Raw genomic sequence first — 142,335 nt, 5'->3', positions numbered from 1 at the left:
AGAAACAAAACATGCTAACAAATGGTAGTTATGACATACATGTTCTTAGCATGCTCTTGTCTTATGTATCTGATGTCATTTATTAAATCATCTTATCACTAATATGGCAATTTTCAGTGTTATTCCTTTAAAGCAGAATTCTACTCTTCTATTTTTTCCTTTTTTTTCAAGGTACATCCTAGCTCATATTTTCTTCTTAGTAGCCCAGACAAGTTTAAAATGTTTCTGAGCAGAAACAAATGTGAAACAAATATAGTTTCAAGTAGGTTATATATAATGTTTATGTCCCCATCGGTGCTGAGATGCTCTTTCAGTTCAACAACTGCATTTTATGGCTCTTATGATGTAATATATTTTATTTGTGACCCATTAAAATGGATTGAAATGCAAGCAGAAGAAATAGGATTCATTCAAAATGAAGGGCAGAATTGGCAAAGTGTTTATCTGGACTAATTCTTTAGATACTTATCAGTCTAAAAGTGAGTAATATAATCTCTGAAAGTCAAATACACAGAAAATTGTACATTTCCTTCATTTCTGCTTATGTTTTTATTATATCTTTTCAATAGTGGGCATTCATAGAACCATCAAATCTGGCAACAATCTGCTAAAGAGTAATGCAATAAAAATATAGCAACCTCTGTTTCCATGACTTAGGTTTGCTGTAATTAATTACTTCATTGAGGTAATATAAAGAAAATACATGATAGGAGGTGGTTGTTAGCCTCTGATTATGATTTTGACATAATGACAGAACCACAGATGAAGCTATGTAATGAGTTTTCTTTTATTTTGTTTTCCACTTGAAAATTTAGCAAGGAATCAGAATGGGTAATGAGTTTATACTCTAACTTCAGTGCATGAAAACTCTTAAGAGGGAGAAAAACAAAAGAGGGGTGTTTTCTGTTCTAGCAGTGTGCTGAAAATCATCCTCCTGAATAAACTGCAAGTGTCTGGAGAAAGCATACATTTGACCCACTCTGCCTTTAGCATGATCCACAACTAAATGTAGGCATAAGAATGATGACAGTACAAATGGAGAGACCCATGGCTCCAGTTGTATAAGTAGCATAGTATTGGCTTATCTGGCATCTGTGTGGGGGGGAAGTAGTGGGGGTCCTTGGTTCTGTGGAAGCTTGATGTCTTAGCATAGGAGTATGCTAGGGTGGTGAGGTGGGTATGGATGATAGATAGGCAACACCCTCATAGAGAAAAGGGAGAGGCTTATGGGATGGTGAATTTGGGGAGGGGAGACTCTGAAGAACGACAACATTTGAAATATAAATAAATAAAATAACCAACAAAAAGTAGAATGAAATTAGGCTGAGAAAGCCATTTGAAACAAACAAGTAAACAGCATCTCATCCATGGCCTCCACATCAGTTCCTGCCTTGATTTCCCAGTCCTGCTTATATTCCTGCTCTGACTTCCCCTAGTGATGGACTAGGATCAAAAAAAAATAAAATATAATCCTAATATATATATATTTGTGTGTGTGTGTGTATGTATGTATATGCAATGTAATTTTGGTTAGCTATATAATAATATGAAGACACTGTCAGACATTCTTTTTGTTACTTTGCCTTCCTCTAGCCTTCCTTCCCTCTTCTTTCTACTTATCCCTCAATTTTCTCACTAAACTTGCCTTGCCATTTACCTCTTAAAATCACTTGTACCTTACTATGCCTCTCTAATCTCCGGTATTTTTACCTTTTTACTTTTCTAGTTTCTGAAGTTATTTCAGGTTTAAAAAATTATGTCATGATTGGTTACCATATTTAATATCTTTTTTTTCTGATTTTTTTACATGAAAATTTAATGATTTAATTTTTTCTTTGCAGGTGAAGAGTATTTCATAATATATGTACCATATTTTCATAATCCATTCCTCAGTCAAAGGATATTTTGTTTGCTTCCACTTCAGAGCTATTATGAGTAAGGTGTTAATGAACATGGCTTATCGTACATCTATAAAATAGAGTGTTGAATCTTTGATTATGTACCAATGAGTGATATAACTGGGCTACATGTTAGATTTATTTTTAGCATGATTAAGGTTCTCTAAACTAACTTTCAGAACAGCTGTATGTACAGCTTTAGGAGATCTGATATTTTTTGGCCTTTGTGGCCATACACACACACATGCGCACACACACACACACACACACACAGACATATATATATATACTCAACCCAAACATATATTCATACACATAATTAAAACAATAATAGATATTAAATATAAAGAAAGGAAAATTAGGAAAAGAATTAAGAGGTTCTGCAATTGAGATGAGGAAAGCAGATCTATTGGTCCAGATGATTATAGTTAAAATGGACAACCTGAGTTTGGTCCCTAAACCCTTCTAGTAGAAGTGGAGAACTGACTACCATAAATTGATCTAGATATCTGTAAAACTGTAAGGTGGCTTAAGTGTTTCCCAATGGACAAACAAACAATCAAATAAATAAATAAAATTAATCCTGAAAACTTTATACTAAATGAAAATTTTAAAAAATAGAGGATTGGTGTCAGCAGATCTGGGACTAGCAAGATGGCTTAACACTAATGTTTGCCTTCAAACACTAGTGAGCTATGTTCTATACCTGAGATTCACCTGATGGGGAGACACAACACCTGCAAGTCAACACCTGAAAGTCATCTCCTGACATCCACATGCATCTGTCCAGAAACACACACACACACACACACACACACACACACATATTGAAAAAATAAGCAAATAATGTAAAAGCCATTACATGGCATATTTGAAGATGTCTTCAAGAGACATGGTAAATAAAAGTAGGCAGAAGAGTAAATGGTAGAAGGTACTCAAAAACAACCAAAACTGGAAAAGCATCAGACATCCGGGATGGCCTGACAAAACAGTTGGAAAGAACTGAAGAGGGGGAGGCTGATAGAGTAAAGAGGACCATCTGGAGCACAACACCAGCCTGGGATAACAAGAAAATAGGAAGCAGAAGTCTCATTGGAACTGTAAGTATGAGGGCCAAGTGTAAGGAGGGACATTGTACCGTAAGCCTTTAATGTAGGTTCACGGTATGATATGTTCTAATTTCCTGGGCCAGCCACAGAAATGAGATCTAGTTGGCTACATTCCATTTTGTACAGGCCGTGCCTGGCTGGCATGTTGATAGAAACTTGTCTGAGTACTGTTTAAATGACATTATCAGTTGAAGGATAACAACAAAACAGTCTCCAGTTAACACTGAGAAGAGCAAGCAATTACCCAGGGGATGAAACATATGTTCCAATAAGCAACCTACATGTAAGGCTGGAAGGTAGGCCAAAAATGGTAGTACTGCTGACAGTGTATTAAATAACAGCTTTGGGTAAGCTTAGGCTGGACTCAGATTGAGTAAACAAAACGACTGTTCGCTAAACTCAGCACAACACAGTATTGTAAAGCAGGTTTCTGTTTGTTAAGAAAAGGCATTATCGTCCTTATCTGTACCTAACTACCTATCACCTAGTTAGTTTCCTAGTTAGTTAACCTAGTTAGTTTCCAATTAACTCAAGATTCTAACACATCAAAGTCTTCATGCTGATTCCTAAACTCTTCTGACCCACATTCCATTGCCTGATGCTCTTATTCCCACACATTCTGGGTCATTCATTCTTCCCAACATCTTTTTGTCCACTGAAACTGGCAAAGCTATTTCTACACCCCACACCCCATGCCAAGAGACAGCTCCCACAAGGGAGCTATTTTAGTGTTATGATTACTCCTTCACATACACTGTGTAAGTGTCTATGTGGTTTGGAGAGCTTAGTCCTCTATCAGAGACTGGAGCTCAGATTCCATCACCCAGATTATGTCTTACAAATGACTATAACTGCTCCTCCAAGGACACACACTTCTAGTCTACACGTACAACCATTAAGGCCACCCATTGCCCCACACACTGCATGTAAATGAAGTTTAAAAATGACATGAAAATATTAAAATACTGTATGCATTTTCACAAAAGCAGTCTTTTAATTTCCTGAAACAAATGGAAGACAATTTGACACACACTTACTGTCATGGTTAGTTACTAACTTGATAAAACTTAGAATCATCTGAGAAAAGAATCTTAGTGAAGGATTATGTAGGACAGGTCCACCTCTAGACATATATGTGGGAGATCATATTGATTGCTTTATTAAAATGGAAGATTACAAAGCCTAAAAATAGGTGGCATAATTTTTTGGTTTGGGGCTTTGCACTATGAAAGAGTATAAAAAGCTAACTGAGTCCAAAGCATATGTACATTTGTTGATTTATGCCATTGTCAGTGGATGTGATGTTTCTAATATGTTCAAGTACTTGTCTTGCCCTTTTCCAATGATGGACTTTAAAGATGGACAATAAGTCAAATAAACTTTCTCCCCAAAGTTACATTGTGTCAGAGTATTACAGCAATAGGAATGAAACAAGGACACATATGTTAGTATATGTATTGGTGTTGTGCTTGGTCACCTTGTGTTTAACCAAGCATGTAACAACATTATACAGACTAATCAGGTTTTCTTTAGGTACTTTAAAATATGTTTGTATGCACATATACATATATATGTATAACTACAATCAGTGAAGAAAAAGGCCGTACATTTAAAAGGAAGAACTAGTGTTATATGGGAGAGTTTGGAGACCAAAAGTGGAAGGAAGAAATTATATAATTATAATATACTATAAAATGAAATGAATGAGTATTATAAATTATCCAAGTTTGATTAGCCTGTGGTCATTTCTGTTGGGGGCATTTTCTTTATTGGTAATTGTTACAGAAGAGATCAGTCTTCAGGTAGATGGATTAGGTGGTATAAGAAATGTAGCTGAATAAGCAAAGAGCCAAATTCCTCTATGGTTTCTTTTTCAGTTATTGCCCTCAGTTTCTGCCTGGATTTTTGCCTTGGTTTCCTTTCAAGGTAGCCTGTTATGTAGACATCAAATAAAGATGAAGCATTCCAGTTTATACCATTTAATCCTCCATGCAAATGAAATATGGTGAGAAAACAGAGGAACATGAGGGGAACCTGAGTGAGAAGTACTGACGTCAGTCACACCAAGAGTGGGGCTTGGAGAGCAGAGTTGGAAGCAGGAATGAGCAGAGTTTTGTGAAAGACAATAATAAACTGTCTTCAACAGCAAGGTTAGAATGTTGTTTTGTCTCTCCATCCCAAACTCTGGATGCTAAGAGGAAGCCAGAGGTTAGGGTATGCTAGCTAATCACTCTGTTACAGAGCTATATCCAAAGAATATTATGTGATTTCTTTTAGAATGATATTAAAATAGTAATTAGAATAAGGTGTGTGTGTGTGTGTGTGTGTGTGTGAATGTGTGTATAGGTGTATGGGAAAGTGTGTCCAGTAAACACACATGTGGAGGTCAAAGGACAGTCTCTGTTGTGAGTCCCCACACCCCCATGTTATATAAGCTCTCTATATTGTTTGTTAGACCTAATGACACATGAGCCTCTTGGGATTCTCTCATTGTCCAACGAGAATTACAAGTAGAATAATCAATCACATCCATGATTATGTAGACTCTAGAAGTTTGAGCTCAGGTCCTCAAGCTTGCACAGGTAATGTTTTCTTCACTTAATCACCCTCCCATCCCAAAAGTTAAGTCTAGAGCTAAGGCAATTATTTTAAAAAATGCATTTTTTCTCTTATTATTTTCTTCATTTAACATCTGTTACTACTTCAAGAGCATCAAAATGATATCTTTATATTAGGAGAAAAGGGTTTCTGTTGTAGAGCTGTAGTACTGTTATTTTGACTCAAACATCAGATGTGAGACTCTCAAATTTAAATTGAAATATCTTCCTATGCTGGACACTCATAATCTTTTATCCCAGCACTTAAAAGGCAGGAGGAAGGAAGATACTACTACTACTTACTACTATGAGTGATGATGATGAATGACTGTGATACTGATTATAATAAAAATGACAATAATTATGACAATGATCATAATAACAATAATAATGATAATGATGTTAATTAAAAGGATGCATTTCTGTCTACTATATCAAAAAGTAAATTAAATATATTAAATTGTTTGCCAGATTTTAAGATGGAATGAAAAATAATTATGTGAAATCAGCTTACAATCTTCAAAATAGAAAATGATATATTGTTCTGGTGTGTAGTCATTGTTACTTACATAGTTCAATATATTTATTTATTTTGTTTAGGACAGAGTACATGTGCATAATATTGTACATAATATTGTATGTATGGAACTCAGAGGACAACTTGTGAGAGATGATGATACTCAGAGGTTGAAATAAGTCTTAAGACTTGGAAACAAAGATCTTTACCCACTAAAGGATCTGGGTGTCCCAGAATTGTACACTTCAAATGCCAAGATGGTCATTATATTCTGGAGCTGTTTATATCCCAAAGCCTCATGAGGGACTCAATCATCATAATGCTAATATTTTATATTTATTGTTTTATGTTAAAGAAAAATTTACTTGCATATGTCATTCCACCATTCAGTATGCATTATAAACTCAGTCTGCACATGGTCACATTAAAGCCTTTATTTTTATAGTAAAAAATATATTTAAAGCCATGAAAGTAAGAGAAAATTATTTAAAATAAAAACCAAACAACACAGTTTTAACAGGCCAGGAAAATATTTCTATCATTAAAGTCCTGCCATGCAAACATCGGACTTGAGTTTATGTCCCAAGTACTCTAATAGTAAGTTGGGTATGGCAACACATGTTTTTTTAAATGACTAGGGAATTAGAGACAGGAAGATCCCTGAGGACCTCTTTCCAGCATTACTAAATTGGTGAGGTCCATGTTCAGTGAGAGATCTTGTCTCAAAACAAAGCAAACTAAATCAAATCAAAGCAAAACAAAACAAAAAAAGATGAGGAAAATATCTGTTGTCCACTTCTGGCTTCCCCATACATACACAGGCATACGTATTCAGCTATACACACATGCACATCACACAAACACACCATAGTTACACCTTAGGCTAAACAAAGTGTTTCTTTATTCATATGTAAGGTCTATTTTACACTACCTCATACCCATGATGGAAGTGTCAACAATTCCTTTGCAATGAGTAAGTACTGTACATGGCTCAATGGCTAAGAACCCTTGCTGGACAAATATGTAAACCACAGTTCAAAATTTCACCACCCACAAATTAAGTCAGGAGTGGATTTATGAGCTTGTAAACACAAATCTGTGAGTGCAGACACAAGAGTTTTTCTGACCACCAGCATAGCTCCAGGTCCAGTAGAAGACTCCCTGAAGTGAATGAGGAGGAGGGAAATAGAGAAGAATATACACAGATCACTTCTGGCCTCTGAACACAAGTACATGTTGTACATACATATTCACACATATATGTATATGACATAATCACAAATAAAAATAAATAAATAAATAAACAAGTTAATTAAAAACTTTAATGTATTCAGAGATGGATGCTCACAGGTAACCATTGATCTGATCATGGGGTTCTCAATGGAGGATTTAGAGTAAAGACTGAAGGAGCTGAAAGGGTTTGTGGCCCCATGAGGAGAGAAACAATACCAACCAACCAGAGCTCCCAGGGTCTAAACCACCAGCCTGGGAGCACTTATGGAGGGATCCATGGATACAGCTGTTTATTTAAGGGAGGATGGCCCTGTCAGGCATAGGTGGGAGAGGAGATCCTTGGTCCCATTAAGGCTGGATGCTGTGTGTGTGGGAATTTGTGGATGGGGATGTGGGAGTGAGGGGGGTAGGTAGGGGCACATCCTCAGAGAAGCAGGAGGAAGGGCGATGGGATATGGGGTTCTTGAGTAGGGCAGAAATGAGGTAAGGGGATAACATCTAAAATGTAAATAAAATATCCAATAAAAAATTATACACAAAAAATAAAAAGTGCCAATATGCTGCTTACAGAAATCTTACAAGGAAATAAAAAAATTATTTCAAGCAATGAACTCAGTGACTTTTCATTACTATGGAGTACCCAAACAGTTAAAACATTAGTGATATCATACCTGCTTTCCAAATACATACTATCAAATGGGAAATAAGCTTAATAAGTAGGTTTGTGTATTTGGTCACACTGAGGACTTACATCATTTTCATTATGTTGCAGAATTTATTTTTCATTTATTAACCTTCAGTTGCAAGGGATGGTCCAGTGGATTTAATTGTTTGCCATCAATCTACGGTTACCAAATAGCAGAGGTGAAATTCAGTTCCACCTGTTTATATTATCTCTTTTCCAGAGAACATGTGCTGGATCCCGACTTCTCACCGCTACTTCTGCATTTTGAATGATAAGCCTTAAAATTTGGAGCATTCCTTCTCTGCTGAATTACATGTTGCTAAATATATACTCAAAGACTTTAAGATATAAAAAGTCATGATTTTTTTCAGATATACATTTAAGACACGTATCCTGCTTATCAATAGTCTAGTGAGATGAAAAACAGTAGAGGAGAAAGGCAGGAGAGATGCAACTGAAATAATATTATACAAAAGAAGCTCAGAAGGAACTGATGGACTCCATGAGATTTAAGAGTAGAGGAATAGGATTGGTCTAATTTTGTTTGGGATTAAACTTTTTATATATTCTCACTTGAAAAGGGAATGGAATATTCCAAAAAATGAGTATTTCTTCAGATTCTAATATCACCACCATGGAATGTAACAGAAGGCATTATGGTCCTTACTCACACTGGATGTTTTCATGATATATGCTCTGTCAAAGGAAATTCAGGAGATCCAGGGAGCTGATAAATTACAGCTAAGTGATTCTGAGAATAAATACTAGGTTCACTGGCTGATTGCCTCATATTTCAAATATTTTAATGCCTTGAGCATAACTGGACCAGTATAGAACACTCACTATTTGCTAACTTCAGACACAAACATATACATTAGCAGCATCATTCAAAATATTTATAGTCTCCTTTAAAATAATGGGGTTTTGATGATAGAATAGAAGAATAGATAGAATAGAGGAATTTTGCTGAGGCTAGAGCCTCTGACCATATTCAGAAACACAAACTACTAAGTGCCCTTCTTCCCAGTAATTTCGTGATTTTCTTCAGTATGATTTTTCTCTGGATTAACTTACGTGAACCTAGGCACAGAGGAGACATGGGTTTGTTCCTTAGAAAGATTAGAAATAGCTTTAAGGAGGTAGATGTAGGGGAAATGAATATACAGGGAATGTGATTTGAAGAAAAATTGGTGAAACCAGAGAAAGTATAGGGGTTGGTTCTAGTGCTAAGTTCCCGTTACTCAATTGGTTCTTGATCAATTAATAAAGGTGCCAGGTGCTAATTGCTGGGGTGGCAAGACTTTCCAATTCCCACAGACATGCTAAGAAATGCATGAAGAAATTGTATCTAGCAAACAAAGAGAGTACTTTGTAACTTAAACACAGTAGCAAAAACAAGGCTAAACATATCTTAAAGGCAGTGATCTTTAAACTTTTTAATGTGGTAAATCTTTAAAGTAATATTAAATTAAATTACTATTTACTGAGGCAGTATATAAGTCATATGAAAACGTCATCTGTCCATAACAAAGATGACAGTCATGTGACTGCTTTCATTCAAGATGGAACTGAAGATACAGCCAGACTTATGACTGCCTTTAGCTAAGATGGTGCTGAAGCTATAACTTTCCCTGTGGTGGAATGTCACACATTTGTTATGCCTTAGAATGGAATGCCAGTATTGAGGCTATGTACCTGCAGTAGGACAAATAAACACACTAAGACAAATAGACATGTTTTGACTGGCAGGGAGTACATTTTCATGTATGGAGATCTCTCCCTATCACCATGGATAGCTTCTGCTGCCCTGGGTGTCCTATCGGTGTAGTCTGAGTCTGAGGCCAGCACACAGCCAGTCTTGGTTGCTTGTGCCCACAGGGATCCATTCTCCCACCTCAGCTGCTTTAGACCTGGTGAGGACAAGATAAAAATTTCTGAGGAAGTAGAAGTTTAAGACTGCCTACTGAAGCAAATGGCTGCCAGCAGCAAGTTAAGTCAGAAATAAAATCCGGAGAGTGTTTTTAGAGTTGAAGGACTGGGAAAAGGGGAGAGAACTACCTGTATCAAGGAATGAAGTGGTTTACAGTGCAAGTAGAGAAAGGACTGAGCATTCCAAACCTTTCATTTTCCAGATAGCTGGAGAGTTGTAAAAGTTTCTTCAGAAGTGCCATTAAGTGGCACTTAAGTGCCATTAAATGGCCATTAAGTGGCCATTTAATGTGATTATCTACTGGGCATTAAGGCCAAATTTAGTGTGTGAATTTGGAAGCTTTTATAACTAGGAGACATCCCAGTAGGGAGTCTGGAAGTAGTGGTAAATACACACCTACCCACTGAGTGAGGATATGAGTTATTATTCTATCACTAGCAGTGTCCTAAAGATACATTTAGTAACAGAGTGAGTGAGCAGTACAGACTATATGGCCAGGTCATCACTAGGTCGGTTAGGGGCTGAGAGTCAGTGCCCAAGTTGTGGACTAGTGGTCAAGAGAGAATGGTTTACCCATGCCCGGGATTTTGAGCCACTAGAGTGGAACCATCTTGAGGAGCCGAGAGTGATCTCACCAATGAAAGCAGTCCTAAGACGAGGAAGATGGTGAATACCTTCAACTCCAAGGATACCAGAGGAACTAAGGGCTGTTTACACTGACTAGTAGGGTAGCTTACCAGTTCGCCAGTTTTTGGATGGAGAGGTCTAGATATTCTAAGGTTCTTAAGTCTGCATGGCTCAGGAAATGTGAACCTACAAGTTTACCTATCTAAGTCTTGGTATCAATGGTATGTATTGTAAAGCATGGTATGATGTTATGGCATGGTGGGAACCATTGAAACCTTCTGTGAACACCTCTTACCCTGCCACACCAAAAAAAAAAAAAAAAAAAAAAGAAGAAAGAAGGAAAGAAAGAAAGAAAGAAAGAAAGAAAGAACGAAAGAAAGAAAGAAAGTCCAAAAATTTAATAAAGCGAACAATCTATACAGGAAGCAATTTAAAAGAGTTCTTTAAAATTGTGATAAAGATGCTGAAGGATAGCTTCTCAGACTTGATAACTTCTGGCAGGAGGTGAGAAAGGACTTAATTATTTTTAAGGGGCTAGCCATAGAGAATATGACCACATTCAAAGGATCGTACAGAAAACAGATATTAGATGTAATGTATCTTTTCTCTCTGTCTCTCTCTTTTTTCATTTTTATTTTTTTTCTTTTTATTTGGGCAAACACAAGAGTAAAGTAGACTTGAGAGAAATGGAAAGGGAGTATGATCAGGGTGTACTGTATACAATTCCTAAATAATTCATAAAAATATTGTTAATAAAAAGAAAGAAATTTGAGCAAGCCATAAGAATCAAGCCAGTATGCAGCTATCCTACAATGATTCTGCATCAGTTACGGTTTCCATATTTTAGCACAGTTTGAATTTCCACATTGGTTTCTCTTAATATATTCAAGATAGGCAAGCCAAACATAATATATTTTCTTCACGATATTTTTGGTAATTGTGTTTCATCTGAGCAATAGACACCTTATCTAAGACAACTCATAAGATACTTAGAGACAAGATTCTCATAAACTTCATTTGCTTGTATACTAGACTCTTTGTCCCCACAAACTGGCTTGTTATTTTATATAAAGTCCTAAGTAATACTATACAATAAAATGAGTTAATTTCTCATAGATGTGAAATGCTAGTATTTATGCATCAAGAACTTCAAAGCAGTAAAGAAAAGGAGTATTTTAGAAAGGTAAACTTGATAGTAATGAGTTGTTTAATAAATGTATCTAGAAAACTGATGGATACTGAATAACCAGCTCTTAGCATATTTCCATGTGTGTGTGTGTGTCTGTGTGTATGTGTGTGTGCATGGGTGTGTTCATGTGCATGTGTGTATGAGAGTATTAAATACCTAAGTAGGTTTTCCACATGAGCCTGGAAGGTGGAAAGGAAGAAACATCTCCATAAAAATTGTCCTCAGATTACCAGATGTGCAGTAAGACACGCCCCCTGATTATGCACAAATGATAATAATAAATAGATAAAAATTAAACAATTTAAGATATTTAAACATTTTTTGGATTGTATTTCAGTCTAAAAGATCAGTGCTAAGATAATAGTGATGGTGTCTAATCAAGGTTGAGTTTGGAGATGTAAAATGAAAACTATGTGTTATGTTTCAGTTTTTCATAAAAATAATGAATTTCCTTATTTACTTTGTGCTCAGTTAACCAAGTTACACAATCTGCCCATATTTTTTGTTTAACAGATGAGATTAAAGATAAAAATCTTACCTTATTTCATCAGTTAAATTCATTGATGCTTATAGCAAAAGATGCAGGCTTAATTCATAACACCCATGCAGCACTTGACAGCCATCCTTAACTTCAGTTTCAAGGGATCTGTTGTTCTCTTGTTTCCTGCATCTGTACTAGACATACACATGGTACATATACATGTATACAAACAATATACACATAAACATAAAATACATTGTAAAAGCTGACCATTTAGGAGAGTCATGCGTATTAAATAAATTAAAGTTTCATAGAAGTTTTAGTTCAAGATTAGATAAGTATGTGTGTAAGAGACCACAAGTTACTTTTTGGTTTCATAAGTAAGCAGACACAGTTACACACACACACACACACACACACACACACACACTTCTCACTACAAATGTTATTTAAATAGTCATATTTATACATTAGTACTTATTGTGAGCTGAAACTTGAAACATAGTATAATTTTTGTGATGCTTGCTTTGAAAGCACCACCCATACTCATATAACAGTAAAAGTAAAAAGACCATTGTATAAAGTTGGAGATCAAATAAGAAACTTAGATATTATTGTTTATCATTAGCTCAAAGACACAAAATACCAGAAAATTAGATTGAGGCAATTAAAAATAAACTTCCATGACTTCCAACCTCTGAACCATCAACTCTCGTCCTCCTGCTCCTCTCCCTCCACCTCTTCTTCCTGCTGTTCTCCTCTTCCTCATGATCCTTCTCCTCCTCCTCCTCCTCCTCCTCCTCCTCCTCCTCCTCCTCCTCCTTTTCCTCCTCCTCCTCCTTTGTTTAACTTTGGATTAATCACAGATTTACATTTCTGGATGATTTTTAACATCCTGACACTATACTAGGGCAAAGAAGATATTTTGCCAAATGCCTTTGAAATAGAACCAACTCCAAGTTTTTTGCTTTATTGTTTATGACGTACGAGAAGATTTTTATGGGAAGCAACAATTTCTTCTAAATTCTAGGAGAGAATGGGAAGTTTGACAAGTCAAATTCTAAAAGTGAGACTTAGACTACATCACACAGACAGAGAAATAAGACTTCATTTCTAATGTTTGAACATTAAAAATTATATTTGTGTAAATATATCCACTCATATAACATATGCCACTTTCCTATGTAGGACATGACATCTTCAACTCCCGTGTTTAGAAGTTGTCTCTTGATGTAATTAAAAACAATCACCTAGTCTTCAAAATCTTCCCTGGTGATCTTATGCCAATTTCAAATTCTTTAATGTGAAAATCAGAGGACAACTTTCATGTGTCAGTTCCCTCCTTCCATTATGTGGGTCCCAGATACTAAATACAGGATATCATGCAAGAACCTTTACTCACTTAGTCATAAACAAAGTTTACAAATAATAATGCTGCATCCCACAGGTTACATTTACCCCCTTCTTTCCCATCTAGTTTCCACATTAAATATTTCTCACATTTTTATTGCTCATTATTGATTATTTGCCTTTAAATATTCTCCCCAGAGTCACATAGTATACCATGGAGATTTTGCAATTGTCAGTCTGTCATCACAGGCTAATCAGAGCAGTACATGCAGGAGCATTTCTCTTCCTCTTCCCTTCGAGTATTCAGTCAATAAAAGGTTTCTTCGGGTGATCTGCGCACAAAGAGCCTTCTTTTCTTGCAGGAGATGCTGCATCCTGTGTAGAGAACCACTAGATGACATCTGCAGGTATCTGGAGAGCTTTGCTCTGCATGTGTACCAATACCTTTTTTTTTCTCTCTACTCTCTTATATCTGGAACAAAACTTTTGTTTCCACAGATTTTCAGCTCTGTAAAGGACCAAATTCAGGTATACAATATTATCATTGTTTAACATACACACATGCACACACACACACACACACACACTTTTTTGCGGGAAAGTAGTGCATAAAGATATCTAAAGTTTGAGATTTTTTACTTCTTGTCAAACAATTTAAAACACACAGGAGCACATCTACATGATACAACATTCAGTCATTTATTTTCTTCAATAATTGTGACTATTTTAGAAAATTCTTATAGAATGGAATTAAACAAATATGTTTTTGTGTTCTATTATAGTCAAATTGAACAAGTAGTAAGTGTAAACATGAAAGTAGGCATGCGACAGTTGACATAAGGTTATTTATAACTACATGTTTCCATATAAGAATGCATGGAATTCTATTTATCATATTACTTGTATATTTTTGAACATCATTATGTTTTAGAACTTAATGTTAAATGTTTCATTTTATTTATTATTTGGCTAGCATAAAAATAGTGAAATTCTTTGAAACATTTTGTGCATGTGCCATCGTACTTTGTTCTTACATGTTTCTTACCTTTAAAGTGCCCCTTAAGGACTGAATGCATACTCGTGATTAGAAAATAAGTGGGATGTATCTGTGCACCCAGATCTTTCATATGATACAGAGAGTAATATAATGTCTGTCCTCCCCATAAGTCTCTTTTGCTCCCTGTAGACATATTTTGCTGCACATATAACACAGCACTCATCCTTTTAAATTCAGCTTATTTTACTTAACATAATGTCCTCTATCTCTGTCAAATTTTTGCAACAATGGGAAATTCTCTCTCTCTCTCTCTCTCTCTCTCTCTCTCTCTCTCTCTCTCCCCTCCCCTCTTTGAGAGGGTGATCAAAATGCAACTTTATACATATACCAAATTATTTTATTTCTTCACTGATGACTTCCTATGCTGGTTATATATCTGGTTTATTGCGTGTAGTGTCAGTATATGGATTACACGTAGCTGCATAAATCCCTGTGGTATGTTCATTTACATTTATTTTGGTAAATATTAAGAATGGTGGAGTTGGGTTATATGGTACTTGTAGTTGGAAGTATTAGAAAGGAGTGCTTCTGGCTGGCTCCCAGCTCAGCTGCCATGTTCTCATACTAATGCCAGCTACAGGTGGGCCACCTGGTCCTAGCTGTGTGCCCTCTCTGGGCTTCTCTCTCTAGCTAGGCTCCATTGTGACCAATCTCTCTGCTTCCAGCTCCAGTTCACTTGACTCTGGAGCCTCTAGTTCCTTCACAGCCAAAACCACTCAGTTGTTGGCAGACCCAACTTCCTAGATTAGAAAGATAGATAGATAGATAGATAGATAGATAGATAGATGATAGATGATAGATAGATAGATAGATAGATAGATAGATAGATGATAGATAGATAGATAGATAGATAGATATGTAGATAATGGCACAGGTGTATTAGATGCTGACATATGCTAGTAGGTATCATCAAATCCCTATATCTTGAATATAAATAGTTGCCAGCCACCCAACATTGGCATTACAACCAAACTCTAGTCTTCCTGAAGATCAGCAAGAGCGGTTAACCACTGAGCCCCTCTAATACTTTTTGTTTATTAGTTTTCTTTTGTTTAGTGTGAAAAAAAGATTTTACTATATAGTCCTGGGTCATCTGAAACTCATTGTTTAGACTGGCTGGCCTTAGACTCAGAAAAGTTTGCTTGTCATTGTTGGGATTAAGAGTTTGTGCCAACATGCCTAGTTTACCAATCTTTAATGTAGCTGAACATTTTATTTTTCTAGTAGTTTTAATTCATCTCTCATATGAGTTCAGAAGACAGTATTATATGAACTTCTATAAAAATTGACTATTCATTTGTGAAGGTATGAATATGTTTGACTGAGGAAATGGTACTATTAGGATCCGTGGCCCTGTTGAAGTAGGTGTGTCACTGAAGGTGTGGACTTAAGACCCTCAGCCTAGCTGCCTGAAAGTCAGTCTTCCACTAGCAGCTGTCTAATGAAGATACAGAAAATCTCAGCTCTGCATACATTATGCCTGCCTAGTTGCTACCCTGCTCCCACTTTGATGATGATGGACTGAACCTCTGAACCTGTAAGCCAGCCCAATTAAATGGTGTACTTTACAAGACTTGCCTTAGTCATGGTATCTGTTCACAGCAGTAAAACCCTAACTAAGATATAACTCTTCCTTGATTTTATTTTCAGGAACAAAATCATATATAAATTCCAAAATACTACTATTTCTTTGTACAGTTTCTTCTTCCTCATTCCCTCCCTTCTTACCTCCCTCACTCCTCCTCTATGTGTGTGTAGGCCAGAGGTTAGTCTCAACAGGCACTTACTGTGATTTTTTTTGACAGTTTCACTTACTATCTTGATTCAACATAAGCAGGTCCCTCCAGTTGGGCAGAACTAAGACCACAAGGAATTACTGCTATAGAATGTTCTTATATATCCTACTTCTGGAGTTAGAATTCATATCCTCCTAATAGCATAATAAGCAGTTTGCCAATTGAGCTGACCCTTCAGCTTATGCCACATTTGTATAGTAAAAGGGCCATTCTTTTATTAAACAATACATATTTAACTGTTGAACACTTGTTTGTCTTAAGATGTCAATAAACATTTCTGTAAATTATATGATTACAGTGTTAAAATAAATGTATTGCACAACAGGAATATATTCATTAATATAGATGGTTACATTATCCTCATTGTAAAAAATGCATTGATTTTCTTAATGAGATATTTTATATGATTATATAAATGTCTTTTTTAACTTTCAATTACTTGTACAAACCAAATATTTCATTTGTTAATTTGTTTACTTGATTGTTGGTTTTATAAGCATAATCTTGATTTTTGCTACAAAAATGCAAATACAACTGGATATCTAAGGCCAGTGTATAGGAGAAATAAACCTATGACTACTATGCAATGCAAAATGCTCATAATGCTCCCTGAAGATCAAGACATGCAGCATATTAAACTTGCACTACATATTGAATTTTTCATTGAGTACTCATGGTTCGCCATATTTTAAGAACTATAAAGGTTGTTGAGTATACAGATATAATGAAAGGGTATATTACAGTAATTATGCTAGACATGAAAGGAAAAAACATTTGGCAACACGTGGACAGAGGCTGCCTGTAGGCAACAAATATCTAGAGCACTAAAAAAATATATATAAGAAAGAAAGAAAAAAGAAGCAAAGAAATGGTAGAATATATAAGAAGAACAGTGTGGCCTGGCAATCAAGTCTGCAGTTGTAATGATAAAGCCCTGGAACTAAGAGGTCCTGACAAGGGATAAATATGTGATAACCATAAGATTCACAAAGCTTTGAAATAAAAGATATATCAGGGACCAATTTTAATACTCAGTGAGAATTAAGCAGCAAAAAGACTGATCAGTAATAATTTAGATAGTCAATAGGGCATGCAGGAATATTCCACACTGTGAAAACTATTGAAATAAACCTTCTAAAGTTTTCCTATTAAAAAATTACTATGAGTGCAAAGATTTGCTAAATATTACATTAAGTTTGATTTACTTATAAGTCCTGAAGAAAACGTATAAGGATTTCATTTTTTTAAAAGAATGAATAAGTGGTAGTGGACTACTTAATAGGCCTAGCAGTAACTGGACCTGAGTTCAGAACCCCTGAGACAATTTAACACAAGTTAGGAGAACATACATTTGCAACCCCAGAAATCCTACTGTTATATGAGAGGTGGAAGCTAGATAATCCCCAAAGGTTAATGGGCTGCTTATCTGGACACACTCAGAAGTGAACAACAAGCCTTGTATCAAATAAGGAGGAAGATGAGGAGTAACACATCAAGGTATTTGCTGACCTCTACAGAAATAGAATGAGATGAACAACATGCACCACTTAGTACACACACACACACACACACACACACACACACACACACACACGTGTACACATGGTTGTTTTTTTTTTAATAAAGGAAGTCTTTTACTTTAAGGAAAAGGGTATAATGTTGTGGATTTGGTTTAATGCTTGCATTATGGGTTCCCAAATTGCATGAGAATCCTGCAGGTGAGATACTGAGTGTCCCTGCCTCTGGGTGGTAAATAAATTTGTCAGAAGCTAATGGCTGGGCAGGGAGAAAGAGATAGTTCTTTAATTTTAGCAGGCAAGGGAACCCAGGGATGAAGGAAAATTTAGTATCGCCATGCTAGGGAAGAGAAAGGAACTGACTTGAGTACTACAAAAGAGAGAGTATACAGTCATGTAAGTGCTTGAGAAGAGTGGCCCCTGCACCAAGCCCCTCAATTGATCTGGGGTAGCAAAGATGGAATATAGATTTTATTAAGTAATAATTCATAAGTATCAGAGGGGAAGCATTAGCAACATGAAAGTTTGAGAGTTGCCTAACCATTGTGCTGTTTAAGGCATATTAAAATATAGAGCTCTAAGTGAGTGAGTGAGTGTGTGTTTGTGTGTGTGTGTGTGTGTGTGTGTGTGTATGTGTGTGTTTCATTTGAGAATTCCCAGAATTGAGGTGGTAGTAAGAAATTTGCATGCTCCCACAAGAGCCATTAGAGCAAGTTAATCAACTGTAGCTATAGTATAAAATCACTTATTCTTTTTGTTATAATTCTTTTACTCTCTAGCATTTTCCTATTAAGTTTTAAATGTCATGAATAATGCCCTAACATATTAGGGAGAATAAATATATAAGATACATGAAATACTTAAAACAATACCAATGTCAAATAAAAGGAGTTGAAAACATTATTGAAAAAGAAAATCAGTCATTAATTTTATTTCAATCACAAATAATTTTAATTTAACAATTTAATACAATGACAAATTTTATGCATATATGTGATTGTATGATTATTTGTGTACCCAGTGAATGTCTAGTGCATTCAGAGGGAAGAAAAAACATTCAGAACTCCTAGAACTTGAGTTACAAATGCTTGTGAGCCACCATAAGATATCATAAATTGCAGCACTGTCCTCTGTAAAGCAGTAGGTACTCTTAAATGCTGATCTATATCTGTAGCCTTTCAAATAAACTTTTAAGTGATGACTTCAGGAAGAAGAAGGTAAGCAGATTTTGAAAAAGTCTGAAACGTTCACAAAGGTTAATAAATACCTACTGCACTTTCATTATTTTATCATCATGATTCATAATATCACATTTTGCAACTACTCTCACTAATGTAATAAATATTTGCAAAAAGGCATAATATCACTCTTCACAGAGATTTAATAATTCTTTCCTATAAAACAGGAAAATATAGATGAATGTTGTATTTATTGTCACATAATAAGCAGAAAAGATTTTTTTGAATGCATTGAAAATTGAAGTTATATTGCTACTAACTGCATCCTGATAATCAGCTTAGATATCAAGGGTAGGGAAAACACACACTCAAACTGTAAAATCAAATGTAGAAAGAAAAAAATCCCTGAACAGTACCTGGCCTAATAAAGGTCATGTTCAATGATTCATTGATATATAAAACCCCTGAACATTATAGAAAATGGGAATCTGTTTTTAAATGAATCTCACCAGCATTGGGGATACGAAGAACACAAAGTATGATCCACAGAACTTAGAACAGAGATGAAAGCTACTCCAGAATTGATGTTTGAGTTCTCTCTTCACTCATCTTCAGCTGTGAAAGAGATGTTGTTTCTAGGAAGGAGAAGGACATTCTGTGCTCATAGCCTCACAGGTATGAGAATGAAGAATAAAAGGATTTAATAAGTTATTATATTTTCCAGATGCTTGGTTGCATCCAGAGAAAAATCATGAACTAAAATAGTATCAGGACCCTAATGACAAATCAAAATAATAGACATTGTAATTATCCCCAAATTCTTACAAACTAAGTAGCTGTGAATTCTGAGAAATCACATAAAATATTGAGAATGTCTTGGCAGGTCACTTTCAGATATTACTGGAGGTCACATGGTTTAAACTTTTGTATGATTAATTATTACTTACACCTTGAAACACTTTTCAAGCTGGATAAAGGGATGATACTTCTAATTTTTTGAATACTTGTTTGGTCATATTCTGTGTTCAAAATATGTAATTTGTTTATGACATCCTTGTGATGTTCTTATCATCACTTTCTTGGGGGTAACCACAAGCAATGCCAACCAGCAGTAATGTTTTGAGTGTCTATGAGACCTCTTTGACAAACAACTCCAAAAAAGGTAGTCCTTTTTATACACACACACACACACAGAGAAAGAGACAGAGAGAGACAGAGAGACAGAGAGAGAGAGCACGAGAGAGAGAGAGAGAGACAAAGACAGAGACAGAGAAAGACAGAGTGACAGAGACAGAGAGACAGAGAGAGAGAGAGACAGAGACAGAGAAGATGGGGGTAGAAACCTCAAATACGTACACGCATATGTCCATACATACACATAAATTATAAATATCTACAACCTTAATATCACATCTGGTATAAATAGAAATGCATATGTCTCATGGCTTAAATAGATGATAATTCTTTCTAGACATAAATGAGTGATTTAGAGCAACATTCATGAAAGATATCTGTTCTGTATGAAGTTGAACATATTCTTCCAATGTAAGCTAGAAAATCTTTTCCTCCTGAAAGCAATAAAATATTGTTATCACATGAAAGTGTATGTGAGTGTTTATGGCAGTTTTAGTCACTTTGTCTGAAGTAAAACTAGACTAGAACTCTCTCTGCTTATGAAGCATAAACATCTGGGTTAAGTCCATGGTTCAAATACAAATTCTATTCAAAGGAACAAGATGTTGATTAACATAACAAGTTGCTTTTTTCCTAAAAGTCATTTTTAAAGTGAAAGAGACCTCCAAAGGCTATGTATAATAAAAATCAGTTTAAATCACTATTCTTTAAAGACAATATGCTAGGAAATGAATAGGTCTGTGCTTTCACAAGATGAAGAAGGCCGAAGTTATATACAAATACATAGTTTGGAGGAATGTTTGACTGATTCAAGTGTCGGAGGCACAGAAGCGTTTGTGAACTCAGATTAATTGTTTTTATTCTTATCTCCACAAGCTGTTCCTAAGGCTGGAAATATAAGTAGCTGTGACCACTGGCCAGAGGTCTACCCAAGACTGAGCCCATTAACCTCTTCACATGTATGGAAAGTTGGAAGAGGTTAGGAGGGCTAATGCCTTCCCAAAGATTCTACACAGTTTGGTTGCTGGAAGTATGGGGTTATCTTTCAGCCAAGCCTCTAGAAGCTGACTTAACTAAACTTGGCACTTTAATCATCTTTCTATTACCCATACACCAGTTAGTAATAACTCTCCATAATCCTGAAAGTAACACTAATGTACTCATTGATAACAAGCTAGACATGAGTGGAGTAATTTCCTTGCTTTGTCATTGTTATCAAGAAATGTTCATGCCTCTGAAGAATACAGAATTTCTACTTAATTTTGTCTATGCATGATAAAAGAAAGCTAGTGTTCAGCAAGAATTTTCTCAGGTACCCCAGTGTAGGGTAACAGAGAGGAGGAAGCTGGGAGTTGTTGAGTGACTGGGGAACACCATCATAGAAGCAGGGGGAGGGGGGATGGGATATGGGGTCTCCATGATTGTGCAAACCAGGCAAAAGGATAACATTTGAAATAGAAATAAAAAATCAACCCCCCAAAAAAGGGAAAAATAAGAAGTAATTGGCCCTTTCAAACATCAGAGCCATAAACGAAAATTATTTAGAAAGAAGAAATGCAGAATCAGTGAATTTATGAGACAAAATTATCTCAAAAATTAAAACTAATAAAATACTTATAGCTCGGCAGGCATTTTACTGATTAGGTTATTTATCTAATTAACATCCAAATTGAAGCTTTCTATCCATTCTCTTTTTCCAATCTCACCTTCTCCCCTTCCCTCTCTGCTCAATCACTCTTCCTCTCCTTGTGTATAATACAGAAGATAACTCCATTAATATCAATCAGCCTTTGTATACCAAGTTTTAGTAAGACTAAGTACATATTATTGAAGTCAGAAAAGACAGTCCAGTTAGGACTGAAAGGACAGAAAGGAATTCAGAGGAACACAAAACAGTCCAAAACAGCAAATGTCCCTTCTCTAAGAGTCCCACATGCAGAGTGAGATGCACAACTGCTGCATGAACACAGAGGGCCTAGGTTCATGCCATGCATGCTCTGTGGTTGGTATTTCAGTCTCTATGAGCACCTATGGGCCCAGGTTATATGATTCTTTGGGATTTCATGTAGTGACATTGATCACCCTGGCTCCTTCAGTCTTTCCTCCTTCTCATCCACAGTAGTTCCCAAGCTCTGCTTAATGTTTTTCTGTGGGTTTCTGCATCAGTTTCCATCAGTTGCTTGGTAAAGCCTCTCTTTTTACGGTTTTGGTGAGTTCCTGTCCTTAAGTACAGCAGAATATCATTAATTGCATCAGGTGTGGTCACTCTTTCAATGTGTGGGCATCAAGCTAGGCTAGTCATTGGTTAGCTATTCCTTCAAACTGTTCATCTTTTATGCCTGTACATTTTGTTGTGAAAGCCCAAACATACTCCATCTTTGGACCCATCTCCATTTTAAAGGAAAATGTGCCTGAGAACTTGACCTGCAGCTAAACCCAAGCTGCTTCTACATTCCAACAAAAACCAATTATTTTGAATCTGGGCTGTACCCTAGAGTTTCTCTGTAGCTACTCTCTAGGAACAACCAATCAGGATAAGTATGATACTTCCAGATACACTTTCAGACTTTTTGGACTTTAGTTTTGTGCAGTGTTATAAATGTGGATATATTTTCAGTCTTCTACATGTAGATATTCAGATAGATCAGGTCCATTTGTTGAAGGTGCTTTCTATTTTCCAATGTATGGTTTTGGCTTCCTTATCAAAAATGAAATTTCCATAGATAGATCTGTGGGATTATTTCTGGATCTTTATGTGATTCCATTAATCAACTTTTATGTTTTTGTGTGAATACCATGCAGATTTTACTTCTATTTCACTGTGGTTCAGCTTGAATTCAGAGATGGTGGTGATGCATCTCAAAGATAATTTATTGTTTGGGAATGTTATGGCTATTGTAGTATGTTTCTCTTTTTGCATATGAAGATCAGCTGAGCTATAAAAATTGTTTTTGAATTTTGATGGAGACTTCGATAAATCTGTAGATTGCATTTGGTAAGATGGTCAGTTTTGCTATGATAATCCTGCCAAGCCATCTACTGATACCCTTTTCTATTTTTTTCTTCGTGAACTAGAAGTTCCTGTAATTCAGCCTATTAATAATTTTCTTGGTCAATATATATATAGTAATATTTCCACTTCTTAATTTCAAATTTTTATCCTGTTGATCTCTTTAGTTGTTCTATTGCTCTGACTAGTACTTGAGTTACTATATTAAATAGATAGGGAAAGAGCTGCCAGCATAGTCTTGTCCCTGATTTTGGAGGGATTCCTGTAAGAGTCTCTCCATTTAGCTTGATTTTGGCTGTGTGATTGTTGTATATCACTTTGATTATGTTTAGTTACTTGTGTTGTATCTGTGACCTCTCTAATACTTTTTAACATACAGTGTTGTTGGACTGTCAAAAGATTTTTCTGTGTCTGATGAGGTGATCTTGTCATTTTTTCCCTTAAATTTATATATATGATGAGTTATGTTGATGGGTTTTCACATTTTCAACCATTCCTGCAGTGCTGTGACTTCTCAGAGATGTTCACCTTGCTTCAGAGGATTTAACAAGCAAAGAAGTTGGGTGGGGTGAATGGAAGCTTGCAAGCATGGTATGGTTCAGGCTCAGCAACTGAGATGAAAGTAAGCAGAGACGTGGCTATAGAATGGAAGTCCCTCTGGGATAGCAGGGTGCTCAGTACAGCTTTACCTGTCCAGGGGACTTAGTTAGAAACACAGATGTTATTTTGTAATGAGTATTATCCCTATAAAACTTAAATTTATTAATATTTATAAGCATTTCAATCCCTAGTATGCCTAAGCCTGAGTGGTTTTGAAGAAATTTTTACGTGTCGAGGATTGTCTAAGCCCTGATTTTCCCTTCATGTTTTACATTCTTAGTTAAAGCTCTTAACTAGGTCTGCTATAATAGCTTAGTCAGTGAAGAGCTTATCTGTCAAGGAGGACCTGAGTTTGATGATACAAAAAGCATCTTACAAAACAAAGCCTGTGGATTAAGTATGTCTCCAGAGTTTATAGTTCTTAATATCCTTCTACAAGGCCAGACTTTGATACTTAGCACACAGATCACATGGGTCAAAACTGCTTATAACTCCATTTTAAGGGGAACTGGATACCCCCTTTTAAACTTATCTATAAACAATCTACATGCATATAAATTAAAGAATATTTTAAGGTCAGGTGTAGTGGTATATCTTTGGAAACCCAGAAGTGGGGAATTTTTTTCATGCATGTCTCAGGGTTCAGCCTAGCATAATTGTTTTGCTCCGTGTGAGAATGAGACCTGGCCTCCAGGAAAAAGTAGATGCGCCTGTGAAACAGTACCTGTGGTAGTCATATACACATATGTATGTATGGCACTCACAGGCACACACACATACACACACACATACACACACACACACACACACACACACACACACACACATACACACAGATGTTTATGAACACACACTTTATGTGGGATGATTTGGCTGATATATGCAGCCTTGGTATTTATCACTATACAAATATCCATTTTAAGAGTTGTTGAAATGCTTGCCCTTCTAATTGTACACTTGATCTTTCTTTTCATAGCTATTGTACATGTGACATTTTGTTCTTCATTAAAGTGTCCATTGTTCAGTTGAACAAAATTGAAAGCCAGTGCTGAAGCTATTGCAGACTTACAAAAAAAATTTCCAAATTTATCATGAATAGAAAAATATCCAGCTTCCAGGTTATTTGTTATTACTTGAGAGAAGGCTACCAGGGCTATTTAAGCAGGAAAATATTTCCACTGCAGAACTGAAGGGTGCATGTGCGTGGCATTTTCTTTTTCATTAATTTTTGTGATGGATGTGTCATTCTGCATCACATGAAACTGAGATTTAAAAAAAAAGAAAGAAGTTATAACTTCAGCTTAATAACATTACAAACTTAAAGCCTTTGATTAACATTTAAAAAAATAATAAAAATAAAAAATGTAAACTGTACATAGAATTGTGGCTTTCACATTTCTTTTTTTTTTTTTTTTTTTTAGGTTTTTCGAGACAGGGTTTCTCTGTATAGCCCTGGCTGTCCTGGAACTCACTCTGTAGACCAGGCTGGCCTCGAACTCAGAAATCCACCTGCCTCTGCCTCCCAAGTGCTGGGATTAAAGTCTTGCGCCACCACCGCCCGGCGGCTTTCACATTTCTATCCAGAGAGTTTTTGGAACTCCAGGAGAGAACTATCTTGAAAGATGGCTGTCTGAAATCTGTCTCCAGCAGAACATAGGAAATCAGCTTGTAATTCGTGATTTGACTTCGATTTATTTATTCATTACTGTCAGACAACCCTTCCTGAGATTGCCTCTGCAAGCTGAGGCTAGTCCTTGGTACTTCACTCAATTTTGGTTTCTTGAGCTGTGTGGATGCATTTTAGTTCTATAAATTCAAATTTGTAAATTGTTGGCCTCATTCTGGAAAAAAGGGATTTCAATTCAGAAAATACTTTCAAATAGATAGATAGATAGATAGATAGATGATAAAAAATTAGAATATACATAGATTATATAGTGGATATATTATATATACATATATTCACATACCTAAATAAATATTTTCATATGTACTTTTGTAATATATGACTGTTTATTATGAATAGAATTCCATATATATCATCTAGGTTTATTTCTATGTACTTATATCTGTATTCTATAATTATATTAATATAGATAGGATATTAATGATATAAGTATATATACATATATACATATATATATATATATGTACATATATAGATAGATAGATATATAGATGAGATTGATATCGTTATAGGTATAGGTAATAATGGGTAGAATCTTTGATTGGATATAGTCTATTCCAATAGTTTCAGTATTTTGGTTTTAATGTTTATGCTTTTTAATCCCTTTTAGATAGTTTTTATAAAATGTTAAAATCACTGTTTTGAATTTATCTATCATTTCTGGAAGGTTTTAATTAGACTATTGAGGACATAGATATCTTCTGAAAAAAGAAATACCTTGACTTATTTTTCAGTATAAGTATTATTTTCATTTTCTTCTTTTGCTTCTTGCACCAGGTAAAGTGTAGAACACATATTGAATAGCTAGTGGTAAAGAAGTCATCAGTATGACATTTTTACAAAGAGTGTGATTGCTTTAAACTGCCTATATTTAGGATGATTTCAGCTGTATGATTTATATCTGTAGTTTTAAAAATTACTTCAGTAATTTCTTTCATCTCAATTTCTTTGTCCTTCATTTTCTCCCACATTGTGTCCCTCATCCCATCCCTGCTCTCCTTCATCTCTGAAAAGTTGTGTCCCCACCCCGGGTATTCTGGCATGCTCCTGAATACATCAATTCTCTTTTGGGTTAGGAACTTCCATTGCTATAGCATTCAGAAAAGGGAACCATATGTGATGGAGGCCTCATTCTAGCCCATGTTTGCTCTCTGTAGTTGCTCAGTTTCTGAGTACTGCCAATTATGAAGGTTAGGCAGCTTGTTTGTGATTGCTATGGAGTTTCTATCTCCCACATGGCCTTTAATCTTTCTCCTAACTTTTCTGTAAAACTTGCTGACCTCTATCCAATGTTTGGGTTTTGGAATCTGCATCTGTTTTAGTCAGCTGATGCAAATAGCCTCTCATGGGACACTTCTAATGTTCTGCCTGTAAGAATAAGGAAGTGTCATTGCCACTGTCAGGGATTGGTTCTTGGTCATGGGATGAGTCTTAATTTGGGCCACTGACTTGTTGGCCTTTACATCATTCTCTGCTCCATTTTTGTTTCTTCATAGATTTTAGACAGGGCAAATTTTAGTTGAAATATTTTGTGGATGGGTTGGTGACATTAACCCTGTACTAGGAGTCCTTCCTGGCTAGTGGAGGTGACCTCTTCTGGTTTCATGTCTGCATTGTTAGGCATCATGTCTATGTTCACAACCATTGTCTCAGTGAAGCATCCACAATTCCAGCAGATATCTGGTGCTTAATAGATATTACCCCCACTCCCTCCCTCAGCTGGTGCAGAATTCCTTCCATTATCATGTAATGCTAGACCTGACCAGCTGATTCTGACCCACCAATTTCTCTCCCCATGTTCTCTTTCATCAATTTTTCTCCCTCCCTCTAGCTCCTATGAGTATCTATTTCCTCCACTATGTAAGATTCAAGCATCTTTATTTGAATTTTTCTTTTTGTTTAAGTATTGTACTGTGGGGTGTATGATGTGCTTTGATACTTTATGACTAACATCCACTAATCCGTGAGTATATGTATGCAAGTATATCCATTTTTCAGCCTGGGATAGATCTTCTATAATAACATTTTTTAGTTCCATATATTTGCCTGCAAAATTTATGTTTTCTTTTTTTTAAAAAAAATAGCAAAATAGTTTTCCATTGCAGAAATTAATCACATTTTCAATAACCATTCTTTATTTAAGTGATTTCAGAGTTGTTCCAAGTTTCTGGCTATTATGAATAATACTGCTATGAACATAGTGGAGCAAGTGTCCTTGTGGTATGGTGGAGCATCATTTGGTTATATGACCTGAAGTATAACTGGGTCTTCAAGTAAAATTCTTTCTCGTTTTCTAAGAAACCACCAGATTGATTTGAAATTATTTGTAGAATTTGAAGGAGCCACTTGGTACACATCTGTGGAACATCCATTATTTTTTATAATCTTAAGTACTGTGCCAAATTGTCTATCATCATTTACAAGAGACAAAGCAAAAATCAAAATCAAATAAAATCAAATATACTCTTGGTTAAACCCTTTCTTGACAGGATCTCATAGTGTAGGGTTGTTTAACATAGAACTTGTCATATTGTCTGGAAAGAATCCAGTGTGTTGGTCTTTTCAGTATCAATCACGAAAATGTCATACAACCATACTCATGGGCCAATTAATAGAGTTAATGTCCCAATCTAAATGATTTTTCTCAGGTGTGTCAGGTTGAGAACCAAGCTTTTGTTTGCTATTGCTTTGATGGAACACCATGACCAAAAGCAACATGAGGAGAAAAGTGTTTATTTCAGTCACAGTTCCATATAACCATTCATCTTCAAAAGCTATGAGGGGCATAACTCATGCCTGCAAGTATCATAAAGATAAGAGCTAACACCTAGAATATGGAGCAAAGCTGCTTGCTGGCTTGCTCAGATTGCTTTCCTGTATAAGGCAAGACCATAAACCCAGGAATTGTGTGACCTCTAATGGACATGACTTTCAAATGTACATCAATAATTTTAAAAATAACTGACAGACTAATCTTTTGGAAATATTTTCTCAAGTGAGGTTCTTTCCTTTCAGAAAAATCTGGCTTGTATATGGTTGACAGAAGTCTAGCTAGGATAACTGACACACCTTGACACACAAAAGCATCCCTTTCTAATTAAAAATGGTGTTCCTGTTCATTTATACCTAAAATGTCATGTTAATGTTCATATTACAATATCAAAATGAAACTTTTAAAGTTCCACAAACTTTACAAATCAAAATACATTAAATTCCAGTATCTTTGCATATCCAAAGTCACTTAAATGTTTAAAGTCTCTTAATATTGGCCTCCTTTAAATAAAAGCTAAGGTATAAATTTTCTTACTGAGTGAGTCACAATATAAAAGAAGCAACACCAGCCTCCAAGATGTGTAAATAACAATATGCACAGTTATCTGGGAATCACTCAATATCTTCTGGATTCCTCTAAAATGCTTGGCTCATTTCTCTGGCTCTTCTCTCTGTAGCATACATACAACCTATATGTTCTATAGAGCAGCTATTTCCACTCCACTGATGTTGTGATTCTTGGTGTGAATTCCATGTTACTGGCATTATTCAAGTTCTGTCAAGCCTTGCTATAGCTCTTGTACCTTCACCAGCAGTCTGACCTGAGCTCCCTTCAGGGATTCCAACCCTGCCATAAATTGCCAAGCCTCAGCTGCCCTTCATGATCGCTTAATGTCTTCCAAATGAGTACTGTCCAGTTGAATCACACACTAACAAGTTCAGTGTCCAACATGAGCTATCCTGTTATCTACCTCTGGAAGACAGATTTGGTGTTTTGACTTTGAAGTAATACTTCCCAGAACATTTCCCCTCAAAGATGCTAGTTTCTTATTAGTCAGAGTTGATTCTTCAGCTGCACAAACCAACACCACCAATTTGTCACTCCAAAGGCCTGATAAACTTATTTGTCACTCCAAAGGCCTGATAAAGGTGTTTGTTTTCCTAGCTCAATGTTCCACACTAGAAGTGGATTCAACTATACACACCAAGCAAAATATCTCCCTGGTATGCCCTCAAACACTTGATTGTAGTTTTTCCTGATATTATCAAATTGACAACCAGGAACAGCCAGAAAAAGCAGACAGGCCTCTGAGAAGTTAACATGCACTATTATGCAGGTATTTCCCAATTACCTTGTTGTTGCAATGAAATTCAAGGCCATGTGAATCAAGGCAGTTTATGTTTACTAGGTCAGTCCTGGTTAATGATGGGTCAAATGGCACCTTGTCAAAGCTCTGTTACAGTTTTCAGAGTCTGGCAGATAAGATTTTCTCAAAAAGCTTGTAAAACTCACCATGAATGTTGGTTGCATATTATATGCCTTCCTTTCAAAGTGACAACCAGAAAGTCCTTGAACTGTAATGAGTTCCTTTTATTTATTTTAGTTAAGGGTCCAAAATGATTCTTTTGCTTGTGGATTCTGGACTCTACAAGAGAATCCTGTTGAAAGGTAATTCTGTGCTGTAACATGATAACTTTCCAAAGTCAACTGAATGAAAATGTAAATACAATACTTATGGAATGCTAGTAGTAATTTATTGAACTTTGTATTCATTATGACAATCACTTTGAATCACTTTCTTGAGTCAGTTGTTATAGTGTACTGTGTAATCACAGCACATGGGAGGCAGAGATATGCAGATCTCAGTGTCCCAGGCTAGCCTGGTCTACAGAGCAAGTTATAGGATTTCCAGTGCTATCAAAAAAACAAAACACAAAAAACAAACAACAACAACAACAAAAAAGATTCACATGGAAAAATAAAAAAATAACATCAAAAAAAATATTTCATCAATTGTCGTAATTATTTTTCTTCTTATGATGTGAGAATTAGTATAATTAGTTATTCATAAACTGAACCCTTTGCTTTCTAGATATTTCTTAGAATATTGGCCAAGAGTTACACAAAGCTTTTGCCAATTCTTTTTGATCACCTGTAATAGCATAATGTCAACATTTTTAATATGTACTATCATTTTGTATGGAGCTGTTCCTGATACTTGGCATCATTTTATTCTACCTTGTATAATTAACATAGAAACCTTTTCTGTATATGTCTTAATTGTTTTACATTGTTTTTGAGCTACAAAAAAACAATTCTCTTCTTCTCTTTGCAAAATGAGTACCTATAGAAAATGAATTGAAGGCAAAATGAGCAAAATTAGAGATATTTTAGAACAAATTCATTTCACATATACATCTTATAGTATGCAAAAAATAATTATTTTTCAGTGTCATCTGTTAGACAGCTTGGAATGTTTAAATTTAAATCTCTTTTTAATGTTTGAAACAAATTATTTAACTCATGTGTGCCTAATCTAATTGTAGGCCTCTGTCAGTTAATATCAGCCATTAATTTTTGAAAAATTTTAAGTGTTTTCTATTGGTCTCTATTAATCTGTACCTTTTGTGGTCAAATTTTATGTTGTTTGATATTAAAATCCAAATAACCAAGTGAATTTCCTCTTTGTATTTTTCTCCTTTTGAAACAGGGCAGAATTCCTTGTTTTACCTTAAACATATTTTCTAAAACATGTTTTTCAGAATCAGGCAACAAATGCCATTCATATAATGAAAAATGATAGACTGAAGGAATTTCTCATAAATTACTTTAATGCCTTTTGCACAAAATAAGGACATAAAGTTGGAATAGTTTACATGTTCTGTGAAAATGACTTCCAGTATTATGTCTTTAGTAGGAGAATATGTTTCAGAGTAGGTATTGAGAAAGCAAAACTTTACCTATCCTGCTCCTTCAAGGGTATTGTGAAAAAGTAATCTTCAAAATCAATTATCAGTATAGGATAGGATCTTTAGAAGAAAGACATCACAGGAAGTGCATATGAATATATGTTCCTTTGGTTGAATTAATTCCTCTCATATCTATTATTTTCCTGATTACTTTTTTTTACAACAAACACAGGAATTCCATAGGACTTGTAGACTCTTCTAGTTGTTGATGCTACAGCTATTCTTTTACTAGATGTTCAAATGCCTGCAATTTTTATTTTGTTTAGGGGCACTGTTTTTGGTATACCAGTCAGTTGGGTAGAGATTTTCTGGACAAGGATATATCACCAGTGTCCTTTTTATAAATTTGAAATTGGATACATTTGATGTCTTATGTCTGGAACAGGGGCATAGTTTGTGATTTTTCCCCATCACCATTATCAATAACTTCCCCAACAGGAAGTACCATATCAGACTTAATTTCCTAAATTGCTCTCACTGGAATTTCAGGAATATTAACTTACATATATAAGTGTTGTGAAAGATACCTTTCCCATAAATTTTTGGTTAACCCAGTTATATAAGTTCCCAACTTCTCATTTACCTTTCAGTTCCCACCAATGTAATCCACTGGACACTTTGTCTTATTCCTGATAATTTACCAATTCCTACTAATTGTATATAAACTTTGGAAGTAGTCAATTTGGATTCCAAGACTTTTGAAAAAGTATACTAACATCAGATCCTGTTTCTACTAAATTTTCTATGTGAACACAATTCATTTATATCATTAATTTGGATCTCTGAACTGTCTGTCTATCTATCTATCTATCTATCTATCTATCTATCTATCTATCTATCTACCTAATACCCTGGGACTGAGGCAGCTTCTGGGATACTGAAATACTGCTGCTTTGAGTCCAGTGGTTCCTCAGCTACTCCGAATGCAGTGGTTCCTCAGACTGCTCTGAGTATGGTGGTTCATTTTGAATGGTTCATGATATAGTGTCTACACAGGAACAGACCAGCTGGTTTCTGCCACAGACCAAAGGACCAAGTAAGGAAAGGAAGTGAAGTGGTATACTGGAGGATTAGGGTTTGGGTGAGTGATGTGTCCTGAGTGCCCCAGGCTTCTGGTTACAGCTCTGGGGATAGGGTTGTGGAGAGGGATCTTATCCACTGCTCTGAGTGCTGTGGTTCTCTATCATGGTTGAGGCTATGGTGTCTTTAATGGAGCAGACCAGCTATGTTTAGTCCCTGATTTTAAAGAGATTGCTTCAAGTTTCTCTCCATTTAGTTTGATGCTGGCTATTGATTTGCTGTATATTGCTTTTACTATGTTGAGGTATGTGCCTGGAATTGCAAATCTATTTAAGACTCTTAAGTTGAAAGAATTTTGAATTTTGACAACTGCTTTTCCAACATCTAATGAAATGATCATGTGTTTTTCCCCTTGAATTTGTTTATGCATGTGATTACATTGATGGATTTTCTTATATTGAAGGATCCTTGTATCCCTGGGATGAAATCTACTTGATTATAGTGAAGTATTGAATGGATATGTTCTTGTATTCAGCTTGCATAAATTTATTGAGTCTTTTTGAATGAATATTCTAAGGGAAATTAGTCTGAAGTTCTCTTTCCTTGTTGGGTCATTGTGTTGTTTAGGTATAAGTATAATTTTTCTTTTACGAATGAATTGAGTACTGTCCTCAGAGTCCGGTTTTCTCTGTGTTCCAGTGATTCCTGAATTCTGTGATCCTGAGATCCTGTGTGTGTCAGAGCTACTAGGAGTCAAGCTGCCTCTGGGATCCTGAAATCCTGCTGTGACCAAGCTCCTGATTTTCTGTGATCCTGGGCATGTTAGAACACCTGAATAGAGTTTCCTCTGGGTGTTGAGGGACTGGGTTTGGAGCTAGTCCCCAGTGTCTGCTCAGGGCACTGGCTCAGGCTGGAAGTAACCCATGCCACTGGCCTATTGCTTCTTCCTATGTCACTGGATTCTACTGGTCTCTGTCACTCTGGTGTTGATGTTGGGGCAGATGTTGTGGCCTCCTCTCCTATCATCTTGGGCATGTCAGAGCACTGAAGTTCCTTTTAAATATTTTATTCTCTAGTCCTCTTATTCAGGGAAGCTCTAGACACAGAAGTCCAAAGCATCATAATAATAATACTGCAATCTTCTTTCTAAGGAGCTCATCCATTAACAAAGTCTCTCATTCATAGAGTTATTATTTGATTATAGAATCTAACCATTAGTTAATAGTTTACTTCAAATATGTTTAATTTTCCATGAAAACAGCCAAAACAAACTGAGAAATAAACTAAAGAATAAAGAACAAAGCAGAATAAAGTTTTGTTTTATCTCTCTTGTTACACAGACCATTACAAGGGTTACCCTCACTGTTCATAAGCTTGTCTGAACAGAATTTGCCTGAAGGCATACACATTTTACAACCATATGGTGTTTGGGTAGGATAACGGACAGGGGAACAAAGGCTGAAAATTTCACATATAAGCAAAGGCTTAAATTAAATGAAGTATATCTATTTTTAAGGAAAAAAGGGGGTACACTTTGCAAAAAAATTTATCTCATTTGCAAGTGTTCAACTTTCGCATAATGTAGAATAAAAGATCTATAAGTAGCTGTGTGTAGCAAATAAAATGAATTCTCAATGCCTATGGCAAAGCTGATGCAATTCAAAACATTTATACTAGTATTGTCATAGTAAAAGTCGAGAGATAATGAGTGAAGGCAAGGGCATGGAGAAATGTAATCCCATATAAAAGGCTGTTAAGAATGTGGCATGGGTCTATGATTATTGAAAACTTTGACAGCTAGTCTAAAGACTAGAAATAAAGTCACTCTCTGACCCCAAAGTTCCATTACTAGGTATGTACACAACAGAAATATCATCTGAGGTACACTCTGATGTTATTAGTATCAATGTTGATAATAATTAAATTGGAGATAAAAATATAGTAGGTAACCACTAAAAAATAAGTGAGCAGAGCACATATGGCCCTGTTAATAAGAAGTGCATGCTACCTGCTAATAAGAAGTAAAATAAATTTGAGCATTCTCAAAATTTTGTCAAGTTAACCATCATAAGGAGCCTCACATCATGGGATTCCAGATATATAGTGTTTAAAATAAGAAATTTTTCATCAACAAAAATATTGTTGTTTCTTACGTACATGGGAATGTGTGACTGGAAGATGAATAGCTACTTTATAAGGTCACAATAGTCACAAAAACAAAAAAGGCTAAAGCATTTGAATGCTTGTAAAGCATTTTACCTAAGAATTGGTTTTGTAAATTGCAGCTTAACTATAAAATGCCAGTAAAATATTCAGTAAGAATTAAAATAGGCTACCTTGTAGTCAGGACAAAGTTTTGGTTGATGGTTTTGGCTGTGGGTTGATGTGCCTCTCCTTTTCTGTAATTTCTGCCTGACTATAGGCGGTGCCTACTTAACCACTCATTCACATGTCCAGCGATCATAATTACAACGACATTCACCTCAATAACACCCCCAAAGCTCTCCTACCCCAGGTCTCTATAAAGTCCAAACTATGACTGTCATCAATATCTAATCTCACAACTTGTACTCTCCTTCCCCACTCCCTACCACAATTGACTTTAGGCATAAATTTTTGTAACCAATTTTTAATAAGAGTATAACCTATCTTCTATCCCACTACCCACCAGAGGTAGTGGAAAAGAAACATTATTAGGATATGAGGGTAGTGGACCTGTTCAGCAACAGTTCCTTGGGAGCAAGCTCAATATTCTTTGGTAGAAGTTCAGTCCCATAGGAGACACAAAAAACAAATTGGTAACTGTAGACCAGTTCTCTAGGCAAACAGACAGCAGGCATGACCCTGCAGCTGAAGTCCAGTACATTTGGTAGGCAGACAGCAAGCACAAACCTGCAGCTGAAAGTTCCATCATCAAGAAAATGCCAGGCACACCAACCACACAAGACTCACAAAGCAAGTCATAAAGCAAGGCTAAATTGATAAAAGAAAATTGAAAAAAAAAGTCTTGTATCATATCAGACAACCATTGTTTAAAGTTAGGTGTCAACTATGTCAGAAACACTAGAATGCCAACACACTCATGGAAATTGAACATCTGTACATTCAATGATCTCTGGATCAGGTTAGAAATATAAGAAGAATTTAAAGACTCTCTAGAATTCAATGAAAATGAAGGCACAACACATCTAAATTCATGGGCCACTGTGGTTCAAAATTCGCACGGGATGCAGGCGATGGTGGCCACGTCCCACAGTCGTGGCTGAGGCAGTACTCAGAGTCACGGATCAGGCATCTTGTCTGCTACAGCAACGGTCCCAGCTGATCTCACCAGCATGCGGGTCAGGTCGTGACCTCGTCCCTGGACTGACTTTGTCTCGGGAACCGAAGTTGCAGAGGAGAGAGAGAGTCAATCGGGCGGACAGCCGGGACAGGGAAAGCGGGGACCCAGCGGCCAGGGCTGAGTCCCCAGGGCAGCCCTCGAAGGCAGGACCACTGTATTAGGGGAGAGTGTCCTGTGGATGGCTGCAGCAGGGAGAGCAAAGAGGGCGGGGAAGGTTGTGAGTTTCCCACTTACACAAAGAGAGTCCAGAGTCCCAGGAGACACATGGAATTGAAGACATGGAGATTTTATTGATCATGTTGATGGTTGTATCTGAATGGTGTGCTCTCCCACAAAATGCCAGGAGGGGCTCCCTTATATTGGGGAGAGGGGAAAAAGGAGGGGCTAGGCCCTTTAGGTAATATGTAAATCTTGAGGCAGAGACCTGATTTGAGCCCTCTACCTGAACCTTTTGTGACCCACTGAATGTTAGGTCTCTGGGTTCTGGGGGCATGGACAAACACCCCAGGATGTCTATAGTCCCACAGGCCATGATGAAAAGTTTTATGAGGACATTTATAGCATTATATGCCTCCATAGACAAGCCCACCAAAGAGAAATAGAATGCAAGAATTAATCAAAACCAGGACTAAAATCTCTCAGCTAGAGACAATGAAAACAATGCAAAGAATCAATGAAAACTAAATGCTGGTTCTTTGTGAAAATCACATATAAATCCCATAGCCAAACTAATCAAAAGACAGAGAGACAGTATCCAAATCAACAAAATAAGAAATGAAAAGATAGAACAGACACTTAAGAAACTCAATCATTCAAATAACCTCTACTCTACAAAAGTCAAATATCTTAATGAAATGAATGAATAGATACTACTTACCAAAGTTAAATCAAGATCAAATAAACTAAGCAAGTATTTAACCCCTGTAGAAATAGAAATTATAATTAATATTCTCCGAAGTTAGTTATCAAAGGGACAAATGGTTTTAGCATGGAGTTCTAACAGACTGTCAAAGAAGAAAGAATTGCAAGAATCCTCAAACTATTCTTTCAAATACAAACCAAAGGAAACAGCCAAATTAATTGTACGAAGCCACAGTCATACTGATACATGAAGCACACAATTAGCAAAGGAAGAGAATTTCAGACCGATTCTTCTATAAAAAAGATCCAACAATACTCAATATAATATTCACAAACTGAATCCAAGAACACATTGAAGTCATCATCAGTTATGATCAAGTAAGTTTCATGTCAGGGATGCTTAGATATTTTCTTTTATGGAGATCCATCAACATAATCTACCCTATAAACAAACTGAGTGAAAATAATCATAAAATTATCTCATTAGATGCTGAAAAACATTTCTCAAAATCCAACAACCAATTTCTGTGTTGTTTTTTTAGAGGTAGCAATGTCTGTCTAGGACCAATTAGAATCTTTTATTAACATTTGACAAATACCTAAACACAATTAATGCAATATTCAACAAGGCAAAAACCAACACCAATCTAAATGGATAGATACTTAAAACAACTCTACCCAAATCAGAGATGAGAGAAGGCTGCCCACTCTCCTCCTATCTGTTCACTATAGTACCTGAAACCCTAGACAGAGCAACAGGACAACTAAAGGATAACTAAGATAAATAAGATAACATATCTAGTATAATTCTAACCAAGCAAGTGAAAGATCTGTTTGACAAGAATTCCAAGGTCACAAAGAGAAAAATTGAATATATCATAAGATAAAAAGATGTCTCATGTTCATGAACAGGTAGGATTAAAATAGTGAAAATATCATCTTACAAAAAGCAGAATCAATGATATCTCCATCAAAATTCCAACACTAGTTTTCATAGACCTTGAAAGAAAAACATTCTACTTCATTCCAAGAGACAATTAAACCAGGCTTTTGTGACCCGCGTGTAATTGTCTCGCCAGCAAGAATGCACGCGGGCAACAGGATCCTTCTGCAGCAAACGTTTATTCCAATGTAAAGGAGAAAAGACCCTGGGTCCGGAAGACGCACTGTTTATATACCCTTGGAGCGGTGTGTTCACTTCTGATTGGCTGCTTACTCGTTACCCTACAAAACGCCCCGGGATAGGCTGTGACTTTGGAGCGCTTTTACCATAGCACATGAGCGGTTTACTTGTTTACTTGGAGGAGGACCGGATGCCAGTGCCATCTTGTAATGGTGAATGCTGTCAGCACAAGCCGCGGCTTTCCACATCTCCCACTTTCATAACTCAAGCAGTGTACCATATCTTCTGAAGAACTGCAGGTAGATCATAATTCAAGGCAGTGTACCATATAGACCATGACATGTTTCAAGGCACAGGCCAAGAAGTTTTTGTACTTTTCCACCACCTGGACCCTCTTACCCCCCTCCCCTTGTAAAACATGCTATAAAAAAAGCATTTCATGTTCAAAAAAAAAAAAGAAAAAAAGAATCACAGGCACTGGCCAATGTCCCGTGTCTTAGGCTAGTTGACATTCTTCCATAGCCAGCACCAAAGAATGGTGAGCTCCCTGTCTTAGGCTACGAGGGTCACACACACACACCTGGCATTCTCAGAATGTGTGCCCCAGGTTGTGGCCTCTCGAAATGCCCGTCATGGGGTAAACTCACAGCTCATGGTGTACCTCTGGCTTATGGCATCAACCTATTCCAGTCGTAGGGACCAATGGCAGCTGGCCTGGAGACGAAAAGATGGAGCTATCCTTGGCCTGTCTAGCATGGTACCAATCATGACTCAAACTCAAGCCTGATCAAGCATAGTCCATCTTGGGGGAATAAGCGATCAAGGACTGATAGTTTAAGACAGTCTCCCTTACCCTACCAGGTGCAATGGAAACAAGTCCTCTGGGTGCAAGGGCTAGGGGAAACAGAGAGGGATGCAAACACCCGTCCCTGTGCAATGGAGCCATCTCCCAGGGGTGCAAGGGCTGTTTGCCTCAAATTCGGGTACCAGAGCTACACAGACAAGGACGAGCCAGGCCAAGACTCCTCACCGACCCAGTGCAATGGGTAAATCCCTTGGGGTGCAACGGCTGAGGAATCTGTCTACTGGCTATTTCTTTAATCATGGGTAACCAAATTTCAGGAGATGAGCCTTATTCTAGGGCTGTAAGTGCTTGGGTAATAACGACCTTGTCACGTTTTTGTTGAGCTCTGAGCTTGCAGACCAACCATAGCATGAACACTAATCAACAACATAGGGCATACCAAACAGGCCTACTCCCACCCACTTTTTAAAGAAAGAGAAAGCTGAAGAGATCCAGGAGGAGAGTCACTCAGTCAGGGACAGATCCACGCGCATCGAGTTGATGGCCACCACAGCCACTCTCAATTTTTTGAGTGTCTCATCTAAGTTTTCTGACCAATTTCCTGCAAGATATTGAGACAGTTTCCTGGAGAGATTAGTTACATTATGTCTGACTTGTATGGGTTTTGGAAAGGCAGATAATATGGCCCATCATTGTTCCCCCAATATACTGGGAACCTGTATCCCTTGGATCAGCACGAGGGCTGTCATCAGAGTTTGGAGGGTCCGCCTGGGTGTCATCTTCTAATATCGCGAGTCGTTTCGTCAGTCGCTCTGGTAGCCAAAATGGGTTGTCTTCTTCCTGCAGAAAAAACACAAACCGCTTCCCTGCCTCTTATTAAAATAAGATCCGGGCCTCTCCATTGTCCGGTCAAGACATCTTTCCATTTGCCCATCTCTTTTGGCCTGTCAGGCTCTAAACAGTGACGGTCAGCAGCCGAATGGCCCTGACTGTCCAGATTTTAAAAGATTAAGGGTAAAAAGTGCTATAGAAACGGTGACTCGTGGCACTGAGGGTAGAGCCTCCTCGACTCCCCCTTTTGGTTTTAATTAGATAAGACTTAAGAGTGCAATGAACCCGTTCTATAATGCCTTGTCTTTAAGGGTTATAAGGAAGACCCGTCAGATGGGTCACCTCCATTTGGCGACAAAATTGTCCAAACTTTTGAGAAGTGTAAGCTCGTTAAATTAAACTGTGTTTGTATAAATAACTGTAAAATTTGAGAATTAGCAATGTCTAAAAAGGCAACAATTTTAAGTAGTTACAAACCATGAGCCATTTACTGTCTATGAGTGTACCAAATGAAAGCTTGATTTTTTCATCATTTCAAACAGTGGTTACAGCACATAATTTAATTATTTGTGCTGAAGCAGGGGAAAATTCAAGAAAATGAAGATATACATTGAGAGATTTAAATGTTTAACTTTTCATTATCTCTAACTCCTGGCCTATAAGCTGTCTTGAATTTCTTTTGAGTCTGAGGCTGACACCTCCCTAAGGAACAAACAAGGCAATAAACAAATTCTAGAACACACCCTTCTAGGGGCAGGTCAGGACAAAAGGAATGTCTGAAATACAAGCTTCTGCCGCACCCACTCTGTATATAGCCTTAATTTAAATGTAAATATTTTTAATCTTGGCCTATATCCTGAGGCCTGGCCCAAAGATTATCCTTCTTGTACCAAGGACAAGTTTCTGTCATGTAACCTTGGTCACATGACTGTTGCTCCAGCCTCTGTTCCTGGGACAGTCACTTTAAAAACTATCTAAATTTCCACATTTAAAACATCTTTTATCTTTACAGTTCTGTGTAAGCTATGGCCAGAGCCTGATTGTATGAGGGTGTGATTTCATTGCAAAGACAAATGTATCTAAGTCTGTCTTTGTTTGTATGGTCTGAGAGCTGTGTAGGCAGTTCAACCTGATTAGCATCACACTGACCTTCTCCTACAAGCATGTTTTTTTTTTTTTTTTTTTTTTTTTTTTGGTTTTTTCAAGACAGGGTTTCTCTGTGTAGTTCTGGCTGTCCTGGAACTCACTTGGTAGACCAGGCTGGCCTCGAACTCAGAAATCCGCCTGCCTCTGCCTCCCAAGTGCTGGGATTAAAGGCGTGCACCACCACCGCCCGGCCTCCTACAAGCATGTTAAGATCCCAATCTACATGCCTGTCTGAGCATTCATCATGGCATTATGATTTTTACTAGTGTTACTCCAATTTGAGCTCCAAATCAAGTAATCTCCTCCTGACAAAATAGGCAAGTCTCCTCTATCCTCTTCTCAACCATAAACATGGGTGAGTCAAAGAATTCTAAACTCACAGTTGAACTACCAACTGTAGCCAATGGAATACTGGCAGTTTAACTATAATTTTGAGTTTCTTTTGCAACATTAGAGTATAACCATTAATTTTGAGAAGCAAAACCAGAAGCAATGTAAACAATTTATTTTTCTAAAATCAACACCAAGTAGATTACCTTTATGTTAAAAAGTTTTGCTGCCAATTCTTACATATGAATGGATGAAGCAGCTTTTATTATCTCATTCAAGAGATACTGTTTTAAAATCTTATTTTTTATACATCTGGTTTCTGAATGACTCTAACCCTGAGTTAGTTTTACACCAACATTCTGTTACCAAAGTTGTAAATTTCTAATCACACCCAACAATTTAAGCCAATAATCTATAACCAAGACATGTAGAACATTTTTATACTTTTAAAACCAATCAGAAACAATAATGAAGTGGCTATGCATCTTATATACTTAGACCAAACAAATTTTGTTGCCTTTTCTAGCTGTAATTTCAAGAGAAAAGCACCTTGTCACAGAGATTTTTCTAGGACAAAACAACTCTTAGCTTCCTTATAAAACCCAAAAAGCTACTGGTCTCTTTTAAAAGCAGCTTATGCCATCCTCAATTCCTGGAAAGGCTTTTACAGCTCAGCTCAACTCTTAGCTACAGGTGTAGGGTAGCTTATCAGCCTCTGCTGTGTATATTAAGACTGTGTATATTAAAACAAAGTTAAACTAGCCCAAGAGTTGGATATGTAACCGTTTTTGTCTTTTGAACATGCAACATAGAACATACATTTAGACAACGAAACAAAAAACAAACAATTGACACATGAGGACATTGGCTTGCCAAGGACAGACAACAAAGAAGGACATCTAAGAGCTAAATAAAGAGAAATTCAGGACTTCTCCCGAATTTCTTTCTTTTTCTAGATGAGCTCTGAAATAGCCTTTTCATTCCTTTTTGCTGACACAGCTCAGAGAGAGGACAACTGTTTTTCTAAAACCCTTTCTCTCTCTTTCATAGTCAAGATGTAACTTTCTTGAGAAGCATCATACCATAAAGCTTTCCATTCCATAAACTGTCCCATATTAGGGAGAGCAGCTTTTACTGTATTTTGCCAATCATTCAGAGTCATTGCCATAGTGGCAAATCTCTCAAGCTGCATAACTGTAAAATTAGCATCAACTCCATATTTGTTAACCGATTCAGCAAGTTCTTTGATAGAGGCATACTCTACAGGTCCGTGGACACGGCCTCCCCCCACCCCGAGTCCTCAAATACTGGAAAGGCTTGTAACATCTTTCTTTTGTCTTCCTTTGAAAGGAAGGAGTGTGAGCAGTGCTTGTCCGCATAAGGCGGAAGTGCGCCGGGACATTAGGTTGGGAGGGCGTGACAGGCCGAGAGGCCATGCGGCTCCTATCTATCTCCCGTTTTCCTTTGCTGTTGATTTCGCAGAGGCAACCACTCATCTGGCTGGTATCTTTCCTCCTCATAGCAGACTGTCTCTTCGTCCAAATCCTCCCATTCAGAGGAAGTTAGCTCCTCCGTCTCAGAGCCATCAAGCCCCAAAACCTCTGGCTCCTTTACCAGATAAAGAGATTTTAGTTTGGAGGCTTCTCTTTCCTTCGTGTTCAACTCACCCAAGGGCGTACTTTCCCTTATCTCTCGCTTCCATGGACTGAGCATCTTGGGAAGGGTCTGTTTACTTAGGCTTGCCTTCTGAGTTCCCTTTTGTTTCTGAACTCCTAAGCACTTCTCTCGCTCTGTTTCTGACACGCTGCCCTGTAATTCGTCTAGCATTCCCTCGCCCGCTGCTACAGTCGAGCGGCTTTTCTCATCCTGCAAAACCAGAAGGAAGAGAACAGGAACCACCTGGGGAGGGAGACGAAATAGATCAAGGCCAAACATGCCTCTCAGAGCTTTACCTTGCCCTGAGGTTCTGAATCCACTCCGCGAGAGGAGGGTCTCCTCAAGCTGCACCTGCATTGGTGAATTTCCCGGGATTTGGCACCAGCTGTGACCTGCGTGTAATTGTCTCTCCAGCAAGAACGCACGCGGGCACCAGGATCCTTCCGCAACAAACGTTTATTCCAATGTAAAGGAGGAAAGACCCCGAGCCCAGAAGAGGCACTGTTTATATACCCTTGGAGCGGTGTGTTCACTTCTGATTGGCTGCTTACTCGTTACCCGCCAAAACGCCCCAGGCTAGGCTGTGACTTTGGCACGCTTTTACCATAGCACATGCGTGGTTTACTTGTTTACTTGGAGGAGCACCGGATGCCAGTGCCATCTTGTAATGGCGAATGCTATCAGCACAAGCCGCGGCTTTCCACAGGCTTTCAAGAAAATAAAAACAAAACCAATAAAAATCATGAACAATAAAAGAATATTCAGAGGAGTCACCATCCCTAACCTCAAGCTGTACTATAGAGCAAGAGTGATAAAAAAAACTGCTTGGTATTTTACAAAAATAGAATGTTGATCAATAGACTCAAATTAAGACAGAGAAAAAACCTGCACACCTATAAGCACTTAATATTTTATAAAGAAGACAGATCCATACAACAGAAAACAGAAGGTATCTTCAATATATCATGCTGAACTAACTGGATACTTGCATGTAGAAGAATGAAAATAAATTTATATTTATGACCCTGCAAAATACTCAAGTCCAAGTGCATCAAGCATGTCAACATAATTTCTGATAAACCAACTCTCATAAAAGATTAAGAGAGAAATATGCTTGAATACATTGTTAGAGAGGACAATTTGCTGCACAGAACACAGAAAGCTCAGGCTCGAAGATCAACAAGTGATAAATGCGACCTCATGAACTGCAAAGCTTCTCTAAGGGAAAGGACACTATCAATAAAACAAAATGTCAGGCTAAAGATCAGGAAAGAATCTTCACCAACCTTACATCTGACAGAGAGGTAATATTCAATATTTATAAGAGCTCAAGATGTTAATCTCCAATAACCCAAATAAGTCAAGTAAATAATGAGTCAGAGAGCTAAACAGAGAATTCTCAAAGAAAAATTTTAGTCATCAGAAAAATGCAAATCAGACCAACTCTGAAGTTCCCTCTTACACCCACCCGTCAGAATGTATAACATCAAAAATTTAACAGATAGCACATACTGGTGAAGTTTTAGAGCAACAGCAACACTCCAAATTTGCTGGTGTTAGTGTTAACAAGTACAATCACTGAGAAAATCAATTTGGACTTTTCTCAAAAAACTAGGAATAGTTTTACCACAAAAATATACCCAAAAGATGCTCCAGAATCCCACAAGGATACTTGCTCAAGTATGTTCGTAGCAACTGTATTTATGAAGTCCAGTAATTAGAAATAACCTAGATGTCCCTCAACTGAATAATGGATAAAGAAAATGTTTTGAGGCTGACTTTCTTTGGCAAGTGAGTGCTTTGGCTTTGACTCTACCAAAGTGTCACTTTAAATTGGTTGTGTGGTGTTTGTGTGGGCTGTGGTATATTTGTATGTATGTATGTATGTATGTATGTATGTATGTATGTATGTATTGAAGTGTGTGTGTCTGATGAGTGTGTGTGTGTGATAGGGTGTGTGTTCACTTGTGCTAGTGTGCTTATGTGTATATTTGTGCACACTGTTGTTTTTTAGTTTGTAAAGTGCTGGGAATCAATGTTAAGGACAAAGATGTGAGTCAGTGTCTACAACTGAGTTCTTGCCCAATCATGTACCTTTTATCTGTTTCACAATATTCAGTGTTTGTTTAAATAAAGAAGCATAAATGGTAAAAAAAAATAAATTGTGGAAGAAAAATAGTAAAGATAAAGATGGAAGATGCTTATTCAGAGAAAAGCTTACAGTAAACCCAAATTAGGACATTTAGATTTCTTGGAAATAACATCACAGCAGATACAAGAGGTAAGGGAGAACAAAACAGTTTTTACTGAAACATTCTGTACCTTAGGAAAAAAAGTAAATCTGGCCATAGTCACTGCTAACAAAGCAGTGACCTCTAATGTCACCTCACTGTGAAAGAACCCTTTTCTTCTCCCACCAGTAGGACTTGCAATTTCTCATGTTCCTTTATGAAACAGACCTTCCCCAATTAAAAATCTGAGACATTACACTGCCCTCTTTTCTGATTGTGAAGAATAACTGTAAGTACGTGGTATGTTTGTATGTATGTTGATGTGTGTTTGTGTATGTGTGTGTGTGTGATGTGTGTGTGTGCATGTGTGCACATGCATATGTGTATGTGTGTGCACACTAGTGATATTTACCTCTTTACAGTGCTAGGAATCAATCATAAGGACAAACACCCGAGTCAATGTCTAGAATTGTGGTCTTTTCCAAAGATATACATGTCAACATTTTGTTCCAGTTTCCCGAGAAATTTGGTGTCAAATAATTCTTAAGAGTTTGTTTTATAAAATGTACCTTTTATGTGTTTCACAAAATTCTGTGTTTGTTTAAATAGAGAAGAATAAATTAAAAAAATAAATTATGGAAGAAAATAGTGAAGATACAGTTGGGAGATGCTTGGTCAGCTAAAAGCTTACAGTAAGCCCAAATTAGAACATTTAGATTTCTTGGAAATAACATCACAGCAGATACAAAACAAAAAAAAAACAAAAAAAATCCTCTTCTCCCACCAACAGGTCTTGTAATTTCCCACTTCATGTCTGCCCGAGACTGAGCCCATTAACCTCTTGTTAACATGTATGTAAAGTAAGGAAAGGTTTAGGAGGACTTATGTTTTTACAGAGATTCTACATAGTTTAGTTGCTGGAGGAATGGGAATACCTTGCACCCTTGCATCTACAAGCAGACATAACTGAAATTGGCACTTTAACCATCTTTCTATTGCCCATACTCCAATTAATAATAACTCTCCATATTCCTGAAAGTAACACTAATATACTCATTGATACAAAGCTAGACATGAGTGGAGTAATTTCCTTGATCTGTCATTGTTCTCAAGAAATGTTCATGCCTCTGCAGGATACAGATTTCTACTTTATTTTGTCTATGCATAATAGAAGAAAACCAGTACCCAGTAAGAAGTAAGTGGCTCCAGTGCCTCAGTTTTTGGGGAACGGAAGAGCAGGAATGTGGGAGTTGTTGGGTGAGTGGGGAATACTATCATAGAAGCAGAGGAGGGGGAATGGGATATGGGGTTTCAAGGATTGGGGATACCAGGCAAGGGGATAACATTTGAAATATGAATAAAGAAAATATCAATCTTGCCAAATAAAGAGAAAAAAAGAATTGAATGGCTCTTTCAAACATCAGAACCATAAAAGAAAATTGAAACAATCTTACCAAGATTGGAGTAATTAGCTAGAATGAGGAAATTCAGAATTCGTGAAATTATGAGACAAAATTTTCTGAAAAATTACTACTAGTAAAATACTTACAGCTAGGCAGGGACTTTTTATTGATTAAGTCATTTATTTAATTAACATTCAAATTGTAGCTTTCCATCCATTCCCTCCTTCCAATGTCTCCTTCTCCCCTTCCCTCTCTGCTCAACCACTTTCTCCCCTTATATGTGAAACAGGACAGAACTCTATTAATATTAATCAGCCTTTATATACCAAGTTCTAGCAAGACTCTGCATATATCTTTTATTGAAGTCAGAAAAGACAGTCCAGTTAGGGGAAAGGAATTTAAAGGAACACAATGCAGTCAAAATACCAAATGTTACCTCTCTAAGAGTCCCACATGCAGAGCGAGATGCACAACTGTTGTATGAACACAGAGGACCTAGATCCATGCCATGCATGCTCTGTGGTTGGTAGTTGAGTCTCTATGAGCAACTATGGGCCCAGGTTATTTGATTCTTTGGGATTTCTTGTAGTGTCATTGATCACTCTGGCTCCTTCAGTCTTTCCTCCTTCTCATGTACAGTAGTTCCCAAGCACTGATTAATGTTTTTCTGTGCTTTTCTGCATTACTTTCTTTTAGTTGCTTGGCAAATCCTCACCTTTGTTTGTTTTGGTAAGTTCCTGTCCATAAGTATAGCAGAATATCTTTAATGGCATCAGGGGTGGTCACCCTCTCACTATGTGGGCATCAAGCCAGGCAAGTCATTGGTTAGTTTTTCCTTCAAATTGTCCATCTTTTACCCCTGTACATTTTGTAGGGAAAGGCCAAACATACTCTGTCTTGGAGTCCATCTCCATTTTCAAAGAAAAAGAGCCTGAGAACTTGATCTGAAGGTGAACCCAACTGCACCCATGTTCCAGCAAGCATCAATCAGCTTTACTCTGGGCCATAGCCTAGAGTTACCCTCTAGCTACTCCCTAGCAGCAACCAATCAGGATAAGTCTGATACTTCCAGATATACTTTCAGACTTTTTGTTATTGTTCTTGTTTTTACTTCAGAGCACCCACAGATTGCCTTATGATTCTCATTTAATTAAATGTTTGCCAGTCTGGAAACATCCTTGTTTGCTTACCATTTCCTATATAAATCTTATCCTGATGAGGGCTGGGGGCTTAACTTTCCTCTCTTGCTATGGCATGTGGGCCCAAAGTCAAGCTTGAATATGGTCCCTACTTAGATTGCATCAGAATTGGCTCCCTGCTGTTCTTTTGAGGTTCAAAAATCTTCTGTAATGGACACAGCACTATGAAAGACAAGTTGTGGGACTAAGATTTTGAGGTTGGGTTAATTTTCCAATTCCTCCACTGGAACACTTGCGTGGTTATAGGAGATGGCCAGTTTAGGCTGCATACTGCTTATTGCTCAGAGACTTATCTAGAATCAGCCTTATAGAGTTCTTGGAATTTCAACTGTACTAAGATTATAGATCTTCACAGAGATGCCACCCCTGTTGGGTTGTAGTGTTTGTGAGTGGAGTGGGGCTGAATTGTGGGTTGCAGTTGTGGCCCTTGCCAAGGGGATATGGCTGCTGTTTAGAGAGACAGAGGCACGGGAATTTGTGTTCTCTCCACATCACTGTCAGGCAGAATTGGCGATGTGTGAATCCATGGGACTCAGCTGCTGGTATGGAGAACACAGTCTTAGTTCCTGAGGGGAGAGGGAGAAGCACTGGCTGCACCTGCAGGGATGAGAGTCTTGGTTCAAGGCAATCGCTTAGCTGAGTTACAGCTGGCCTGGCTTGCCTACTTGAGCAGCTGGGCCTCAATGGTTAGAATGTAGAGAGGTTGTCAGCTGGAGATTAGGCAGTTGGGCAGCTTTTTTCCTCACTGATTACCAAGGATGTGAGATAGTTTATGATCTTAAAATGTTTCTTGTCATGGTGGAAAATGGATAAAATTATTCCCTGGTATTTTCAAGTTAGGCCTAACATAAAATACCTTTTGTAAGGAGGAGGGTCTGGGAAAGAATGCTTAATTGGCTGCACTCTCTGGCCTTTAGGTATCTTATTAATATGGAGATCTATCTTGAGGCTCCTTGGCCTGTTGTCATGCTCTCTACCTGTGGAGAGACTATTGGGGGTGTTGTCCTATATGCCTGAAAGGCTCTGAGAGATGGAGGTCTTTACCTTGTTTCAGGAGCCAAAAGTCTGGGAGCATGGCAAAATGCATGCTGTTCCTTGCAGGGAAACCTGTGGGGCCACTAACCTACTGGATCTCTGGGCATCTCTAGCCAGTGCTTGACTAGAAACCATGCTGTCCTTTCACAGTCCTAAAACCCCTAATGAAGCTGATTCTCTAAGTACTAACTTGCTCCACCCTCCCCTAACCTCCTTCCCCATTTCCATTCTGACCACCCTCTCTAAGCTAGTTTTCTCCCTCCATCCATCCACCTCCTTCCCCATATCTAATCTATGTCTCCCCTTTTAGTGAGAAGCAAGCATCCTGACTTAGGCCTTCTCTTGATATCCACCTGTGTCGGTGTTGTGGATGGGTTGTTTATATTTTGATGCTGATTCTGCTTTCAGATGGCCTGCAAAGAAGGAATGATTCAAGTACTCAGGTGACACATCTTGTGAACCATTCCCCAATGAAAAAAGAAGGTGATCACTGGGAGAGTAGGTGGGACATCCAGGTTGGATAAGGGAAGACAGGAAGCAAGAGAGAGAGAGAGAGAGAGAGGGTCCTTTTCAAACAGAACAGAAATAGGGCATGATGTAGCTACAAGTGTCTCCCAGGCTTATGACAGGATTTGCCACCAGAGGAATTAGAATTAATATGGCTTGCAAGATTAGCATTCTACTTGTTGCACCCAGAGATAGAATTACCATTGTGTGGTGGTTTTCTTCTTGTGGAGGAGAACTGAGTTCAAGAGAGAAAGGCAGCAAAGTGTGGGTTTGCCAGATGTGCACCAAAAAGGCCATAGGGGTTTTGAACCACCAGGCTAATGTGGTGGTGCCAGACCAGAGGGAACTTAATGAGTCTGGTGGAGAGATTGTGGGGTTCTTGTGCCATATGGCCCACTAGTGCTAGACATACTGTGGGAACTGGAACTGTTGATCATTTTTAATACTTCTCACAACAGGGTCGAATTTCAGAGTTGATGTAGTCTGCATTTCCTTGATGACTAAGGACTTTAGTCATTTCTTTAAGTGCTTCTTGGCCATTAGAGAGTCAACTTTTGAGTAATCTGTGTAGCTCTGTTTCATTTTTTCATTGGGCTATTTTGGTTGCTGATGTCTAGCTTATTGAGTTCTTTATATATTTTAGATATTAGTCCTCTGTCAGATGGAAGTTGGTACGTATAATTTCTAAATCTTAGGCTACCATTTTGTGATAATAGTGTCTTTTGCTTTACAGAGTTTTGCAGTTTCATATGGTCCCATTCATCAATTGTTGATCTTAGAAACTGAGTCATTGGTATCCTGTGCAGGAAATTGGTTCCAATAACAATGTCTTCAAGGCTATTCTCCATTTTCTTTTCTATGAGATTTATCATATCCAGTTTGATGTTAAAGTCCTTGATCTACATGAACTTGAGTTTTGTGCAGTGTGATGAATATGGATCTCTTTGCAGTCTTCTACACATAGATATCCAGTTAGACCATGTCCATTTGTTGAAGCAGCTTTCTATTTTCCATTGTACAGTTTTGGCTTCTTTATCAAAAATCAATTGTCCATAGATAGATCTGTGAGTTTACTTGTGGATCTTTATGTGATTCCATTAATCAACCTCTCTGTTTCTGAATGAATACCAACAGATTTTATTTTTGTTTCATTTTGGTACAGCATGTATTAAGGGATGGTGATGCATGCAAATTTTTATTTAGTGTTCAGGACTGTTTTGGCTATTGTGGTAGGTATTTTTCTTTTTGCATATTAAAATCCACATTGCTATAAAAATTATTTTGGAATTATGATGGAGACAGCAATGAATCTGTAGATTACATGTGGTAAGATCGCCATTTTTACTATACTAATCCTGCTGCCAAGCCATCCAATCATACCTTTTTCAATTTCTTTGTTTTGGGATTTGAAGTTTGTATAATTCAGATTTTTAACTTGCTTGGTTAATATACATATATATATATATATATATATATATATATATATATATATGGAGAGAGAGAGAGAGAGAGAGAGAGGGCTATTGATTTCTTTTTCTTAATTTTGTATCAACACCTTTACTGAAGCTGTTTATCAGCTTTATGAGTTCTCTGATGGATTTTTTGTAGTTGCTTATATATACTATCATATTGTGTGTGAATAGTGATTTTTCCACTTCTTAATTTCAGATTTATATACTGTTGATCTCTTTAGTTGTTTTATTGTTCTGACTAGTATTTGAGGTACTATATTGAATAGATAGGAAGAGAGCTGCCAGCATTGTCTTGTCCCTGATTTTGAAGGGACTCTTTAAGAGTCTCTCCATTTAGCTTGATTTTGGCTGTGCTTGCTTTTCATCAATTTGATTATGTTTATGTATGTGTGTTGTATCTGTGACCTCTCTAATACTTTTTAACATACAGGATTGTTGGACTGTCAAAGAATATTCTGCATCTGATGAAGTGATCTTGTCGTTTTTTTCTTTAAATTTGTTTATATGGTGAATTATGTTGAAGGGGTTTCATATTTTCAACAATTCCTGCAGTGCTGGGACTTCTCAGGGCTGTTCACCTTGCTTCAGAGGATTTAGCAAGCAAAGAATGTGGGTGGGTAAACGGAAGCTTGCAAGCATGGCATGGTTCAGGCTCAGCAACTGAGATGAAGTTGGGCAGAGATGTGGCTAGAGAATGGAGGTCCCTCTGGGATAGCAGGCTGCTCTGGACAACTTAGCCTGTCCACAGGACTTACTTAGAAACACAGATGTTATTTTGTAATGAGAATTATCTCTAGAAAACTTAAATTTATTAATAATTATAAGCATTCTAATCCCTACCATGCCTTAGCCTGAGTGCTTATGAAGAAATTTTTATGCGTTGAGGATTATCTAAACCCTGACTTTCCCTTCATATTGTACATTCTTAGTTAAAGCTCTGAACTATATCTGGTATAATAACTTCATTGGTGAAGTTCTTATCTATCAATTATGAGGACCTGAATTTGATGATACAAAACCCATCTGCGAAAACAAAGCCTGTGGATAAAATATGTCTCCAGAGTTTACAGTTCTTGATATCCTTGTACAAATCCAGACTTTGATACCTAGCACACAGGTCAGGTGGCTCAAAACTATCTATAACTGCATTTTAAGGGAAACTGGATACCTTCTTTTTACCTTACCTAAAAACAACCTACATGCATGTAAATTAAAAAATATTTTAAAGTCAGGTGTATTGGTATAATTTTGCAACCCAGAGGTGGGGTAATTTTTGAATGCATGTCTCAGGGTTCATTCTAGCATAATTGGTTTGCTCTGTGTGAGAAGTGAGACCCTGCCTCGAGGAGAAAGTAGATGCACCTGAGAAACATTACCTCTGGTAGTCATTGACAAATATGTATGTATGGCACACACACACACACACACACACATGTTTATAATCACTCACTTTTTTTTATGGGGTGGTTTGGCTGACATATGCAGCCTTGGTATTTTTCATCAGATAAATTCTAACAGTTGTCGAAATGATTGCCCTTCTGATTGTTGACTTGATATTTTTCATAGCTATTGTACAGGTGACATTTTGATCTTCATTAAAGTGCCCTCTGTTCAGTTGACCAAAATTCAAAGCCAGTGCTGAAGCTTTTGCAGACTTCCAAAAAAGATTTCCAAAGTTATCATGAATAGTAAAATATTGAGCTTTCCAGGTTGTTATTTGTCATTATTTGAGAGAAGCCTAGCAGGGCTGTTTAAGAAGGAAAATATTTCCACAGCAGAACTGAAGGGTGTATGTGCCTGGCATTTTCTTTTTCATTAAGATGTGTGGTGGATGTGTCATTCTGCGCCACCTGAAACTGAAAATTAAAAAAAAAAGTTAAAAAAATTGCTTGCAGTAATGGCACAATATAATTTACAACTATAAGATAAAATGTTAGAAATATAAAAAACAATTAAAGTTCATCTAGTACTATGAACTGACCACAAAGAATATATGACAAAATGATGAAGATTTAACAGCCAAAGCTAAATTATCATTATGCAAAAATAAGAAAAGATTTGATTCAAATGTAAGACTTAATAATGATGTTTGGATATATAAACATTTATCATATTTATGAACCATGGTTGTTGCTTTAATCCACATTTAACAAAGAAGATGAATGTGTTTTACAGTTCAGTGGATGTGAAAAACAATCCATGTGTTTCTTCTTATCATATAAGTTTTATTGTTTATATATGCATAATTATGTTGAGGTACATGATGATATTTCTCTACATGTTCAAACTGTGTAATTAAGTAATTGCCTTTCTATTATTTGATTCAAGAAGAGATTTGAAAGGTTGTGAAAAGATTTAAAGAGAAATAAAATGATTTATAATTTATATTCTACTTATACCTTCTTACTTCCAATAAACCACAGTTCCAATATTATAACCTGCATTTACAAATAGGATTAGTTTATAGTCTGTACATCCTGTCCACGTACCTAATCAAAGATTATAAAGTTATTGTGCTTCTGAATTGGGGCTGACCTTGAATTTCACTCTGAAGCATTATTTTAAACCTGTGATAAGCCACTAAGAATGTGAAGTCCCTCAAAGGTAGGGTGCAGACATAATTCATCATTTCAGCAAACATAATTCACAGTTCTAGAAAAAAAATAAAGCACAGTTAATTAAATCTACAAGTTAAAGAGACAATCATGACCAAAGTGACATATGGTCAGCTTACCTAATACAACATATATTAATTATATACATAGATAGGTTCGTTGTCACATGTTTGGGAAGCACAACATATATTCTCATATTCAATACCACTTTGATTTTCCTCTTCACTCTTTTTCTCTAGTTTCCTTCCACCTTCATAAGTTCAGTAGCTCACCTTCTAAACTTACATCTGTCTAAACACACACACACACACACAAACACACACACACACACAGACAAACACCCATACACACAAACCCATACACACAGTCCACAAACGGCAGTAAGCATGGGATCATTGTATTTGTGACATTGATTAATTCATTGACCAGGATTATTTCCAGATCTGCCCATTTTCCTCAAATACTTATAACAAGGATACTGTGTTCATGATTTAGCTGTCAGAGAGGCTGCTCCAACTCATTGAAAACATTTTCGTGTGTTAAGATTTAAACAATGTTCCTGAAATGAGAGCATAATATACAGACACTGGCATAGACAACAGGAGTGAGGTCAAATGTCTTTAATGTCCAACGTAGTCAGTCCTCTTAACTGTGGAGCCATATCTACAGCTGCTAAATTTCACTTTGTAAAAGCACCTGATTTCACAGCTCTTTACAAACTCTACACACCAAAGTTGCTATTGTAAAGTTGGGCAAAGTAGTAGTGTCAAGCACCAATACATGTACACATTATAAAGACATCATGTGGTGTATGGGTTTGGATGAGAAAAAGCTGTCAATCATAAAAAAGACATATTTTCTAACATGAATAAGTTATTATAAGTTACTTTAAATATATACATATACTTAAACAATACCAAGAATATATAAAACCTTGGAAATTCCATGAAGTTGTAGAAAGTTGAAAATTTCAGCTAATGCTAAGTTTCCTAAGATAGTTAAAAATTTCATACTTCCAGGTAATTTATTTGGAACGGATACTTTTCTTGGATATTTTTCTTTTCAAATACTGTATTTTTGTGATTGTAGAGGTATATACACTTGTACATGTAAGAAGTAACAGGAAACCTTGGCTATTATTTCTCAGTCACTATCCAAGTTGGGGTAAATTTGCTTGAATATTTATTTATTTGTTTTTTTTTTTACTTAATTATGTAATTTGGTATTTTTTATTTACTTGTGTTGAGAATAAAATAACCATGAATAGTGGAAAATCTGAAGATGAAAAACTGAAAAAAGATAGCAGGAGCAACAGAATAGGACAGTTGGAAGAATGAATCTCAGACAGAGAAGATACTACAGAAGACTTTGGCACATTTATGAAAAAAAAATGCAATGTTCCTAACTGAAAACATCCAGGGAATTTGGAAAACAATGAAAAGACCTAACCTAGGAATAATAGAAGTAGAAGTATGTAAAATTTCCCATTTCAAAAGCCAGAAAACATCTTCATCAAAATCATACAGGAATGCTTCATAAACTAAAGAAAGTTATGGCCATAAACGTAATAGAGGCCTACAAAACACCAAGTTGAGTGGAAAAGAAAAGTAACTCCTCAACCATATATTAGCTAAAACACTAAATGCACAGATCAAACAACAAAGAATATTTAAAACTGCCAAGGAAAAGAGCCAAGTGACATATAAAGGCAGACCTGCTAGGTTTATGTCATACTTCTCAAGAGAGATGCTAAAAGCTAGAAGCCAGATATCAGGCAGACCCAGAGAGACCACTATTACCACTCCAACCTAATCTACTCAACACAATTCTCAATCACCATATATGGAAAAACCAGGATATTCCATGAAAAAAACTATATTTAAACAAAATCTTTATAGTAAGCCATCACAACAGTAGATACTAGAAGCAAAGAAACAAACATAAACAGAATAATTACACCCAGGAAATTAATCATTGCACAACAAAACCAAAATAAGAGAACCACACATACTTCTGGTTCACAACTGTATCTGGGAGCAGGTGCTGTGCTCCAGCATCCCCACACCACCTCACACACACATAGAGGCAGGTTTACTGCTCAAGAGTTCTGACACTACCAGGCTTGCAGTTGAAACCACCACTTCCCCAGTCACTGCCCTAACTGGGATGTCCTGGCTCAGAGGACATAAGACCTTCTGAAGCTGCTAGAGATGTATCTATCAGATCACCATGGACTAAGGCTGTTCATCAATAACAACAAAAACAACAGAAATTCTAGACTCTCATGGAAGCTAAACAACTCTTCTCAATGATAAGTTGGTCAGGGAACAAAAGAAAGAAAGAAATTAAATACTTTCTAGCATGCATGCTGGCACAGCATACCAAAACTTATGGGACACAAATACAGGAGTGCTAAGAGGAAAATTCAGAGCTATGAGTTCCTACATGAAGGAAAAAAAAAAGAGTTCTTACACTATCAGATTGATACCACATCAGAACGTTCTAGAAATTAAAAAAAAAAAGAAGAAAATATTTCCAAGAGTAGTAGACACCCTGAAATAATCAAACTCAGGGCTGAAAACAACAAATGAGAAACAAGGAGAACTATACAAAGAATTAAAATAACTAGGAGCTGATTATTTGAGAAAATCAACAAGACAGATAAACCCTTAGCCAAACTAACTAAAGGACATAGAGTAAGTATCCAAATTAACAAAATCTGAAATTAAAAGGGAGACATAACAACACAAACTAAGGCAATTACCTTATACTACAACAATGGAAGAAGAGGCACTTGGTCCTCTGGAGGCTTGATATCCAGAAAAGGTGGATATCATAGGGGTGAGACAAGAGTGTGTGGCAGCCTGGGAGAAAACCCTCTTAGCTTGCATAAATTTATTGAGTCTTTTTGAATGGATGCTCTAAGGTAAATTGGTCTGAAGTTCTCTTTCTTTTTTGAGTCCTTGTGTAGTTTGGGTATAAGCATATTTTTTCTTCCCAGAATGAATTGGATACTATCCTCAGAGTCTAGCTTTCTCTATGTTCCTGTGATTCGGTGATTCTGTGATCCTGAGATCCTGTGTGTGTCAGAGCTACAAGGAGTCAAGCTGCCTCTGAGATCCTGAAATACTGGTGTGACCAAGCTCCTGATTTTCTGTGATCCTGATTATGTTAGGTCACCTAAGAAGAGCTTCTTCTGGGTGTTGTGGGACTGGGTGTGGAAATCATCCCCAAGGTCTGTTAAGACATTGGCTCAGACTGGAAGTAACCCATGCCTCTGGTCTAATGGGTCTTCCTATGTCACTGTATTCTGCTGGTCCCTGTCACTCCTGGTTTTGATGTTGCTGCAGATGTTGTGGCCTCCTCACCTATCATCTTGGGCATGTCAGTGTCCTAAAGTTCCTTTTAAATACTGTATTCGTTAGTACTCTTATCCAGGGAAGCTTTAGACACAGAGGTCCAAAGCATCATATTGATTCTGCAATCTTCTTTCTAAGGAGCTCATCCATTAACAAAGACTCTCGTTCATAGAATTATTATTTGATTAAATAATCTGTTAATTAATAGTTTACTTCAAATATGTTTAATTTTTAGTGAAAACAGCCAAAAAAAACTGAGAAATAATCTAAGATATGAATCCAAAAAGCAAAATTTGTCAGAGCAGAATAAACTTTTGGCCCCATCTCTCTTGTTACACAGTCCATTACAAGTATTACCCTCACTGGTCATAAGTTTGCCTGAACATAATTTGCCTGAAGCCATTAACAATTTATAGCCAGATGGTGGTTGGATAGAATGAACAAAAAATTTCTGAAAGTTTCACATATAAGCAAACGTTTAAATTAAATGAAGTATATCTTTACTTTAAGGAAAAAAAGATGATGTGCTTTACAAAAAATATATCTCATTTGCAAGTGTTCAGCTTTCACATAATATAGAACAGAAGAGCAATTAGTAGGTATGAGTAGCCTTTTGGCTGGGGCAGACAAATAGCTGGTCTGCTCCTGTGGAGATACTGAATCCTGAGCCATCCCAGAGGGGCCACTGCAATCAGAGTAGTGGGTAAGAACCCCATCCCACTCCCTATGCCCCAGAGATACAACTGGGAGCCAGGGACACTCAGGACCCACATACAACCCAAACCCCGCCCCTCCAGAATACCACTTCCTTTCTGCCCCATACTGATCCTTTTGGCTGGGGCAGATACATAGCAGGTCTGCTCCTCTGGGGATACTAGATCCTGAGCCATCCCAGAGGAGCCACTGCACTCAAAACAGTAGACACCTAGCTGGCTTGCTCTTGTGGAGACACCATATCCTGTGCCATCCTAGAGGAACCACTGCACTCAGAGCAGCAGGATTTCCAGATCCCAGTGGTAGCCTGATTCCCAGGAGTTCTTCCACCCAGGAGCTTAGAATCACAAGACCACAGAGACATCTCGACTCTGAGGAGTTCTGACATAAGCAAGATAACTGGAAATACAGACTCCAGTCAGACACAGTGAGGGCAGGTAACACTATAGTTAAACAGATGGCGAAAGGCAAGTGCAAGCACATAAGCAACAGAAACCAAAGTTACTTGGCATCATCAGTACCCAGTTCTCCCACCATAGCAAGCCCTGGATACACCATCACACCAGAAAAGCAGGATTCAGAATTAAAATCACTTCTTATAATGATGATAGAGGATTTTAAGGAGGATATAAGTAACTCCCTTAAAGAAGTACAGGAGAGCAAAAGTAAACAGGTAGAAGCCCTTAAAGAGGAAACACAGAAATCCCTTAAGGAACTGCAAGAAAACACAATGAAGGAATTAAACAAAATCATTCAGGATCTGTAAATGGAAATAGAATTAATAAAGAAATCTCAAAGGGAGAGAACCCTGGAGATAGAAAACCTAGGAAAGAGATCAGTAGTCATAGAGGCAAGCATCACAACCGAATACAAGAGATAGAAGAGAGAATCTTATGTGCAGAAGATCCCATGGAAAACATTGACACAACTGACAAAGAAAATGCAAAATGCAAAAAGCTGCTAACCCAAAACATCCTGGAAATCTAAGACACAATGAGAAGACCAAACCTAAGGATAGTAGGTATAGATGAGAGTGAAGACTCCCAACTTAAAGGGCCAGTAAATACCTTTAACAAAATTATTGAGGAAAACTTCCCTAACCTAAAGAACTAGATGATCATAAATATATAAGTGGCCTACAGAACACCAAATAGACTAGAGCAGAAAAAAAAATACCTCTCATCACATGATAAACAAAACATCAAGTACACAAAACAAAGAAAAATACTAAAATCAGTAAGGGAAAAAGATCAAGTAACATATAAAGGCAGACCTATAAGAATTATACCAGACTTCTCACCAGAGACTATGAAAGCCAGGAGAGCATGGACTGACATCATACAGATCTTAAGAGAACACAAATGCCCACCCAGACTACTATACCCAGCAAAACTCTCAATCACTGTAGATGGTGAAACCAAGGTATTCCATGACAAAACCAAATTTGCACAATATCTTCAAAAAACCCAACACTTCCAAGAATAATTGATGGAAAATGTCAACGCAAGGAGGGAAACTACAACATAGAAAAAGCAAGGAAGTAATCTTCCAAAAACCCCAAAAGAAGATAGCTATACAAACATAATTCTACCTCTAATAACAAAAGTAACAGGAAGCCACAACATTTTTCCTTAATATCCCTTAACATCAATGGACTCAATTCTCCAATAAAAAGACTCAAACTATCAGACTGGGTACACAAACAGGACCCAGAACTTTGCTGCATACAGGAAGCACACCTCAGTGACAAAGACAGACACTACATCCGAGTAAAAGAATGGAAAACAATTTTCCAGGCAAATGGTCCCGGGAAACAAGCTGGAGTAGCCATTCTAATATCAAATAAAATCGACTTTCAACCAAAAGTAATCAAAAAAGATAAGGAAGGACACTTCATACTCATCAAAGGAAAAGTCTACCAAGGTGAACTCTCAATTCTGAACATCTATGCTCCAAATGCAACGATACCTACATACATAAAAGAAACTTTACTAAATCCATTACACACATATCACTTCACACAATAATAGTGGGGGATTTCAACACCCCACTCTCAGCAATGGACAGATTATAGAAACAGAAAGTCAACTGAGACACTTGGAAATTAATAGAAGTTATGAATCAAAATGATTTTACCAATATCTATAGAACATTTCATCCTAAAAGAAAAGAATATCCATTTTCTCAGCAAGTCATGGTACCATCTCCAAAATAGACCATATAATTGGTCACAAAAAAGGCCTCTACATATACAAAAGGATTGAAATAATTCTTTGCATCTTATCAGATCACCACAGGCTAAGGCTGGTCTTTAATAATGACAAAACCAATGGAAAACCCACATGAACATGGAAACTGAACAACTCTCTACTCAATGATGAGTTGGTCAATGAAGAAATAAAGAAAGAAATTAAAGACTTTTTAGAATTTAATGAAAATGAGGACACATCATACCAAAATTTGTGGGACTTCATGAAGGCAGTGCTAAGAGGAAAACTCATAACTCTAAGTGCCTACAAAAAGAAAATGGAGAGAGCATACAATAACAACTTGACTGCACAACTAAAAGCTCTAGAACAAAAAGAAGCAAATACAATCAGGAAGAGTAGATGGCAGGAAATAATCAAACTGAAGGCTGAAATCAACCAAATAGAAATAGAAAGAACAATACAAAATATCAACAAAACCAGGAGCTGGTTCTTTGAGAAAATCAACAAGATAGATAAACCCTTAGCCAGATTAACCAGAGGACCCAGAAACAGTATCCAAATTAATAAAATTAGAACTGAAAAGGGAGACATAACAACAGAAACTGAAGAAATTAAAAAAATCATCAGATCCTACTACAAAGACCTATACTCAACAAAACTTGGAAACATGGATGAAATGGACAACTTCCTAGACAGATACCAGGTACCAAAATTACATCAGAAGCAAATAAACTGTCTAAAGAATCCCATAACCCCTAAGGAAATAGCAGCAGTCATTAAAAGTCTCCCCACCAAAAAAAGTCCAGGTCCAGATGGTTTTAGTGCAGAATTCTATCAGACCTTCATGGAAGACCTAACCTCAATTCTCTTTAAACTATTCCACAAATTAGTGACAGAAGGAACACTACCCAATTTGTTCTATGAAGCTACAATTACACTCATATCCAAACCTCACAAAGACCCAACAAAGAAAGAGAACTTCAGACCAATCCCCTTATGAACATAGATTCAAAAATACTCAATAAAATTCTAGCAAACCAATTCCAAGAACACATAAAATAATCAGCCATCAGGATCAAGTAGATTTTATCCCAGGAATGCAGGGATGGTTCAGTATTAGGAAATCCATCAATGAATTCCAGTATATAAACAAATTCAGAGAAAATAAACACATGATCATCTCACTAGATTCTGAGAAAGTATTTGCCAAAATTCACATCCCTTCATGACAAAAGTCTTGGAAAGATCAGGAATTCAAGGCCCATAACTAAACGTAGTAAAAGCAATATACAGCAAACCAGTAGCCAACATCAAACTAAATATAGAGAAAACTGAAGTAATCCCACTAAGATCAGGGACTAGACAAGGCTGCCCACTCTCTCCCTACCAATTCAATATAGTACTGGAATTCCTAGCCAGAGCAATTAGACAACAACAACAACAAAAAAGTCAAAGGGATAGAAATAGGAAAGGAAGTAGTCAAAATATCGCTATTTGCAGATGATACGATAGTATACTTAAGTGACCCCCAAACTTCCACCAGATAATGCCTAAACCTGATAAACAACTTCAGCAAAATGGCTGGTTATAAAGTCAATTCAAACAAATCAATAGCCTTCCTCTACATGAAAGATAAACAGAGTGAAAAAGAAATTAGGGAAATGACACCCTTCACAATAGTCACAAATAATATAAAATACCTTGGTGTGAATCTAACTAAGCAAGTGAAAGACCTGTATGACAAGAACTTCAAGTCTTTGAAGAAAAAAAAATTGAAGGAGATAACAGAAGATGGAAAGATCTCCCATGCTCATGGATTGGCAAGATTAATATAATAAAAATGGCCATCTTGCCAAAAGCAATCTGCAGATTCAATGCAATCCCCAATAAAATCCCAAAACAATTCTTCACAGAGTTAGAAAAGGAAATTCTCAGATTCATCTGGAATAACAAAAAACCCAGGATAGCATAAACTATTCTAAACAATAAAAGAACTTCTGGAGGAAACACCATCCCTGACCTCAAGCTGTAGTACAGAGCAATATTGATAAAAACTGCATGGTACTAGTACAGAGACAGCCAGGAAGATCAGTTGAATAGAATTGAAGACCCAGAAATGAACCCACACACCTATGGTCACTTTATCTTTGACAAAGGAGCTACAACCATCCAGTGGAAAAAGGATAGCATTTTCAACAAATGGTACTGGTTCAACTGGAGGAAAACATATAGAAGAAGGCAAATTGACCTATTCTTATCTCCTTTTACAAAGCTGAAGTCTAAGTGAATAAAGGACCTCCACATAAAACCAGCTACACTGAAACTTATAGAATAGAAGGTGGAGATGATCCTTGAATACTTGGACACAGGAGAAAGGTCCTGAACAGAACATCAATGGCATATTCTCTATGATCAAGAATTGACAAATAGCACTTCATTAAATTGCAAAGTATATGTAAGGCAAAGGACACTGTCAATAGGACAAAATGACAACCAACAAATTTGGAAAAGATCTTTACCCATCCTATATCTGAAAGAGGCTAATATCCAATATATACAAAGAACTCAAGAAATTAGACTCAGACAAACAAATAACCCTATTAAAAATGAGGTATAGGGCTTAGCAAAGAATTTTCAACTGAGGAAACTCTAATGGCTAAGAAGCACCTAAAGAAATGTTCAGTATTCTTATTCATCAGGGAAATGCAAATCAAAACAACCCTGAGATTCCATCTCACACCAGTCAGAATGGCTAAGATTAAAAACTCTGATGATAGTAGAAACTGGCGAGGGTGTGGAGAAAGGGGAACACTCCTCCATTTTTGGTGGGACTGCAAGAAGGAGCAACGACTTTGGAAATCCATGTGGTGGTTCCTCAGAAAATTGGACAAAGCATTAACTGAGGATCCAGCTATACCACTCTAGGACATATATCCAGAATATGCTCCAACATATAACAAAGACATATGCTCAACTATGTTCATAGCAGCCTTATTTACAATAGCCAGGAGCTGGAAAGAACCCAGATGTCCTTCATCAGAGGAATGGATTCAAAATATGTGGCACATTTACATGATGGAGTATTACTAAGCTATTAAAAACAATGAATTCGAGAAATTCTTAGATAAATGGGTGGAACTAGAAAATATCATCCTCAGTGAGGTAAGTCAATCACATAATAACACACATGGTATTCACTCACTGATTATTGGATATTTGCCCAGAACCTTGAAATATCCAAGATTCAACACACAGGCTACATGAAGCTCATGAAGAAGAAAGACCAAGTGGAGGTGCTTCAGTCCTTCTTAGAAGGAGTTACAAAATACTCCAGGGAGCAATTATGAAGACAAAGTGAGGGACAGAAGCTGAAGGAGGGGGCTTCTGAAGAGCATACCACCTGGTTATCCATCCCATGTGTAGTCACCAAAGGTAGATGCTGATGTGGAAATCAGGAAGTGCATGTTGACAAAAGCCTGATATAAATGTCTCCCTAGAGGCCTGCAAGAGTCTGACATATTCAGAAGCACATGCTCACAGCTAACCACGGAACTGATCATGGGGTTCCCAATGGAGGAGCTAGAGTGAAGACTGTAGGAGCATAAAGGGTTTGGAGCCCCATGAGGTAAACAACAATACCAACCAACCAGAGCTCCCAGGGTCTAAAGCACCAGCCTGGGAGCACTTAGGGAGGGATCCATGTCTCCAGCTGTATATGTAAGGGTGGAGGGCTCTGTCAGTCTTAGGGGGGAGAAGAAATCCTTGGTCTCATGAAGTCTGGATGCCCCAGTGGGTGGGAATTTGAGGGTTCGGGAGGTGGGAGTGGGGGGTGTAGGTAGGGGCACATCTGCAGAGAAGCAGGAGGAGGAGTGAGGGGATGGGGGTTCCTAGGTTGTGGGGGAATGGAGTAAGGGGTTAACATATGAAATGTAAATAAAACATCCAAAAAAATAAGGATTGATTTCAAGTGAAAAAGAAATAAATTTGAATGAACTTTAAAACACCTAAGAACATAGTACTCAGTAAGGAAAGCAAATTACTAATGAAGGCTAACTTACCATGTCATTAAAAACGTTTCTAAAAAAAAAAGCCATGGGTAGCAAAAACAATGAATTTCCAGTGCTTATGGGAAAGCTAATGCAATTCAAAACATATATACTAGTATTGTCATAATAAAAGTCGAGGGATAATGAGTGTAGGCAAGGACATGGAGAAATGTAATCCCATACAAAAGGCTGGTAAGAATGTGACATGGGTCCATGTTTATTGAAAACTTTGACAGCTAGTCAAAAGACTAGAATAAAATCACTCTCTGACTTCAAGCTTCCATTCCTTTGTATATACACAACAGAAATATCATCTGAGTTACACACTGATGTCCTTAGTATACATTTTTATAATTCAAGGTAGATAAAACTATAATAGTTCACCACTAAAATATAAGTGGGCAGAGCAAATACAGCCCATGCTCTATGCTAATAAGAAGTAAATTAAATTTTACCATTCTCAAAAGTATATCAACTTCACCATCATAAGGAGCCTCACATTAAGGGGTTCCGGATATATAGGGTTTAAAATAAGAGATTTTTTATCAACTGAAATATTGTTGCTTCTTAAATGCATGGGAATTTTTGACTAGAAGGTGAAAGGCTACTTTGTAAGCTCATTATGGTCACAAAAACATAAGAGGTTAAAACATTTGAATCCTTGAACAGCCTGTTAACTATGAATTTGATGTGTAAATTGCAGCTTCACTATAAACTGTCAATAAAATATTTAGTAAAAATAAAGGTAGGCTACATTTTATTCAGGATAAAGTTTTGTTGATGGTTTTGACTGTGGGTTGATGTGCCTCTCCTTCTTCTTTAAGACCTGTCTGGCTAGAGGAGGTGATTACTTAAGCATTCATTCACATTCCCAGTGATCAGAATTGCAACTAGGTTAACCTCCATAGCCTCCTCAAGCTCTCCTATCCCAGATCCAGTCCAAACTATGAGAGTCATCAATATCTATTCTCGCTACTTGCACTCTCCTTCCGCACTACCCACCACACTTGAATTTAGGCAGACATTTTTGTATCCTACTTTTAATAAGGGTTTAACCTCTCTTCTATCCCACTACCCACCATAGGGTAGTGGAAATCAAACATTATTAGGATATGAGGGAAGTGAACCTGTTCAGCAATAGTTCTTTGGGGGAAAGCTCAATATTCATTGGTAGAAGTTCAGTCCCAAAGCAAACACCAAATGCAACCAGTTCTTTAGGCAAACAGACAGCAGGCATGAACCTGCAGCTAAAGTCCGGTACTTTGGTAGGCAGACATAAGGCACAAAACAAAATCTGAATTTCAATCATGAAAAAAATGCCAAGCACAACAGCCTTTCTAGCCTCACAAAGCAAGTCAAAAAGCAAGACTCAACTGATACAAGAAAATTGAAAAAAAAATGTCTTGTATCATATCAGACAACCATTGGTTACAGCTACATTTCAGCTACAGCAGAAACAACAGAAAGCCTATACATTCATTGAAATTGAACATCTGTACATTAAATGATCTCTGATCAGGGTAGAAATATAGGAAGAATTTAAGACTCTCTAGAATTCAATGAAAATGAAGGCACAACATATCTAATTTTATGGGCCATGATGTAAATTTTTATGAGGATGTTTATAGAACAATATGCCATTATAGGCCAGAACACCAAAGAAGAATAGAAGGCAGGAAAAAATCAAAACCCGGACTAAAGTCTGTCAGCTAGAGACAATGAAAACAATACAAAGAATCAATGAAACTAAGTGCTAGTTCTTTGAGAAAATCACCTAGAAACAACCTAGACAAACTAACCAAAAGACAGAGAGACAGTGTCCCAATCAAAAAAAAAATAAGAAATGAAAAGCTAGATAGAATGACAGACATGTAAGAAACTCAATCATTCAAAAAACCTCTACTCTGCAAAAGTGAAATATCTTAATGAAATGAATGAATTTCTAGACAGATACCATTTACCCAATTTAAATCAAGATAAAATAAACTAAACAAGTATTTTAACCCCTATAGAAATAGAAGCAGTAATTAAAATTCTCCAAAGTTACCCAAGGATGCATAGATGTTTCCATGTATGAACATCCATCAACATAAATTACCCTATAAACAAACTGATTGAAAAAAATCACATAACCATCTCATTAGATGCTGAAAAACCATTTCTCAAAATCCAAAACCCAATATCCGTGGTTTTGTAGAGGTAGCAATATCTGTCTAGGACGTTCTAGCTCTTATATTCTCTTGCCAACATTTGACAAATACCTGAACATAATTAATGCAATATTCAGTGAGCCAACACCAAGCTAAATGGATAGATGCTTAAAGCAATTCCACCTAAATGAGTGATGAGAGAAGGCTACTCACTCTCTTTCTATCTGTTAAATATAGTTCCTGAAATCCAAGGCAGAGCAATAGAACATCTAAAGGAGATAAAGGGGATACAAATAGCACTAAAAGAAAAAAAAATTCCTAGTTGCTTTTGATATGATATTGTACATGAATGACCTTAAAACTTCTACCCGAAAACACTTACAGCTGGTAAATAAAGTGACTGAATACAAAATTAACACAAAGAGATCACCAGTCCCCACTTGTACAAATTACAAACTGGCAAATAAAGAAATTTGGGAAAGTACAATTGTAGTAGTCATGAATAATATAACATATCTTAGTATAACTCTATCCAAGCAAGTGAAAGATCTGTTTGACAAGAATTCCAAGGCCACAAAGAAAAAATTTAAGAAGATATTCGAAGATAGAAAGATGTCTCATGTTCATAGACAGGTAGGATTAAAATAGTGAAAATATCATCTTACAAAAGGCAGATTTGATGATATCTCCATCAAAAATTTTCAAAGATCATAAAAAAAACTCTAGTTCATTCTGAAAGATAATTAACCCAGGTTTTCTGAAAACAAAACAAAACAAAAAAACCAATCATGAACAATAAAAGAATATTCAGAGGAGTCACCATCCCTAACCTCATGCTGTACTATAGAGCAAGAGTGATAAAAAAAAAAACTGCATGGTATTTTACAGAAATAGAATGTTCTTCAATAGACTGAAATCAAAACAGAGAAAAAATCCCACACACCTATAAATGTTTAATATTTTATTAAAAAATCAAATCCACATGACAGAAAACAGAAAGTATCTTCAACAAATCATTCTGAACTAACTAAATACTTGCATGTAGAAGAATGGAAATAAATTTATATTTATCACCCTGCACAAAAATCAAATCCAAGTAAATCAAGAATCTAAACATAATTTCTGATAAACAAAGTCTCATAGAAGATTAAGTGTGAAATATTCTTGAATACATTGGTAGAGGGGACATTTCCTGCACAGAACACCAAAAGTTCAGGCTCTAAAATCAACAAGTATTTTGTTGCTCCTTGGGACCTCATGAAACTTCAAAGGTTCTCTAAGGGAAAGAACACCATCAATAAAACAAAATGACAGGCTAAATATCAGGAAAGCATCATCATCAACCATACATTGGACAGAGAGTTAATATTCAAAATTTATCAAGAGTTCAAGATGTTAATCCCCAATGACCCACATAAGCCAATTAAATAATGGGTCAGAAACTTAAACAGAGTATTCTCAACAGAGGAATTTTGAATGGTATAGAAGCACCTAAACAAATGTTCAATGTTTTTAGTCATCAGAAAAATGCAAATCAGAACAACTCTGAAGTTCCACCTTACACCCACCCATCAGAATGCATAACATCAAAAATTCAACAGATAGAACATACTGGTGAAAATTTGAGCATGGGCAACACTCCAACTTTGCTGGTGGGAGTGTAAACTAGTACAACCACTAAGGAAATCAATTTGGAGATTTCTCAGAAAACTAGAAATAGTTCTACTACAAAACCCAGCTATTCCACTCCTGGGCATATACTCAAAAGATGATCCACAATCCCTCAAGGATACTTGCTCTACTATGTTCGTATCAACTTTATTAACAATGTCCAGAAACTAGAAATAAATAACATGTCCCTCAATTGAATAATGGATAAAGAAAATGTTTTGAGGCTGACTTTTTTGGCAAGTGAGTCCTTTGGCTTTGATTCTACCAAAGTGACATTTTTAATTGGTTGTGTGGTGTTTGTGTGTGTTGTGGTATGTATGTATGTATGTATGTATGTATATATGTATGTATTGTGGTGTGTGTGTGTGTGTGTGTGTGTGTGTGTACAGGTGCATGCACATTTGTGCACGTACATATGAGTATGTGTGTGCACACACGTGCTGTTTACTTCTTTACAGTGCTGGAAATCAATCTTAAGGACAAACATGAGAGCCAGTGTCTACAGTTGTGTTCTTTCCCAAACATACCCATTTCAACATTTTGTTCATGTCTCCAGTGATATTTGAATATTTATACTTCTTGGAAATAACAGCATAGCAGATACAAACAAACCCTTTTCCTCTTCTCCCACCAGCAGGACTTTCCATTTCCCATTTCACATCTGCTCAAGACTGAGACCATTAACCTCTAGTTAACATGCATGTAAAGTGGGGAAAGGTTTAGGAGAAGTTATAATTTCCCAGAGATTGTACACAGTTTAGTTGCTGGAGGAATGGGAATACCTTGCACCCTTGCATCTAGAAGCTGACTTAACTGAACTTGGCACTTTAACCATCTTTCTATTTCCCATACTCCACTTAATAACTCTCCATATTCCTGAAAGTAACACTAATATACTCATTGATACCAAGCTAGTGGAGTAATTTCCTTGCTCTGTCATTGTTATCAATAACTTTTCATGCCTCTGCAGGATACAGATTTCTACTTTATTTTGTCTATGCATTATAGAAGAAAACCAGTGCCCAGTAAGAAGTAATTGGCTCCAGAGCCTCAGTATAGGGAACTGTAGAGCAGGAAGGTGGGAGTTGTTGTGTGAGTGGGGAACACCATCATAGAAGCAGGAGGAGGGGGGAAAGGATAGGGTTTCCAGGATTGGAGATACCAAGCAAGGTGATAACATTTGAAATGTAAATAAAGAAAATATTACCCCTCCCAAAAAAAAGAGAAAAAAGAATTGATTAGCTCTTTAAAGCTTCAGAACCATAAAAGAAAATTGAAGCAATCTTACCTAGATTGGAGAGGACTAATTAGCTAGAGTAAAAAAATGCATGACTAGTGAAATTATGAGACAAAATTATCTCAAAAACTAAAACTAGTAAAATACTTATAGCTAGGCAGATTTTTTTATTAATTAAGTTATTTATTTAATTAACATCCAAATTGTAGCTTTCTATCCATTCTCTCCTTCCAATCTCTCCTTCTCCCCTTCCCTCTCTGCTCAACCACTCTTCCTCTCCTTGTATATAATACAGAAGAGAATTCCATTAACATTAATCTGCCTTTATATGCCAAGTTCTAGTAAGACTAGGCACATATCCTTTATTGAAGTTAGAAAAGACAGTACAGAGATTGAGTTATCAATGTTTCTGAACTAAGTTTGTGTGGTGTTTTTCTTCTTGTGGAGACCTCACTGATTTCAAGAGAGAAATGTGGCAAAGTGTGAGTTTGCCTGATGTGCACCACAAAGGCCATGGGGGTTTTGAAACACCAGGCTGGTGTGGTGGTGTCTGGCCAGAGGGAACTTAGTGATTCTGGTGGAGAGATTTCTTAATTTCAAAATTATATCCTGTTGATCTCTTTACTTGTTTTATTGCTGATTAGTACTTCAGGTACTATATTGAATAGATAGAAAGTGAGTTTCCAGCCATGTCTTGTCCCTGATTTTGGAGGGATTCCTTTAAGACTCTCTCCATTTAGCTTGATTTTGGCTATGTGCTTACTGTGTATCACTTTGGTTATGTTTAGATATCTGTGTTGTATCTGTTACCTCTCTAATACTTTTTAACATACAGATTTGTTGGACTGTCAAACTCTGATCTGGTGATCTTGTCATTTTTTCTTTATGTTTGTTTGTTTGTTTATATGGTGAATAATGTTAATGGGTTTTCATATTTTCAACCATTCCAAAAGTGCTGGGACTTCTCAGGGCTGTTCACCTTGCTTCAGAGGATTTAGCAAGCAAAGAATGTGGGTGTGGTGAAGGGAAGCTTGCAAGCATCGTATGGTTCAGGCTGAGGAACTGTGATGAAGGTGTGCAGAGAGGTGGCTAAAAAATTGAGATCCCTCTGGGATAGCAGTCTGCTCAGGACAGCTTGACCTGTCCAGAGGGCTTAGTTAGAAACACAGATGTTATTATGTAATGAGTACTGTCTCTAGAAAACTTAAATTTATTAATAATTATAAGCATTCTAATCCTTACTATGCCTAAGCCTAAGTGGTTTTGAAGAAATTTTTATGTGTTGAGGACAATCTAAACCCTGATTTTCCATTCATATTTTATATTCTTAGTTAAATCTCTTAATTAGGTCTTGGATAATAGCTTAGTTGCTGGAGTGATTATCTGTCAAGAATGGGGACTTGAGTTTAATGATACAAAAACCATCTTAAAAAACTAAGCCTGTGGATAAAATGTCTCCAGAGTTTTCAATTCTTGAATTCCTTTTACTAGGTCAGACTTTGATACCTTGATACACAGATCAAGTGGCAAAAAACTGCCTATAACTCTGTTTTAAGGGAAACTAGATACCTTCTTTTAACCTTCTCTATAATCAACCTACATGCATATAAATTAAAGAATATTTTAAGGTCAGGTGTAGTGGTATATTTTTACAAACCCAAAGGTGGGGCAATTTATGCATGCATGTCTCAGTGTTCAGCCTAGCATAATTGGGTTACTCTGCATGAGAAGTGAGAACATGCCTCAAGGAAAAAGTAGGTGCACCTAAGAAACAGTGCTTCTTGTAGTCATCCACACATATGTATGTATGGCATGCACACACACACACACACACACATGCATGCACACACACACGCACACACACACATGTTTATATACACACACTTTTATGTGGATGATGTGGTTGACATATGCAGCCTTGGTATTTATCAGTATACAAAGATCCATTTTAACAGTTGTTGACATGATTGCCCTTTTGACTGTTGACTTGGTCTTTCTTCTCATAGCTATTGTACATGTGACACTTTGTTCTTCATTAAAGTGCCCTCTGTTCAGTTGATCAAAACTGAGACAGTGCAGAAACTATTGCAGATTTAGAAAAAAATTCCAAATTTATCATGAATAGTAAAATGTCCAGCTTTCCAGCTTGTTATTTGTCATTAATTGAGAGCATGCTAGCAGGGTTGGACTACAGGGAAATTTTTTCACAGCAGAACTGTAGTGTACATGTGTCTGGCATTTTCTTTCTTATTAGAAAATGTGATGGATGTGTTATTCTGCATCACCTGAAACTGAAGATTTAAAAAAAAGGGGAAATGTTAAAAATAGTGCCAGCAGTAATGGCACAATATAATTGACAATTATAAAAGAAAATGTTAGAAAAAAAAAGTTTCTTCTAGTACTATGACCTCAACGAAAGGAATATATGTCTAATTGATGAAAACTTAACAACCAAAGCTGAATTATCATTATGCAAAAATAAGAAAAGTTTTGGTTCAAATTTAAAACTTCATAATGATGTCTTGATATGTAAACATTTATAATATTTATGAACCATGATTGTTGCTTTAATCCATATTTTACAAAGAAAATTAGTGTGTTTTACAGTTCGATGGATGTGAACAACAATCCATTTGATTCTTCTTATCATATTTTTTTTGTTTTATATATGCGTAATGATGTTAAGAGGTACATGATGATATTTGTATACATGTTCAAATTGTGTTATTACATAGTTGCCATCCTATTTTTATATTCAAAAAGAGATTTGAAAGCTGTGAAAAGTATTAAAGAGAAATAAAGTCATTTGGAATTTATGTTCTACTTATTACTTCTTATTCCCAATAAACCACAATTTCAATATTATAACCTGTAATTTCAAATAGGATTAGTTTACAGTCTGTACATCCTGTCCCTGAACCTAATCAAAGTTTATAAATTCACCGTGCTTGTAAATTGAGGCTAGCCTTGAATTTCTCTCGAAGATGTAAAGTTTTCAATCTGTGATAAGTCACTAAGAATGTCAAGTCTCTCAAAGGTAGGGTGCAGGCATAATTCATCATTTTGGCAATGATGATTCTCGGTGTATTAAAAAAAATCAAGCACCTTTATAGAAATCTACAGATTAAAAGAGACAGTCATGATCAAACTGACATATGGTCAGGTTACCTAAAATAACATATATTAATCATATACATAAGTAGGTTCATTGTGACATGTTTGCGAACTACAATATATATTCTCATATTCAACTCCATTTTCATTTTCTTCATCCCTCATTCTCTTTAGTTTCCTTCCACCTTCATAAGTTTAGTAGCTCACCTTTTAATCTTACATCTGTCTAGACACACACAGATATATACACACACACACACATAGACTCACATCCATACACATAATCCACAAATGACTGTAGGCATGGCATCATTGTGTATGTGATACTGATCAATTCATTTACTAGGATTATTTGCAATTCTGCCCATTTTGCTCAAAGTTTTATAACTGATATGCTGTGTTCATGATTTCCTGTCAGAGAGGCTTCTCCAATTCATTGAATAAATTTTCATGATTTAAGATTTAAACTGTGTTGATGCAATGAGAGCAAACTATACAGACAACGGTATAGACAACAGAAGTGTGGGCAAATGTCTCTAATGTCCTCTTAACTGCTGAGCCATCTCTACAGCCCCTAAATTTCCCTTTGTAAAAGCATCTGAATTCAAAGCTCTTTACAAACTCTAGACAGCAAATTTGTTATTGAAGGGTTGGGCAAAGTAGTAGTTTCAAGCACAAATTAATGTACAAATTATAAAGAAATGGTGTTTTTTATGAGTCTGGATGAGAAAGAACTGTCAGTCTTAAAAACTCATGTTTTCTAACATAAGGAAATTATTATAAGTTACTATAAATATATGCCTATATTTAAACAAAAGCAAGAATAGATAAAACCTTTGAAATTCCATGAATTTATAGAAAGTTGTGATTTTCTGGTAATGCTAAGCTTCCAAAGATAGTTAAAATTTTCAGCTTACCAGGTAATTTATTTGGAACTGATACTTTTCTAGGATATAGTTCTTTTCAAATACTATATACCTGTGATTGTAAAGGTACATACACTTGTACATGTAGGAAGTCAGAGGAACACCTTGGCTGTTATTTCTCAGTCACTATCCACCTTGGGTAGATTTGCTTGCATAATAATTTATTCATTTTTACTTCCTTATTTATGTAATAAGGTATGTATTTGTTTACTTGTGTTGAGAATAAAATAACCATGAATAGAGAAAAATCTAAAGATGGAAAACTGCAAAAAGATATCTGGAAAAACTCAATAAAAGAATTAGAAGAATGAATCTCAGGCAGAGAAGATACTACAGAAGACCTTGGCACATTTGTGAAAAAGAAAAATGTAAAATTCCTAATGGAAAACATCCAGGTTATTTGGAAAACATTGAAAAGACCAAACGTAAGAATAATACCTGTGGAAGTATGTGAAATTTCTAAATTAAAAAGGTCAGAAATCATCTTCAACAAAATCATACATGAAAGCTTTCCCAACCTGAGGAAACTTATGGCCATAAAGGTAATAGAAACCTACAATACACCAAGTTGACTGGAAAAGAAAAGGAACTCCTCAGACATATATTCACCAAAACACTAAATGTACAGATCAAAAAGCAATACAAAAAAATATTAAAAACTGTGACGGAAAACAGCCAAATAACATATAAAGACAGACTTGCTAGACTTATATCATAGTTTTCAACAGAGGTGCTGAAATCTAGAAGCCAGATTTCATGTGGATCCTGAGAGAACACTAATGCCACTCCAAACTACTCTACCCAACAAAACTCTCAATCACCATGTCCAGAAAAACCAATATATTCCATAAATACCATATTTAAACAAAATCTTTATATTAAGTCATCACAACAGAGGATACTAGAAGCAAAATTCCAACACAAGTAGGATAATTACACCCAGGAAATTAATCATTGCACAACAAACCCAAAATAAGAGAACAACATATACTTCTGGTTCACCACTGCAAATGGGAGCAGATCCTGTGCTCCAGCATCCCCACACCATCTCACACACACATAGAGACAGGTTTAACCCTCAGGAGTTCTGACACTACCAGGATTGCCGTTGAGACCCCCACTTCCCAATCATTGCCCAACTGGGAGGTTCTGGCCCAGAGGACATAAGAGCTCTCCATGCTGCTGAAGATGCATCCTTCTTTCAGTCTGTTACTGTGGGGACGGAGCAGATCTTGTGCTCCAGCACTCTCCACCATGCTCACACCCAGAGTCATTTATTGGCAGGAAGTCTGCCATGGGAAACACACAGATCTGGTTTTCCAGACCCCCTCTTACAAGCAGAGATAGTGTGATCCAAGGAGACCCATCATAACCAGGTTAATAGGATAAACAGGCTCCACACATTGACAGCAAGGACAGTTACTATCAGAGATAACCAGATAATGAGAGGGAAGCTCAAGAACATAAGCAACAGAAATCAAAACTTCTTGGCAACAAATCCAATTTTCTCACCTGAGCAAGGCCTGAATACCCTGCTATAATCAAAAAGCAAAATTCTGACTTAAAAATCTCATTGCATAAAGATGATAAAAGAACCGAAGGAGGACATATATACTCCCTTTAAAAACAAACAAACAAACAACAACAACAAAAGAACACAGGAAAACATGCAGAAACCCTTAAGGAGGAAGCATATAAATTGCTTCAAGAAATATAGGAAAACATAATCAAAAAGGTGAAGGTATTGAACAAAATGGTTGTTCATGCTCTAACAATAGAAATAGAAACAATAAAGAAATCACAAAGAGAGACAACCTTGGAGATGGAAAACCTAGGAAACAGTTCAGGATGTATGCATCTTCAGTAGAATACAAGAACAAGAAAAGAGAATCTAAGGGGTAGAAGATAACATAGAAAACTTTGGCACAATAGTCAAAGAAAATGCAAAATGCAAAAAGCTCATAACCCAAAATATCCAGAAAAAATAAGGACAAAATTATAAGACCAAACCGAAAAATAAAATGTATAGAAGACAGTGAATCTTCACAATTCAAAAGAACAGTAAACAACTTCAACAAAATCCAAGAGGAAAACTTTCTTAACCGAAAAATAGTGATGTCCATTAACATACAAGAAGACTTCAGAAACCAAATATATTGGACCAGAAAAGAAATTCCTCCAGACACATAATAGTCAAAGCACCAAAGTCAGAGAACAAAGAAAGTATTAAAAAGTGTTACTGGAAAAAGGTTAAGTAACATATAAAGGCAGACCTATCAGAACTACACCAGACTTCTAAACAGAGACTCTAAAACCCAGCAGATCTGTAGCGGAATCATACTGACCCTAGAAATACACAAACACCAGCCCAGATTAATATACCCAGCAAAACTTACCATAGATGGAGTAATCAAGATATTTCATGACAAAATCAAATTTAAACAATATCTTTCCGTAAAACCATACCTACGGAGGAAAATAGAAGGCAAACTCCAAAACAAGAAGGAGGGAACCTATACCCAAAAAAATCAAGAAACTTTTCTTCTCACAACAAACCCAAAAGAAGAGAACTGTACAAACATATTTCCACCTTTATGAAAAACAGACAGTAAAAGACACTTCATTATCAACAAAGGAAAAATGCACCAAGATGAACTTTAAATTCTGAACTTCTTTCCACTAAATGCAAGGGCAACCACATTTGTAAAAGAAACAAGTTGTAAACACACATTGTATCTCACACAGTAATAGTGTGAGATTTCAACAGCCCACTTGTACCAACAGAAATATTTTGGAAACAGAAACTTAATAGATACACAGTGAAGCTAAAAGAAGTTATGAACCCAATGTTTTTACAGTTATCTACAGAACATTCCCCCCTAAAACAAAAGAGTGTACCTGCTTCTCAGTATCTCATGGGACCTTCATGAAAATTGAGCATATTATCAGACAAACATGCCTCTAGGTGATTAAATTAATCCCTGCATTCTACCAAATCACTATGGAATAAGGCTGTTCTTCAATAACAACAAAAAAGAATAGAAGGACTACATACTCATGGAAGCTGAACAACTCTCCTCAATGATAAGTTGGTCAGGGAACAAAAGAAAGAAAGAATTTAAAGATGCTCTAGCATGTGTGGTGGCACAGCGTACAAAAACTTATGGGACACAAAAACAGCAGTGCTAAGAGGAAAATTCAGAGGTCTGAGTTTCTCCATGAAGATAATAAGGGAACCTACACTATAAGATTAATAGCACATCTGAACGTTCTAGGAAAAGAAAAAGAAGAAGGAGAAGGAGGAAGAGGAAGAGGAGGAGGAGGAGGAGGAGGAGGAGGAGGAGGAGGAGGAGGAGAAGAAGAAGAAGAAGAAGAAGAAGAAGAAAAGAAGAAGAATAAGAAGAAGAAGAAGAAGAAGAAGAAGAAGAAGAAGAAGAAGAAGAAGAAGAAGAAGAAGAAGAAGAAGAAAATATTTCCAAGAGCAGTAGACACCAAGAAATAATCAAACTCAGGGCTAAAAACAACAAATTAGAAACAAAGAGAAATACAAAGAATTAAAGAAAATATCCAGGAGCTGATTCTTTGAGAAAATCAACAAGATAGATAAACCCTTAGCCAAATTAAATAAAGGACATAGAAAAATTATCCAGATTAACAAAATCAGAAATTAAAAAGGAGATATAACAACACAAACTAAGAAAATTGCCTCATACTACTTCAGTGGGAGATGAGGCTGTTGGTTCTCTGGAAGCTTGATGTTCTAGAAAAGGGGGCTATTATAGGAGTGAGGCAAGAGTATGTGGCGGCCTGGGAGAAAATCCTCTTAGTTTGCAAGGTATATGGGGAGGGGTGTGTGGTTCATGTAGGGGAGACTGTGTAGGAGGACAATATTTGAAATGTAAATAAATAAAATAATAAAAAAGAAGTTAGAAATGAAACTAAAGTACATTTTCAATAATAAACAAATAAAATAAAAAAATAGTGTCTAAAGAAATGGCTGTGTTGTAGGAACAAATTCTCTAGTAGAGAACCTGGGTTTCATTTTCAAAAGCATGTGTAGGAAGATGTTAAATGAAACTTCAATTCCAGGGCATCTGTTGTTCTCTTCTTTTCTACTCAGGTAACAAACAAATGTTAAATATACAGGAAAATGAAACATTAATACACATAAAGTAAAAACAACATGTATACTGTATTAGGAACAAATGGACATTTTAAAACAAATGTACACAAAGCTTACAGAGGATTAAATTTATCTTGCTTTAAGAGCTTTTGTGGTTTTTGTGTCTCTGTTTGATTAAGGTTGGTAGAAGAAACATGAAATTAGTAATATATAAGTACAAAAGAGTTTAATATGTAACTATGAATCATTTATAGAGAAAAAAATGAAAATTACAATGGAAATAAATACACACAGACCCACGTCTATATTTTACACTAAAAAAAAAAAAATTGTATTGAAACCTAGCAAAGATTCCAAAAACCATGTGTGTTCTTTTGTGATTGGCTTACCTCACTCAGGATGATAATTTCTAGTTCCATCCATTTACCTAGGAACCTCTCGAATTCATTGTTTTTAATTGCTGAGTAATACTCCATTGTGTAAGTATACCACATTTTTTGAATCCATTCCTCAGTTGAAGGACATCTGGGTTCTTTACAGCTCCTGGCTATTATAAATAAGGCTGCTATGAACATAGTTGAGCATATGTCCTTGTTATATGTTCGAGCATCTTCTGGAGGAGTGGTATAGCTGGATCCTAAGGTAATGCTATGTCCAATTTTCTGAGGAAACGCCACACTGATTTCCAAAGTGGTTGCACCATCTTGCAGTCCCACCAACAATGGAGGAGTGTTCCTCTTTCTCCACACCCTCGCCAGCATCTACTATCACCTGAGTTTTTAATCTTAGCCATTCTTACTGGTGTGAGATGGAATCTCAGGGTTGTTTTGATTTGTATTTCCCTGATGACTAAGGATGCTGAACATTTCTTTAGGTGCTTCTCAGACATTCGAGGTTCTTCCATTGAAAATTCTTTGTTAAGCTCTATACCCGATTTTTTAATAGGGTAATTTGGTTGTTTGGAGTCTAATTTCTTGAGTTCTTTATATATATTGGATATTAGCCCTCTATCAGATGAAGGATTGGTAATGATCTTTTCCAAATTTGTTGGTTGTCATTTTGTCCTATTGACAGTGTCCTTTGCCTTACAGAAACTTTGCAATTTTAAGAAGTCCCATTTGTCAATTCTTGATCTTAGAGCATATGCCATTGGAGTTCTGTTCAGGAACTTTTCCCCTGTGCCCAAGTATTCGAGGGTCTTCCCCACCTTCTCTTCTATTAGTTTCTGTGTATCTGGTTTTATGTGGAGGTCCTAGACTTGAGCTTTGTACAAGGGGATAAGAATGGATCAATTTTCATTCTTCTACATGTTGTCCTCCAGTTGAACCAGCACCATTTGTTGAAAATGCTGTCCTTTTTCCACTGGACAGTTTTAGCTCCTTTGTCAAAGAAGGAGCATGAGGTTATTATGTAATTAATATATCCTGGAGAAAACTTTCTATTTTATTTTGATTTCTGTAACTGCTTCATTCTGATAAGTTTAAAACTAAATGTGTTAATGGAATTTTTCTTTGCAGAAAGTAAATTTATTTTATATAACACTGCATTTTCATACATTTTTGTCCATCTTTAGTTAAACATATAAGCTTCCTGATGGTAGAGTGCTTGTGAAATTGTCTTTTGTTTCCCTCTAAAATTGAGGTAGGTACTTTCAATTTCAAGTCATATACGCATACAGAAATGTTTTTGGAATCTTTTTTTTTACTTTATTTTATTGGATGTTTTATTTACATTTCATATGTTGTCCCCTTACCCCATCCCTCATCCACCCAGGAACCCCCTATCCCCTCACCCCTCATCCTTCTTCTCTATAGATGTAACCTCTATCTACCCCCAACTCCCACCTCCCCACCCTCAGAATTCCCACCCCCAGCTTTCCATGAGGTCAAGGTTCTCTTCTTCCACCTATGCCCAGCTTGGCCCTCCATTCTTATATATTCAGCTAAAGCCCTGGAACCCTCCCTAAGTGCTCCCATGCTGGTGGTTTAGTCCCTGGGAGCTGTGGTTGGTTGGTATTGTTGCTCTCTTCATGGGGCCACAAACCCTTTCAGGTCCAATGGCCTTCACTCTAACTCCTCCATTGAGAACCCCATGATCAGTTCAATGGCTAGTTGTGAGCATCTGCCTCTGAATATGTCAGACTCTTGAAGACTTCTGAGGAGACATTCATATCAGGCTCTTATCGGCATGCACTTCTTGACTTTCACATCAGCATCTACCTTTGGGATGCTGCACATGGGATGGATACTCAGGTGGAGTGGTCTTCAGATGGCCCCTCCTTCAGATTCTGTCCCTGACTTTATCTCCATATTTGCTCCCTTAAGTATTTTGTTGCTCCTTCTAAGAAGGACTGAATCACCCCCACTTGGTCTTCCTTCTTCATGAGCTTCATGTGGCCTGTGAGTTGCATCTTGGGCATTTCAAGGTTCTGGGCTAATATCCAATAATCAGTGAGTGAGTTGCAAATAATATAAAATACCTTGGTGTGAATCTAACCAAGCAAGTGAATGACCTGTATTACAAGAACTTCAACGCTCTGAAGAAAGAAATCGAGGAAGATCTCAGAAGATGGAAAGATCTCCCATGCTCATGGATTGGCAGGATTAATATAATAAAAATGGCCATCTTGCCAAAAGCAATCTACAGATTCAATGCAATCCCCATTAAAATCCCAACTCAATTCTTCACAGCGTTAGAAAAGGAAATTCTCAAATTCATATGGAATAACGGATGCTAATAACCATTAAATACTAATATCTAATTATTGCACTGGTAAATTATTGATATTTTCCCAGTGCTTTTTCTCTCTGATCCTGTAAGTAGAGTTCCTATCTGTCCTTAATAAAATAGTTTAACACTGAGAGAGCCTGGCTCAGCGTATTGACTCATTATAGTGACTAAGCCAAAGAAGTCTATTGTTACTGTGACAATTCTCTTTGATGCTACAGTGTCTAGGGCTGAAAGTAAAGAAGTCAGTCCTGAAGAACATCATGATTATTCAAAAACATGGATTTAATACTGTGCTGGCACTTCTTTGTTGAGAAGCCACTTTGAAACTCATTAGTAAGAGTGAGCCCAAGTACCATAGCATATGTAAAAAGAAATTCCAGTGTCCTCATTGGACCTAGTAATGGAGTAGCTATTTTAAACATATGCATTTATATCAAGAAAATGAAAAGTATCCTCGGAAAGACACCATAGCTACTGTGTTAAGGAGCAATGGGTATTTACTCACATCAAAATATTTGAAGTGGAGGGCCTTTTATGAGGGATAACATGCAATGTTTGTCTTTCTTGGTCTGGTTTACCATACACAATATGTCCTTTCCTTGTTTCCACCCATATATATCTTGGAATTACTGAAGATAAACAGAAAAGCAAAAATAACCATGTTCATGTAAAGGAGTTTGAAAGCAATATAGAAAGAAAAGACAGGGCATATATATGAAAAGAAAAGTCACGGTAAATATCTTCTGGAATTTCTAAAGAAGGCTGTTAGCAGCACAATGTAGCAGTGTCTTTTTTATATGATAGAGTATCTTTGAGTATATGCTCAGGAGTGGTATACCTTGGTCTTTGAGTATAACTACTTCCTTGAGGAATTGCCAGATTGTTTCCAAAGTGGTTGCACCAGCATGTAATCCCACCAGCAACTGAGGTGTGTTTTTCCTTCTCCACATCCTCTCCATAATCAGCTGCTGCCTGATTTTTGGATCTTAGCCATTCTGATTGGTGTGAGGTGTAATCTAAGGTTTAATTTGAACTGCATTTCCCTGATGACTAAGTTTAGTGAACATTTTTTAGTTGCTTGTCAGCCATTTGTTATTCCTCTGTTGAGAATTCTTTGTTTAGCTTTCTTCCCTATATTTTAATACTGTCACTTTGTTCTCTGAAGTCTAACTTCTTTAGTTCTTATATATTTGGGATATAAGTCTTCTCTTGGATGTAGAGTTGGGAAAGATCTTTTCCCAAACTGTAGGTTACTACTTTGTCCTACTGGCACTGTCCTTTGCCTTACAGAAGCTTTTCAATTTTATGAAGTCCATTTGTCAGTTATTAATCTTGGAGCCTGAGCCATTATTGTTCTGTTCTGAAAATTCTCCCATGTGCCTATACGTTTATGGATCTTTCACACGTTTTAGTCTATTACATTCATCATATCTGATTTTATGTGGAGGTCCTTGATTCACTAGAAAGTAAACTTTGTACAAAGAGATAACAATGAATCACTTTGCAGTCTTGAAATTCCTTTCTTTTTTTCCACTATATCTTTGCCAAAAATGAAGTAGCCATAGCTGTGTGGGTTTATTTCTGCGTCTTCAATTCAATTTTTTTTTATCTACCTGTCTTTCTCTAAACTAATACAATGGAGTCTTTATCACTATTGTTCTAGTCAGGAATAATGATTTTCTCAGAAGTTCTTTTACATTGGCTATTATTTTTCCTATCCTGGGTTTTTTGTTATTCCATAAGAAATTGAGAATTACCCTCCCCTTCTCTGTGAAGATTAGGATTTTCAATCATGATTGCAATGAATCCCAGAGTGTTTTTTGATAAGATGTGTACTTTTACTCTATCAATCCATGAGCATTGGATATTTTTCCATCTTCTGAGGTCTTCAGTGATTTATTTCTTCAGAGAAGTGAAGCTCTTGTCATACATCTTTCAATTGCATGCTTAATGTTACTCAAAGGTATTTTATGTTATTCATGGCTATTGTGAATGGTGCTGCTTCCGTAGATTGTTTCTCAGCCTGTTTGTCCTTAGTGTAGAAGAAGACTGCTAATTTGTTTGAATTAATTTTATGTCCATCAACTTTGATGAAATTGTTTATCAGGTGTAGGAAGTTTTTGGTAGAAATTTTGGGGTTGCTTATATATCATCTGTAAAACCTTTATGATTTGAATCCTGTGATCTTATTTTGGTGTCTGATTGCTGAATCTAGAACTTCAGGTAATATTTTGAATAATGTAAGAGATGTCTTATCCCTGATTTTAGTGTCATCTCTTTTTAAAATAGTTATTAGTTTATGCCTATTTTATTCGTATATAGCTACTTATGTAGTGGATTTTATTTCTCTAGAAAAAAATTTCTAACTACTAATGCCATGATCGTAGGCCTCTCTATAAAAAAATCAATTGAATTTTAAAAAACATTATAAAATTAGTCACTTGGTTTTTAGATTTGGATCACTCTTCCATTGGAATTTTGATGTTGGAAATGAAATCAACAAAGTATCGTAGACTGAGTACTTATGTTGTCTAAGTTTTCAGTTCTGTGTATAAGCTGCTTGGTATTAGCTAACTTTACGTGAAGTTCATAAGACAGCATTGCTAATTTTTTATCATGCCTTAAGTCACTTAGTATTTCTTGATGCAATAAGGTTATATAGTATGTACAAAATAAATTGGATATATGATTGCTTAGCTAATTCATATGGTATTCTACATGTATAATATATGCCTAGGTTAGATGCTATATGTTTTGACAACCAAGGTTTATGCATGAGAACCAATGCATATCTGATGTGGTTTGTTGTGTAAGATTAATATGTGTTATTTCTATGCCTAGTATTGAGAAGTTGTTCACATTAGGATGTGTATATTTTCTCAAGTTACTTATAAACTATTATAGCAGTAATATTGACTTTTTCACTACTTTAGACATACTGATCCATCGGCATGAAAATCTTTTAATTTTCTGATATATTCTTCAGCTGCTTCTGCTTACAATAGAATATCTACACATAGCTTCTGGAAACCTCTCCTCCCAGTTGATTTTTGCTTCACATGATGGGTTTTCCAAAGTCTTCTTCCCAGTACAGTTTCAAGAGTGACTTCCAATTCCAGATCACCTCATTTCATCCGAAGTTTCAAATGGTTCCAATCAGGACTTCAGTTAAGGACTGAACTTTCTACCTACACATAGATTGCATAACAAAGCGAAAAGCTAACTTTGTTAGCTCTACTCAATTTATCTAATGTTCTACCCTGCCCCATCTTCACAGCTTATATATTATTTTGTTACCCTAATTCAGCAGTAAGAAGTTGATGGGAGTGGTCTTCCCTTTCACTTAGGTGTGGGTGTCTAGTTATGATTATTGTAAAAAGTATAGATTTTCATTTTAAGGGATAATTTGGAAATGGACAGGTAGGAAACTATTAAGTTCTAATTATAGTTCTCTAATTAGAGAACTTAGTCTCAAGTATTTCTTATTTTCCTTTCCTTTTCTCTCTTTCTTAGTTAAAATGAAGAAGATTGTAAAGAAAACAGAAGAATTGAGTAATATTATAATAAATTTTATATATATATATGGGAATGGAATACTTAATTTATCCTTAAACAAAACAATTTATAGCCAAAATCATACATTTATAAAAATCTTTATATTTTGATCAAGAATTGTAATTATAATTTGAAACATTGGTACAGAATTTATATATTGATAAAGGCTTAACTTATATTGGCATAATGTTTTGAACACTGATAAAACATTTAAAATTAATTTTGGTAATCTTAGATAGGCATTGTGCCTAAGCAATTTATTAAAGAAGACAAGAGTTAGACCCAGTCCTTCTAACAGCTGCTAGGAATATAAGTTAAATCAGACACTAAACTCATAATAATGTTAGATTCTGATTAAATACAATATATATTTTTGTAATATATATATTAATATATATATATGCATAAATACAAACATACATGCATACATACATACATACTTACATATTTACATACTTATATGATCTCTAAAAACATCAGAGACCCTTGGCATATGACATTTAAAATTATTTCATTATTAATAGACCTTTGACTAGGAGACATGTGCGATCCTGAAAGTACCCCCATCTAACTTCAAAGGAAATATTGAGTATCATTACCTTCATTTGGTATTGTATCAATTGTGGCATGCTAGTCATTTGATAAAATATACTCTAATTTCATCTACAGACAACATTCTGTGCAAAAAATTCCAACCGAATATGAGATAGTCAAATGCTAATCTCTGCCATGACAAGCTAAGCTAGTCCTTCATAATTCTTGCTTCACTTAAGGCCTGACAGATGGCTCTGGGACAGAATGTTGAAGACAGGTACTCTAACATTATACACAATATCAGGGACTTCCCAGGCAGCCAGCTGTTTCTACAAATTATATAAGTTTAGGAAGCTAAATTACTGTGCTTCCTACACATTCGGGTAATGTTAAATTAAGTCTCAGACCTCTGATGAAGTTGATAATTAGTTTTAGTCTCATAATTGACCTTGCTTTGTTTAACATTAAAGAAGATGTTCTAGATATGAAAGAATGGCTTTCAGATAGTATTTCAAGTTAAAATCAAACCTTATTGAGACATAGAACTGTACACTCTTTAAGTTAGTATAAATGATAGAATAATTTATCTTAATAGACAAATATGACAGACTAGATGATATAAGTATATATCATACCATACAATATAAATAATTATTACAATTATGTTCAATGTATATCTGAGTGAAGACAGCCTTATCATTGAACAAATAGGGAAAAATATAGCTGCTTATATTATGAATGCTAATTATGTTGTCAAAAATAAACCTGCCTACATTAGAGGATCTGCACATAGATTCTGGAAATCTGCTTCCATTTGGCTCTTATTGTTAAATAAAGAAATCAACAGCCAGTAGCTGTAGAGGAGAGATGGAATTGGGATTTTAGTATTTCCTTCATTTGGCACTGGGTTCCAACAGGAAGGCGATCCACCATGCCAAGAGGGAGATGAGGAGTGATGCTTTGCCTGAGAAGAGCAAAGGTCAGACATGCATTTGCACCATGTAAAGGAGCTGAGAAGGCAAGGGCTAGTTGGATAGAGGGCTATCCAACTGGCTCTAGAACAACTAAATAGGATGTAGAATTTAGTCAGTAATAATATGTAATTATTGATGAGAGGTGGATTAACTGCATGTAGGTTATACAGTAGCCCAGGTATTTAGGTTTTTAAGGCATATTAACATATAAATGTAGTATCTCTTTCCTTCTGAACCAAAATAATTGAGCCAGGATTTGAACCTACCATGGGAACTTATTTATTAATATTCATTTCCACACCTTATATATATTTTCTTATCATCAGGAAATACCTATTTTTGACATCTTCGTTTCAAAATTTAAAACATTTTTTTCTTTAGTTGTCTTATTACTCTATCTAGAATGTCAATTATTCTACTGAACAAATATGATGGTAGTAGGTATCCTTGTATTTTCCCTGATTTTAGTAGTGTTGATTTAATTTTCTACATTCAATTTGATGTTGGCTATTGGTTTGGTGTATATTGCTTTTTTTATGTTTAGGTGTGAGTCTTATATTCCTGATCTCTCTAAGCCTTTTAACAAGAAGAAATATTGTATATTTGTCAAAGGCATTCACAACATCTAATTAGATGATCATGTTGTTTTTGTATCAGTTTGTATATCTGATGAATTTATTGATAGATTTTTGTTGATTGAACCAACACTGCATCACTGGGATGAACCATACCTTATCATACTCGATGATTGTTTTGATGCATTTCTGGATTTGGTTTGTATTTTTTTTCTTTAATTATGTTTTACTGTCCAGATTTTATCTTGCTCCCAGTCCATTCTCTGACTGTTCCATATCCCACACTTCCTCCCTACCCAGCCAAGCTCACGTGAACCTGCTACTCTTTGGGACTACAGGTCTTTGAATTTTAGGTGTATCTTCTCTGACTGAACCCAGACCAGACAGTCCTCAGCTGTACACGTGTTGGGGGCCTCAGTGTCTGCTGTATGTTGCCTAGTTGGTGGCTCATTGTCTGAGAGATCACAGGGGTCCAGGGTAGAGTGCTGGTCTTCCTATAAGACTGTTCTAGTGAGCTTCTTCCAGCTTTTTCCTAATTCAACCAGAGGTGTCACATGCTTCTGACCATTGATATTTACATCTGACACTTTCAGCTGCTTTTTGGTCCTTTGAGAGAGTAGTCATGATAGGCCACTAGGAAAGAGCCTCTAACTCATTGGCACTGGGGAAAATTTTATAAACAGAACTCCAATGGGTCAAGTTCTAAGATCAAGAGTTGATAAATGTGACCTCATGAAACTGGAAAGCTTCTGTAATACAAATGACATAGCCAATAGAACAAATCAGCACCCTACAGATTGGTAAAAAAAAAATCTTTACTAGCCCCACATTCAATAGAGGACTAGTATCCAAAGTAAAAAACTCAAAAGGTAAGCACCAAGAAACTCAACAACTCAATAAAAAATTGGGTACAGAAATAAACAGAGAATTCACAACAGAGAAATCTCAGTTGGGTGATAATAACTTAATGAAATATTCAAAGTTCTTAGTGATCAGAGAAATGCAAATCAAAATGACCCTGAGATTCCACTTTACATCAATCAGCAAGGATAAGAACAAAAACTCAAGTGACAGGATATTTTGAGAAAGAAGAAAATTTTGTGATTGCTAGTGGGGTTGCAAACTTGTACAACCTCTCTGGAAATCAATCTAATGTTTCCCTAGAGAACTGGGAATAGATCTACTTGAAGAATCAAATATAGCACTCTTGGGCATATATTCAAAGGATGTTGCACTATGCCACAAGAGAACATATCTACTATGTTTATAGCAGCTGTATTTGTGATAGCCAGAAGCTAGAAACAACAGAGATGTCCTACAACAGAAGAATGGAAATAGGAAATGTCATTCATTTTCACAATGGAATACTATTCAGTTATTAAGAAAGAAGACAGCCTAAGTTATGCAGGCAAATGGATGGAATTAGAAAATATCATCCTGAGTGAAGCAACTCAGTCTCAAGAGAACATTGAACATATGTACTCACTAACAAGTAGTTTGTGAGTGTTTTAAACAGTAGCATCAATATTTAGAGGAGAAATTGGTTTGAAATTACCCTTCTTTGTAGATTTTTGTGTAGTTTAGGTTACAGAGAAATATTGTCCTCATAGGATGTGTTTGCCAATGATCTTTCTGTATCTGTTTTGTGAAATCATTTGAGGAATATTGGTATTAGTACTTCTATGGCAGAATGGCAGAATATTCCACCAAAACTATCTTGCAATGGATGTTTAATCATTTTGAAACTTTGAAGCAATGCTTCTATTTGCACACAGTCTATAAATGCCATTTTATAAGGTACATGGCCTTCATATAACTTTGGAAAGTGGTATCTGTCCAGATAATTAGTTATTTCATTATACATTTCCCTGTATTGTGGAATGTAGCCTTTAAATTAAAACACAATGATTCTGGGAATTTATTCCATGAACATTTTTAGGTACACATTTCATTTATTGATTAGCTTTTTTGTATGTTGGCTTTTTGTCTTAAAATTAATCTGGTGAAGGATTTCTATCTTATTCACTGTCTCAGAGAACCAGCCCTACATTTCAATGATTCTTTCTATTGCTTTCTTTCTCTATGTTTGATTTCATCCCTGAATTTGATTATTTTATTCCTTCTGCTCCTTTGTGTGTGTGTTTCTTTCTTCTTCTTCTTTGCCCTATGTTTTTCAGATATACTTTTGAATTGCTAGTATGCAAACTTTCTAAGTTTTTAATGGAGGCATTTAGTGCTTTGAATGACCCACTTAGAAGTGCTTTCATTGTGTCCTATTAATATGGGAAAGTTGAGACTTCATTCTTTTAATTTTTAAATGTCTTTTATTCATTTATTTCTTTCCTACCCAGAGATCATTGAGTATACAGTAGTTCAACTTCCATGAGTGTTTTGGACTTCTGGTCTTTCTGCTCTTGAGAATTCCAGCTTAAACCTGCTGTTGCATAATAAAATACAAGCTATTTGAAGTTTCTTTTGTATAGTGAGGCTTATTTGTGATCCACTACATGGACTATTTTGGAGAAAGTTCTATTTGGTGCTGAGAAGCAGGTATATTATTTAGTGTTTTGGTGAAACTTTTTGTAGATATTGGTTAGGCTCATTTGATTAATAAAAGCATTTAGTTTCATTATTCCTTCATTGAGTTTTCCTCTAGATGACCTGCTGATTGGTGAGGTTAAATCTTGAATTCTCCCACTAATAATGAATGGGGTTCTTTGTGCAGACCAATTTAGCAATATTTCTTGGACAACTGTGGGAACCCTTGTCTTTGGGACATTGAGATTCATAATTGGGAAAAATTAGGTAGATTTTTTTCTTTAATGAGGATGAAATATCCTTCCGTCTATCTGTAGATTAATTTTGCATGAAAATATGTTTTGTTAGATATTAGAATAGCTAATCCAGCTTGTTTCCAGAGTCTGCTTGCTTGGAAAATATTTGATCCAGTGTACATTTGCCTGGAAAACATTATTTCTAGCCCTTTACTCTGAGGTATTGTCTATTTTTATTCCAGAAGTGTGTTTCTTTTATGTAGCAGAGTCATAAGCCTGTTTTAGGATCCATTAATTTGTGTGTTTTTATTGGGAAATTGAATCAATGTTGTTCAGAGATAATAATGACCAGTGATTGTTAATTTCTATCATTTTCACATAGTTTCTCTCTTCCCCCCCCTCCCTACCCATCTCACTCTCTGAGGGTGTGGGTGTGCTTTTGTTTTCTGAGCTTTACATGTTTTGTTTTTGATGGTATAGAATTACTTATTGTCCCTCTCCTCTCTCCATGGGTGTAGTTTCCCTTAATGGAATGGAATTTTGCTTCTAGTATTTTCTGTAGAACAGAATTTGCGGACACATATTGTTTAATTTTGGATTTTTCTTGAAATATTTTGTTTTCTTCATTTATGGAGATTGAGAGTTTTGTTGTGTATAGTACTCTAGGTTGGCATCTGTAGTTTTTTAGAGGTTGCAATATATGTGTTCATACTCTTAAAGATTTAAGGGGCTATTTTGGGAATTTTGGTATAATTCTGATGAGTTTGCCTAGATGTTTTACCTTTCCACTCTAACTCCCCTCTCTTAATAATCTTTCTATGTTCTGTAGAATTAGTGATTTATTTCCTATGCAGTGGAAGGAATTTCATTTCAGATGCTGTTTAATTGGCGTTCAATAAGTTTGTTACATGTCTATAGGCATGTCTTTCATTTATTTGTGAAAGTTTTCTTCTATGATTTCATGGAAAATAATTTCTGTTCCTTGTCTAGAACTCTTCATGTTCATCTATTCCTATGATCTTTAACTTAATCCTTTTCATGGTATCCCAGATTTCTGGTATGTATCTGGTCAGGATATTTTAAATATAAGATATTCTTTCTTTGATGTATCCTATCATGTATCCTCAATGGTTAGTATTTACTGGAGGCAATTGCATGCAAAAATACTATCCAACTACTGAAGCAATGTGTTTCTATATCACAATGTATGCCTAATGAACTCATACACTTTATGAAATAGTACATTCTGTCATCCTTAAGCTGCAATCCTGTTTTACCGAGTTTTTGCCATTGTTGTCCCATGATTCTAAACAATTTTAAGTGTAGTATAATTTTTCCTAAGACAAAAGTATTTGCAGTATAGTTACTATTAATTGAAAAGTAGAAAGAAAATTTGAAATTTCTCTATGAACTAGACCTTCATCTTGCATTTCTGAAATTTCTGAACGTTTGCCTCATTGGCATAGAGCCTTAAAATGTGAGTATCATAGCAAAACGAAAGAGAAAATAAAGAAAAAGAAGCCTATGGAAAATTCCAATTAATCATTGAGACACAATTTAAGATCTTATTAGTACTTTCTGTAGATTGATAATAAATCATATGGGTGAGTTTTGCAGGTAAGCATAATGTCTCTCTTTGTGCTGTACCGTATATTCTTCATAGAAAGTAAATGACAAAGTTTTGGGTAGTAACTATGCTTTTAATATAACACTTTTTCAGCCTCTTATCAGCTCAAAGTTGTCAACATGGATGATATTGTTGGAGGTTGAATTTCAGCTGCTTTCACTGGCAGGTGAAGGTATTAGAATTGGTGCAGTGCTGTCATATTTACATGTGTAGTGTTTTTGATAATTAATCCAAAAGAATTCAACAAACTTTAAAAGGAAACAAATAAGAAAATATAATCATGATTCTCCCTTTAAAACAACTAAATCATGGTATGTTAGAATGGGAAATAGAATCCAAAAGTAATATCTTGTTGGAGACAATAGTGAGATAGGAATTGATTGCCTTGATTCTACTTGTCAGCAGGCAACTGTTTTGTTTACCAACTATCAGAAATAATTTCACCTGGGGTTACCTCACAGACAATGACCATTATTGCAAGTAGAGACTTTTTTTTTTTAATATATAAAGCACCTCAGGCAAAGGTAAAGCAAGCAAAGTGAGAATATCAATTTTAACTATGTTCAGCCTCCATTTTAAATTTCAGAATGTCTGTTAGTTATATAGGAGGTCACTACTGCTACATATCCAGTTCTATATGGAAATACACCGACTTCTGGAAAAACAGAACACCTGAAGGCAGTAAAGGATGTTTTTCCCCTTTTGCATATATAAACTCATGATCTCCAGGAAGTTTTCTGGCAGAAGGCAAGGAGTTGTGATTCCTGCTTTCCACACTTTAGTTTTATCAGGGACATGGAGGAGGATTGGCTGCCAATCAATAAATAGTTGCTTCCAGAAGGTGCAATTTTCATATAAAGTTTTGTGAGTCATTCCAATCTGAAGGAGAAACAAATGATGTGTTCTTCTCAGGTAAATGTGTGCATGGGTATGGGACATGATGACTGTTTTTACAGAAATAACCTCATTATTTTAACATCCAATCTTTCACTGTGCTAACTCACATTAACAGTAACAAAAATCTTTCATATTATTCTCTGTTTTAATTTTTCATAACAAGGTATACAACATATTATTTAATAAATATTTAATTTTATTACATATTAAATTATTTAATAAATGTATAGTACATAAATAATATATTGTATATTAAATTAAATTATAAATACATAATAAATCATTTATATAATAAGACTGAGAGCCTATTGCCATAGGTCTCAGCTTTTCTGCTGCTGCAACTCTTTAATACAATTCTCAGGTTGTATTGACACACACCGTATACTTATTTTCATTGCTGGTTCATAACCATATTGTTGCTACAGCTATGAATCATGCTATGAATTATGTAAATATCTTTGCTTTCTCGTGGCTTAGGAAACCACTGTTAGATCATTTAGGGAATTATGCCATTTGACCATGAAAAATGTCAATATCCACAGGTTAAGAAATGCTAGACTATTGGATTTTTGCAGAGAAGTCAAATATTCTGTCTCTCAGATCATAAGTCATCAAAAATTACTATTAGTTACTGATAACATAAAAATTCACATAGTTAACTAATCCTTTCTTGGGACAAATATAGAACTTAGCCAATAGATATGAAGGCAAATGGTTCATTTTAATTTCAGGGTCTATTGCGATTCATTGATGTGGCTATAGAGTTCTCTAAGGAGGAGTGGGAATGTCTCAATTCTGCTCAGAAGGCTTTGTACAGAGATGTCATGTTGGAGAATTACAATAACCTGGTTTCTGTGGGTAAGAATATCTATATTTCATAATTTCTACTTCACCTAAGAAATTACTAAAACTTCTTTTAATATTTGCATCTGGCCTTCACTAATAATAGGTATTGATTAGTGATATTTACAGTTAATATATTACGTACATTTTTCTTGATTTTACATTTGAACTTAGGATCATTCAATCTTAGTTACTTATTCTTAGGCAGATATTAGCATTAATATGTGAATCCACTTTGACTTCCACAGTTGTCTTTAATCAATGTGATAATTTTAAAAAGGTGTTCAGAATTTTAAACAGAGTTGAGCTAGGACGAGCCTAAAACATTTTAGAAAAAAGTGGCTATAAAAATCATTCATGCCGCCGGGCGGTGGTGGCGCACGCCTTTAATCCCAGCACTTGGGAGGCAGAGATAGGCGGATTTCTGAGTTCGAGGCCAGCCTGGTCTACAGAGTGAGTTCCAAGACTGCCAGAACTACACAGAGAAACCCTGTCTCGAAAAACCAAAAAAAAAAAATCATTCATGCATATTTTAACTCTCCTTCATGTTACATGTATGACACATTCCTATCCAAGTACCCAGATACATTCACTAGTATACTGTTATGTATATTTGAATATACAGGTGTTGCACTTTCAAAACCAGAGGTAATCATCTGTCTTGAAGAAAAAAAAGAGCCCTGGATTGTTGATCAAGAGAAGACAGTAGGACAAGAACAAGGTAATCTGAAAATAAATAATATGTGATGTGATAATTCTAAATCAAGGATCAATCTAGTCCTGAAATGTGGTTATTATTTTACCTTAAATCAATCTTACATACAGATTATTCCTAAGTGTTTCAGAGTAAGTAACAAAAAAATGTAAACCATGGCCGTTATTTGATTTTTGCCTTATATTATCTCAATAGTGGTAGTTTGAAATATAGTATGTAATATCTGTTTTACAAAGTAGAATAAGATTATTCTGTATTTTAATTGCTATCATTATTTTTCAGTTGCACGTATATGAGAAGTATATTTGAATTATTATTATTATTATTATTATTAAAGAATTTTATAAAATATATTTTGCTCATATTTTTCTTTCTTTTCTCTCCACCCCAAGACTATTTCCACTTCTAACACTAATTCAATATCTTAGTTTCTCTGTCTGTTTATGTTCTTCTCTCTCTCTCTCTCTCTCTCTCTCTCTCTCTCTCTCTCTCTCTCTTTCCCTCTGTCACAATCTTACTCTCAAAAGAAAAAAAAATGTGAAAGCCAAAATATGTATTTAAACATAGAATTAGATTTGTACTGATAACTCTTTGTGAAGATAATCCATGAAATATAATTAATAGAACTAATATTACATCATAGATTAAAACTTATTTTCCTGCTCCAAGAAATTATGAACTTTGGATTGGTACTTATATCGTGGGACATTTTCTACACTCTTTCTCCTTTTTAAAGCTGGGGTCTTATCTCACTGAGCATGTCCTGGTCTGTTGAATGTTAACATATTCTCAGTGAGTTTATATAGATAGTAACCTTGTAGTGTCAGTGAATGCTATTTAGCATCATTAATTACATCTGGCCTATACAATTCTTTTGTCTTATGTTTTGTGTTGGTCCATGAGCATTGATAGGAGGGGTGTGAAAAAATAAGTACATAAGACTGAATTCTCCAACGTCTCTCAGTTTCTTCATTTTTCAAGTTGTTAAGCTTTTTTTTCCATGTTAAGCTTTTTTATTGAAGATTGACTGATGCAAAGACCTACTGGAAAGCAATATATTTCTAGGAGTCATATTGTTGTGATTTTTATTTGTAGGATTATTCATATATTTCAATACAGGGCCCAGGACCTGTTTAGTCTTAGATTATTGGCCTCATAAACAGTTTCAATTATGGGTATTAATTTAAAAATCCACCATACTGTCAATAAACCTGTAGTAAATACTGTCAATGCATTTATGGAATAATTTGTACCAGTACGCATATCTTATATGAATATCAACTTCGACATCACAAAATCGATTAATGATAAAGAATAATAATTAATTTTGTCCTCCTAGAGAAAAGTAGCACCTGAAAATACTATGAATACAAGTCAGTAAGAAAGAAATATCTGGTTTAATATTCTACTAAATATTTCTTATGCTTTATGTATATACTTTCTCTGACAGTAGACACCCTCAGATTTGAATGAAAATAAATATGTTTGGAATTACTGTGATATTTCAGTGGAATATAACTCAAAAACTTACAACTCACTGCTTGTAGTATTTGCAATGTGTACAGACATGTGATATGTAGCTTTTCATTGACCATTGTAATTTGTGGCAATGGCATTTAAACTGTCTTTCATAAGCACATATGTTAGGAAGCTTGTGTGACAGTAGTTGTCCATATGGCATTCATAGATGCTTATTAAAAGTTGTGAACCAGAGAAATAGTACAGAATTTAGAGCTGGTTGCATTTTAACATATGAATTGAGTTCAATTTCCAGAAGCCAACTAGTGGAAAACTATACTCTAAAGGATTTGCTGACTACATTTATACCTATGCATACAACACACAAACACACACACACACACACACACACACACACACACACACACACACACATATATATATATATATATATATATATATAATTTTATATTTGTAAAACTTTAAAATTGGACCTAGTATGTTACTACTCTTCTTTATGTTTCCTCTCCTCTATTGTATGCACCATCTCATGGTGTAGTCTTGAGCATATTTCTTTTGTCTTCTGTGAAAAGCAAACAAGTATATTCAGGTCCCTAACTAGCTACACAGATATTCTAAATATAACAGATATAGCCATATCTTAAAAAGCTAAATTAGCCCATGAAATTAAGCTTGCATTGGTTGTTTTCTTACAGTTCCGCATTCATATTGATTGTTCCTATCTTCATCCATTTATCTAAAAATTCCTTAAAACAAAAAGTAATGAAAAATTTCAATGAATTTAAAAACTCTTTAATTTTTTATTTCTTCCTTGACTTAATGGACATTGAATTAAGAATTATTCTGTTTTTCTGTTTTTGAAACCTAGCATTAATTCATGGTGCTATAAAAATATACAAGGGCTTATTTCAGTTTTCTTATATTTAATGATGCATAATATGTGACAAAGTATATGGTCAATTTTGGGGAAGGTCATTGAACTGCTAAGAAGAATATACTTTATTTTGTGTTCGGGTGAAATGTTCTGTACAAGTCTGTTAGGTCCCTGTGATTCATAATGTCTGTTAATTTGTTTTCCTTATGTGTCTATTGCTGAGAGAAGGGTGTTGGAAACTCCCACTATTATTGTGTTGTGTTCATTGTATGTTTGGAGCTTAGTAATGGTTCTTTTATGAATGAGGGTTCATTTGTGGTGTAAAAGTTCAGAATTGAGACTTCACCTGGTAGATTACTCCTGTTATACATATAAAGTGTTCCCCATCTGTTCTGATCATTTTGCTTGAATATCTCTTTAATTAGATATAGGAATGGCTACTCCAGTTTGTTTCTTGTGTTTATTTGCTTAGAACAACTTTTTATCAAGAACTATCCTCTAATGTAATGGTTGTCTTTGTTCCTGAGTTTTGTTTGTTTGTTTTTTATTTTAAACAACAAAATGATGGATCCTGGACACATATCCATACATTTTGTCTGTTGATTTTTTTTAAATTGGGAAATTCCATCCATTTATATTGACAGATATTAGTGAGGAATTATTTTTAATATCTGTCTTTTTTATATAGGTTTGCAATATGTATGTGTGTGCTTACGTATGTCTGTGTGTTTGTTTTAATCTTATTTTGCTTTTCCTGGTGTGAATTATTTATTTCTTGGCTTTCTTGGGGGGTGTATTTACCCTTCTAGTGCTTGAGTTACACTCACACTATTATTTATAGTGTTGGATTAATAGAAATTTTTATTGTATTTGCTTTGCTTATGAATTTTGCTGGCTATTTCTTCGATGGTAAGTTAATGTTTGGGGGTATATAGGTTCTTCTCTGATATCTGCAGTATCATATGTTTAGGCTCTTCCAGCTTTTAGATTATTGGTTGAGAAGTCCGGTGTAATTGTGGTCAGTTCGTCTTTATATGTCTTTTAGCCTTTTTCTCTGGCAGCATTTTGTATTCTTCCTTTTGTAAAGTACGTTTAGTCTTTTGGATATTATACTAGGAGGATTTAATTTTGGATCCAATCTATTTGGTGTTCTGTAAACTTCATGTGTATTTAAACTATATCTTTCGTTAGAATAGAAAGTTTTTCTTTCATTATTTTGTAGTAAATATTTTCTCAGACTTTAAGCTGGGAATTGTCTCTTTCTTCTACTCATATTTTTTTGAGGTTTGGGCTTTTCATACTTTTCCAAATTTTCTGAAAATATGGTGTTAGTAATATTTTAGACTTGGAATTTTCTTTATCCAATTTGTCTTCTTCTATCACATATTCTACATCTGAGATTTTCTCTTGCATATCTGTTATTTGCTTTGTGATACATGTATATAAAATACCTGTTCTCTTCCCTAGGTTAGCCAGTTTCAGTTTTGTTCATTGTTTCTATTTTTCTTGTAAGACTATGAACATGATTATTCATCCATTTTATCCATCTGATTGTATTTTCCTGTATTTCTTAGTGTTTATTTATTTTCTTTTTAAGGACATCTACAAATAGGATTGTATTTTCTAGTACTTTAAGGATTTATTCATTTTCTAAATAATCTCTATCATCTTCACCTCATGAAATTTAAGGCCATTTTCTTGCAAATAAGTTTTGCTAGTTTATACAGGGTTTTCTAATTTATGAAGTGTTTGTAAGTATGTACAGAATTACACAATAGTTATATTTTGTTTTCTTGTTTTGAAATAGTGCCCTGGGCATTGTTGAATATGTTCTTTCCATGGCTTTAGCCATCTGGTTGTTCCTGGTATTGGAATTCCTGGTAGTCACTGATGACTGCAGTCTGTGGGATTTGAGGTAGAGTTGTGTTGCCACTTGTGGGAGCAGCATTCTAGAGTTACTGGCCGAGGAGTTACTGCCTCATGGCTTCAAACTTCTGTTTGCTCAGGAAATGAACTGTCCTCAAGAGATACAGACAAAGGTAGTGATTTCTGATGGCTACAAGAATCTGGGATCACAAGTAGCTATGTGTACTAGAAGATGCATCATGAGATGTATGGGGCAGATCTCTTCTGTTGTACTTGCCAGGGAACCTGTTTTGCAGAGGTTTAGGGAGTGGTGATTTCATATGATTGGGCTGGTTGGCAGCTGGTATCCAAAGATACAGACAGAGCTGTCTACCAAAGAATGATGTGTAGATCAGAGATTCATTAATGTATTTCAAGCAAAGTGTTTGACTTTTTAAATATTACTTTCAGAATATCATACTTTAATTTGAAATATACTTTTATATATGAGTATAGTATAAAAGTTGATTTAATTAAAATATGATATTTAACATGACTAGAATTTCTCAGGATTACAAGGAATTTCTCTGTCAGTGATTTTTCTATATGATTTGAGAACAGTTTTAAATCTTCATGTCTCATGTGCCTCACATGATTTTTGATTAATACACTTAGGATTTTATTATGTTTCTTTCTTAAAAATAATCTTTGTGATGTTAAAACTACTAATTAATCTTTGACTAGGTTTCATTTCTTAAATGACTATTGTAGTTCTTTATTTCTGTCATTGTTTTCTTCAAGTTATTTGAAAGATGATTTGTGTCCATATTAATAATTGAGTGTCAAAATGAAGAGGAAAAATTGCTCTAGAGTGATAGTTAAAAAAATATTGCTTCAAGTACTTTAATATTTTGAATAATTGCTGATGATTTTTGTATATATTTGAAAATTTTTCATGAAATGGGTTTTAAAATTAGAGAGGGATAATATAAAGAATATTAAAGGAATTATTTTCAAGGATCTAACATGTGATAAATTCTTGAATTTCTATTCATGTATATTTCCATATTTTTCAGGCCATAAAGGAGAAGGCACCCAGAGCGCCAGAGTATTTACCCAGTCACCAAATATTCAAGCTCACCAAAGCATCCATAAAAGAGGCAAACCTTGCAATTATAATGAATGTGGAAATTCAGTCAACTGTTCCTCAAGGCTTAAAGTTCACCACAGAAACCATACTGGAAACAAACCTTACAAATGTAATGAATGTGGAAGTTCCTTCACACATTTCTCAAGTCTTAGAGTTCACCACAGAATCCATACAGGAGACAAACCTTACAAATGTAATAAGTGTGGTAAATCATTTACAAATTTCTCAAATTTTCAAGTTCACTACAGAATTCATACTGGTGAGAAACCTTACAAATGTAATGAATGTGGGAAATCCTTTAAACAGTCCTCAGATCTTAAACTTCACTATAGAATCCATACTGGAGACAAACCTTACAAATGTAGTGAATGTGGGAAATCTTTCAGCCAATCCTCAAGTCTTAGAGTTCACCTAAGAATCCATAGAGGAGACAAATCTTACAAATGTTATAAGTGTGGTAAATCATTTACACAGTACTCACATTTTCAAGTTCACTACAGAATCCATACTGGGGAGAAACCTTACAAATGTAATGAATGCGGGAAATCATTCAGCTGTTCCTCAAGTCTTAGAGTTCACCACATAATCCATACAGGAGACAAACCTTACAAATGTAATAAGTGTAGTAAGTCATTTACAGAGTCCAGACAACTTGATATTCACTACAGAATTCATACTGGTGAGAAACCTTACAAATGTAATGAATGTGGGAAATCCTTTAAACAATCCTCAGATCTTAAAATTCACTACAGAATCCATACTGGAGACAAGCCTTACAAATGTAGTAAGTGTGGTAAATCATTTACACAGTCCTCACAACTTAAGGTACACTACAGAATCCATACCGGTGAGAAACCTTACAGATGTAATGAATGTGGGAAATCCTTCACCCGTTCTTCAAGTCTTAAAGATCACCACAGAATCCATACAGGAGACAAACCTTACAAATGTAATAAGTGTGGTAAATCGTTTACAAATTTCTCAAATTTTCAAGTTCACTACAGAATTCATACTGGTGAGAAACCTTACAGTTGTAATGAATGTGGGAAATCCTTCACACATTTCTCAACTCTCAGAGTTCACCACCGAATTCATGTAGGAGACAAACCTTAGAAATACAATAACCATGGTAAATAATTTGCATGGTTCTCACATCTTCAAGGTTACTACAGAATCCATTCTAGAATTGAACACTACAAATATAATGTGGCAAATCTTTTATCTGATATTAATCTCTCTAAGGTCATCAAAGTACCCATACTGGAAAGCAATCTTATAGGTGTAATGAATGCAGGTAATCCTATTCCTTACCCTCAAATTTTCAGTCTCAGCATAGAATCCATACAGGAGACAAACCTGAAAAATGTGGTAGCAGTGGTCATTTATTTCCAAAGTCCTCAACTCTTTAGCTTTATCACTAGAATCCATCCTGGTGACAAACCTTTCAAATATAGTGAATGTTGCAAATCCTTTACTCTGTATTCAAAAATTCATGGTAACCACAGAATCTGTATTGAAAATAAATCATTACCAATGTAAAGAATGTGGAAAATCCTACACTCAGAAATCATATTTGCCAACCAAATTTAGCATTCATACCAGAGTCAAACTTTACAAGTGTCAAGACTATGGCAAATCATGTATCACAAGCTCAATCCTTAGACCATAAACAAGATCCATGCAAGAGACTAAGATGATAGGTAATTAAACTTATAGTACTCATACAGAATTCTGTTATTTACAAGTAGAATTGTATTCATAAGTATTTAAATAATGGTGAAACCTTACTCATTATCAGGGAACTACCAAAGAAAAGACCTACATTTCATTAGGAATTCCAAACATTTTACTTTAAAACAGCTTATATTCATATTAAGTATTTTTTGGAAAAAATGAGAATAAATGTTCACCCAGTAGTAATATGACATCATTAATTAATAATCATATAGAATTTCTGTTCTAACAAATTAAAGAAATAGTATTTAAAAATGCAAGGATTTAATCAAGGAAAATTTTAATTACTATCCTAATTAAAATCAGTTCATTGTGTTCTGTATATTATAGTAGGGTAGAATATTGACATTTGTGAGATAAATTTTATGTGTAGGTTATTGTGTTGTTAGTGTTTGAACTTTTCATAGGCTATATATTATAAGTACTTTTAAAACTCAAACTAATCCCTTCTTTGTCATAATAACCAATAAATATATTACAACTGCCTTCTATAAATCCAGCCTTGGTTTGATTAGTGTTCATTTTACTTTATTCTGGGATGGTACCATTCTTATTCTACATTTACTCATTGATAAAACCAACAGAATCATGTCTCTAAAAATTAATTTAATTACTTTAGAAATGCCAAGACAGAAATTAAGAATTGTATATATCATAAGCAGAGAAAACCTGAAGTTTTCTCAGTGTTTGTGGTGTGTGTGTGTGTTTTATGGTTAATATCACTGTCATTTCACGGAACATAACTTCAAGTATATGAAAAAGTACCAAGTTGACCCATTGTTGGGTGATAAGATTGAGAAATTTAGAGAAAAAATTCTCCGGCACACATTTTGATATTCATTGTATGTGCTGAACATAGTCCACTATACAATTATCCCACATAAAAGTTATATTCAAAACATTTCTTCCTAGAGAAGTATTTTGACACAAGAGTCAGATCTATTATTGGAAACATGTAGAAAATGACAATTTTAGAACAAATTTCTTTTTAAACAAGAAAGAAATACTTTGAATCTTTTAATTGAATAGTAATATTTTCATTAAGGGTGAAAATTGCAGGTGAAGTAAGTATTGATTATTATATCAGTAAGACTTCATAAATAACTTTTTATAAATATAGACAAAAAGAAGTTCATCAAAAATGTAAGCTATACTTAAGGATGAAAATTGCCTGTGCAGTAATTACTAATTTTTTCCCCTTACCCCATCCCCCACCAACCCAGGAACTCCCCATCCTCTTACCCCTCCTCCTTCTTCTCCTTGGATGTAACCCCTTCCTACCCTCCCCACTCCCACTTCCCCACCCTCAAAATTCCCACCCCCTGGGGCGTCCAGCCTTCATGAGATCAAGGATCTCATCTTCCACCTGTGCCCTGCAGGGCCCTCCACTCTTACATATTCAGCTGAAGCCCTGTATCCCTCCATAAGTGCTCCCAGGCTGGTGGTTAGGACCCTGGGAGCTGGGGTTGGTTGGTATTGTTGCTCTCCTCATGGTGCCACAAACCCTTTCAGCATCTTCAGTCCTGACTCTAACTCCTCCATTGAGAACCTCATGATCAGTTCAATGGCTAGTTGTGAGCATCTGCCTCTGAATACGTCAGACTCTTGAAGGCCTCTGAGGAGACATCCATATCAGCCCCTTATCAGCATGCACTTCCTGAATTCCACATCAGCATCTACCTTTGGTGACTGCACATGGGATGGATACTCAGGTGGAAAGGTCTTCAAATGGCCCCTCCTTCAGTTTCTGTCCCTCACTTTGTCTCCATATTTGCTCCCTTGAGTATTTTGTTGCTCCTTCTAAGAAGAACTGAATCACCTCCACTTGGTCTTCCCTTTTTATGAGCTTCATGTGGCCTGTGAGTTGCATCTTGGGCATTTCAAGGTTCTGGGCTAATATCCTCTAATCAGTGAGAGAATACCATGTGTGTTCTTTTGTGATTGGCATGCTTCACTCAGAATGATAATTTCTAGTTCCATCCATTTACCTAGGAACCTCTCGAATTCATTGTTTTTAATTGCTGAGTAATAATCCATTGTATAAATATACCACATTTTTTGAATCCATTCCTCAGGTGAAGGAAATCTGGGTTCTTTCCAGCTCCTGGCTATTATAAATAAAGCTGCTATGAACATACTTGAGCATATGTCCTTGTTATATGTTTGAGCATCTTCTGGGTATATGCCTAGGAGTGGTATAGCTGGATCCTCAGGTAATGCTATGTCCAATTTTCTGAGGAACCGCCAGATTGATTTCCAAAGTGGTTGCACCTTCTTGCAGTCCCACCAACAATGGAGGAGCATTCCTCTTTCTCCACACCCTCGCCAGCATCTACTATCACCTGAGTTTTTAATCTTAGCCATTCTGACTGGTGTGAGATGGAATCTCAGAGTTGTTTTGATTTGCATTTCCCTGATGACTAAGGACACTGAACATTTCTTTAGGTGCTTCTCGGCCATTCGAGTTTCTTCCATTGAAAATTCTTTGTTAAGCTCTATACCCAATTTTTTAATAGGGTAATTTGGTTGTCTGGAGTCTACTTTCTTGAGTTCTTTGTATATATTGGATATTAGCCCTCTATCAGATGTAGGATTGGTAAAGATCTTTTCCCAATTTGTTGGTTGTCGTTTTGTCCTATTGACAGTGTCCTTTGCCTTACAGAAACTTTGCAATTTTATGAAGTCCCATTTGTCAATTCTTGATCTTAGAGCTTATGCCTTTGGTGTTCTGTTCAGGAACTTTTCCCCTGTGCCCAAGTATTCGAGGGTCTTCCCCATCTTCTCTTCTATTAGTTTCAGTGTATATGGTTTTATGTGGAGGACAATTGCCAGCCCAGATTACTATGCCCAGCAAAACTCTCAATTACTATAGATGGTGAAACCAAGATATTCCATGACAAAACCAAATTTGCACAATATCTTCCCACAAACCCAGCACTTCAAAGGATAATTGATGGAAAACGCCAACACAAGGAGGGAAACTACAACCTAGAAAAAGCAAGGAAGTAATCTTCCAACAACCCCAAAAGAAGATAACTATACAAACATAACTTTACCTCTAATAACAAAAATAACAGGAAGCCACAATCATTTTTCCTTAATATCTCTTAACATCAATGGTCTCAATTCCCCAATAAAAAGACGCAGACTATCAGACTGGATACACAAACAAGACCCAGAATTTTGCTGCATACAAGAAACGCACCTCAGTGACAAAGACAGACACTACCTCAGAATAAAAGGGTGGAAAACAATTTTCCAAGCCAATGGTCCCAAGAAACAAGCTGGAGTAGCCATTCTAATATCAAATAAAATCGACTTTCATCCAAAATTAATCAAAAAAGATAAGGAAGGACTCTTCATACTCATCAAAGGAAAAATCTACCAAGGTAAGTACTAATTTATTATATCATTAAGTCTTTATAAATAATATTTTATGAATATAGACAAAAAGAAGTTTATCAAAAATATAAACTGTACTTAGAATTGTGTCTTTCACAATTCCATCCAGAGAGTTTTTGGAACTCCAGGAGAGAACTGTCTTGAAAAATAGCTGTCTAAAATCTGTCTCCAGCAGAACATAGGAAATCAGCCTATAATTCATGATTTGATGTTGAGTAATTCATTCATTATTGCCAGATAACTCTTGCTCAAATTGCCTCTGCAAGCCGAGGCTTCAGTAATTTCCTTACATCCTAAATCCTGTGTCCTTCCTTGTCCCCCCTCATATTTTTCTTTTATCAGATGTACATTTAGGGAAGATCATTTCCAAATCTGTTGGCTGTTGTTTTGTCCTATTGCCAGTGTTCTTTACCTTAGACAAGAATTCATTACACTTTCCTTATGTCTCCTTTGTGTTGGGTAGATTTGAACAACAAATCTACCAATCTACTCAGTCATTGTTGTTCTATTAAGAAGTTGTGTCCTGTATAACTGTATAACAGTATAACTGCATTCAAGGCAATCACATAATTTCACTTCTATTAGACTTAGTGTGTTTAATTTTACATTGAGATTTTGATCTATTTCGAATACAGTTTTATACAGGGTGATAAATATCAATCTATTTAATTCTTCATATTTAGATATCCTGTTAGATCATAACAGTTTAAAGAATATGCTCTCTGAATTTTCCTTTTAATCATACTTTATGTATTATAAGTTTGATAGTGTTGTGTGTTTGTTTTTATTAAATTCTTGAAAACTTTAAATTTCTTTCATTATTTCTTTCCTGAACAAGTGATAATTGGGTACAGAACTGTTCAGTTACCATGATATTGTAATGATTTTGTGGTTGTTGAATTTGTAGCTATAATCCATAGAAGTCTGACAAGATTCAAGGAATTATTTTAACTTGAAGCTTTAGTTGTAAACTACCCTTTGGGCTATTTTGCAGAAAATATCTGAGGTGCTTAGAAGGAATATTTTTGGGGTTTGTGTGAAATGTGTTATAGATATATGAAGTTGTTTTGATATATAACCTGTTATCATTTCATTATTTCTCTGTTTAGTTTCTTTTTTGATGACCTATTTTTGGTGAAAATGAATCAATAAATTCTCTCTACATTAATTTAAGGGGATGGTGTGTGATTTAAGCCTTAGTAATGATTCAGTTATGAATGTGGGAGCTTGAGTACAGGGCATTATTTTCAGATATCATCTCGGTGGATTTTTGCTTTGATTAATTTTTGTTGAAATCTATTTTTATTATCTATTATAATGCCTGCTTGCGTTGCTTCTTAGTTATGTTTGCTTGGAAAAATTGACAGTCCTTAATTCTTAATATATAGTGAATATGTTTCTTGTTTGCAGCAGAATAATGGATCCTATTTTCAAATCAATTCTGTTTGCCTATGTCTTTTTATTGGTGAATAGATATTATTTGTACTATGATTATTAATAACCAATGACTTTTAATTTCTGTTGTGTTAATGTTGTTGATGTTAGTGTATGTGTGTGTGTGTGTGTATCCTGTGGAATTATTTATTTTTTCTGTGTTCTTGTTTATTTAACCTTCTTTCTTGGAGTTTTCCTACAAGTATTTTCTGTAGTATTGGATTAGTAGACAAATGTGCTATAATGTTGGCATTTTCTTGGAGTATGTTGTTCACTTCATTTACAGTGATTGAGAGTTTTGCATGTGAATAGTAGCATAAGTTGGCATCTTTGATTTCTTAGATGTAGCAAAACATTTGTCTAAGCCCTTCTAGTTTTTCAAGTCTTTTTATCAAAGTGAGGTGTGATTCTGATAGGTCAGCTTCTGTAGGTTACAAATCCTTTTCCCCTTGCAACCTTTCATATTCTTTCTTTGTTCTCTAAATTGTATGTTTTGAATATTATGTAGCAAGTGGATTTTCTTTCCTGGTCCAATTTAGTTGGCATTTTATAAGCTTCTTGTGTGTTTATATGCATGTCTTTCTTTAAACTGGAAAATTTTTTGTGTCTAATTTCAATGAAAATATTTTCTATTCTCTGGAGCTGGGACTCTTCACCTGCTTCTATTGCTCTTATTCTTAACTTAGGAGTTCGTACTATGCCACGTTTCCTACAAATTTTGTGTCAGGCCTTTTCTACATTCAATGTTTTTTGACTGATGTAAAAGTTTCTTCTATTGTATCTTAAAAACTTCAGATTGTCCCTTGAAATTCTTGTATTCTATTGGGGATGTTTATGTCTGATGTTCCTGTTCTTTTTCCTAAGTTTTCCAGTTCCAGTATTCACTCAAATTGTGATTTATTTATTTAGTCCATTTCGATTCACATGTCTTAAACAATTTTATTCATTTTATTCTTCTATGTAATTTTATTTTTCTGTGTTTTTTAAAAAAGTTTATTAGTTTCCTCTTTAAATTTCTCTGCTTCTTTGAGTATAGTTTATGTATTGCTTTGAGAGATTTATTAATTTCTAATATAAATACATCTCTAATCATTCCAAGTCTTGATTTAAGGCCATTTTCTTTGTGTTTGGTTATGTTAGATTATCCAGGTCTTGCTGTGTTGAGATACTTTTGCTCTGAAGGTGTCATCAAGTCTTGGTTCTTGTTTAGGCTCTTATAGGGTCTTTAGCCATCTAATTGTCCCTGAATGTTCCTTATGTATCAGTTATTTGGAAGACCTACCTAAGTATAGATGTTCACTGTGACATAGGCCTCCATGCACAGCCTTGGACAAGTTGTTTTTGGTATAGCACTCTGGATAGTATGGTGGGCTTTGTCTTTTTTTGGTAGGAGGGCCTGGATGATAATTATTATTCTGGACTAATAGTTGCCAGCAGAGCAGTGGACAGAAAATGGAGTGCCAGACAGAGCCTGCAACTAGCTCAGGGCTATTAGGCATGGTCCGGAGGATAGGTAGAAGTATAGGGAATATGTGATTTGACTTTATTGTTTCTTTTTCAGCAGTTTTGGATGTTCCTTGTTTGGCAGGCATGATGGAAGCCAGAAAATACAGTTACTAAACTGATTCTGATTTTTTTGATATTAAACATAGTAGCACTGGGAAAACTCAATGTATATGTTTCTATGTATTATGTTATCTTTTACGATAGAAATGTACCTGACAGTAATTTGTCCACTGTTTAATGGTATTCAACACTTAGAGAGTATATAAACTGTATTTTTAACAGCTCCCCAATTTTGAATTCTTTCTGATACTCTGTGTTCTCAATTACTATATTGATCATACATATTGCTATCTCTTTCTTGAGTATCATCTCTGTCTTGATGTCTTCAATTTGCAGAAATCCAATTGGTTCTCCATCATGAGTGGTGGTGTGGTACCTACCACCACATTCTATGTACTTCCATGCTGATAAATGTCCTCTGGATATAAAAAAATCTATTATGTCTCTCCTTTATTCACCCTCTTGTCCAGTACATTAGTATTCTATCCATCATTTCCTTATAGACTATAGTACTGTGTCAAATTATGTATCATAATTTAGAAGAGACAAAACTAAAAATCAAAATAAAATCAAATACATTCTTAGTTAAACCCTTTCTTGACAGGTTCTCATAGTGTAGAGCTGTTAACGTTGAACATGTCATATTGACTGGAAAGAATCCTGTGTATTGGTCTTTTCTGTATCAACCATAAAATGTCATACTAACATACTCATGTGCCTATTAACAGAGATAATGCCTCAATCTAAGTGATTATTCTCAGGTGTGTCATGTTGAAAACCAATCTCTGTTAGTTAATTTTGCTATTGCTTTGATGGAATACCATGACCAAATGCAACAAGAGGAGAAAAGTGTTTATTTCACTCACATTTCCATATACCAATTCATCTTGAAAAGCAATGAAGGCCATATTCATGACGGCAAGAACACAAAGATAAGAGCCAATACTAGGAGATGGTACAATGCTGCTTATTGGCCTGCTCAGACTGCTTTCCTTTTTAAGGCAGTACCAAAGCCCAGGGATTATAAGACCTCTAATTGCATGACTATCCCACATGCATCAAGAATTTTAAAAATGCCTTACAGGCTTGTGGACAGTCTAATGTTTTGGAAGCATTTTCTAAACTGAGGTTTTTCCTTTCAGGTAAATCTAGCTTGTGTAAAGTTGACTGAAGTCTAGCTAGGATAGTTGACACACCTTGACACACAAAAGCATCCCTTTCCAATTAAAAAATGGTGTTCTTGTTCATTTATCCCTAAGATGTCATGTTAATATTTATATCACAACATAAAATAAACTTTTAAAGTTACAGTCTTTACAAATCCAAACATATTAAAAGTCCAATGTCCCTGACATCTCCTCCCTTCTCTAAGTATAGAAGAGCTGTGGCAATTCTAGACTTGCAAAGGCAGGGATAGAGGCCTGACATACAGTATTTGAAGGGGACCTTGTAATGGCTCCAGTCCACCTGTGGTTGTCCAGTGAAGCATGAGGGCCATACCCATCCTGATGTCTTTTTCTTGGAGAGGAGATACCTTTGACATCAACCCCTATGCAGACAAGCTTGTCCCCCAGGTAACCCAGATAGATATTTTTATCTTTTATTTATATTCCCTTGCAGTGCTTAGCCTCGCAGCCTAAGCAAGAATTCTGATCACCTGACAGAGGGGGTTCTTGGTGGCCCCTCTCTGCTTGGTCTAGTGGCATAAGTCCCCCCTTTTAGGTTGGGTGCCCACTGAAGACTTAAAATCAGCCATAGGCCTATAATCAGCAATAGGCCTGTCATACATGTATAGTAACACCAAGTCTTGGGTCTCAGTGGAAAAACATCGAAACAGATGGCTATAAGCTAATGTAAACAGGCAGCTTTTGTGGAAATGTACAAGCCTCAGTAGTCATAGACCTTGTAAATAGGTAGCCTAGGCAGACAATACCAACTTAGATAAGGACAAGCAAGTCATAGGCAGAGTCATAGTGACTTGTCCCCTGAACATTCACCCAGCCGATACCCAGTTCTGATGATATCTGTATTCCTCGCAATCACCCACACTCCAATGTCATTCCCTTCCCCACATCCTGCCTTTCTCTGTTTGTAACCCCTGTGTGAATGAATTACAATTTGAGAAAAAATAAATTATAAAAAACAAAAAATTAAAAAAAATAAAATTCCAATGTCTTTTCATATCCAAAGACACTTAAATGTTCAAAGTCTTTCAATGATGGGCTGCTTTAAAAATCAAAGTTAAGCTACAAATTTTCTCACTGCATGAGTCACAATATAAACAAAGAAACATCAGCCTCCATAATTTGTACAATTATATGGAAAACATTCAATATCTTCTGGAATCTCTAAAGTGCTTAAGTCATTTCTCTGGCTCTTCATACCTACCTATTTCTTCTATACAGCAGTTAATTCCACTCCACTGATGCTGGGGTTCTTGGTAGGCATTCCATGTTACCGGCATTATTCAAGTTCTGGCATTTCTAGTTACAACTGTGTTGTACCTTCACCAAAAGTCTCACCTGAACTCCCTTCAGGGATTCCAACCCTGCCACAAATTACCAAGCCTCAGCTGCCCTACATGATCCTTTAATGTCCTCAAAATGAGTACTGTCTAGGTGAATAACACACTACCAAGTTCAGTGCCCAACATGAGTTACCCTCTTACCCACCTCTGGAAGAGAGATTTTCTGTTTTGACTTTGAAGTAATACTTCCCAGAACATTTCCCCTCAAAGATGCTAGTTTTTTATTCGTCAGAGTTGATTCTTCAGCTGCATTAAACACACACCACTAATTTGTCACTCCAAAGACCTGATAAAGTTTGTATTTCACTCTGAATCTTGACAAGCTAGGCCTCCATTGTCTATACTGTTCTCAATATTCTTACATTTAAAGCTCCTTCAGAATATCTCATTGAACTCTCAAAAGTTTTGCAGCTTTTCTAGCCCAAAGTATCAAAGCTCTTCCACAATCCTACCAAAAACAGTATGGCTAGGTCTCTCAGAGCATTATTCTGATGCTAACACCAAAATACTTATTTTCCAAGATTTTCTAGAGTAATAATACTTATGAAATGAGTATACTTGTATAGAAAGGGGTTTTATTGACATGGTATACAGGCTGATGTTCAGGTAATATAACAATCACTTGTTGTAAATAGAAAGTAAAAAAACACAGTAATTGGTGAGCTCAAAAGTATGGATGTATACACTGGAAAATTGAAGAGTTAATCTTTAGTAAAAGTGAAAGAATAGACATGATAGCAAGTTGAGGACACTCAGACAAAAAGCGTGCCTTCTTTCTCATACTTATGGAGGTTTCCAGCAGAAAGTGTGGCCCAGATTAAAGGTGTGTCTTCCCACAAAATCAGGTTAAAGGTATTTTTTTTCCTAGCTCGATTTTCCAGACTAGAAGTGGATTCAACTATACAACCCAAGTAAAGTATTTCCAAAGGAATGCCCTCAAAATCATGATTGTAGTTTTTTCCTGGTATTTCCCAATTATCCTGTTGTTGCAATGAAATTCAAGGCTGTGTGAATCAGAACAGTTCATGTTTATTAGGTCAGTTCTGGTCAATGATGGTCAATGATTGTGTTGATGGTCAATTATGGTCCCTTGTCATAGCTCTGTGATCTCAGGTTACAGTTTTAACTCTGGCAGGTTAGATTTCCTCAAAAAGCTTGTAAAATTACCCATGAATGCTGGTTGCCTATTATGAGCATTGCTTTCAAATTTACTACCAGAAATTTTTCTAACTGTAATTAGTTACTTTTATTTGCTTTGACATAAGTGTCCAAAATTATTCTTTTGCTTATGGAGTATGGACTCTATAAGAGTCCTGTTGAAAGGTATTCTGTGCTGTAACATGATAACTTTCCAAAGTCAACTGAATGAAAATATAACTCCAATATATTTGGAATGCTGGTAGTAATTTATTGAACTTTGTATTCATTATAAAAATCACTTTGAATCAATTTGTTGAATCATTTGTTATAGTGTACTGCTTTAATCACAGCACATGGGATGCATAGATATGTGGATTTCAGTGTCTGATGTTAGCCTGGTCTACAGAGCAAGATACAGTATTTCCAGGGGTACCTAAAGAAAAAAATCCCATGGAACACAATCAAATAGCATCAAACAAAAAAATTTCATCAATTGCTGAAATTATTGGATTTTTTTATGATGTGATAAGTAATCTAAGTAGTTCTTTTTGTAAACTGAATGCAATTGCTTTTTAGATATTTCTTTTATGTTGGCCAATTAGTTACATCAACCTCTTTATCAATCTATTTTTGATCACCCATAATAATATATTGTCAAAGTTTTTAAATGTAGTATAATTTTGTTTGGAGCTGTTCCTGATAATTGGCATCATTTTATTCTACGTTTTATAATTAACTCAGAAACATTTTCAGTATATGTCTGGTCTTACTTGGTTTTGAGCTAAGAACGAACCAATTCTATTCCTTCTCTTTGCAAAGTGTGTCCAGTAGGAAAATGAATTGAAGGAAAAATGAGCAAAATAACAGCAATTTTAGGACAAATTATATTCACATATGCATCTTATACTATGCAAGAATTAACTCTTTTTCTGCATCATGTTTTAGACAGCTTGGAATGTTTAAATTCGAATGTCTTTCTAAAGTTTGAAACAAATTACCTAACTCATGTGCACCTAATCCAATTGTAGGCCTCTCTCTGTTAATATCAGCCATTAATTTTTGAAAATTGTTAAGTGTTTTTATTGGTCCCTATGAACCTGTACCTTTTGTGGTTAATTTAATGTTGTTTGATATTAAAATCCAAATAACTAAGTGAATTTCCTCTTGTATTTTTCTCCTTTTGGAGCAGAGCAGAATTCTTTGTGTTACCTCAAACTTATTTTCTAAAACATGTTTTTCAGAATCAGCCAACAGATGCCATACATATAATGATAAATGAGAGACTGTGGGAATTGCTTATAAATTATTTTAATGTCTTTTGGACCAAATATTTACATAAATTTGACTATTTTTAACATGTGCTGTGAAAATATCTTCCATTTTTATCTCTTTAGTGGATGAATATTTTTCAGAGTAAGTATTGAGAAAGCAAAACTTTACCTATCCTGCTTTTGCAAGTGTATTGTGAAAAGAAATCTTCAAAGTCAGTCATTATTATAGGCTAGGATCTTCATAAGGAAGTTGCAAAAGGAAATACATGAAAATATATGTCCCTTTGTTTGAATTAACTGCTCTCATATCTTTTATTATCTTCTATTTTCTTGATTTATTTTTTACAACAAACAGAGGAATTCCATGGGACTTGTCGACTCTTCTAGATATTGAGCCTACAGCTATTCTTTTACTAGTTGTTCAAGTGCCTGAAATTTTGTTTTGATTAGGGGCACTGTTTTTGCTATACCAGTGAGTTGGGTAGAGATTTTTAGGGCAAGGATAAGTCAGCAGTATCCTCTATTTTAAATTTGGAAATTGGATACAATTGATGTCTTGTTTCTGGAACAGGAATATAGTTTGTGATTTTTCTCCATCACCATTATCAATAACTTCCCCAAAAGGAAGTACAGTATCAGACTTAATTTCCTCAATTGCTGTTCCTAGAATTTCAGGTATATTAATTTGCATACCCAAGTGTTGTGAAAGACAACTTTCCATAAATTTATGCTTATGCCAGTCATATAAGTCTTTAACTTCCTATTTCGTCTTTCAGCTCCCACATAGGTATTCCACTGGACACTTTGTCTTATTCCTGATAATTTAACAATTTCTATAAGATGTATATAAAACTTTGGAAGTAGTCAATTTGGATTCCAAGACTTTTGAGAAAGTATACTAACATCATCTCCTTTTTCTACTAAATTTTCTATGTGAACACAATTCATCTTATCATTAATTTGGAACTCTAATCTGTTTGTCTATCTATCTATCTAACTGTCTATCTATCTATCTGTCTATCTGTCTATCTATCTATCTATCTATCTATCTATCTATCTATCTATCTATCTATGTATCTATCTATCTATGTATCTATCTATCATCCTGGGACTCAGGCTGCTTCTGGGATCCTGAAATCCTGCTGCTCTGAGTCTAGTAGTTCCTCAGTTGCTCTGAGTGTGGTTGTTCCTCTGCTGCTCTGAGTGGAGTGGTTCCTATTTGTTGGTTCAGGGTATGATGTCTTCACAGGAGCAAACCAGCAAAATGCAGCCAAAAGTACCAAGTGAGGGAAGAGCGGGGAATGATATTCTGGATGTTTAAGGTTTGGGTGAATAATGGTTCCGGAGTGCCTCAGGCTTCTGGTTATAGCTCTGGGAGATAGAGTTGTGGGGAAGGTACTTACCCACTGCTCTGAGAACAGTGGTTCCTCTATCATGTTTCAGGACATGATGTCTGCATGGAAGCAGACCAGCTATGTTTAGTCCCTGATATTAAAGAGATTGCTTCAAGTTTCTCTCCTTTAATTTGATGTTGACTACTGGTTTGCTGTATATTGCTTTTACTATGTTTACGTATGGACCTTGAATTCCCAATCTTTCCAAAACTTTTAAGGTGAAGGAATGTTGAGATTTGTCAAATGCTTTTCCAGCATCTAATGAAATGATCATGTGGTTTTTTTCCTTGAGTTTGTTTATTCAGATGTTTACATTGATGGATTTTCTTATATTGAAGCATCCCTTCATACCTGGTATGAAGCCTACTTGACTGTAGTGAAGTACTGTATTGATGTGTTCTTTGATTCAGCTTGCATAATTTTATTGAGTCTTTTTGAATGGATGTTCTAAGGAAAATCGGTCTGAAGTTTTCTTTCTTTGTTGGCTCTTTGTGTAGTTTAGGTGTAAGAATAATTTTTCTTCCTAGAATGAATTAGATACTGTACTCAGAGTCTAGTTTTCTTTGTGTTCCTGTGATTCAAGAATTCTGTGATCCTGAAATCCTGTGTGTGTCAGAGTTACTAGGAGTCAACCCTAATCTAGGATCCTGAAATCCTGGTATAACCAAGTTCCTGATTTTTGTGATCCTGGGAATGTTAGAGCACTTGAGTAGAGCTTCTTCTGGGTGTTGAAGGACTGGGTGCATAGCTAGTGCCCAAAGTCTGATCAGGGAACTGGCTAAGACTGGAAGTAACCCATGTCAATGAACTAATGGGTCTTCCTATGTCAGTGGATCCTGCTGGTCACCGTCACTCCTGGGGTTGATGATGGACAGATATTATAGTCTCCTCACCTATCATCCTTGGCATGTCAGAGCCCTGAAGTTCTTTTTAAATTTTTTATTCCTTAGTACTGTTATCCCGGGAAGCTGTAGACACAGAGGTCCAAAGCATCATAATCATTCTGCAATCTTCTTTCTAAGGAGATCATCCATTAACAAAAACTCTCATTCTTAGAGTTATTATTTGATTATAGACTACTAGTTAAGAATTTATTTCAAATATGATTAATTTTCCATGAAAACAGCCAAAGCAAAATGACAGATAAGCTAAAGATATTAATCTGTAAAGCAAAATTCTGCAAAGCAGAATAAACACTTTGCCCCATCTCTCTTGTTACACAGTCCATTACAAGTACTACCCTCACTGCTTATTAGCTTACCTGAACAGAATTTGCCTGAAACCATTCATATTTTATAGCCAAGTGGTGGTTGGGTACGATGGATTCTCAAAGTGTTTTCACTGATTGATCACAGGGAACTGATTGGTAATCTTTCTCAATTTGACCGCTTTGGACCTGTCATGTCTACAAAGGCACTTGTGCCCCTCCTATTGGCCATCAAAATCTTGAAACAGTGGACTTTGAGAAAGTGGAATTCTTCCCAGAATGAAATTTAGAACTTTTTAAGAGTACTTTAACAATAGGAGAAACAATGCACAGGACTACACTTTAGCTAGCAGAATGCTAAGTTGTTTCTCAAGGCAATCATTGTGAGAAAACAGACATTTTCACTGTTCTGTCCTCATAGATATAGCAGCAGCTTATAATATCACCAGCCACCACCAGGTGTATGCATGTGTGTGTGGTGTGTGTGTTCAAATCATATGTATATATGATAGATAGATAGATAGATAGATAGATAGATAGATGATAGATAGATAGATAGATAGATGAGACAACAGGTGTATTCGATGCTGACATATGCTAGTAGATATCATCAAATCCCTATAGCTTGAATATAAATAGTTGTAAGCCACCAAACATGGGCATTACAGTCAAATTGTAGTCCTCCTGAAGATCAGCACGTGCAGTTAACCACTGAGCCCCTCTAACACTTTTTATTAGTTTTCTTTTTTTTAGTGTGAAACAAGATTTTACTAGATAATGTGGAACTCATTGTGCAGATATGCTGGCCTTAGACCCAGAAAGGTCTGCATTTCTCTGCTTTCCAAATGATGGGATTAAGAGTTTGTGCCAACATGCCTAGTTTACCAATCTTTAATATAGTTGAACATTTTATTTTGCTAGTGGTTTTAATTCATCTATCATATGAGTTCAGAAGATAGTATTATGTGAACGTCTATAAAAACTGACAATTCATTTGTAAAGATTTGAATATGCTCCACTGAGGGAATGGTACTATTAGGATGGGTGGCCCTGTTGAAGTAAGTGTGTCACTGATGGTGTGGGCATAAGACGGTAAGTCTAGCTGCCTGAAAGTCAGTCTTCCACTAGCAACTGTCAAATGAAGATACAGAACTCTCAGCTATGCCTGCATTACACCTGCCTAAATGCTACCCTACTCCTACTTTGATGATGATGGACTGAACCTCTGAACCTGTAAGCCAGCCCAACTAAATTGTGTTTCACAAGACTTGCCCTGATCATGGTGTCTGTTCACAGCTGTAAAACCCTAACTGAGATATAACTTTTCCCTGATTTTTATTTTCAGGAACAAAATCATATATAAATTCCAAAATACTACTATTTCATTGTAGACTTCCTTCTTCCTCCCTTCCTCCCTCCCTTCTTACCTGCCTCTACCCTCATCTGTGTGTGTATAGGCTAGAGGTTAATCTCAACAGGCACATATAATTTTTCTTTTACACTTTCACTTACTGTCTTGATTCAGCATAAGTAGGTCCCTCCAGTTGGGCAGAAGTAGGACCACAAGGAATCACTGCTATAGAAAGTTCTTATATATCTGACTTCTGGAGTTAGAATTCAGATCCTTCTAATAGCAGAATAAGTAGTTTGCCAATTGAGATTACCTCCAATCTTATTCCACATTTGTATAGTAAAAGGGCTATTCTTGTATTAAACAATACATATTTAAGTGTTGAATACTTGTCTGTCTTAAGAATTTAATAAACATTCCTGTATATGATATGATTATAGTATTAAATAAATGTGTTGCACAATAGGAAAATGTTACTTAATACAGATGTTTACACTATCCTCATTGTGAAAAATGTGTTGATTTTCTTATGAGATATTTTATATGTTATATAAATGTATTTTTTTTTTACTTTCAATTACTTGTACAAACCAGATATTTCATTTGTTATTTTATTTGCTTGATTGTTGGGTTTATAAGCATAATCTTGATTATTGTTGCAAAAATGCAAATAAAACTGGAAATCAAAGGTGAAGGTATGGGAGAAATAAAAACTATGAATATTATGCAATTCAAAATACTCATAATGCTCCCTGAAGAGCAAGACACACAGTGTATTAAACTTGAACTATATATTGATTTTTTTGATTATTAATGGTTTGCCATATTTTAAGAACTATTAAGGTTGTTGAGTATATAGACATAAATGAAAGGTTGTATTACATAAATAATGCTAGTTATGAAAGGAAAAAAAAATAGCAACCCTTGGACACAGGCTGCCTGCAGGCAACAAATACCTAGTGTACTCAAAATAAAAAAAAGAAAGAAAAAAGAAGCAAAGAACTGGCAGATTCTCTAAGAAGAACAGCGTGACCTGTCAATCAAGTCTGCAATTTTCATGATAAAGCCCTGGCACTAAGATGTCCTGAAAAGGGATAAAAATATGATAATCATATGATTAGCAAAGCTTTGAAATGAAAGATACATCAGGGTCCAATTTGAATACCCAGTGAGAATTAAGCAGCCAAAAGACTGATAAGTAATAATTTAGATAGTCAAGAGGGCATGCAGAAATATTCCACACTGTGAAAACTATTGAAATAAGCCTTCTAAATTTTTCCATTTAAAAATTACTATGAGATCAAAGATATGCTAAATATCAAATTAAGTTTGATTTACTTCTAAGTCCTGAAAAAATATAGGAGGGGGATTTTTTTTAAAGAATGAATGAGTGGTAGGGGATCTAGCAAGAACTGGACTTGAGTTCAGAACTACCAAGATCGTTTAGAAGAAGTTAGGAGAGCATGCATTTGCAACCCCAGAAATCTTATTGTGATATGAGTGGCAGAGGCTAGATAATCTCCAAAGGTTAATGGGCTGCTGATCTGGACATACTCAGAAGTGAACAACAATCCTTGTATCAAATAAAAAGGAAGATGAGGAAAAACAGATCAAAGTATTTGGTGACCTTTACAGAAATAGTATGAGATCAACAACATGCACCACTTAGTACACACACACACACACACACACACACACACACACAAACAAACACACACACACACACACTCACACACACAGGTACACATGGTTGTTTTTAAAAAAATAAAGGAAGTATTTTAATTTAAGGATATAATGTTAATGTTGTGGTATAATGTTCTGGATTTGGTTTAATGTTTGCATTATGGGTTCTGAAATTGCATGAGAATCCTGCAGGTAAGACTTGAGTGTCCCTGACCATAGGTGGTACATAAATTTTCCAAAAGCCAAAGGCTGGGCAGGGAGAAAGAGACAATACTTTACTTTTAGCAGGCAATGGAACCTAGGTAAGAAGGAAAATGTAGTACCGCTATGCTGGGGAAGAAGGACCAGACTTGAGTATTGCAGAAGAGAGAGTATACAAGCATGTAACTGCTGGGGAAAAGTGGCCCCAGGACCATGCCCCTCAATTGATCTAGGGTAGCAAAGATGGAATATAGATTTTATTAAGTAATAATTCAGAAGTAGCAGAGGGGAAGCATTAGCAACATGGAAGTTTGGGAGTTGCCCAATCATTGTGCTGTTTAAGGTATGTTAAAATATAGAGCTGTGAGTGGGTGTGTGTTTGTGGGTGTGTGTGTGCTTCATTTGAGAATTCTTAGAATTGGTTGCTAGTAAGAAATTTGTGTGCTCCTACAAGGGATAGTAAAGAAAATTAATCAACTATAGCTATTATATAAAACCACTTAATCTATTTATTATACTTCTTTTACTCTGTAGCATTTTCCTATAAAGTTTTAAATGACATGAGTAATGCCCTAATATATTAAGGACAATAAATATATAAACTTCATGAAATACTTAGAACAATGCCAATGTCACATAAAATGAGGTGGAATCATCATCCAAAAAGAAAATCAGTCATTAATTTTACTCCAATCACAAATACTCTCAATTTAACATTTTTTAAACAACTATAAGTTTTATGCATATATGTAATTGCCTGCATATTATTTCTGTACCCAGTGAAAGCCTAGTGCATTCAGAGGGAAGAAAAACATTTCAGAACTCCTAGAACTTTAGTTACAAAAGCTTGTGAGGCACCATATAGGAATCATAAATTACAGTCCTGTACTCTGCAAAGCAAAAGGTACTCTTAAATGCTGGACCATATTTGTAGCCTTTCAAATAAACTTTTAAATGATGGCTTCATAAAGAAGTAGCTGATCAGATTTTGAACAAGTCCAAACACTTGACTAAGGTTAATAAATACCAACTGTACTTTCATTATTTTTATAGTTATGATTCTTAATATCACATGTCATGCAACTACTCTCACTAATGTAATAAACATTTCCTAAAAACATAATGTCTTTTTTCAGAGATATTTAATAACTCTGTCCTATAAAACAGAAAAATATGCATGAATGTTGTATATATTGTCACATAATAAACAGAAAAGCTTTTGTTGAATGCATTTAAAATTGAAGTTATATTGCTACTAACTGCCTCCTGGTGATCACCTTAGATATCAAGGGGAGATAAAACACTCACTAAAACTATAAAATCAATTACAGAAAGAAAAAAATCAATGAACAATGCATGGCCTAGTAAAGGTCATGTTCAATGATTCATTGATATATAAAACTCCTGAACATTATAGAAAATGGGAAGCTGTTTTTAAATGAATCTCACTAGCATTGGTGACATGAAGAACACATATTATGATTCACTGTACTAAGAACAGAGATGAAAGCTACTCCAGAATTGGTGGTTGTGTTCTCTATTCTTTCACCCTCAGATGTGACCAAAATGTTTACTCTAGGAACGAGTGGGACATTCTGTGCTCATAGTCTCACAAGTATCAGAATGAAGCATAAAAGGATTAAACAAGGTATTAAATTTTTAAATAGCTATATTTTTAAAAAGTTGCACCCAGAGAAAAATCACGAACTAAATTGTATCAGAGCCCAAATGACCAATCAAAATAATAGACATTATAATTAATCCCAAATCCTGACAAACCAAGTACCTGTGAATTCTGAGAAACCATATAAAATATTGGGAATATCTTGGCAAGTCACTTTCATATATTAATGGAGATCACAGTGTTTAAACTTTTGTATGATTGATGATTACTTACTACTTGCAACACTTTTCAAGCTGGATAGAGGGATGATGTTTCCAATTCTTTGACTATATGTTTGGTCATATTCTGTGTTCGAAATATGCAATTTGTTTATGAGATTCTTGTGCTGGTCTTATCATCAGGTTGTTGGGTGTAACCATAAACAACATCAATCAGCAGTAATGTTTTGGGGATCTATGAGTTTCCCTTTTACCAAAAACTCCAAAAAAGGTAGTCCATTTAATATTCACACACACACACACACACACACACACACACACACAAAAACACACAAACACACATACACACACACACACACAACAAAATTGACTCATTGTTGTAGGTGTACAAAGAACATAATATAGACAAAATAATCTTTAAAAACTACTCAGACTTGGAGGAATCAATTTCATGATAATCATCAATAATTTCACCACAGTGCCATTATATTTTTGCAGATTACAAGTCCCTATGTGTACTGAGATGGTAGAGAGCCATGAGGAAATGCATCATCTAACTGTAACCAATGAAATCTCACAATATCTGTTGGATGTAGTCATAAATACTCTTCTTTGGACGAAATAAGATAGAAAAGCCCATTTATTACATTGGGAAATTTGTGAAAATGGTTTTCAAGTATTCTAAACATGTTCTAATGATGATCCTGGGATGAATAGAATCTTATTTGAGGATTTGATAAAAATGAACAGTGGAACAATGGCTGAAAGTTTCACATATAAGCAAAGGCTTAAATTAAATGAAGTACATTAATTCTTAAGGAAAAAAGAGGGTATGTTTTACAAAAAAATGTATCTCATTTGCAAGTTTTCAGCTTTCACATAATGTAGAATAAAAGAGCTATAAGTAGCTGTGGGTAGCAAATACATTGAATTTGCAATACTTATGGCAAAGCTGATGCAATTCAAAACATGTATACTAGTATTGTCATAGTAAAAGTCGAGAGATAATGAGTGTAGACAAGGACATAGAGAAATGTAATCCCATATAAAAGGCTGGTAAGACTGTGACATGGGCCCATGATTATTCAAAACTTTGACTGCTAGTCAAAAGACTAGAAATAAAGTCACTCTCTGACCCCAAGCTTCCCTTTCTAGGTATGTACACAACAGAAGTGTCATCTGAGGTACACACTGATGCTATTAGTAACAATGTTTATAATAATTACAAGATAGATAAAACTATAGTAGGTAACAACTAAAAAATAAATGGGCAGAGCACATTTGACCCATTTTACATGTTAAAAAGAAGTAAATTAAATTTGAGCATTCTCGAAAAGTGTCATGTTAACCATCATAAGGAGCCCGACATTATGGAATTCCAGATATATAGTGTTTAAAATAAGAGATTTTTCATCAACAGAAATATTGTTGCTTCATAAGTACATGGGAATATGTGACTGGAAGGTGAAAAGCTACTTTGTAAGGACATGATGGTCACAGAAACAAAAAAGGCAAAACCACTTGAATCCTTGTAAAGCCTTTTAACTAAGTATTTTATGTGTAAATTGCAGCTTCACTATAAATTGTCAATAAAATATTTTTTAAAAAAATAAATATTGGCTACCTTATAGACAGGACAAAGTTTGGTTGATGGATTTTGCTGTGGGATGATGGGGCCCTCCTTTTTCTGTAAGTCCTGCCAGGCTATAGGAGGTGCCTAATTAAGTATTCACATGCCCAGTGATCAGAATTGCAACTAGGTTCCCCTCATAGGCTCCCCAAACCTCTGCTAAACCATGTCTCCATATAGTCCAAACTATGACAGTCATCAATATCTATTATCACTACTTGAACTCTCCTTCCCATCTCCACACTACACTTGATTTTAGGCATAAATTTTTGTAACCTACTTTTAATAAGGGTTTGACCTTTCTTCTATCCCACTAACCACCAAAGGTAGTGTAAAAGAAATGTTATTAGGATATGAGGGAAGCGGATCTGTTCAGCAATAGATCTTTAGCGGCAAGCTCAATATTCTTTGGTAGAAGTTCAGTCCCATAGAAAACACCAAATACAATTCAGTAGCTGTAGACCAGTTCTCTAGGCAAACAGACAGCAGGCGTGAACCTAAAAATACAGTCCAATACTTTTGGTAGAAAGACATCAAGCACAAACCAGCAGCTGAAGTTCAATCATGAAGAAAATGCCAGGCACACTAAATATGCAAGCCTCACAAAGCAAGTCACAAAGAAAGACTCAACTGATACAAGAAAATTGAAAAAAAAAGTTTTGTATCATATCAAACAACCATTGGTTAAAGCTAGATGTTAACTATAGTAGAAACAGCAGAAAGCCTACACACAAGGAAAGTGAACATCTGTACACTCAGTGATTTCTGGATCAGGGTAGAAATATAGGAAGAATTTAAAGACTCTCTAGAATTCAATGAAAAGGAAGGTACAACATACCAAAATTTATGGGACATGATGTAAATTTTTATGAGGAAATTTATAGCACTATAGGCCTCCATAGGCCAGCACACCAAGGAGGAATAGAAGGCAGGAAATAAGCAAAACTAAGACTAAAATCTATCAGCTAGAGGCAATGGAAACAATACAAAGAATCAATGTAACTTAGTGGTTGTTCTTTGAGAAAATCACCTGGAAACCCCTTAGCAAAACTAACCAAAAGACAGAGAGAAAGTATCCAAATTAACAAAATAAGAAATCAAATGCTAGATTGAAAGACAGACATTTAAGAAACTCAATCATCCAAAAAAACCTCTACTCCCCAAAAGTGAAATATCTTAATGAAAGTAATAAATTTCTAGAAACATACCATTTACGAAAGTCAAATAAAGATCAATTAAACTAAACAAGTATTTAATCCCTATAGAAAGAGAAGCAGTAACTAAAATTCTCCAAAGTTACCCCAGGGACAAATGGTTTTAGCACTGAATTATACCAGAAATTAAAAAAAAAAAGCTAATTCTAAGAATCCTCAAACTATTCTTTCAAACACAAACTGAAGGAAACAACCAAATTAATTATAAGATGCCACAGTCATGCTGATATCTGAAGCACACAATTAATCAACAAAGAAACAGAATTTCAGATTGATTTTCTATGGACATTGATGTAAACATACTCAATATAATTTTTGCATATTGAATCCAAGAACACATCGAAGTCATCATCCATTATGATCAAGTAAGCTTCATCCCAGATGCATAGATGTTTCCATATATGAACATCCACCAACATAATCTACCCTTTAAACAAACTGAGTAAAAAGAAAAATCATGTAACCATCTCATTAGATGCTGAAAAACCCTTTCTCAAAATCCTACACCCAATATCTGTGATTTTTTAGAGTTATCAATGTGTCTTTACGCGTTGTAGCTCTTAGAATCTCTTATCAATATTTGACAAATACCTGAATATAATTAATGCAATATTCAGCAAGCCAAAAACCCAACACCAAGCTAAACAGAGAGATGCTTAAACAATTCGACCTAAATCAGTGATGAAAGAAGGTTACACATGATCTTCCTATCTGTTCAGTATAGTACCTGAAGTCCTAGACAAAGAAATAGGAAAACTAAAGGAGATCAAGGGGTACAAATTGGAAAAAAATCCAAATTATTCCTTTTTGCTTTTGATATGATAGTGCACATAAATACCCCTAAAACTTCTACTACCCCTAAACCCTTAAAGCTGATAAATAAAGTGACTGACTATGAAATTAACTCAAAGAGATCAGCAGTCCCCACTTGTACAAATAAGAAACTGATAAATAATGAAATTAGGGAAAGTACAATTGTAGTAGTCATGAATAATATAACATATCTTAGTATAACTCTAACCAAGCAAGTGAAAGATTTGTTTGAAAGAATTCCAAGGTCACAAAGAAAAAAATTGAAGAAGATATTAGGAGATAGAAAAATGTCTCATTTCATGGACAGGTAGGATTAAAATAGTGAAAATATCATCTTATTAAAAGCAGATTCAATGATATCTCCATCAGAATTCCAACACATTTTTCCTAGACCTGAAAGAAAAAAATTCTATTTCATTTAACCCAGGCTTTCCAGAAAACAAAACAAAAAAACAATCATGAAATAAAAGAATATTCAGAAGAATCACCATCCCTAACATCAAGCTCTAAGATAGAGCAAGTGTGATAAACCTGCATGGTATTGTACAGAAATAGAATGTTGATCAATAGACTCATATCATGACAGAAAAAATCCCATGCACCTATAAGTGTTTAAAATTTTATAAAGAAGTCAAATCCATACAACAGAAAACAGAAAGTATCTTCAACAAATCACGCTGAACTAACTGGATACTTACATGTAGATGATTGAAAATAAATTTATATTTATTACCCTGCAAAAAACTCAAGTCCAAGTGGATCAAACATCTAAACATAATTTCTGATAAACCAACTCTCATAGAAGATTAAGAGGGAAATGTGATTGAATAGATTGGTAGAGGGAACAATTTCCTGCACAGAACACCAAAAGCTCAGGCTCTAAGATCAACAAGTGATAAATGGGACCTCATCAAACTGCAAAGCTTTTCTAAGGGAAAGGACACTATCAATAAAACAAACTGTCAGGCTAAAGATTAGGAAAGAATCACCACCAACCTTACATTGACAGAGAGGTAATATTCAAAATTTATAAAGAGCTCAAGATGTTAATCCCCAATGAATGAAATGAGTCAATTAATTAATGGTTCAGAAAGCTAAACAGAGAATTCTCAACAGGAATTTTGAATGGTATAGAAGCACCTAAACAAATGTTCAAAGTTTTCAGTCATCAGAAAAATGCAAATCAGAACAACTCTGAAGTTCCACCTAACATTCACCCATCAGAATGTGTAACATCAAAAATTCAACAGATAAAACATACTGGTGAATATTTAGAACAAAGGAAACACTCCACCTTTGCTGGTGGGAGAGAAAACTAGTACAATCACTGAGGAAATCAATTTGTTGGTTTCTCTCAAAACTAGAAATAGTTTTACCACAAAACCTAGCTATTCCACTCCTGTTCATGTACCCAAAAGATGCTCCACAATCCCACAAGGATACTTGGACAACGACGTAAATAGCAACTTTATTCATAACATCCAGAATCTAGAAATAACCTAGATGTCCCTCAACTGATTAATGAATAAAGAAAATGTTTTGAGGCTGACTTTTTTTTGGCAAGTGAGTGATTTGGCTTTGATTCTACCAAAGTCTCATTTTGAATTGGTTGTATGGTTTTTGTATTTGCTGTGGTATGTATGTATGCATTGTTGTACGTGTGGGGGCCTGTGTTCATGTGTGCGTACAGAATTATGTGTATGTGTGTGCACACGGTTGTTGTTTACTTCTTTACAGTGCTGGGAATCAATGTTAAGGACAAAGATGTAAGCCAGTGGTTGTGGGTCTGCTTCCAGATTGGTCCTACGAGGATCTCTGACCTGGCTGAGGACAGGGTGCCAACGGTGACTGCCTGGCTTCCTCTGTCCACGGGAGGCCCAGGAGGGATAGAGAGCAGACAGGGAGAGTCCACTGCTGCCCTTGCCACCAACCACGTCTCAATGTCTCAGTGGTGGCGAAAAGGGTAAAAGTGTTACAGCTCTTTGAAAAGTGTTACAGCTCTTTGAAGTTCCCCAGTGAGGCACTGGCTGACTGGTGATGAGGGGAGGGACTGCGACAGAAGCTCTCAGAAGAATCTCGCACACTTTTACTTCTGAGTTTGGCCTATATATACAGTTCTGGGGTAGGTTAAGGTCTGGAAGCAGGTAACTCCCATTGGCTTGGTCTGAGAACTTGGGATTGCCTCATCTGCATGATGGTGCAACTCCTATGTGATCAGTGACCATGGAGCTCTCTGTGGGAGGGACTGTGGAGGGCTGAAGCTGAGCGAGCCAGAGGACTAGGAAAAGCTCAAATTGCCTTCAGTTCCAGCGGTTTTCCAAATCAGGGTGCCAGGGTTCTAGAGCTCTTCTACCGGGTATCTGGACTTTTCTCATAGCTCACAGCCCGACAAGTGTCTACAGTTTAGTTCTTTCCCAGGCATGTACCTTTTATGTGTTTCACAATATTTTGTGTTTGTTTAAATAAAGAAGCATAAATGTTAAAAAAATAAATTATGGAAGAAGATAGTAAAGATAAAGATGGGAGATGCTTAGTCAGTGAAAATCTTACAGTAAACCCAAATTAGGACATTTAGATTTCTTGGAAATAACATCACAGAAGATACAAGAGGTAAGGGAGAACAAAAAAGTTTGTGTTGCACCATTCTGTACCCTAGGATAAAAGAAAAATCTGATCAGATTCACTGCTAACAAGGCAATGACCTTAAATGTCTCCTCACTGTGAAAAAAAAAAAAACCACTTTTTTAGTTCTCCCACCAGTAGGACTTGCAATATGCCATGTCAGTTCATTATGATACAGACCATCCTTAATTAAAAATCTGGAACTTTACACTGCACTCTTTTCTGATTGTGAAGAATGCCTGTAAGTATGTGATATGTATGTATGTATGTATGTATGTATGTATGTATTTATTGTGGTGTGTGTGTATGTGTGTGTAGGTGTGTGTGTGTGTGTGTGCACATGTGCATATGTGTATGTGTACGCACACGAGTGCTGTTTACTTCTTTACACTGCTGGAAAACAATCTTAAGGACAAACCTGTGAGCCAGTGTATAGAGTTGTGTTCTTCCCAAACATATCCTTTTCAACATTTTGTTCCAGTTTCCATAGAAATTTGGTATCAAGTATTCCTTTGGAGTTTGTTTATAAAATATACCTTTTATGAGTTTCACAAAATTTTGTTTGTTTAAATAAAGAAGAATAAATGTTAAAAAAATAAATTATGGAAGAAAAAATAGTGACAATAAAGATAGGAGATGCTTGGTCAGTGAAAAGCTTACAGTAAACACAAATTAGGACATTTATATTTCTTGGAAATAACATCACTGCAAATACCAAAAAACAAACGAACAAACAAACAAACAAACAAATCCTCTTCTCCAACCAGCAGGATTCCAATTTCCCATTTCAGGTCTGCCCAAGCCTAAGCCCATTAACTTCTTGTTAACATGTATGAAAAGGGAGGAAAGGTTTAGGAGGACTTATGTCTTCCCATAGATTGTACACAGTTTAGTTGCTGGAGGAATGGGAATACCTTTCACCCATGGATCTAGAAACAGACTTAACTAAACTTGGCACTTTAACCATCTTTCTATTGCCCATACTCCAGTTAATAATAACTCTCCATATTCCTGAAAGTAACACTAATATACTCATTGATACCAAGCTAGACATGAGTGGAGTAATTTCCTTGCTCTGTCATTGTTATCAAGTTTTTGTTCATCCTTCTGCAGGATACAGATTTCTATTTTATTTCTTCTATGCATGATAGAAGAAAACCAGTACACAGTAAGAAGTAATTGTCTCCAGTGTTTCAGTACAGGTAACTGTAGAGCAGGAAGGTGAGAGTTGTTGGGTGAATGGAGAACACTATCATAGAAGTAGGGGAGGAAGAATGGGATATGGGGTTTCAAGGATTAGGGATACCAGACAAGGGGATAACACTCAAAATGTAAAAAAAGAAAATATCAACCCCTCCCAAAAAAGAGAAAGAAATAATTGAATGACTCTTTAAAATGTCAAACAATAAAAGAAAAATTATACAATTTTACCCAGATTGGAGAAGAATAATTAGCTAGAATGAAGAAATGCATAATTAGTGAAATTGTGAGACAAAATTATCTCAAAAATTAAAACTAAAAATATTTATACCTGGGGAGGTTTTTTATTAAATATTTATTTAATTGCATCCAAATTGTAGCTTTCTATCCATTCTCTCCTTCCAATCTCTCCTTCTCCCCTTCCCTCTCTGCTCAACTACTCTTCCTATCATTGTATATAATATAGAAGAGAACTCCATTAATATTAATCAGCTGCTATATGCCAAGTTCTAGTAAGACTAGGCACATATCCTTTATTGAAGTTAGAAAAGACAGTCCTGTTAAGGGAAAGGAATTCAAAGGAATACAATGATGTCAAAAATAGCAAATATTTCTTCTCTAAGAGTCCCACATGCAAAATGAGATTTACAACTGTTGCATGAATACAGAGGACCTAGGTCCATGCCATGCATGCTCTGTGGTTGGTAGTTCAGTCTCTACGAGCACCTATGGGCTCAGTTTATTTGATTCAGTGGGATTTCTTGTAGTGATATTGATCACTCTGGCTCCTTCAATCTTTCCTCCTTTTTGTGCATAGGAGTTTCCAAGCTATGCTTAATGTTTTCCTGTGGTTTTCTGCATCAGTTTCCATCATTTTCTTGGTGAAGCTTCTCTTTTGACAGTTTTGGTAAGTTCCTGTCCATAAATATAACACCACATCATTAATGGCTTTAGGGGTGGTCACCATCTCCATGTGTGGGCATCAATATATGGAAGACATTGGTTAGCTTTTGTTCAAATTCTTCATCTTTTAACACTGTACATATTGTAGTGAAAGGCCAAACATCTAGGGACCATCTTGGGACCGATCTCCATAAAAATAAATAAATAAATAAATAAATAAATAAATAAATAAGCCTGATGCTGAACCCAAGCTACAACCAAGTTCCAGCAAGCACCAATCAGCTTTACTCTGAGCTGTACCCTACAGTTACTCTCTAGCACTCCCTAGCAACAACCAATCAGGATAAGTCTGATATTTCCAAGTGTACTTTCAGACTTTTTGGGATTGTTCTTGTTTTTACTTCAGAGCACACACAGGTTGCCTTGTGATTCTCATTTGGTTAAACATTTGCCAGTCTGAAAACCCCCTTGCTTGCTTACCATTTCCTATAAAATTTCATCCTGATGATGGCTGGGGGCTTAACTTTCCTCTCTTGCTGTGGCATGTGGGCCCAAAGTCAAGCTTGAATAAACCCCCTTAATGTGATTTCATCAGAAATGGCTCCCTGGTGTTCTTTTCAGATTCTCAAAAGATTCTGAAATGGACACAGAACTAGGAAGGACATGTTGTGGTTCTAAGATTTTGTGGTTGGGTTAGTGTTTCAATTTCTCCACTGGAACACTTTCGTAGTTATAGGAGATTGCCAGATTAGGCTGCGTATCCCTTATTGGTGGGAGACTTATCTATAGTAAGCCTCTTAAAAGTTCTTTGAGTTTCAATTGTCCTAAGATTATAAATCTTGCTGGAAATGCTACCCGTGGTGGATTGTAGAGTTTATGCATGGTGTTGGCTTGAATTGTAGTTCCCACATCTGGCCCCTGCCAAGGACCTAGGGCTGCTGCTTAGAGGGAGTGAGGCTCGAGAATTTGTGTTCTCTCCACACCACTCTCGGGCAGAAATGGTGATATGTGAATCCATGGGACTCAGCTGTTGGGATTCAGAACACAGTCTGAGGTCCTGCTGGGAGAGGGAGAAGCTCCAGCTGCATCTGCAGGGTTGAGAGTCTTGGTTAATGGCACTCACATGGCTGGGTTACAGCTGGCTTGGCTTGCCTGCTTGATTGGCTGGGCCTCCATGGATGGAAGGTAGAGAGGTTGTCAGCTGGAGATTATGTGGTTGCCCAGTAGTTTTTCCCACTGTGGATCCCAAGGAAGAGAGACAGTTCAGGATTTTACAATGTTTCTTGTCATGGTGGAAAATGGATAAAACTATTCCCTGGTATTCTCAAGGCAGGTCTAAGGTTAAATACTTTTTGTAAGGAGGAGGGTCTGGGAAAGAACGTTTAATTGCCTGCACTCTCTGGCCTTTATGTATCTCATTAATATGGATATCTATCTTGAGGCTCCTTGGCCTGTTATCCTGCCCTCTACCTGTGGAGAGACCATTGGGGGTATTGACCTATATGCCTGAAAGGCTCTGAGAGATTGAGGTCTTTACCTTGTATCAGGAACCTGAAGTCTGGGATCATGGCAAAATGCATGCTGTCCCTTGCAGGGAAACCTATGGCGTCTATAACTTACTGGATATCCGACCATCTCTAGCCAGTGCTCAACCAGAAACCATGCTGTCCTTTCACAATCCTACAACCCCCAATGAAGCTGATTCTCTAAGTAATCCCTTCTCCAACCTCCCCTAATCGCTTTCTCCATTTCCATTCTGACTACCCTCTCTCTAAGCCAGTCTTGTCCCTCTATCAACCGTCCTCCCCATAGCTAATCTATATCTCCCCTATAAGACTACTCTAATCATTTTCTTCCTGCTTTTTCATAATTCAGCCACAGAGAAATCTCGAAAAACTAATAATCACTTAATGAAATGTTCAAAGTCCTTAGTGATTAGGGAAATGTAAATCAAAATGACCCTGAGATTCCACTTTATACCAATCAGAATGGCTAAGATCAAAAACTCAAGTGACAGGATTAGTTCGTGAGTATGTTGTGGAAGAGTAACACTTTTTCACTGCTAGTGGGGTTGCAAACTGGTACAACCACTCTGGAAATCAATCTAGTGGTTCCCCATAGAACTGGAAATAGATCAGAATGAGACCCAACTATAGAACTTTTGGGCATATACCGAAAGGTTGTTCCACTATGCCACAGGAGAACATGTTCCACTATGTTTATAGCAGCCTTATTTGTATAGCCAGAAACTGGAAATTACAAAGATGTCCTACAAGAGTAGAATGGATACAGAAAATGTCATTCATTTACACAATGAAATACTACTCAGCTATTAAGAATAAGGACATCCTATGTTTTCAGGCAAATGGATGGAACTAGAAAATATCATGTTGAATGAGGCAACTCAGTCCCATGAGAAAATTGATAGTATGTACTCACTAATGTGTAGTTTCTGAGTATTTTAAACATTAGCATCAATGTTTAGAGGAAAAATTGGTTTGACATTACATTTCTTTGTTGTTGATTCTTTGTGTAGTCTAGGTTACAGGATGACATTGTCCAGATGTCTTTGACAATGTTCTTTATGTATCTGATTTGTGAAATCATTTGAAGAATATTGGTATTAGTACTTCTATATCAGTATGGAATAATTTTTGACTAAAACTATATGGCCCTGGATGTTTAACCATTTTGACATTTTAAGCAATGCTTCTATTTCCTCAGAGGTTATAAATGTCATTTATATAAGCTACATGATCTTCATATAACTTTGGAAAATGGTATCTGTCCAGAAAATCAAATATTTCATTAAAATTTCCCAATTTTGTGGAGTATAGCCTTTTGTGTTAAGACACAATGATACTTGGAATTTCTTCCCTGACCATTTTTAGGTATACCTTTTCATTTATTGATTAGTTAATTTGTATACTGGCTATTTGTCTTAAAGTTAATCTGGTTATAGGATTTCTATTTTATTCACTGTCTCAGAAAACCAGCTCTTAGTTTTACTGATTCTTTCTATTGTGTTCTTTCTCCATAACTGATTGATTTCATCCCTAAATTTGATTATTTACTTCCTACTGCTCCTTTGAATGTGTTTCTTTCTTCGTCCTTTTTTCCCTAGACCTTTCAGATGTACTTTTGAACTGCTGGCATGATAAGTTTCTAAATTCATTTTGGTGGCATTCCATGCTTTGAAAGACCCACTTAGAACTGCTTTCATGTGTTTTTAATTTTGGAAGGTTGTGACTTCATTATCATTTAATTTTAAAATGCTCTTTATTCTTTATTTCTTTCCTACCCAGAGATCATTGAGTATAGAATAGTTCATTTTTCATGAGTGTTTGGACTTCTGGTCTTTCAGATTTTGTTAAATTCCAGCTTAAATCTGTGGTGGCATAATAACATACAAGTTATTTGAATTTTTTTTATGTGTTGAGGCTTAGTTTGTGACTGACTACATGAATTATTTTTGAGAAGGTTCTATGTGTTGCTGAGAAGCAGGTATATTCTTTAGTGTTGGTGAAACATTCTCTAGAAATTGGTTAGGCTCATTTGATTGATAAAACATTTCGTTTCATTATTTCTTCATTTAGTTTTCATCTAGATGACATGCTGATTGGTGAGGTTAAATCGTGAAGTCTCCACTAATAATGAATGAGGTTCATTAATTTAGCAATGTTTCTTGGACAAATTTGAGTACCCTTGTTTTGGGGGCATAGAGATTCAGAATTGGGATAAATTAGGTAGATTTTTTTCTTTAATGAGGATGAAATATTCTTCTCTGTATCTGTACGTTAATTTTGCGTGACAATCTGTATTGTTAGATATTAGAATGTCTAATCCACCTTGTTTCTGGAGTCTTTCTGCTTGGAAAATATCTCAGCCTGTGTACATTTGCCTGCATAACATTATTTCCAGCCCTTTACTCTGAGGTAGTGTCTATTTTTATTTATTTTTATTCCTGAGGTGTGTTTCTTTTATGTAGCAGAACCATAAACCTGTTTTAACATCCATTATTTTGTGTGTTTTACTGGGAAATTGAATCAATGATGTTCAGAGATATCAATGGCAAGTGACTGTTAATTTCTATTATTTTGACATAGTTTCTCTCTCCCTCTCCCTCTCCCTCTCCCTCCCCCTCCCCCTCCATCTCCCCCTCTCCCTCCTCCTCCCCATCACCCTCCCCCTCCGCCTCCCTCTCCCTCTCTTTCCTTATCCCTCTCCTGGTCTCTCTCCCTCTTCCTCTCCCTCCCTCCCTCAACCCCCTCTTTCTCTCTGTCTCTTTCTCTCTTTCTGTGGGTGTGCATTTATTCTGAGCTTCACATGTTTTGTAATTGATAGTGTAGTATTAGTCATTGCCTGTCTCCTGTCTCCTTGGGTGTAGTTTCCCTCTTTTGGATTGGAGTTTTGCTTCTAGTAATTTCTGTAGGACTGGATGGTGAACACATTGTTTCAATTTGGATTTTTCTTGAAAGACTGTTTTCTTCATCTATGGTAATTGAGATTTTTGTTGTGTATAGTAGTCTACATTGGCTACCATCATTTTTAGAGGTTGCAATATATCTGTTCAGACCCTTGATGGTTTATGGGCCTATTTTTGAAATTTGGTATAATTCTGATAAGTTTGCCTATGTGTATTACCTTTCCCCTTTAACTATCCCTATCTTAATAACATGTCAATGTTCTGTAGAATTACTATTTTGTTTGCTATGCAGTGGGAGGAGTTTCTTTTCTGGTGCTGTTTAATTGGTGTCCAATAAGCTTCTTACGTGTTTATAGGCATATCTTTCATTAGTTTGGGAAAGTTTTCTTCCATGATTTCATTGAAAACAATTTCTGTTCCTTGCCTAGAACTCTTCTCATTCAATCCATTCCTATGATTCTTAGGTTAAACCTTTTCATTGTATCTCAGATATCCTGGATATATCATGTCAGGATTTTTAAAATATAATATTTTCTTTCTTTGATGCATCATAACATGTATCCTCAATGTTCAGCATTTACTGGAGGCACTTTCATTCAAAAGTACTATCCAATTACAAAACAATGTATTTCTATTTCACAGTGTATGCCTAAGGAACTTTATGAAATAACACATTCTGTCATCCTTTAGCAGCAATCCTGTTTTACAGAGTTTTTGCCATTATTGTGCCATGATTGTAAACAATTTTAACTGTAGCATAATTTTCCTTAATACAAAAGCATTTTCAGTATAGTCCATATTAATTGAAAAGTACAAAGAACATTTGAAATCTCGCTGTGAACTACACCTTCATCTGGAATTTCTGAAATTTCTGTACACTTGCCTCATTGGCATAGAGGCTTAAAATGTGAAAATCTTAGCAGAATGAAAGAGAAATAAAAGTAAAAAATAACCCTATGGAATGTTCCAATTAATCATTGAGGCACAATTTGAATTCTTTCTTATTAGTACCTTTTGTAGAATGATAATAAATCATATGGGTGAGTTTAGCAAATAAGCACAATATTTCCCTTTGAGTTGTGCACTATATTCTTCACGGAAAATAAAAGACAAAGTATTGGGTAGTAACCATGCTTTTAATATAACAGTTTTTCAGCCTCTTATCAGCTCAAAGTTGTCAACATAGATGATATTGTTGGAGGCTGAAGTTCTGCTGCTTTCAGTGACAGGTATTAGAATTGGGGCAGTGCTGTCATATTTACCTTTAAATCGTGTTTTGGATAGTTAATCCAAAATAATCAAACTCACTTTAAAAGGAAAGTGTTAAGAAAATATAATCATTGGTCTCTCTTTAAAACAAGAAAATCATGGTATTTTACAATGGGAAATTGAAGCCAAGAGTAATATCTTGTTGGAGACAATAGTGAGATAGGAATTGATTGCCTTCTTTCTTCTTGTCCACAGGCAAGTGTTTTGTTTACCTATTATCAGAAGTAATTTCAGCTGGGGTTACCTCACAGATACTGACCATTATTGAAAATAGAGGCATCATTTTTTTTTCTTTTTTGATAAAGAACCTTAGGCAAAGTTAAAGAAAGCAAGGGGAGAATATTAATTTTAACTACGTTCAGCCTCCATTTAAAATTACAGTCTGTCTGTAAGCTACATAGCAGGTCACTACTACTACATACCCAGTTCTATAAAAAAAAAAATACACCATCTTCTGGAAAAACAGAGCACCTGAAGGCAGTAAAGAATTTTTTTCTCTTCTGCCTATATAAGCTCATGATCTCTGGGGCAGTTTTCTGGCAGAGGACGAGGAGTTGTGATTCCTGCTTTCCAAACTTCAGTTTTATCAGGGACAGAGAGGAGGATTGGCTGCCTATCGATAGAGAGTGGCTTCTGGAGAGTGTAATTGTCATATATACTTTTGTGAGACATTCCATTCTGAAGAAAATAGAAAAGATGTGTTCTTCTGAGGTAAATGTGTGCATTGATATGAGACATGATGACTGTATTTACAGAAATAATCTCATTATCGTAACATCTAAACTTTCGTTGTGCTAAGTCACATTTACAAAAAATACCTTTCATATTATTCTCTGTTTTAACTTATATAACAAGGTATATGACATATTATTTAATAAATATTAACATTATTATATATTAAATTACATAATAAATGTATAGTACATGAATAAATATATTTTATATTAAATTATATAATCAATACATAAATAAAAAATTATATAATAAGACTGAGAGCATATTGCCATAGGTCTCAGCTTTCCTGCTGCTGCAACTCTATAATAAGCTTCTCAGGTTGTATTGACACAAACCATGAGTTTATTTTTGTTGCTAGTTCATAGCTGTTATTTTGCTACTGCTATGAAGCAAGCTATGAATTATGTAAGTATTTCTGCTTTCTCGTGGCTTAGGAAACCACCAATAGATCATTTAGGGGATTATACCATTTGACCATGAAAAGTGTCAACATTCACAGGTGAAGAACTGCTAGATTATTGGATCTTTGCAGAGAAGACAAATACTCTTTCTCTCAGATCACAAGTCATCATAAATTAGTATTAGTTATTGATAACAAAGAATTTACATAGTTAAGTATCTTTTCTTGGGGCAAATATAGAACTTAGCCAATAGATATAAGCACAAATGTTTAATTTTAATTTCAGTGTCTATTGCAATTCAGTGATGTGGCTCTAGAGTTCTCTAAGGAGGAGTGGGAAAATCTCAATTCTGCTCAGAAGACTTTGTACAGAGATGTCATGTTGGAGAATTATAACAACCTGGTTTCTGTGGGTAAGTATATTTTTATTTCATAACTTCTACTTCACCTTAGAAATGTCTAAAACTTCTGGTAGCATTTGGATTAGGCCTTTAAAAATTATAGGTATTGAGAAGTGACATATTTACAGCTAATATATAATGTACATTTATCTTGATTTTACATTTAACTTAAGAATCCTTCAATCTTTGGTATTTATTTTTAGGCAGTCATTAGCATTTATATGTGAATCCACTTTGACTTCCCCATTTGTCTTTAATTAATGTGATAATTTAAAGTAAAAATTTAGAGTTTTAAAAAGATTTGAGTTATGAAGAGTCTAAAATAGTTTGAACAAATAGTGGCTATTAAAAAATCATTCATGCATTTTTTAAACCCTCCTTCTTGTTTCTTGTATGGTACATTTTTATGTAAGTATCCAGGTACATTCAATGGTATATTGTTATATATATATTTGAATATACAGGTGTTGCTCTTTCAAAACCAGAGGTAATCATCTGTCTAGAACAAAAAAAAGAGCCGTGGATTGTTGATCAAGGGAAAACAGAAGGAAGAGAACCAGGTAACTTGAAGTGAAATTATATGTGATGTGATAACTTGAAACCAAGGACCAATCTAGTCCTGAAGTGTGGTTATTATTTTATTTTAAATCTATCTTACATACAGATTATTCCTCAGAACTTCATTCAGAATAATTTACCAATGAAACATAAACCATGGATGTTATTTGTTTTTTGCCTTATAATTTCTTAATAATGGTAGTTTAAAAAGTAGAAAAAGTTTATTTTGTATCTTAATTGCTATCATTTATTTTCTGTTGCATGTATTTGTCAAGGACATTTGAGTAATTATTGTTTTATTACATTTGTAAACAATTATATAAAGTATACTTTGCTTATATTTGTCTTTCTTTCATCTCCTCCAAGACTATTTCAACTCCCAACACTGATTCAATATTTTATTTACACTGAATGTTTAGGTTCTCTCTCTCTCTCTCTCTCTCTCTCTTTCTCACTCTCTAAAGGAAAAAACAACAACATAAAAAAACTTAAAGCCAAAAATGTATTTAAACATGGAGTTAGATTTGTACTGACAACTATTTGTTAACATAATCGAGGAAACATAATTAATAGAACAAACTTTAAATCATAGAATAAAACTAGTTTTCTCTCTCCATGAAATTATGTTCTTTGGATAGGTTCTTACATTGTGTGACAATTTCTACCCTCTTTCTCCTCAAAGCTTGGATCTTATCTGCCTTGAACATGTCCTGGTCTGTTGAATATTATCACATTCTCAGTGAGTTTACATAGACATTAATCTTGTTGTGTCTGGAAATGCTATTTAGCATTATGAACTACCTCCGGCCTATACAATTCTTCTGTCTTATCTTTTGTGTTGGTTCATGACCATTGATAGGAGGGGTGTGAAACAGGTAACTACATAAGACTGAATCCTCCAACTTTCCTCCAACTTCTCTCAGTTTCTTCATTTTTCCAGTTGTTGGTCTCCACATATTGAAGGTTGGTTGATGCATAGATCTTCTGGAAAAGCAATATGCTTTTAGGAGTCATATCATTGTGATTTTTATTTGTAGGAATAATAGTAGATTTTATTACTGTGCCACAGGATCTGTTTAGTCTCAGATTATAGACCTCATAAAGAGTTTCTGTTTATGGGTTTTAACTTAACCACCATACTGTCAATCAACCTGTGGTAAATACTAGCAATGCATTTATGGAATAATTTACACCAGTAAGCATATCTTACATGAATGTCAACATTGGACATCACAAAATAAAAAAATGAGTAAGAATAATAATTAATTTTGTCCCCCTTGAGCAAATTAGTAACTTAAAATAATATGAATACAAGTCATTATGCATGAAATATCCAGTTAAATATTTTACTCAATATTTCTGGTGCTCTGTGTATTTACTGTCTTTGGCAGTGAACACATATCTTCAGATTTGGAATGAAAATAAACGCGTTTGGATAAAGGATTTCCTGATTACATTTTACACCTACACACACACACACACACACTATATATATATATATACTTTTAAATTTGCCCTAGTATGTTATTCTCTCCATTATGTTTCCTTTCCTCTGTTGTATGCCCCATCTCATAGTATAATCTTGGGCATATTTCTTTGGTCTTCTATGAAAACAAACAAGGATATTCAGGTCACCAACTAGCTACATAGATATTCTAAATATAACATATATAGCCATATCTTAAAAAGCTAAATTAGCACACTAAATTAAGCTTGCATTGGTTGTTTTCTTCAAGTACTTCATTTGTATTGATTGTTTCTATCTTCATGCATTTACCTAAAAATTCATTAAAACATAAAATAATAAAAAATTCATGAAACATAAAAGGATCTTGTATATACAGCTTACAAACAGTAAGTCAAGATGAAATGGACTGTTTAAATCATACACAAATCCTCTGATGAAAAAAAGTTTCTATCAGGGCCTCACAACTAAAGAAATCCCAAGGTACATGTATTCAGGGCAGAGTTTTTTTTAGAACAAGTTACAATGAATGCCAAGTTCTCTAAGTTTTTCTTCAGTGTAGAAACTCAAGGAACTTTTTAATGTTCTTTTCCCTTTACAAAGCCACAATGAATTTGATCCAAAAATCTAAACAAAGATAATTGTGTCTCAGTACCCTTTATATACTTAGATGCCAAAATTTGCAGTAAAATATTTTGAAAATTAACTCAAAGACATGTACAAATGATTATCTATCATGCTTAAGTTGGTTTCATTCCAGAGATGAAGAAATATTTCAACCTAAGTTAATCAACAAGATAATAAAATGAGTAAACAAACTACAGCATAGATATCACAGGACAATCACAACAGGTTCTGAAAAGGCCTGTAACAAAATACAAAATCATTATGTTACAGCTATAGACAGACTAAGGATAGTAAAATGGGGGGTTGGTAAACAAGCCTGGGGTAACAACATTCTTCATGGAGAGCACAACAAAACAAATCCCTTAATATCAGAAATAGTAGATGTTTGTCCATATTTTCCATAGATATTCAATATTTTAAATCATCTAATGTAAAAAGATATTGTAATGAGTTTTAGATAATACACATAGAATAGTTACTGTCAAAATGTCTATTATTTGATAGTGATTTTATATATAAAATTTAACAGGCCATTTCTCAGACTTTTAATCAGGTTTGAGCTGATCTCTGGTTCCTTTCACCAATACTGTCATTCATAGTGACATAACACACACACACACACACACACACACACACACCTGGTGTTATATTAATATACTGTAAGATATATAAATTCTACATATGTAATGAATATCATATATACACATGTAGTTTGAATAATTTTAAATAAATATAAAACATTATTTCTATGTGGATTTACTAAAACTACCTTTTATTGATTGTCAAAAATCTTACTACTCCTTCTATATTGATCATTTGACTCCTCACAACTCTCAACTCTTCCCCCTTTCCAATTTTATATTTCTGCTATTTATCCTCATCACTATCCATATAATTAATCCACAGTAATAAGTTTTAGGTAAATGAGCATTAGTTTATCTCTAGATATGATCAGCATCATGGGTTTTACAATACAGAGTGTTCATCACTTAACGAATATATTGTGACAAACAACAAAAAACCACTCACAGAGTTGCTTTTATGTAAATGTAAATACACATAGCAAAATACACACACAGAGAGAGAGAGAGAGAGAGAGAGAGAGAGAGCTACACAAATGTAGGCTCTTAATATATAATCAAAGGAAAAAGGAATGAAAGGCTTTTAACATGAGATGAAAGATGGGGAATGGGGAGTCTTACCTGGGACATGCTGTGGGAAAAGAAGGGATGGTAGATAGAATGATATTACTACTTCAATTGAAAATATATTTTAAATTAGCCAATTAAACTAAGTTATATTTTATTACTTCACATAAACTTTCTAGTTGTATGTTTATTCCACTTGTTTGATTAGATTTACACTTAGATTTGCACCAAGATAGGCCATTTCATTACTGGCTATTGTGAAGGTAGTTATTTTCCATATTTCTTCTTCAGGCCATTTATCAATTGTATGAAGGGGGCTACTGAGTTTTAAGGTCACTTTGCTGGAGGAATTTTTAGGGGTAGGAATTATTTGATGGTGTTTCTCAGTCATTTACATATACTGTTATATCATCTGTGCATGACAATATTTTTCCCTTTATTCTTTTCTAAGTTATTTCTAATAATTTAGTATATTTCATCCCAAATGTTGCCACCTGGTTTGTCTTCCCAAAGTTCTTCAGCCTATCCCCACACATTTGCCTCTGAAAGGGTGTCCCCACATCCCCTTCCCCACAAAAACCAAGTCTCTACAAGTTTAGCACATCCTCTCTCACTGAGGCCAAACAAGGCAACCCTTTGCTACATATGTTCCAGGGGCCTTGAACCAGCTTATGTGTGCTCTTGGCTTAGTACCTTAGTCTCTGGGAGCTCCCAAGAGTCAGCTCCTTTAAACCACCTCTATTGCATCCATAGGGGTACCCAACCTCAGTCCAATGCTTGTCAATACATATCTGCCTCTGTCTTAGTCAGCTGGTGCTAGAGTCTCTCAGGTGCCAGCTATACTAGACTCCTCTCTGCAAGCAAAACATGGCATCAATAATAGAGTCAGGGTTTGGTGTCAAGGAACATCGCAATTTGGTCACTGGATATCTTTGCTTTATTTTTTCCTCTATTTTAGTTGCAGAATTTCTATTTGTCAGGAACAATTCTGGGTCAATTTTTTTAAAGGTAGGTTAATGAAACCATTCCTCTTCTTTTACAATTCATATCTTTTTGATCTCCTTAATTGCTTCATTGATCAAACTAGAAATTTAAGTAGTATACTGAGGAGACAAGAAGAGAATGTATAGCCTTATCTTTTCCTTCACTTTAGTATATTATTTTTAATTTTCTCTCTAACTTCATTTTGGCAGTTGGCTTGTCCCTTATTGCCTTTCTTGTGTTTAGTTATATGCCTTGTATCCATGATCACTCTAAGATTTTAATATGAAGGGGTATAGGAATTTATTAAAGAATTTTCATTGTCTAGTGTAATAACCATGTTTTTAGTTCATTCAGTTTGCTTATGTTGTGGACTACATTGATAGATTTTCATATATTGAATGAGCCCTTCATATCTGAGATGAAGCATTCTTGATTATGTTGGATGATGTTTTTGATGTCTTCTTGAATTTTTGTTTGCATGTATATTAATGAGTATTATACAACAATCTTCTTAATTCAAATTGGTCTGAAATTTCCCTTAATTGTTGTGTTTTTGTGTGATTTAGGTATCAGGGACAATGTGTACTAGTAGAATGAGTTTAGCCATACTTCTTTCATTTCCGTTTTGTGGAATAGTTGAGGCGCATTGGTATTAACTTGTCGTTGATATTATTTTCTCTTCTAAAAGCATCCAGGCATTAGCTTTCTGAAGTTATTGATGTTTTTGCTAAAAAATTTTAATGACTGCTTCAGTTTCTTAAATTATATTGTTTACCTGATCTTCACTTAACTTTTGTATGTGGAGTCTTTCCAGAAAATTTAACATTTCATTTATACTTTCTAATTTTTGGCCCAGAGCCTTTTGAAATAAGAGTTAAAGAGTTCTTGAATTTCCTTGAGGTCTGTTGTTATGATTTTTTTGTTTGTTTGTGAAATCCAGCTTTAATTCATGGTGTTATAAAACTATACAATGACTTGTTTCAGTCTTCTTGTATTTAATGAAGCTTAATATATGACAAAGTATATGTTCAATTTTGAGGAAGGTTCTGTGACGTGCTGGAAAGAATATATATAGTTTTGTGTTTGGGTGAAATGTTCTGTATATACTGTTAGGTTCATGTGATTCATAATATCTGTTAATTTTCTGTTTTGATTATTTGTCTATTGCTGAGAGAAGGGTGTTGAAATTTCCCACTATTATTGTGTGGAGTTCATTGTATATTTTGAGCTTTTATAAAGTTTCTTTTATGAATGTGGGTTCATTTGGGGAGTAAAAGCTCAGAATTGAGACTTTACCTGGTAGAAAATTTCTTTTATACATATAAAGTGTGCTTCCCAATCTGTTCTGATTATTTTGGATGAATATCTCTTTAATTAGATATAGGAATGGCTACTGTTGTGTTTATTTGCTTAGAACAATTTTTATCAAGAACTTTCCTTTGATGTAGTGTTTGTTTTGGTTGGTTATGTTTTTTGTCGTTGTAGTTGTTGTTGTTGTTGTTTAAACAACAAAATGGAGGAGCCTAGTCACACATCCATACATTTTGTCTGTTTTTTTTTTAATTGGGAAATTCCATCCATTTTTATTGATAAATATTGATGAGGAATGATTGTTAATATCTGTTATTTTGATATTGGCGTGGAGAATGTATTTGTGTTCGTGTGTGTGTGTTTATGTCTTTGTGTGTGTGTGTTTCTCTTCTTATGTTTTTTTTCTGGTGTAAATTATTTATTTCTTGATGTTTGAGAGGTGTAATTACCCTTCTAGTGCTTGAGTCATCCTCCCACTATTATTTATAGGGCTATATTAATGCAAATTTTTTATTGTATTTGCTTTGCTTATGGACTTTTTGTTTTCTTCATTGATGGTAATTTAATGTTTTGGGGGATATAGGTTCTGAACTGATATCTGTAGTATCACATATCGAGGCCCTTCCAGCTTTTAGATTATCTGTAAGAAGTCAGGAGTAATTTTGGTAAGTTTGTCTTTATATGTTTTTTTAGCCTTTTTCTCTGGCAGCATTTTATATTCTTCCTATCATACTGTACATTTAATCTTATGGATATTATATTAGGAGGATTTAATTTTGGATCCAATCTATTTGGTATTCTGTAAACTTCATATATGTTTAAACCATATCTTTCTTTAGGATAGAGAAATTTTCATTCATGATTATGTAGGAAATATTATCTGGGCCTTTAAGCTAGAAGTCTTCTCTTTTGTTTATTCATACTTGTTTCTTGAGATTTGGCCTTTACATATGTTTCCAAATTTTCTGCAAATCTGTTGTTAGAAATATTTTAGACTTGTAATTTTCTTTATCCAATTTCTTCTTCTTCTATCATATCTTCTACATCTGAGATTTTCTCTTTCATATCCTCTATTGGTTGGTGATGCGTGTGTATCAAGCTCCTGTTCTCATCCCTAGGTTTGCCAGTTTGTGTTTAGTTCATTGTATCTATTTTTCTTTTCAGATTGTGAACATTTTTATTCATTTCTTTCATCCATATGATTGTATTTTTCTGTATTTCTTAGTATTTATTTATTTTTTCTCTTTAAATATGTCTAAATATTTGATTGTATTTTCCTATACTTTAGATGATTTAATCATTTTTAAATGTTCTTTATCATCTTTACAACATGAGATTTAACGCCATTTTCTTGAAATTAAATTTTGCTAGTACATACAAGGTTTGCTAGTATATGAAATAGTTTCAAGTATATGCAGTATACACAGTATATATATTCTGTTTTCTTGTTGTGAAATAGTGCCCTGGGTATTGTTAAATATGTTCTTCCCATGTGCTTTAGCCAGCTGGTTGTCCCTAGTATTGGAAGGCATAGTAGTCCTGATGGCTACAGTTCTGTGGAATTTCAGGTAGAGTTGTGTTGCCCTTTGTGGCAGCATCATTCTAGAGTTACAGGCCGAGTTGGTTGTACCTCCTATCTTCAAATTTCTGTTTGCTCAGGAAATGAGCTGTTCTCAAGTGATACAGACAAAGCTAGTGATTTCTGAGGGCTGCCAGAATCTGGGACTGCAAGTAGCTATGTGTACTGTAAAATGCAGCATGAGATGGATTGGGCAGATCCCTTCCATTGTACGTGCCAGGAAACATGTTTTGCAGACCTTTAGGGAGTGTGAACTTCACATGATTGGGCTGTGTGGCGCCAGGCCTACAAGGATGCACACAAAGCTGTCTACCAGAAAATTATATGCGTATCAGGGATTCATTAATGCATTTCAAAATAATGTTTGACTTTTCAACTTTTAATTTCAGAATATCATATTTAATTTGAAATATACTTTTACATTTGAGTATTGTAGAAATACTTATATTATGTAGATTATGATTTTTACCATGATTAAAATTTTTCAGGAATTTAGGAATTTATCTCTCTCAATGAATTTTCTTTAATACTTGAGAACAGTTTTAAATCTTTGTTTCTTATGTGCCTGATATGATTTTTAACTGATACACTTAGATTTTTATTATGCTTCTTTCTTACAAATAATCTACAAGATTTTAAAACCATTAATTAATCTTTGACTAGGAATCAATCGTAAAATAAATATTGTAGTTCTTTACTTCTGTCACTGTTTTATACAGTGATTTTAAAGTTGATTTGTGTCCATATTAATAATCGAGATTCATAATGAAGAGGTAAATGTTACTCTTGTATGTTAGTTGGAAAAATTTTGTTTCAAGAAATATGTTATTTTGAATAATTGCAGATGATTTTTGTATATATTAGAAAATATAAGATAAATTTCATGAAATGTGCTTTAAAATTAGAGAGGGATAATATAAGAATATCAAAGGAATAATTTTAAAGTACATAACACTTAAAAATTCTTGAATTTCTATAAATATATATTTCCACATTTCTCAGGCCATAAAGGAGAAGACACTCAGAAATCCAAAGTATTTACCCAGTCACCAAATATTCAAGCTCACCAAAGCATCCATAAAGGAGACGAACCGTACAAATATAATGAATGTGGAAATTCAATCACCTGTTCCTCAAGGCTTAAAGCTCATCACAGAAACCATACTGGAAATAAACCTTACAAATGTAATGAATGTGGGAAATCCTTTAAACAGCCTTCAGGTCTTAAAATTCACTACAGAATTCATACTGGTGAGAAACCT

The 142,335-nt window shown here is 35.5% G+C and overlaps 1 protein-coding gene and 1 pseudogene across 1 annotated transcript; both read left to right on the top strand.

Annotated features, from left to right (window-relative positions):
• The first annotated feature begins 42,729 nt into the window (after nt 1-42,729).
• LOC114636487 (zinc finger protein 501-like) lies at nt 42,730-98,149 on the top strand. The gene is made up of 6 exons (XM_028784559.1): nt 42,730-42,811; nt 44,467-44,504; nt 46,783-46,815; nt 90,862-90,988; nt 91,599-91,694; nt 96,963-98,149. Exons 1-6 carry the CDS (start codon nt 42,730-42,732, stop codon nt 98,147-98,149), a joined length of 1,563 nt encoding a protein of 520 aa, XP_028640392.1.
• A 29,595-nt stretch (nt 98,150-127,744) lies between these two features.
• LOC114636486 overlaps nt 127,745-142,335 on the top strand; it is a 15,201-nt pseudogene continuing 610 nt past the window's right edge.

Source organism: Grammomys surdaster, unplaced genomic scaffold (assembly GCF_004785775.1).
Source record: "Grammomys surdaster isolate TR1022 unplaced genomic scaffold, NIH_TR_1.0 124271, whole genome shotgun sequence".
NCBI lineage: Eukaryota > Metazoa > Chordata > Mammalia > Rodentia > Muridae > Grammomys > Grammomys surdaster.
This window is presented reverse-complemented; position numbering and strand designations above follow the sequence as displayed.

Excerpts from the sequence above, each read along its gene's own strand:
- LOC114636487 (XM_028784559.1), top strand. The coding sequence starts at position 42,730 with ATGCCTCTCAGAGCTTTACCTTGCCCTGAGGTTCTGAATCCACTCCGC. Across the intron at positions 44,505-46,782 it reads TCAATGTTAAGGACAAAGAT|TTGCTTGGCAAATCCTCACC; the intron begins GTGAGTCAGTGT and ends ACTTTCTTTTAG. Across the intron at positions 90,989-91,598 it reads CAATAACCTGGTTTCTGTGG|GTGTTGCACTTTCAAAACCA; the intron begins GTAAGAATATCT and ends TTGAATATACAG.